Consider the following 144,179-nt stretch of genomic DNA (forward strand, 5'->3'; position numbering starts at 1 on the left):
CTGTTACGAAACCAGAGAAGAGGAGATCAGAAGAGAACTGACGCTCAACCTAGGGGATAATGTTTTTGTAAGATCCAGGAAAATATCGAAGAGAAGTCTGTATTTGAATACGAAATTTTTTACATGTTTTGGGGGCTAAGCAAGTAAAAAGAATTATTTACAATAATTTTGTAGAGTTGGAAACATGAAATGCCGTAAATCATTGGGGAATTATCACATGTCACACACTAAAATATTTAAGGCATAAAAGAACATTCATGGAGACGTGACGTAGAGTCTGTATTCTGTCATCAGAAGAAAATAATTTGTAATAACATGAAGTGATCCAAGGGACACAGATAATCGAAGTTGCGCAGGATTTACGAATTTATCAGGGGAAGTCAAGAAGATGGGAAATGAGGTACGAAGAGGAGATAAGTTGGACGATTGTTGACTGTAAGTGTACAAGTAGAAAAATACGTATTGACGATTAATTATTATGAGAAATGAGAATTTATGCGGTTTAGCAGACGCAAAGGACGAGGCCAAGTTGTGGGAAATCATGCATTGTGAGTTATGGGAAATGAGTTTTATACGAGGGTTGGAACTTAAATAGTGGCAACTATGTATTCACAACCGATGCAAAAGAGTTACATCTTTGCAACTGTTACTGTCCTTCAAAGTAGTCACCAGCGATGTTCCTAGGCGTAGTATACCGTTAGTAGAGCCTGTTCCGTTGATGGTCCGAAAGGAGCGGTCTACTGCTTGTCGAATCTCTGGAACAGTTTGAAGTGAATGCCACGAAACGAAAACTGAAGCGCCAGTCCAAAGAATGGCGTCATTATGGGTCGCCGCGAAAGTCGAAATTGCGTCAGAGCCCCAGTATGATTAACGTTATGGTGATTCTTGTGTACAAGTGTGATGGTGCTATCCTAATTCATTACGTTCGTCCATGACAGACCTTCAATGCACAGTATTACTGTTCGTTTTTGGAACTTTGCGAAAGAAGCGGCGACACTTTCTGCGCAACCCAACCATAATTTTGCACAACAATGCGCGGGCGCATACAGTGCCAGCTGTGGCTGCTCTGTTCGGTCGATGGGACTGGAAAGTACTGTACCATCCACCATACTCTCCGGACTTAAGTCCTTGTGACTTTCATTCGATTCCGAAGTTGAAGGAACTGCTTCGTGGCATTCGCTTCAGAATTGTTCCAGAGATTCAACAGGCCGTAGACCGCTTCATTCGCACAATCAACAGAACAGGGTCTGCTAACGGTATACTACGCCTTTTACATCGCTCGCAACGGGTTCTACACAACGCCGGTGGCTACATTGAAGGGCAGTAACAGGTGAAAACATTCAACTCTTTGGTATCAGTTGTGGAAAAATAGTTGCCTCTGTTTAAGTTCCAACCATCGTAGTTTTATGTCGCAATGGAGACGATGGGCTGCGAAGTAGTGAGTAACATGATTTTGTTTAGGATGAGAGGACGTTTAGGGTAATATGTCGATTGAAATGAGTATTTCATATGCTAATGCGAATAGGATGTGAGGATTTTACGTACCCTGATAAGGTGGTGTGAGCCTTCAAAGATGATAACTCAGTGATAAAATCAAAACTGAAATGAATATTGACAGAGGACGGACCTTTGATCTATCAGTACCTATGGAAACAGACAATGAATAACGATAGAATATAGTGAGAGATGAAATAATAAACATTCATTTCCGTGTCCGGTCAGCATTTCCAGAAGGTAGCAACTCCGAAAGCCTTGTTGTTTCCCTCGATCAGGTCCTTTCTTGTGCAGGGTTGTTCAAGTTGAGGACAAATTAGCAGGTGGACCGGGTCTTCTGTTGTTCCGCACTCAGACGATGTATCTCCATCAGCTGGAAGAATAATCCATTTTCGCACGTTGGTCTTGCAAAGAGGAATACCCACCCTAAGACAACTGAGCGCTCTCCCAGTAGGGCAGGTCAAGTCGTTTCCAGGAGCTAGCTCTTCCTTTACAGGGATATTGGGTGGTAGCTTCCTCTTCCTCTCGGTGATGCGGCTAGACTCTGGTGATCCCGCTAGTGGTTGAGTCCTGGTGATGAAGCTCTTTCTCGATTTCAGTCGACGGGCTACAGCCTGATGATCATGCAGTGGGTGTCGGGGATCATAAGTAAAATAAGAAACGAAAAAAAAAACTGAAAGAAAGAGTTGGAATAAAATATAGAACTTAATAGATAGTAGTACTGATTAAAATTTTTGTGTATGTGGTGAACAAGTTATATGTGTGCTTTTGTTACAGATGTGCAGTTTCTAACGTCAGAGTACCCACAATAAATCGATAAATACAGACATTGTTTGTCAGTAAATGAGTTAACGGGTGAGTACTTCAGTTTAGTAGGAGGGTAAGAATACGTAAACTTAGAATTGTAGCTGGCCACAGTAGACCAGAGGAGGCGGAATTTGCTTCTAGTGCAAGGGAACCATTTGATATTGATGGATTTCTCAGGTGTAACGTAGTGCACGACATCTAATAATCAACGCATATTCCTGTCCACACCAACTGTATCCCATACGATGTCTGGTGTGTGTATATGTATGGCTGATGTGAAAAGAGAAGCGAAGGAGACATGTGCAATTTTAAAAGTTAAATATTTAACTTCTCGCTATACTGAGAATTTTGAACCTATGGAATATATGCAGCACCGTTTTCTGAATCTAGTAGATAATCTTGAAGCAAGATGTATAGCTTTCGCTGATCAACGCTCCTAAATATAAACAGGTTCATTTTTGTATAAAGAAGTATATTTGAAGCGAGTAACTGACTAAACTTCGTAAATGTATGAAGCGTCATTTTGTTGAGGAAAGAATTTTGGGCAAGGAAGCAGAGATTTCATCGATGTAATCAATAACTGTCATAACGAATTTTAAAAAAAGAAAATGGTACACGAGATGCGTTTATGACTTACGTGTTTGAACTGAATGATAGTAATAATTGGTATGTGTTCCATGGAAATTGTGTAAGTGATTATTGTTTGTAATTTGTTTTGCGGTTGCACAAGTCACACGAGAAGTAGAAATATTAGGGCATTCGCAGAAGAGAGGGGACGCAATTTGATGGGTGGGCCTTGGACTACCTGCAAGTGAAGAGCGCACATGGCTCTAAACTGGGTCAAACTTGGTTACGTGGCGCATAGCTGCTGTCACGGGCTGCCTTTGACATCGCCGCCTGACGAAATGAAAGGGGACGTAGACTACAATGGGTAGTGACGGCCAGACCGCCAGCCGCAAGCACCACCAAAACCCCCGAACACTTGTCGACGCCGCAGGAAGCCAGAACGAGGAGCCGCAGTGAGGGCGCGTTGCTCGCAAAGATTGTTCGCTTATGTTCTGTCCGCTTTGACAAGAGACACCGCTTCTAAAACTCTATTTAGCCTGCTGACTGTTTACCAAATATGTGGGACTTCATGTCGAGTTGGGAAAACATTTCGACGGTGAAGTTAACTAGCATGAACTTATTATCAACTTACCGCTGTGTGTCATGCAGATTGTACAACCTTATTTTGCTTGAACACTGGTCACGACCAGAAAGTCATTAATGTTTCATAAGTTGAAAGACAGTCCATGACGCTATCACACCTTTGCAAAACAAAGTTTCATCCATTCAGCTGTGATCTGATTAGACACATGAATTTGCACAACACAATGAATGTCGCTTATGTTTCAAGAATTTGGTAACACCCACGAAAATAACATGGAAAGACTGTGAGTGAACAATGATCGCTGATCTCGTGAAAACTTGTCGTATTCGAACAGTGACTGTGACATCTTGTATGGTGAGGTAGCTGTGCCTCGAACCAGTGTGAATTCTTGTTTGTGTTTTATTGATAACTTTCCACGGACAGTTATAAACATCTTTATTTCAAAAGTATTAGAATGTATGCGAACAATAGTGTTATTAGTTAAAGAACAGAAAATTGTGGATGAACTGTACTGGAGTAGTAAAACTTTATATTTATAGACATGAACTTTAATCACAAACAGTGACACAAATTTTTCTCTAGAGAAGTGATTGTCACACGTAATGATATTCCATCAAGTTGCATACGCCGAACAGTTTACTGTGAAAATCTTATTTAGTCTTATGTTTAATTCCATGAGGTTGTATTTACTGAACAATGTACTGTGAAAAATTATTTCGTCGAATGATTGCTAGCTAAGACTGACGTCTAGTAATTCTGTACTTTGTATTGCTTTTCCTGTCTTGTGATAGATATACTTTTCATACGCTGTGTATCAAGTGTTGCTGATGACGTCTTGTGAGTTACGCTAACATGTTGTATTGTGTGATGGCAAATGACGATATTTGAAATTTTTTTGTATGTGATTTGTATGGCCCATGTTTCTGCTATTATTTCATCGTTAAATAATGATCACAAGTACCTCAGGTTAGGAAGGACTGAACGAGTTAATCAGAAAATTGTTTGGGGATGGATGTAGTTGACCATTGTCTTAGTGAAAGGATTGAATGCATGAATGTATGGTGCAAATCACTGGTGTGAACAAACCAGTGAAATTTCATTACAATTGTGAAGTTCTGGTATGAAATCAGATTAAATAAGATTCAGTTAAAAAGCTATTGATGAATATGAGTGAGTGTAAGCTGGAAAGTTGGTGAAATGTAAAACTTTAATTCACCAGCGACACTGATGAATGAGTGAACGACGGTTTGGAAGGTTAAAGAATCAATAAATAAACATACTACAGTGGCAACATCCAAATTCCAAACTGTGTCCCTTACGATTACGTAAACCCAGTCCCACTTGGGACTTAAATCTTCTCGATGCAGTTGCGCCATGACCAAAACCACCCCAGCATGGATTTTAAATTTTTAAGGAAGTAGTGTTGTTACAGGACAGTTTTTCAGAACTGTCATGCAACATCTGCAAATTCATGTAAACTCATAGTAGAGAGCCAGCCTCGACCTGAATAATTAGTTTTACTCAGTTTCTGGCGTAATCTAAAACATATACGCATGCTAGTTGGAAACAAAGGAATTCTGGGAAGGACATTGGGCAACACTGGAATATCCTAATGCCGGAAGAGTCAGGGACCCTACTGAGCTCATCTGAAGATGGACAGCGAGGGCAAACGTTCATAGTGGCGGCCGGGCCACGCAAGAGACTTTATGACTTCCCACGCTGCTGCTGCTGCGCAAATGGGCAACAGTAAGGACATCCTTTAGCGTTCAATTACACGTTTATTTTACAAGGCTTAGTGAGAGTAATGTTAGAGGAGTGCCTTATGGTTCGCCGAACGCAGAAAAGCCAAGGCTTTGGAACAGACGCTGGAGGTTGGTGTCCTGCAGGTGAGAAGAGATCTCCCAGCTAGTTCTTTGACAACCAGGAGATTTTGTTTGAGGATGTAAGAACAACCGAGATTGGTTCATGTTAGATTTCTTCCAGAGTGAAAGATAGCATGGCAAAGCTAGAGGGAAGGTGCCTCATTGGCTGAGGCCAAACACAGAAACAATGAGGAACGACTGCAGAGGAGTATAGCAGAAAAGGAAGCATTGTTCAATCAAGAAAAACATAGCCGAAGGAAGGGGATCTTTTCTTTTTTTTCCAGCCGCCCTGATTTTACGACCCACAACCTAACTGCTTAATTCTGATGTCTACAAAATTGCCTGCGATACTTGCTCCTCTTACTATACAGGACAAACTGGACGTGCCTTCACTACCAGATATAAAGGAAAAATGGCATTACCCTCCAAAATTTGTCTTTTGCCGACCATCTTCTAATTACAGGTCATTCACCTACAGCCATCTGCGGTAGCAACATTTTGTGCACCGAAAATATATGGCGAAGACTAGATATTCTAGAAGAATTAGAGATTTTCAAACGTCATGCTCGAAAGAATAGCCTTATCCTTAACGAACAGCCACAGCTACGTAACAAAAAGTTTTTCAACGGTATAAAGCCGTTACTCGATATCTGAATTCAGGTCTCCTTGTGCAGGATGGCGAAATGTTCTTTTTCTCCTAAGGTAGTCCTATGTTTTCTAGTTATAAAATGTTTCTTGGCTGTATTTCACGTCAATATTGCTTTCTACAAGTTGTCATTCAGTCCTATCTACATTTTCATAATGATGTTTTCATGTTTTATCTTACTGTTATAAGCTTCGATGTAGACAAAATGTTATGTTGTATGCTACTATCAAACAAACACTGTTTTCCATTATGTACCGAATACTGTTCATTTATAATCACTTCCACCTATATTTCAACGTGAAGTAGCCTAATTTTATCTACGGCTACTAGATGGCGCTCTCGTTGCATTGCCGTGTTCACCTGGCCGCATTTGTTAACTCGGGCACCTCAGTCCATTTGCAACCTGTAACCGCTTAAGTAACGGGCAGCCCTTAGTGGTTCACCATAACAATTTTTATATTAAATATCTTAGTGACTAATGCCTTTTTCGCATACTTCTTATTTTATAAATGACAAATAAGTACTGCCAATCTTTCACGATGTTTCTGTACTTATCATACGTTTTTAGTCATAATTCTGTGACCATGTTATAGACCATTCTTTGATTTGAATTCTGAGGAAGACACTCCTAGAAGTGTTGAAACCCTGTTAATTGGTTAAAAATAGTGACTGAGGGCTGTTTTTCTTTCTATTGTAACTATTCACGGCCTCTGAACGTGCAGCCATGTACAAAATTTTGAAAGACACAACTATTAGAAGAAGACTGACGTCGCTTTGATTCCGCTCTGCTGGCACTTGGATTAGGAAAGTATTCGGCCATCCAACAGTAAGCCTCAGGAGAGGTCCGCTGGCGCTGCCATTGGCTGAAGTGGCAATACTTCAGTCATCGATAGCCACACAATGGTGAGACCAAGACCCTATTGCGTTAGGTGCAGGCAGCTCCAAGTTAGTTTATGAATACACTGTGTGGTCACAAGTATCCGGACACCCCCAAAACATACGTTTTTCATATTAGGTGCATTGTGCTGCCACCTACTTTCAGGTAATCCATATCAGAGACCTCAGTAGTCATTAGACATCGCAATAGAACAGAATGGGGCGCTCCGCGGAATTCACGGACTCTGAACGTGGTCAGGTGATTGGGTGTCACTTGTGTCATACGTCTGTACGCGAGATATCCACAATCCCAAATATCCTTAGGTTCACTGTTTCCGATGTGATAGTGAAGGGACAAATACCGCACAAGACGTACAGGCCGATCTCGTCTGTTGACTGGCAGAGACCGCCGAGTGTTGAAGAGAGTCATAATGTGTAATAGGCAGACATCTATCCAGACCATCACACAGGAATTGTAAACTGCGTCAGGATCCACTGCAAGTGCTGTGACAGTTAGGCGGGAGGTGAGAAATCTTGGATTTCATGGTCGAGCGGCTGCTCATAAGCCACACATCACGCTGGTAAATGCCAAACGACGCCTCACTTGGTGTAAGGAGTGTGAACGCTGGATGATTAACAGTGGAAAAACGTTGTGTGGAGTGACGAATTACAGTACACAATGCGGCGCCCCGATGGCAGGGTGTGGGTATGGCGAACGCCAGGTGAACGTCATCTGCCAGCGTGTGTAGTGTCAATAGTGGAATTCGGAGGCGATGGTGTTATGGAGTGGTCGTGTTTTTCATGGAAGGAGCTTGCATCCCTTGTTGTTTAGCATGGCACTATCACAGACAGGCCTACATTGATGTTTTAAGGACTCTCTTGTTTCGTACTGTTTAAGAGCAATTTGGGGATGACGATTGCATCTTTCAACACAATCGAGCACCTGTTCATAAAACACGGCCTGTGGCGGAGTGGTAATACGACAGTAGCATCCGTCTAATGGAGTGGCCTGCACAGAGTCCTGACCTGAATCCCATAGAACACCTTTGGGACGTTTTGGAACGCCGACCTCGTGCCAAGCCTCACCGACCGACATCTATACCTCTCCTCATGCAGCACTCCGTGAAGAATGGGCAGCCATTCTCCAAGATACCTTCCAGCACCTGACTGAACGTAAGCCTGCGAGACTGGAAATTGTCATCAAGGCTAAGGGTGAGCCAACACCATACTGAATTCTAACATTACCGATGGAGGATGCCACGAACTTGTAGGTACTTTTCAGCCAGGTGTCCGGATACGTTTGATTACATAGTGTACATTGTCAGAGCCTCGCTCTGAAGATTTGACTTGCAAAGTTATGAACAGTTTTCTTCCGAAATTCACAACAGGTGTTACAAATCACCTTCAACAACCTGTTACCTCAGCATTTCTATCCAATGCTACCCAGTTTCAAGACAATCACTCAGTACTTCCGCTATTTAATATCAGTTGTATCCTGATCATCACGTTAGATTTATCAAATTTCCATTCACACAAGTTGCCATGATTCAGGGTCCATTGAGAGGTTGTCAGAGGTTGTTTCATTATTATGTAAGATGAATTAACTGTCTATGAGACATGAATACCATTTTGTTTGAAATGTCAATTACTAAAAAGAAACTAAAAAAACTAAACCCGCCCGAACAGGCCATGAAGGCACAACGGTACCGACCGTCCGCCGTGTCATCCTCAGCGAACAGGCGCCAGTGGATGCGGACATAGACGGCCATGTGGTCAGCACACCGCTCTCCGGCCGTATGTCAGTTTACGAGACCTATATATAAACCTAATTAATTATAATATGCGTTCCACAGAAACAGAAGTTTTCCTTTCCTTCCAAATTCACAATCAACTTAGATTGTTTCTAGGTGAAATCTATAGTTTGAAATGGACTCAGAAGGGCAAATCCAAAATTTAAAGTTTAGTTTCATCTTTGGTGTTTAAATTACCAGAAGATGATGTCCAAGGCCTACAAAACGACTTTATTAGAAACAAGTTCCATGTTGCGTTACGGGAGGGCGATGAGGCAACTAGTTAATGAAGCTCACCAGATGGTCTGCAAAACAACACCACAATTGTGGTGAAATGACTGCTGTCAACATTACGTATGCCGATTTAGCGATTCACTTTGTAAAATTTACACCGTCCCTCTGGATATCAGGTACAATACTATTACGAATGTACATTTCAAGTATGGTATCGTACATGTGAACACCACAGAATGCTGGTCGGGGAATTTGCACTATAAAGCAGCTAATGGTGTTCGTGTCACCAGAACTGACCTGAGCCTTCATATACCCTACTTTATTTCTGTGAGAAATTCTAAAGGTGTTCGTGGAGTAAAACTGCCGCATGAAGCGTGGCGTTTCAATTTATTACTCACTTATTACTAACTGTATTCGCAGCACAATTTGGAGACCATGTTCATATATACCACTGTATCTACCAACAAAATTACGTCATTTTACAAAACGCAGTTAAGGGGATATGACGTGATAAACACTGAGATCCGCGAAAAACTGCCTCATCCTGAAGTTTTAATTTATTACCCCTTTACTACTAACTCTGTTCGCAACACATTTCACTGACAGTAGTCACACATACCACTGGATGTCTCTGCAAAACTCTATCATTGTACAGCACACAGTTCAGGAAGTAGGACGTCATAAACACTGAGCTGCGTGAAAATAACACGACAGGGTGAAATTCACTACAGACACAATTGAAATATCTGTAGAAATACGTGCGAAATCTGCTACATATGTGTAAAATGTATCTGACATGTGTAAACGTGGTCCAAGCCACTGGTAAAAAGGTCATAGCTTGGTACACATGTTAGTTATGATGTGGAAAGAAATGCTGGGCGAGGAGTAGGGAGGGGGGGGGGGGGGATAGAATAACCAACCTCCTATTAGGTCGAAGGATATAGCTTGGGGAAAGATGCAGCAAGGCGGAGATGGACAGATAGATAGGGGGAAGGAACAGATCGAGATCGGGACAGATAGGGGGAGCAAGGGATGGACAGAGAGAGGGGAGAGGAGGAGATGGATGCAGTGCGGAAAGGGGAGAAGATGGACACGTGGAGGGGTAGGAGGAGATGGACGGATTCAGGAGGCTGGTGGAGATGAACAAGGAGACGGGGAGAAGGACATGGAATTAGAGTGGGGAGCAGGAGATAAACAGAATGAGAAGGAGATGATGGTCAGAGGCAGGAGGAGCAGATGGACAGATAGAGGGCAGGAGGAGGTGGACAGTAAAGGGGGGGGGGGGGGCAGGCAAGGGAGTTGGAGGAAGCTGACAGAGAACTAATAGAAAATTGGAATAAATACATACACGGGCGATGCCGTGTACTCAGCTAATCGCGTAAAAACGTATTGACCCAGCAGCCAAGACGTGCTGTTATTTTTTGCATTTGGATACCATTTCCAGTCAGGTTTCAGAATGTAATTTATCTCTCTCTACGACTTGGTGGTTTTAGTGATAGTTGCCACCTTCTTCCTTATCCGTTCCCAAGTGTCGCTCTGATCTCTGCACACAAACCTTTAATTGGAGTGCCGGCCTGTGTGGCCAAGCGGTTCTAGGCGCTTCAGTCTGGAACCGCGCGACCGATACGGTCGCAGGTTCGAATCCTGCCTCGGGCATGGATGTGTGTGATGTCCTTATGTTAGTTGCGATTAAGTAGGTCTAAGTTCTAGGGGACTGATGATCTCAGATGTTAAGTCCCATAGTGATCAGAGCCATTTTGTAAAGGGAGTGAGTAAACAAGTCAATATTGTGGACACATCGAGCTTTTCTTTTTAATTCTTTTATGTAGTTTACCCCTAGTTGGAATGGTGTCGCTAACGATTTCATAAAAAGCAGATTTCCTATGGGACTACAGGGTAAGAATTTTGATATTCTTCCATAAATTCTGACAGCTTGCGGAAGCGTATTTTTGTTCTATTGAGTTCCGTGGAAGGCGTTTCGTTAATTTAGCGTACAAGAGCTTCGTGGTAGGTCGATCTGGCACGTCCTACAAATAACTGAGTTACAAGAATTATTGTCGCACATTATCCAGTTCAGAATTTATGGATCCCACGTTGACTGAGGGTAGGCTGAATTCTGCTTCGAGCGGTAGTTGTTATGTTCTCTTAGAAATTTTAGTTCGTACTAACACGATTGACTATGGATTTTTTAACAAATAGTAGATGGTATGTGTAAAACAGCTACTGAGTAATTTATTTTCATAAAAAATAATTTATGTTAACAAAATTCACCCTTTCAAATCGTTCTTTCATTCTTGGTTGACATTCATTAACTGTCATTCGAAGTACGTTCAGCGTATGTGTATAGTTGTCGGTGCTCATGTTCTAAGGTTCGGCAGATATTTTTCAGTCCCAGTTGAGGCCTGTTTACCGTTGTAGCAAACCTGTTCTGTACGAATGTGTTACCACCTCTAGAAGGTTCCAGTAGTTGAGATTTATGAAAATAAACGTTTGACCCTGCTACGTTGTTATCGCCGTCGATAACGAATTTGGCTGTCTGTATTTCCTCGTTATCGTACACTGTGAAACTAATGTCGTCCACATATGTTTGATATACTGTCTTGGTGTAAAAAGTTGCACACCTTTTAATCTTTGGTGTAACGTCGTGAGTAGCAGTTCAAAACGTACTGTGTATATTATTGTTGATAAGGGACAGCCTTGGCGGACTGAGAGTTTGTTGGAAACTGATCCCGTAATCTATCGGGTGATATAGATTCTCGAAAGGAATTCGTTAAATTGTTTTAAATAATTTTCGTAAGTTGTTCACCAAAACCTCTCTTGAAAATACGAGTATTTAGTAACAATGAGTGATTAATACTCTCATAAGCTTTGTCAAAATTGAGGACAACGAGGGTTGATTTTGTGTGGCACTTTGACGTCAGGTGGACAATGTCTCTGTATTCCGACAGTAGGCTGGACATACACTGATCATTTGATATGAATTCAAAAGTGTAACAATTGCTGGTCTCAATCTGTTGTCGTTGATAACACACGAAAAAATTTTAAAATCGGTCATTAATCCTATACTTGTTTAGGGTCTCTCACATTGTGTACCAGGATCACAAATCCTGTAGTTAAGACCATAGGGAAGGAAACATCCTCCAGTATTTCAGTTTATATTTTTGAGATTTCATCGCCAATAACGTCTCACAGTAGAGCATAAAATATTAGGGGAAACCTCTTTATCCCTGAAGTTTTAATTTTTAGTCCCTTCGTTGATCGTTTAAAAGAATCTCCTGAGTGTTAAAACGTTATAATCGAACCTCATTGTCGGTTGGGTTACTCCACTGCTCGCCTGATCAGAGAATGTTCTCGGTGCTGCATAAAACTTAGTAAAATCAACTTGTATCTGCTGCCTTATCGTCGCCTGAGTATCATAATATATACCTTGTTCATCAATTAGACGTCGAATTAACTTCTGTTTTTCTCGTTTATCTTCTCGTCTTAGATGGAATATAGAGATGCGTTCCGGATGAACATCAGTATAGTTTTGTCCATGGATCGTCCGCCATGCAAGGACTGATTGGTTAAGCGAAGAATTTTTGCTTTAGTTTGTGTAATTTTGACAAAATTCTGTCATAAGTCATCGTAATCCGGGAATAAATCTCTGAGAAACATAAAGTAATAATCTTAAGTTGACTGAGTCCATTTGTTATTTATCTTGGCGGACTGCTTAATACTTCGGTTTATTTCTCAATTTACGTATTCCATCCACCAATATGCACGGTGATGTTGACGTGTTTGCTTGGTGAGACATTGAGTCCAAACTTTTAAAATAGACAGTTTCAGCACTGGTTCATACAAATGGGAGATGTTCAAATGCCAAGCACCACATCCTCTGAAATTTGTTTAGTGAGACAATTTAAACGAAATACTGTAAGCTCAGTAATCGGGAAAGTTACTTACAGTCGACGGCAGAGGCGTAGATCTTGACGTCGAAGTGTCTTCCAACTCTAATCCACGTGTTAAGGTCTGCAGTTTTCCACAATAAGTAAAGTTTGGGATGTGATGCCTCTGATGTAGTATATAGTTAATTATCCCGAATGAATAGCAGTGAGTGGTATGAGCCTGCTAAGAGCTTTACTATGTCGTCGGCAAAAAGATCTGGTTGCACTCGCTATGTTATTGTTCCCGATGGCGCGTAAACACTGACAACTAAAGAGACCTGCAGCTGTACTACTGCGCCCCTCCGTTGTCCAGAGCAGCCTTCTTTATGGTATACTGAATACCTTCCTTCAATAACATTGCAGTGCCGCAGGTACTGGTATAAAATTATGTATTTGGTTTGTTTTACAAGTCGTGACTTCTTGGAGTAACATAATATCGATGTCTGCAGCAAGAAGAAAATTTCACAACGCTTGAATTTTGAGCGTAGATTGGATTCTTTTTGTAACCCGCCAGGGTAGCCCACAGCGCTAAAGCACTGCTTCCTGGACTCGGGTAGGCGCGCTGGCCCCGGATCGAATCCCCCCAACGCATTAATGACGAGAGCCGGTCTGCTGGCCAACCTGGATGTACTTTTTAGGCCGTTTTCCACATCCCATTAGGTGAATACCGGGCTGGTCCCCACGTTCCGCCTCAGTTACACGACCCGCAGACATTTGAAAAACGTTCGTACTATTTCGTGGCTTAGACAAGACGCAGACAGCTGGGGTACACTACTTACGTACTGGGGAGTCCAGGGTGGCGGCAGGAAGGGTATCCGGCCACCCTCTGCAACTAACACTGCCAAATCCGTAATAAGGCGGCTGACCCCGCATTGGCGCAGGACATAGGCCCAAAGAAGGAAAGAAAGAAACTGGATGCTGTTTATATTGAGAGTCACATTTTCAAATACGTTGTGTTTTAGTAGGAGGGTAACAAATCTCGCAAAGAGCATAAAAGCAGGAAAGTACAAACTTTATTATGGTTTAAGTTGCAGTTCTTTAAGATTGCACAGTAATCATATTCAGCAATATGCAGTCACCTTCAGTGGGTGATACCTCAGGAGGTACGAGAAAACAAAAACGACCCTGGCTAAATGAATGTCCGATGCCCCTATATACAGCGATGCGTCTCCCATTACTGGTCCTGCACATTGAATTACTGGTGTATGCATTAATTCTAGCGATTCCTATCTCCTCGAGAGAACCCACCATCTGTTTATGGGGACTGAGGCTCTGTAAGTTCCGCCGTCACTGTTCAGTTGGCGGATATATTCGAGCTCTACAGCGCCACCGTTCTGTCACCAAGGCTCGTTCATTCATTACGGTTTTGGGTGAAATCCCATCCATTTACATATATTCATGATTAGGATATAACGCTGCGACTATATGCCATCAGCCTGCTTCAGGTTCTTTTTAGTCTTCTCCACTTCGAACTTCAGTGTCTCAGATCTATCGGCTGCTGCAGGATGTACAGTACGCTGATTTTCCTCTTTCGGTAACAATGGCCCTTCGTCGATACCGGATTTGCGATATGGTACTATTTTTAATTGTTCCAAGTTTTGCGTATGGTTTCCCCTGTTTCATTTTCAAATGGTTCAAATGGCTCTGAGCACTATGGGACTTAACTGCTGAGGTCATCGCTCCCCTAAAACTTAGAGCTACTTAAACCTAAGGACATCACAAACATCTATGCCCGTTTCATTTTCAGGAGAGGCATGTTGAGTTGGAAGGTCCTGTCAGTACATGGCTCATCTGAGACAGTTTACAGATTATGCGGCTGTAAAGGAGACAGTGCTGCAGTAATAGGAGCTACAGGCTCCGGAACACAATGCGCGGTGTTCTCCCTCTTGGTGGTGGAAGCTATCTTCTTGCCATCCATTTCAACGGACGTGAGTTCTGTAGATAATACAGTAGCGGTAACATTGGAGATAACAGGATGTTTGTACATAACTGAACTGGTTGTCGCAGGAGCATAGACAGTGGAAGCCATAGTGTTGACCCTGGCGTGCTAACATCAGTCGGACTTTGTACCGTGCGCCGGCGTGTACATTCTGCCTTAAGGTTATCAGGAAATTACCGACCCAACACGTTCTGTGTTGTCCTCCGTACTCCAGTAGAGGTTTAAAATGTATCACAGTAATAAATGAGGGTACGTGAGACCTTAGGTCAGTTCGAGCGACACGCATACCACTATCCACTTTATAATGTATATTCCCTACGAGCGTTCACAAGTAATCGTAAAACGATGCGATACTCGGAGGGTATATCCGTGATGTTATTGTAACTAATGTCAAAAGGCAAGCTGTAAATTTTAAGACAGCAGATTCCTAAACCGGCACTCGAAATGTTGACAATACCCATCTTACGAAATCTGTGGCGATATAACGCAAACACACTAGTAAGCGTCATTGTTCGGATGCAGTCATCATCTTTCCGCGACGTAACATGGAACGTGTTGCTAATAAAGTCGTATTGTAGACCGTGAACTTCATCTTGGCGGCTGTAGCGAACTGACGTACCAGCGCGCTCGTGCCTACTGCTGTGTTTATTTCTTGCGTCTCAGTGAAATCTGTAGTTTGAAATTGCGTCTCAAGTGCGACATTTAACAAAAAGTTTACTTGGACCTATGGTTCCAGTCGTCCTCAAATCCTCAAATTCGACATGTAATTTTCAGGTAAGTTCAAGGTACATGAACGTGATGTTCTTCATCTACAATACGACTTTATCCGAAACCCTCTCCATATTAAGTTACCGAAGGATAATGACTGCAACTAGGTAATGACGCCCACAATAATAACACCACAATTCTGGTTACGTGAGTCTTCTTAACATTACGCACGCCTGTTAAGATTCGCTGTCTTAAAATTTACAGCCTGCCATTTGAAATAAGTTACAAAAAAAAGTTCAAATGAGTGTGAAATCTTATAGGACTTACTGCTAAGGTCATCAGTCATTAAGCTTACTCACTACTTAACCTAAATTATCCTAAGGACAAACACACACACCCATGCCCGAGGGAGGGCTCGAACCTCCGCCGGGACCAGCCGCACAGTCCATGACTGCAGCCCCTAGACCGCTCGGCTAATCCCGCGCGGCAATAGGTTACAATAGTTCCACGGACATACTCTCTAAGTATGACACCATATACGTGATTACGTCAGCATGTAGGTCGGAGAACATGCATTATAAAGTGGATAATGGTGTTCGTAACGTCTGAATTGACTTGAGCTCTCATATAACCTCATTTATTAACGTGAGAGTTTTTAAAGCTCTAGTAGAGTAGGAAGGACAACCCAGAACGTGTTCTGTCTGTAGTTCCTCTGATCACGTCATGGCAGAATGTACACTCCGGCGGTCAGCCCGAGTGGCCGAGCGGTTCTAGGTGCTACAGTCTGGAACCGCGCGACCGCTACGGTCGCAGGTTCGAATCCTGCCTCGGGCATGGATGTGTGTGATGTCCTTAGGTTAGTTAAGTTTAAGTAGTTCTAAGTTCTAGGCGACTTATGACCACAGCAGTTAAGTCCCATATTGCTCAGAGCCATATGAACCATTTTTACAATCCGGCAGCAGGCGCAAATTCCGTGTGGTTTTGTCGCTACGCCAGGCGCAACACTCTCGCTTCCATTGTCCTATGTTCATGCAGCAAGCAGTTAAACTATGCTCAAAGATCATGTTATCTCCAAAGTAATCGCTAATGTGCCATCAATTAAGCCCATATCTGGTATAACGGATGGTGATAAGACTACTTCCACCGCCGAAAGTGAGAACACCGCACATTCTGCTACGTACGCTGTTGGTCCTATTAGTGCTGCAACACCGCCTTTACGGTCACAGAATTTGTACACTGTCTTAGAAGAGGAACTTACTGCAGGGACCTTCCAGCTCAACGAGCATCCTCGCAAAATGGAAGATGGGAAACCATAAGCAAAACTTCTAAAAAAGTCAAAAGAATCAACAAAGCACAAATCAGGTATCTACAAGCGGCCATTGTCGCCGGAAAAGAAAGAAAAATACCGTACTGCACATCCTGGAGCAGCCGATATAGCTCAGAAACTGGAACCCAAAGCGCAGAAGGTGAAAAGGAGGATCAATGGGGCTGATGATGTGCAATTGCAGCGTTCTATCCTAATGAAGAACTCTGAAGTGGGCGAGGATGTTGGAACCCCCCCTGCCCCGTCCACCCAACTGACGATTGCCGACAGAACTTACGGCGACTCAGTCCTCATTAACTGAGTGTGTGGTCTCTTTTGTTGGGGGACGGGGGTGAGGGGGTCACGATCTCTCTCGATTTAATAAATACACATATTAATCTAGTGCTATGGGAGACGCATAGCTGTGCATAGGGATATAAGACAGTCTTTTAGCCCGACTTGTTTTGATCCCTCATGCCTCCTGAGGTACCACCCATCGAAAATGACTACATATTGCTGGACATGATGACTTTTCAATCTATCACAATTACAAACTTAAATATAATAAGGTTTGTACTTTCATTCACTTAAGGCCTTTGCGAGACTTGTTACCCTCCTATTGAAACCTAGCCTATGCAAGGTTATGAAAATGCAACTGTCAATATAAACAGCATCCATTAGACTCTCGAAATCCAAGCATTGTAAAATTATCTTTTTGCTGCAGCCATCGATATTATTTCACTTCAAGGAGTGACGAGCAGGAAAGTATATGAAATACATCATTTTGAGGCGTATATTAACATTGACGGTTCCTGTGGTGCCGTAATTGTATTGAAGGAAGGTATATACTACACGCTAAATGCGGTTCTGGACACTGGAATGGCCGTAGCTGTCCAGCTGTAGGACACATTACTTGTCAGTCTTTACACGACATTGGGCGCAACAAACAGAGTGCGCAAAAGCCAGCTTTTTATTGTGGACATTGTAACGCTATTAGCAGGCTCATAGCACACAGTGCTACTTAGTGGGGACGTCAACTGTGCTGTGAAGCACTGCAGACTTTAACAAGTAGATTAGTGTTGGTAGACTACGACGTTGTAACCTGCACCTTTGTAGCTAACAACAGCGTGGGTACATCACACAAAATTCATGTCTCATAGCCTCTGATGCCCAAGGAAACCGGTACGTAGACGGGCAGCGTAAAGGACATGGCGCTTGGCATCTCAACGTCTCCCATCTCAATCAGCCAGCGCTGAAGCAGAAGTTTGGAATCAACGTCTCACCAAGGAAATACGTTATCGGCATCGTGCATATTGAAGGATGAAACACATTAAAACCTAAAGAAAGCGAACTGTTATGCACTACACCAACAAAAAAAGGGTTCAACCAACTATGAAATACTAGTACATGTTTCTCAGAGGATTATTCTCGCATCGCGATGACTTGGCACAACATTTTGTCAAAGTAGAATAAGTCAAAAGTCATTTCTTTAACGCCTCAATCCTTAAATGGCAAACGCATGCTAGCAAGAATCAACTGTGGTATTAATTCGGAAAGCGCCTCTATATTCCATGTACTACTAATTGCAAAAGAGCTAAACGGAAGTTAGTTAAATGTCTAGCTGATGCACAAAGTATAAACTGGTTAGCCAGAACATTATGATCACCTACCAAACAGCCTGTATATCCCCCTTTTGCATTGACAACAGCGGCAAGGCGTCGTGGCATGAAAGCAACATGGCTTTCTTCCGAGGCTGATGGAGGGAGATGACACCACATGCGAACGCACAAGTCTCCTAATTTCCCGTAAACTCCGGGGAGACGGGAGAGGGGGGTGATGAGCTCTGATGCTGCATTCAATCACATCCCAAATGTGTTCTGTCGGGTTGAGATCTGGTGAGTTTGGAGCGCAGTATATCATTTGGAACTCACCACTGTGTTCCTCGAATCACTCCGTCACACTCCTGGCCTTATGACATGGCACACTCTCTTGATGAAAAATACCACTGCCTTTGGGGATCATGATCGTCTTGAAAGGGTATAGGCGGTCTGCAACCAGTATACGGTACTCATTGGCTATCCTGTTACCTTGCACGAGCTCCACTGAACCCATGGATGCCCATGTGAATCTTACCCACAGCATAATGGAGCCGCCGCCAGGTTGTCTCTGTCCTGCAGTACAGGTGTCAAGGAGATTTTCCCCAGGAAGATGATGAAGTCTCCCCCTCCCACCAGCATAATAAAGAAGGTATCGCAATCCATCAGACCATGCAGTGCTGTGCCAATGCCCCAATGTCCAGTGCCGATGGTCACGTTCTCATTTCAGTCGTAGTTTACAATGATATGGTGCTAACATTTGAGCCATTCTCCGGCTCGCGTTGGTGCTGTTGTAGGGTTCCATCCTCTGTTGGAAGCCAGACTGTATCGTTTAGTTGACATGGTTGCTGTTGTTTGTCTTCTTCTTGTGTTGACTGGCGCCACTTGGATTCGCAGACGTTGCCTGTGTGTTTGTGGCAGCAGCGGCGTTATCGATATGTAGTAACCATGGCCCCATCTTTGGAGCGACGTCGTTGTTCTTCTGTGTCGTGTGAGTGAGCAGTTTGGTTGGGGACGTGGGAGGAGCTAGGGCCGAGCAGAGCGAGAACGCGCCGGGACCGCTGGCAGCGCGAATGGACTGCCGGGTCGAAGGGCTGTGGTCACGAGGGAGCGCGACCTCATCGAAACCAGATCCTGCAAGTTTTTAGTTGAGTGCATTCAAATTCGAATAGACAAACCTCCACCATTGTGAAATCTCGCGATTCTCCAGTGACTTGGATTCGTGTTGCTGCTCGTAGTGTCGCTGAGGCAAAGAGCAGCGAGTGGAGTGCTTGGGTAAGGCGGATCTGATTAGCTTTCCTGGACTTCTAATTATTATTTACTACCATCAGCTTGCTACAATTGTTATGTTCTACCAGCGGTATTTTCGTGCTGGTGGCCGCTAACGCACCATTTACCTGTCCTGGGGTTAGTGTATATAACGGCGGTGTACGTTTCCTCGCCTTGCAGCTATTGTCCGGTGAGGCGTGTAACTTTGACAGCTTTCTTGATTGTAGGTTGGCTGGCGATTCTTCTACCTTGGTGGTAGTGATTCCTTTCTTGTTATGGGTGCTCTAAGCACAGTATTCTGCAGGCGGAGTCCAGACTGTGGGTTCCGGTTTTGCCGTATATACTGTTAGTGGTAAAATCACAGACCTGTTCATTGAAATACGCACGGGTGTTTCCTGTCCGACAGCTATACTGCAAGACTTGTCGTCCTGATACCCATAGTGAGAGTGTCTGAACAAGTGAGGGGTAACTTTATTAAACGCCGATTTTTAAAGCTTTCTTTTCTTTTAAACAACAGATTGGAACCAACACTTACTAAGCTCTTGGGTGCATATGAAGCCAGCGTTGCAATTTTTGTCTGCATACCCAAACTACTTCCAAATGCAGAGACGTTGTTCACCTTATATCAATATACCAGACCATAACACATTCATGCAGAACAGAGTCCTCCGATCGGTCCTCACCGGTGGCGAGCCCAGTTACTGCTCGCACTGAGCTTTAACCCTCACGTGTGGGAGGTTGTTAGAGGTAAAATTCCACCCACCGCTCGTCTGGAATGACGGGGATTAAATAACAATAAAGAAAAAGAAATTAAAAGGAGACTTCCCATTGTTTCTAAGATTAGGGGCTGTTTTCCTGTTTAAAATTAAAAATCAAAGATGGACAGTCAATAAACGAAAATATATACATTTCAAAAATATATCCTCTGATAAAAACGCTGAAGTGCTGAAATTTCGCTTACAATCCGAAGGACCTGCTCTGGGTGAGAAGTACTGTCGGAAAAGAGTGTATGCTCCATAAGATTGAGGGGTGTGCGGGAAAAGATAGGGATCTCACAAGTTGTGACATAGTGGCGAATCGAACAGTGATCCAAAAAGTTCAGAATAAATTTCTTTATTTCCGTCTATGATGACAAACGTGTTAGCTCCTCAAACTACCGGTTTCGGTCTGTATTACCATTTTCAGATGTGTAGCAAAACATTGGAAGACACAAATACAACTAGTGGATTGTCTACAGCTTGGATCAATAAAAAAGCCAGAATGAAAACTGTTGCTGACTTACATGTGAAAATCATACACTTTAAAAATGATGAGGCATACCTGTTTTAAAAACATGTACTAGTATAATGAAGCTGTAGTGGCATCGTCAAAAGATAAACACAAAATCAGCTCAGCGTCGTTGCCCATAAACAGAATATGGTACATACTTGTCCTTTTGTTAACAGCGCTAGTGTTCAAAACAAACTGCCGTACAGTAGCCACAAAATGTTTGTGTCGAAAGTTCGCCAGATGCCGCACTGTAGGCGTACACATAGTCTTCAACCATATAATCGAACTATATTGAATAAAAAGAAAAACACAACCGGTACAGTCTGTAGTAGGCTTGCCAGCTGCGTAAGCCATTAGAGTAATAAAATGTAATTGTTTGAAAAGTAACTTAGATTGTTAAAAAGGAAATAGTGAAGTGACAATAATTCTGATATGCTCTTGTGGCGAATTTTAGATAAAAATATGACATACATAATAATAAGCTTATGATGTTCACAGGATAACATAAAAATTATAGAAAAAATAGGGAATAAAGCCAAATCAATGAAAAAGATTGTAGTAAGAAGTCAGCGCCCTCTGTTGGCGTGACCGCTGGGATGACGTATAGGCAAGAAGTGGTCACAGGGACTTCGTCGTCAGAGTGACGCTCGTAACGGCTTGACACGCAGAAACATTGCCAGTTTCACTAAAAGCTACGGTAGTTAAAAAGGTATGTAGAAATGTGTGCCAGAGATCTTCGTCGATTTAAGTTAACATGAGGAGTAGTATTTCCCACTTCATGTCAGCAGCTTCTAAAAGTCACTTCAGAATTGGAACATGTAGACGTCTCCAATATTTTGCCTCATCCTTCGACAGTAGCACGAAACAATGAGAGACAAGCTCTTCTACTGCTAGCTTCGTTTATCAAGACTAGGCACTGCGAAATACGGTCTTGGTGACGACTCACTTTTGTGAGAAGGAAAAACATTCTGAGGACTTGCAGCATTATGTATGCAATGCACATATTTTGGACGCAGTCCTGACACATTTTCGATGACAATTATTTAAAAAATGAGATAGCATTTGTCCATTTGAGGACTTAGGCTGCCAAACATACTATCCGTTTCATATAGAAACCTAGCAACGTGAAATCGACGCAGACAAGCTTGAAGCAGGAAACGGAAGCTAGGTGGAACAGCTTGCTTAAATGCTACACTATGTAGTTAGACAGTACGATAAAATCGAGGAAATGCTTCCGAAGACAGTCACCTCCGAAGAACCCATGGGTTACAATAAAAACACCACAAAAGATTCGTGACATTTTTTGAGCCACTGAGAGATGCAATAGAAGTGCTGGAGGGCGAGAAGTTTCCAACAATAGTTTGTTTTGTCATGTGTGCAGAAACTGAAATGTCATTGTAATATTGGGCACGTTTTAATAACTGTGTACGCAGTATTGTTGTTTAGTACACGCTGCTGCCCAGCAAATAAAAATTGCACTTAACCGCAAAACGCCAGTTTCAGGTTCAAGGGAATGCTACGAGGGCTGAAAGAGCACTGTCTACGATTCATAGAGGAGAAAGTCGAAATTCCGACGTTTCAGGGAATAGTAACATTTTCTGGTCGCTCCTACGATTATTGGAAATTGTGTCTTCTTCTAATAAAAGTGAGACGTTCAGCACTGAGCGCCAAATACGACAATGTCATGAAATATCAGTTTTTTCTACATCTACATCTACGTGGATACTCTGCAAATCACTTTTAAGTGCCTGGCAGAGAGCTCATCGAACAACCTTCACAAGTCTCTATTATTCAAATCTTGTATGGCGGCTGTAAAGAAAAAACACCTATATCTTTCAGTACGTGCTCTGATTTCACTTATTTTATTTTGGTGATCGTTTCTCCCTGTGTCGGTCGGTGTCAACAAAATATTTTTGCATTAGGAGGAGAAAGTTGGTAATGGGAATTTCGTGAGAAGATTCCGTCGCAACGAAAACCGCCTATGTTTTAATGATGTCCAGCCTAAATCCTGTGTCATTTTGGTGACACTTTCTCCTATATCTTGCGATAATACAGACCGTGCTGACCTTCTTTGAACTTTCTCGATGTACTCGGTCAATCCTATTTGTTAAGGATCCCACACCGCGCAGCAGTATTCTAAAAGAGGATGGACAAGCGTATTGTAATCAGTCTCCGTAGTAGATCTGTTACAGTTTCTAAGTGTCCTGCCAATCCTGCCAATAAAATGCAGTCTTTTGATTAGCCTTCCCCACATCATTTTCTATGTGTTCCTTCCAATTTATGTTGTTCGATATTGTAATTCCTAGGTATTTAGTTGTATTTCCGGCCTTTAGTTTCACTGATCACCGAAGTTAAGCGCTGGACTAGTACTTGGATGGGTCTGTCGAGCGCTATTGGCAAGCGGGGTGCACTCAGCCCTTGTGACGCAAACTGAGGAGCTACTTGATTGAGAAGTAGCAGCTCCGGTCTCGGAAACCGACATACGGCGGGGAGAGTGGTGTGCTGACCACATGATCCTCCATATCTGAATCCAGTGACGCCTATGGTCTGACGATGAGTCGGCGGACGGTCGGTACCGTTGGACCTTCATGGCCTGTACGGGAGGAGAAAGAAAGAAGGATTTAATTGATTTATTGTGTAACCTAATTTTAACGGATTCCTTTTAGCGCTCATGTAGATGACCTCACACTTTTCGCTATTTAGGGTCAACTGCCAATTTCGCACCATTCAGATATATTTTCTAAATCTTGTCCTATTTGTTTTGATATTCTGATGACTTCATCTATAAACAACCTCAGACGTCTGCTCAGATTGTCTCCCAAATCGTTTATATAGGTAAGGAACAGAAAAGGTCCTATAACACTACCTTGGGGACGCCAGAAATCACGTCTGTTCTACTCGATGACTTTCCGTCAGTTACTGCGAACTGTGACCTCTCTGACAGGAAATCAAAAATCTAGTCACATAACTGAGACAATCTTCCATAAGCACGAATTTCACTACAAGCCGCTTGTGTGGTACAGTGTCAAAAGCCTCCCGGATATACAGAAATACGGAATCAATCTGAGATCCCTTTCCGACAGCACTCAACGCTTCATGCGAATAAACAGCTAGTTGTGTTTGACAAAACGATGTTTTCTAAACCCATTTTGACAGTGTGTCAATAGTCCATTTCCTTCGAGATAATTCATAATGTTCGAACACAATATATGTTCCTCACTCCTGCTGCATGCCGGCGTTAATCATATGGGCCTCTAATTAAGTGGATTACTCCTACTAACATTCTTGAATATTGCTGTGACCTGTGCAACTTTCCAGTCTTTGGGTACGGATCTTTCGTCGAGCGACCAGAAGACTTGCTTTTATGAAGTGATTTAAGATGTTTCACTACTCCGAGGATATTAATTCTACGTTACTCATGTTGGCAGTTGTTCCTGATTCGAATTCTGGAATATTTAATTCGGCCTCTTTTGTGAAGGCCTTTCGGAAGGCTCTATTTTATAACTGTGCTTTGACAGCACTGTCTTCGATAGCATCTCCATTGCAATCGAGCAGTGAAGTCATTGATTGTTTCGTGCCGCTATCATACTTCACATACGATCATAATCTCTTTGGATTTTCTGCCAGGTTTCGAAACAAAGTTTCATTTTGGAAACTATTATAAACATCTCGCATTGAAGACCGCGCTAAATTTCGAGATTTTATAAAAGATCGCCAATTTGGGGGATTTGGCGTCTGTTTAAATTTGGAATGTTTGTTTCGTTGTTTCTGCAGCATTGTTCTGACCCGTTTTGTGTTCCATGGAGGATCTTCTCCATCGTTTGTTAATTTATTTGGTACAAATCTCTCAACTACTGCCGATACTGTTTCTTTGAATTCAAGTCACATCTGGTCTGCACTTATATTATTAATTTGGAAGGTGTGGAGATGGTCTTTCAGGATGGCGTTAAGTTAAATTTTATCTGCTTTTTTGAATAGGTTTATTTTTCGTTTATTTTTGGAAGATTTGGGGGTTCCAATATTCAATCTCTCTACGACAACCCTGTGTTCACTAATCCCTGCATGCGATTTGATGCTCGTGATTAACTCAGGACTATTTGTTGCTAAGAGGTCAGGTGTGGTTTCACAATCGTTTACTATTCGCATGGGCTCATGGACTAACTGCTCGAATTAATTTTCAGAGAAAGCGTTTAGCACAATTTCGAGATGTTTTATGCGTACCACCAGAATTAAACATGTGTTTCCGCCAACATATCGAGGGTAAATTAAAGTCACCACCAACTATAATCGTATGAGTCGGATACGTGTTTGAAATCAAACTCAAGTTTTCTTTGAACCTTTCAGCAACTGTATCATCTGATCAGGGAGGTCTGTAAAAGGATTCAGTTATTATTTTGACCGGTTGCCAACAATAACCTCTGCCCATACTAACTCACAGAAACTATTTACTTCAATTTCGCGGCAAGATAAACTACTTCTACAACAAAAAACATGTCACCGCCTATCCTTTTGGAACACCGTTAGTTTCTTCGCAAAATTTTCGGCTGAGCTTATCTCCGGCTTTATCCAGCTTTCAGTGACTATAAAGATATGAGCATCAGTGATGTATGCTAGCGCGTGAAGCTCTGGTACTTTCCCAACACAGCTACGACAATTTACAACTGTTATACCAATGGTTTCTCTATCTACGTTCTTCCTAAGTTCGGCCTGCTCCCTCTGTCACTGAAGTCCTTCCTTCTTGTGTTTCCCGAGACCCTCTAACCGCAGAAACAGCCCCAGTTACCCGTGTGGCCATCTCCTGCAAGTAGTGGGCACCTGACCTATTGAGCGGAACCCGAAACCCAACCACCTTCCGGTGCAAGTCGAGGAATCAGGAGCCTACACGGTCGCAGAACCGTCTGAGCCTCTGATTCAGACCCTGCATTCGGCTCTGTACCAGAGGTCCGCAATCGATCCTGTCGACTATGCTGCAAATGGTCGGCTGTGCTTTCATATTGTAAGCAAGACTGATAGCGTTTATCACTTCTGTTAGCCGCTTGAAACCAGAGAAAATCTCTTCTGATCCAATGTGACACACACCATTGGTAACAACGTTAGCCACCACCTGCAGCTGGCTCCACCCTGTGCTCTTTATGGCAGTCATTCCACGTTAGGAATGACTCCACCTGGCATGCACAAGGAGTGCCTAGTGGTTTTCTTTCCCTTCTTGGAACCCATGTTCCTAAGGGCTCCTTAACGTGTCTAACGTTGGAGCTTCCAACTATCATTAATCCCACTCTCTGTGATTGTCCAGATCTTGCTGGCTGAGAGGTTTCCTCTGAAACAGGACAGGCGATGGCATCTGGTTTGGCGACAATGTGAACCACAGACAGCACCTGGAACCTGTTTTTCGGACAAACTGGGGAGGCCTTACGTGCGGCAGCCTCGGAAATCTTTTGCCGCCTGCTACGCCCCGGGCTGATGTCCCACTCGACCATAGGTGAGGGCTCAAGCTCAGTGCGAGCGATAACTGGGCTCTTCACTGGCGAGGACCGATCAGAGGACTCCGTTCTGTACGAATATGTTAGCGCCTCGACCTAGTTCCGATAGTTGAGTTCTGAAAACTGATCTCTACTCCTGCTGCGTTACAGCTGTCATCAATAAAGCGAGTGGCTGTATTTCCTTGTTATCGTTGATTATGAAAAATATCCAGTCTTTATGATCTTAGGTTTAACGTCATAGGTGTATATATATATATATATATATATATATATATATATATATATATATATATATATATATATATATATATATATATATATATTTATTTATTTATTTAGCGGTAAAGGTATGGAGCATACTCTCTCCTCCGACAGTACTTCTCACCCAGAGCAGGTCCTTCGGATTGTAAGAGAAATTTCAGCGCTTCAGCGTTTTTATCAGAGGATGTCTTCTTGAAATGTATATTGTTTTCATGGCTGAAGAGCGGAAAATTTTACCCCTAACAACCCACCCACCGCTCGTGTGGGGTGAGGGGAATTAAATAACAATAAGGAAAAAGAATGTATATACTATTTTCATGGCTGAAGAGTGGAAAATTTTACCGCTAACAACCCACCCACCAATCGTGTGGGGTGAGGGGGATTAAATAGCAATAATGAAAAAGAAATTAAAAGGAGACTTTCCATTGCTAGATTTCATCCAGTTTAACGGTAGAGCACTTTTGTTCGTCATCCAAACATAAATGCAAAGAATGGATAATAAACCATCTGACAAACTCACTGCATGTTTAGTTAATGTCGCAGTCCACGAGAAAAATAATTCCTTTTCAAGGACAGATTAATTTTATTTCACTCATACTTGTTGGTATGTTACATCCATGTTTCTTTAACTAAAAAATAAACTAAAAATAAAGACTCTTCTGTTCCATCGCATAGAGGAAAATTATAAGGACAATGCTATAAGAAAAAGCACTTTCAAACACTATGGCATTAGAGAAATGTCGCCTTTCAGTTCCATATTAGCTCTAGGAGGGTGAATTGGTTTAAACTTAAATTTCTTTCCATTGTTGTGTTTATAGCTGAAGAATTAACACTGTTTTCCGATCTTGTAATAAAAACGACATTTCTCCCTTTCAACATGAGAAAAGCCATAGTACTATAAAGATATCAAGAGGACCTTTATAGTCACACCAGTTTTTATCTTTTCATACCTCGTCAACAACGAGCAGAAAATGGTCCTTCAGGGAATCACAGCTATGAAATTCAGAAGATAGTTTCTCTTCTGCTTAAAATTCATAAACTGGTAACTAAGAGGCTCGCCAAAGAATGCAGTCTGTAGAATGCAACGAGGGCTGTAAGGGCATGGTTGAAGATTCTAGTAATAATAATAATAGTAATAATACTACTACCAATAAAAAATAGGAAAGATTCTTAAGGGAACCGCTCGTGATAAGCAGGTAATCCTTGTTCCGAGTACTGGTCTAGCACAAAAAACTGCTCAAATGTGTGTGAATTCCTATGGGACCAAACTGCTTAGGCCAACCAATAGGTAATATTTCCCTATATAATACAGTGAATGTCAAAAGAAATCGCAACTGCGGATAAATTTTGAAATATTAACATAGCTGCAAATAATCACCAATTTACAGACATTGTAAAATAATTATTGCGAGAACTGGAGTGCCGCTGAACCGGTTATGTGAAAAATCTCAAAGCTTTTTAAATAAAACAAAGTTCACTAACATACTACATCTTTATTCTTCGTGTCTCAATATTTGCAACTCTCTGCTGATGGAAATCGTCTGCACGTGGAGTATCCAATCGCTGCGACATCTTCAAAATTCTGACACATTGGTTTCTCTGTCATAGGTCATTCTCTGTAAGTTCCAATTGGCCCATCCAATTTACATCTGTTTCAAAAACTTAAATGACATCTTCATGGACTTCACTTTGTCGGTGATGAAGCGGTGAAGGAAAAGAGAGGTTGTGGCTCCAGAAACGGGCAAAAACGACGATACTAATACTAACGCCGAACACGTTTGAACCGTTTGGCGGGAGCCTAGTAATGTTACCAGCAATAGGAGCATAGGCAATTTGGCATATGGAGGTCTGAGTGGGTCAGAGAGCGTACATCGGTAGTCCCTATGGTTAGGGTGACCGCTCGCGGTAATCGAGATGCCTAGGTTCGAGTCGTTAACCGTGATGCGCGAATCGAAGCAATGTTTCAAACAATTCGGACATAGACTGTGTGGCATATGGAGGTCCGGTTCGCTCCGGGAGACGTGTTGAACGAGTCGAGATGGTTATCGATTTTGCTCCACTGCGTATGCAGAAAATTTAATGCTCTGCTTTCGAAAGGGCCAGCGAGACCCAGGCTGCGCTTGTGTGGGTGGCGACCTACGGTGAAGCGTAGGACAGTTCCCATAATGTAAGTAAATCGCGTGCTATGTATATACGTGCAGGCCTGTCTGAGGGAAGCGTTGAAACTTTCAACGTGACCGATACCTTAAGCTGCCTTTGTATCCATTTAACAGCTGTCATGAGGCACTCTGCTGCCCTTGGATGTAGACGGCTGCGACAACGAATCAAGTTTGTACTCGTTGAACATCGCCTCTGCTACCTTGACCTTTTACAACGTAAGTTCTACGTCGACACTTACATTGTGACTCGGATCCCTCGCGTGGCGCAAACTCTTCCGGTCTCGCACACTCTGGCTCGCTGAATGTTAGCTGCAATGGGTTCCTTCGTTAGCTAGTGGATGATCTTCGAAGTCCGCCATGAATCCCACACCCTTCCCCATGTTTGAGCGAGTGTGGGTCTTTACAAAACATATTCCAAACAGAGCTCGGACCCTTTTCACCAACTCACATTCGATGACTTGGCGGGGTTGCCCGACGTAACTTACCTGCTTAGTGTTTGATGCATAAGTCTCGGCCTCTTTGACTTCTTCCGGCGATGTTGTTGGACATACCAGTGCTCTTATTGTTAAATAGGACAGTTTTTTTTCTGGGGCACACTTTCTACCTCTTTCCTGCCTGTGGTCTTGGTGTCAACGAAGGCGGTGTACACTGAGATGCGGTTGGCCAGCTCTAATCATGTTCAAACGTCCCCTTAGAAAATTTATAAATGACTGTGCTTAAACTGACACACAACATTTTTAGCGCAACGCAATCTGACTTTCAACAATCCCTACAAAAGAATGGCCCTGACTAACATTAACCTACACCTTTCACAAATCACTTACCTCACAGAAATCTTCGTTACTCGTCCTACTGCAATACAGCGGGCGCCACTACTGCCAGCTAAATAAAAGATTCAAACTACTGAAGGCACTAACTACTGATATGCAAAGTTATCAAATGAAAGATTTTGATAGAGAACAAACAATGTATTTACCTTAAAAGTGTTCAAAAGTCAGTCTATGATGTCATATATTACAAATTTACTCTTTCTGATGGACACACGTCCAGATCGTCCGCTCTCAAAATTCCGCCATCTCTCTTCCCACATCCACCACTGCTAGCGGCTCACCTCTACTGCGCAACGCTACGCGCTGTTAACAGCCAACTGCTCAACACTACAATGGCGAATTATACTCCAAAAATGCAAACCAATCACAGCCTTCACACAGTACAGTCAGTGATTTTCATATAGAGCGCTACATGGCGTTACCAACATAAAAACCTAAACTTCCTACTTACAACGTGATATAACCAGAAGTAGCCGAACCGCTGGCAGCACAATGTAATGATATTTCACCATCATCAAGAAACAACCAAATCGATCTTGTCTCCACCAAGCTCACCTCGCCGAGTCCCCACTTTGCGTCGTTTGCGGGCCGAATTCTGACTTTCGTCACACGTGCCACTTCTGGCCGAATAACAACGCACACGATATTGTTCCTGGATGACGTGTACTACCCACAGAAGAAGACACTCTGTGAACTGGTTCCGTGGCCTTGCACTTCGATACCTTTTTGTCACCGGTGAGGAGAGGATGAGTGACTGTTGTGTGAGGACGCAGGAGGAGCTGGCCACTATTCGCGAACAGCTGGACGTGCTTTTGACCGCGGTCAGCCGTCTTCAGGTTGCTGCCTCGGAGTGTTTCGGCATTGGGGAGTCTGGTGCGTCGCTTGGTACACCCCAGGTGTTTACATGCTTCACCTACGGTCCCTACTGTCGAGACATCTTCGTGGGTACAGGGCGCGGTTGGGCCACCCTCTCCCCAAGGGGAGTGGCGGGTTCAGCGGCGTTCGCGGCGCACAGGGCGGAGGGTCAATGTGGAGGCTGGCCGTATGGCGTCGCCCCCTTTGCCTGTGAGTGGACATGTGGCAGCTCCTTCTGCAAGATCCGAGCAGGCACACGAGTGGATGGGTTTATTAGTGATTGGGAGCTCCAAAGTTAGGAGGGTGATGGAGGCCTTTAGGGAAATAGCGGAAAGGTCGGGGCAGAATGTCAGTGTTCACTCTGTCTGCTTGCCAGGGAGTCTCATCAGAGATGTGGAGGAGGCCCTGTCGGCGGCGATAGACAGCACTGGGTGCATCCGACTGCAAATTGTTGCTCATGTCGCCACCAATGAGTCCTGCTGTCTGGGTTCAGAGGTCATCCTCAGTTCATACAGACGATTGGTGGAGTTGGTGAAGGCGGAAATACTCGCTTGCAGGGTGGAATCTGAGCTAACTATTTGTAGTATCGTTCCCAGAACCGATCGTGGTCCTCTGGTTTGGAACCGAAGTGCTGTTGCAGCAGCTGTCAGTGGATACTCAACGTTTCCCATCTTGTTCGTGGGTACGTTGATGCCGTGATTGGTGCTAAGTGAGAGTTTTGTTTCCGCTCGGTGGTGCGTTACCCATCCTGACTGGAATGATGGTATTAGTATGCAAAGCCGCGAATCAGAAGAACCTTGGTATGTTACTATGCAGCAAGGGCGAGAGACTTTCGGAACTGTTACGAGTTTTTGTATCCCGTTCTTTCTGAATCGTATGCACGTGCAGGAGATGCCCCTATGAGGATTGCTGACGTTCGGCGGACCAAGGCTATGTTCCTTCTCATTAAGAGGCAACAGGTGGAAGGATTGAGGTTGACGTCTAAGCCACGTTCTCTCGTCAACAAGAAGGTGACTTACTTGAATCGCATGCTTCGCCGTCATACTTGTCGTCGTCGCTCTCTTATTACCTCTGTCACGGCACGTGATGGTCGTCTGATGACTACCCACGGTGAGTTGACTCAAGACTTACATCAATACTAAACACAGCTGTATGCAGTGGATGACACCGTGAGGCTCCCTTCCGATGTAAGTTTTGCTACCCTCGATGAGATGATTATACCTGACGAAACTGTTGATTTTTTAGCAGATTTTCAGGAGGTTAAAGTGATTGATTTTATTCCCACTTCTCCCTGCCACAAATCCCTGGTCCCGACGGCCTTCCGAAACAACTTTATTTACATTTTTGGCAACTCTTGGGTTTTACTTTTACTTCAATTTTAAACGAGATTTTGTGTGGAAGAGGAGGAAGAGGAGGGGGGTAAGGGATTTTCTCTGCCTCGTGATGACTGGGTGTTGTGTGCTGTCCTTAGGTTAGTCAGGTTTAAGTCGTTCTAAGTTCTAGGGGGCCTGATGACCATAGATGTTAAGTCCCATAGTGCTCAGAGCCATTTGAATCATTTTTTGGAGGTGGAGGGGGAAGGGGTCCTCCGAGATACTAGGTGAGGAAAATTACTCTCACTCCGATGTATCATGGCTGTTATACAGCGGCTGATTTTGGTCCCCCCTAGCTACTTAATTTTAACTTCAAAATGGTTGCACGGGCTGCGAACTACAGATTGTTCTTGCTTGATCGTGTGGTTTGTAAACTTCAATGTTACGCCCTGTCCGTACAGTTTTGAGTCCGGTGGCTGAATATAGGGATTTAGTTTTCAAGGTGGCTCTTACATCTGTTCATTGTGTTTTTCCTTCTTAGGATTTTCTAATGTATTTGGTCGCATTTTTGACGCCGTCTTGATCGCATGTTGGAGATTGTTGGTTTTACAGCTCTTGTACATGTCGTTCTTTCTAACTTGTATAATGACATTGCAGCGTCAGTGGTAGTCAATCGTGGGCTGACGCCACCAATTCTTCTTTCTTGGTTGAGTGCTTCAAGGCAATCCGTTCTCCATGACTTTGTCCTGTCTCTTGAATTGTTGGCCAGCCGTTGTGGCCGAGTGGTTGTAGGCGCGACAGTCTGGAACCGAACAACCTCTACGGTCGCTGGTTCGAATCCTGCCTCGGGTATGGATGTGTGCGATGTCCTTAGGTTATTTAGGTTTAAATAGTTCTAAGTTCCAGGCGACTGAAGTCCTCAGATGTTGAGTCCCATTGTGCTCAGAACCATTTGAACTGTTGTCACAACAAGTTGCAGACCGGCTGTCAGGTTTAACACTCTAAGGATGAAATCTGACAGCTAAGGCGTATGCCGACGACGTGGTCATTCTCCTTCGCCGAAGTGAGGAAGTTCCCTTGTTAAAAGAGATAACTGGTGGTTTTTGTCGAACTTCAGGTGCGCTCTTAAATGAAGACAACCACAGATTCCTCAGCCTTTGTGGCTTCGAGGACTCTGTCCTTACCTGGGTACGATTGTGTACCGGCATTTATCTTTGCAGTTGTTGCTGATCGTTGCCTGCTGAAGATGACGGCTCTGAATTGACAGTCAGTTGCTGCTAAAATTCAGGGTGCAATACAGGAACATGAAAGACGCTCGCATACCATATTGCAGAAAGTACGGATATTGGATACCTACATTTTGTGTAATGCATCTTATATCGTGCAGATCTTTCCCGTTTCCAGAATGATAGCGAAAAACCTTGCATCTGAATGGCAGATTTATCTGGAAAGATCCTATTTTTAAACTACTTTATGAGATGTTGACAAGGCCGCGCACGAAAGGCGGCTCGCCTCTCAGATATCACACGCGAGGCGTTTACATTGTACTTCCGACACGTGATACTGATTGTTATCAGTGTACTTCGTATTATCACGTCACGACTCCTCACTCTTGTATGGCTCAGTTGACGCAAATCGCATTCATTTCAAATTGCGTCACGTTCAGTTGGTCAATTCCTGCTTGCTTGCGGAGGTGGGATAATCTGCCCTAATTCCGTTGAACTCTTATCACTGCGTGTTCGTTGGAAAGTTATGTGAACCAACATCAGTCTCCTGATTCAAAAGATGGAAGCGGCTTTCATGGCCAGGCTTCTCGATAGTTTTTCCTCTTGCAGTTACCTGGCGAAATGGCGCTGACTGCGGCAAAAGCTTGATTTCATCACCAGGATTTCTGTCAATGCTCACACCACCGTCTTTATCATGCAGCCGGTTTCCTCCTACCTTCCGAAGTCGAAGACTAGTTCTGCAATGCGGATAATTACTCTTTTTTTACGTTTTGTTGTTGCTGGTGTGAGGGGGGAGACTTTTTGTTATGTCAGAAATACACGCTTACTGCATGCTAGGCCGCCTCGCAGTATCCCCGACATAGAGAAATATTGTAATGTTAATACAGCTACAGATCGCAAACAATCTCTGTTCTGTCAGACATTCATGCGTCTCTGAAGGAACAAACAATGTGAAATAAGTAATACAGGCCTGCAGTGACATAAACGACATATTAATACTAAAGTTCAATACGTTTGCCTCTTTAACCATGCTACGGGTATCCTTGTGATGTTGCAATCAACAGGAGTGTAGACAGTGTACAATAAGGTGATTGGGATCGGTCTCCTGGAAATATCCATGCGTATTCTAGATGGTTAGGATAACCACTCGCGATGAGGGGGAAATTGCGTTCGAGTACCGGTATGGTACAAATTATCATGTATCACCAGTACGTAAAGTGAAGAAAGTCATGCGATATCTCGTAATATAGTGTCGGATTTCCTTTTTCCCGGCGCACTGAACCAACTTGACGTGGCATGGACTCAAGTCGTTGAAGTCCCCGGCAGAAATATTGAGCAATGCAGCCTCTATAGCTGTCCATAATTGCAAAAGTATTGCCAGTGCAGGATTTTGTGGACGAACTGAGCTCTCGATTATGTCCCATAAGTCTTCGATGGGATTCATGTCGTGCGATGTGGATCATCAAATCATTCGCTCGAATTGCCCAGAATTTTCTTGAGACCAAACGTGAACAATTTTGATCCGGTGACATGATGCGTTGACATCCATAAAAATTCTATCGTTCTTTGAGAACATAAAGTCAGTGAATGGCGGCAGATGGTCTCCAATTAGCCGAACATAACCATTTCAAGTCAATGATAAGTTCAGTTGGATCAGAGGACCCAGTTCATTCCACACCGTTATGGAGCCACAACAGCTCGTACAGTGCCTTGTTGACAACCTGGATCCATTGCTTTCTGGGGTCTGAGACACACTCGAATTCTACCATCAGCTCTTATCAGCTGAAATCGGCACTCATCTGACCAGGCCACGGTTCTCCAGTCGTCTAGGGTCCAACCGATTTGGTCACGAGCCCAGCGGAGGCTCTACAAGTGATGTCGTGCTGTTAATAAAGTCACTCGTGTCGCTCGTCTGCTACTATGGCCCATTAGCTCCAAATTTAGCCGCACTGCGCTAACGGAGACGCTCTTCGCACGTCCAACCTTGAATTCTGCGGTAATTTCACGCAATGTTACCTGTCTGTTAGTACTGCGAACACTACGCAAACGCTGCTGCTCTCGGTCTTTAAGTGAAGGTCGTCTGCCACTGCTTTGCCCGTGGTGAGAGGTAATGCCTCGAATTTGGCATTCTCGGCACACTGTTGACATTGAGAATTTCGGAATATTGAATTCCTTTACGACATCTGAAGTGGAATATCCCATGCATCTAGCTCCATCTATCATTCCGGGTTAAAAGTCTGTTAATTCCCGTAGTGTGGCCATAATCACGTCGGAAACCTTTTCACATGAATCATATGAGCACAAATGACAGCTCCGCCAATGTGTTGTCATTTTATACCTTGTGTACGCGATACTGAAGCCTCTGGATACGTCCTTATCGCTATCCCATGACGTGCGTCATTTCCATGTGTTTACATATCTGCTATACCTGATATCAAAAGAATCCGTAATTGCGAACGAATTTCGTAACATTAATACAGCTGCAGATCGTCATCAATGTCTGTGCCGTCAGACAAGGATGCATGTCTTGAGGGATCGACACTACATCATAATTGTTTCAACGAAATTGTTTCGCAGTTTGCGATTCTCAGTGATGTCAGCAACACATGAGAACTTCTAACAGAACTGGACAGGACACTGGATTTCCTACACATCGCGAACGGCCACCTTAACAGCTTCAGCTGTCTCAGGACATCTGCATGAACGATCCGAATATCCATACGTTAAGTAGTCCGCAACCCTTACTCTCGCACATTTCGTGATTAATGCAAGGGGAGAAACATACAACTTAGCGCCATTTTAGTCCGTTGACGCATTAATGCATTATTGGCGGTGCCTGTATCATTACAACGTTCTTCAGACACTATTCATATTATTACAGCTGTGGTAATTAATATGAAATGAATTCGTATTTGGCGAATCTGAATTGACTTCAGTTCTTTGAAGCATATCAAAATTTGTGCCGGATGGGGCTCGATCCTGGATTTCCCGCTTATCGTGATTGGTCACCTTAACGACTTCGGCTGTCAGGGACTTGAAATCGGATTTCTCGCTCTTAGCGAGCAGTCACTTATCCACTTTAGCTCTCCAAGCACGCCACAGGAGAGAACCAAACCTCTACATGCCATTGAGTCGACAACTCTTACTTTGGCACATGTAATCATTTCTACACGGGAGGTAGACAAATATTTTATCGTCATTTTAGTCCATCGAGGTAAGGATACAGTCTTCATGATTACAGTGTATGTGCTTATACAGTGTCCTTATCTTCACGTTACAATGCTCTTCAGAAATAATTCTTCGTCGTGGGTGGACTACACTTTCTGATGATTCTTTCAATTAACATCAGTTTGGCAATTTTCCTGTCTGCGATTAGTGCCATTTTGCATTGCTCCGTACGCTTCCTCTCGGTTATTTAATAGATGTTATTGCCTCCAACAAGTCTGGATTCTCTGCAGGTCCTCCTACACTTCCGTATAATTGTATAGTGTTGCGACTTTTCTGTAGAGACACCAAATATGACACTCCCCCTTGGCGAGCGTTCGAATTTAAGTTTTTTGTCTGATGACTTTTTTCTGTTGAGAATGACATGAAGTTTTCTTTTTATTACATATTTTTCAGCCCAATCACACTCCTGGTCTGATGAGCCGTATTTTGTTCATTACGTGGAGGTATGGAACTCCATCGAATGCCTTCCGATAGTCAAGCAACACGGTATGAACCTGGGCGCATATATCCACTGCCTTTTGGGTCTCGTCGACGAACAGAGAGAGCCGGGTTTCTCTCGATCGTTGTTTCTAGAATCCAAGATGATTCCCGCATAGAACATTTTCAGTCAGTAGACATGTCATAATAAACGAGTTTGAAACCTTTTCCAAAATTCTATAGCGTTATGAGATCAATGGTACAGTCCTATAGGTCGTGCGTCTTTTAGACGATGCTTTATGGAAACAGGAATGAGCTCTGCATTTTTCCAGTCACTAGGACCACTTCTCTGTCACATACGAATTGGTTTGCTTCCTATGTTCAGATTCCAGCAGATCCAGCTGAAGGAAGGTCGCTCTGCCATATTTTCTTTTTCTAGGTAGAAAGAGATCGTGATACTGGCTTTCCCTCATCATGGGTATCTTCTTACATCACGGATAGGCAAGTGTACGGAACGTTCACTTGGTTTTCCGAATTCCTATCAGAATAATTTTTTCGAAACGTAAGGAAAACTCCTGAAATACTCGGTATTTGAGTCTCTTCTGCAGTAATTTTCTGTCCATTGACAACATTAAGTTCATACGTTGTTGGAAGACATCTTTTGGAGACTGTTACTACTTTTTATAACCATAATAAATTTTTATTGCCTTCAAACATTGAACAGCAATCCATAAAACCTCCATTTCCTGACAAATATCCAGGATTCTTAGTTTCAAGATCTGGATACGGTTACATCTGGAAGCTTTTAACTTTCTCTTGTAGATTGTGCCCTATCCTTGTCATTAGTCTACTTCAAATGAGACGTGAGGTCTAATACCATTAAAAGTTACATGTCAGCGTTATTAAGTCAGAATTGGAATTTCGCTTGATTGCTCGGTGTATATCAGTAATATTCACTCAATCATCTAATTTTTTTTTCATTTAAAATGTGTTGTAATGTATCTATGATGCACAACAACTCTTTGGAAAGCGTGATATATGTGATGTTAGAGTGCTTTGCTAATGTATGCTTGTAAATTTTGTAAAGAAATATGAGAAATGTATAATTTACTAAATAATATTTGGGCATGGATGAATGAAATAAAGATATTCGTGTGCCTAATTTTATATACTAGTGTGAATTGTCATTTGTGTAAAATGGTTCACGCTTAGGGACAATGTGTAGCAGATGTGTTGTGTAAAAGATGGAATGATTTTCGACTGGAAGTTACTGTGGAAAGCGTAAAAGGTGGCTTGGGTTTTTGGAGTGCTACCTGCAGAGCGAGCGAGAACGAGAAGACACAGTCTGTAGGCAGCAGTGAAAGAGGCAACACAGGGTCGGATCAGGTGATGCCTTGCCTGGAATTTGTTGCACAGTAGTCTCAGGTAACCACTGCTGAATAATTACTCCTTTGGTACAAGTTGTTGGGCTATGTTATGGACGTTAAAAAGACGCCAAGATGAATTAATTACTCCATACTTTAAGAAACATGTACGCCGCAAACTGGGTGGTGTAGCCGCTATCACTACCCGGCACACCCAACGTCTGCAGCCAACAGGTCACGAACTGTTTAATTAGAATTGTAGAAGCGTGAACCATGAACTTTTCTAAATCATTATAGTGTTAAACATAAAATTTAGTTCAACATGTTTTTTCATTCCTAATCTTTCACCTATGTAGGGCTCTTCTCTTGTGTTCGATTATTCCTAGAAAACCTGTTATAAAAACATTTCAAGTGCTTTATTCAGTATCTTCAAGCACTAATTTTCATCTTTGAATAAATGTTTGAAAGTAATTGTTGTGAAATACCTTTTAAAGTGAATGTAAAAGTATTGTATTGTTTACGTAGTAGAAGAGCTCAAGTGAAATTTATCGATTTGAATAGTCTTACTCTCTTAGTGGCAATAAGTAAAGTGAAAGTGAGTAAATTAGATTAACTTCGAATAAAGTGAAGATAAAATTCTTTCATTTAAAAATGAAATTAAGTACTGCACTAGGACTTATGAAAAGAAAATTAGTCATGTGGTTCAGTAACACTGAATTAGGGTTGCATAAAAATCCTGAATGACAATGCAAAGTGACCTTTGCCTTTTGACATAAGATTTGTTAAGAGAAAGCTATAGGCAAAGTGTCGTAACAAATTTAAATGTGTGTATTATGCTATTAGAGTATTTAAGTATTTAATTTGTTGGTTATACAAAATGCAAACATATAAGTCCATCTTGACCAAGTTTTTGTTAGCGCATACTGATGATTAGACCTTCGTGGCCTTCTTAGATCAAAACTATATATGTATGTGGGTGTAGTAGCTAAAACATCCTTTTGTCTTTCTCGGAACGATATCATGAAAAGTTATATTCATTTGTGAAATTATGTTCGGCAACAGCAGGAATGTAGCCCTATTTTACTTCTTTTGCTTCATTTGAAACTTAACCATTTCCATGCCTAGATGGGGTGACGACTGTAAATCCATTAGACAAACCACTTGATAAACTCGGTACAGAAAGGTCATAGGATCAGTATTATGCAATTTTTACTGCGTGTCTCCCTGATAGCAAAAAAAAAAAAAAAAAAAAAAAAAAAAAAAAAAAAAAAAAAAAAAAAAAAAAAAAAAAAAAAAAAAACCTCTTAGGAAAAGAACTAATAGTCTGATTTCCATGTCCATTAGTCATACGTCACGGTGAAATCCTGTAAATGGGGTAAAATTATACAACAGGTGCACATTACATGCACGTTTCCGCGTATAATAGTGTTTTACGTGGCTTTTCCTGTAGCAGAACTACTTTTTCTGTTGGGGTATAGTGCTATAAGTGCAGTTCTTGATTTGAGCAGTTACATTTTTGTACATAATTTCGTAACTCGTAAAAACCTTTAATCTTCAGAAACACAAAGTTCTTGGATTGCATCGAACTACTAATAATCAAAAATATTTCAACTAACTGTAATACTCCTATTTATCATGGAAGTTTCCTAAAGTAAGTGCACGTTATGTAGGTAACTCCAATGAGTTAAAGATGTGCCTGAAGGTGTAATTCTTTCCTTGATCTGTTGAAATTACGGTATGGTGAAAATTATTAGAATTAAAATGCACTTATTTGCAAATACAGTAATGTTTACTGGTAGATCTTAGGGGAAAATCTGCTTAGCAACAACGTTTATAATGTGGTTATTACTAAGAATTGCAAGTACTGGATGAAGGTAGTGCATATGATGAATGTATTTCCCCAACTGAATGAACGGTCAACCACATTAAATTGCTTCTTTATGTACTTTTCACCTTTTTACAGCCTTTCCCCCGTCCAGTATTCAGTCACAAGAGGAATAACCTATTTCCGGTCGGAAACGTCGTAACCGTAAAGGCCGTCAGAGCGCTCCGTAAATCAAGTGAAATGTATGAGGTAGTGACTTCGTCTGTAGCGGCCACCTGCGGCACAAAATACGTAGTCTATTACGGTCTCCTGCTTAGTGCGAGATCTTCTTGAATACTTACAGGGTTCGTGTAATGGATGTCTTATAACAAATAATCACCTATATACTGAAAATGGGGCAAAGATAATGAAAACTTAACACAATTTACATCAAGCATCAATTAAGACATAAACGTGTGACGAGAAGTCGCTCGGTAAACAGTTTTCATTAAATATTTTGAACAATCGTTATTATTTCTATTTGCTTTTTTTTTAAATGTCCTTTTGGCAGGGACATGTGCGCCATCTCATTAGCCCCAGCTAATCTAATAAAATCACAAAATGTGAGTTAATTTGTCGAAATAGAAAAAAAAGTGTCTGTGGTATAGTGAGAGTGGCGAACACGAACAATACTGATTCTGGCCTAAACGCACATGGATGTAACGGAGAGGAAAAGTGCGAGCACTGAAACAACTGTATCGGATCGGTCCACTGATATTAGGGATTTCATATACGAAAACTACGGACTTTGCACTATTAGGGGACAAACTGCGTGGAAAAAAATTAAAACAGAAAAACCAGTCGTGACACGTATTAGAAAGCAACGAATCTATTCTGCAGGTGTCGTGGAATACGAATGCTTACCTTTTGTTATAAACTTATTGCATTTGCACTGATCTATAATTTAGAGCAGCATCACACAATGACGAGAACTCACTTCACCTTATGCGTGTTAAGAGGCTACTTACGAGTATTCCTACCGCGTGTTTATGATGAACTTCACATGTATTGTCCAACACTTTTTTTAATATGTCGCGAAGGATTCGAAATTAGGCATTATTTTCTCCTCTGTCTCCCGAATGACCTACAGGTTTCACTTCCGGCAAATATGTAAGCCACAGCGTTAAATCAACGTCTGTGTATCACTAAATCTAAGTCCCAAGACCTCGTTGTTCGGTTTTTATCTGTAAGCTTATCTCAGGACCCACTGTAAGGATGTTAATGCGGTTTTCACCAATAAATAGGTGAATTAACAAGCAAAGCTTCTGGATGTAACTTCTCACTACGTCTGACAAGTTGTCCGCCTATTGATACTAAATGCTAACTGTACAAAGACGAGGCAGATCGCTAGTTCTCACTAAAAATGCCTCAACTGTACAGCATTACTCAGAAAGATGAACATCTACGTCCACTAGAGCAGTCACCTGTTACAAAGATATGCGTATACATGCGTTGTTTAAGATATCAGCACCAACCACGACGACTCCACGTTTTCGTATTTTTTGTTGATAGTTGATAGTTGATTGTTTCTTCACTCCGCGTAACCCAGCTATTATCCAAAATCAGAAGTGGAATTTATTAGAGAATATCAGTCTGAACAACTGCCATTGACTCGGACTGCAATGTTCCGTACACCAATGGAGTCTGGCAAGGCTATGGACGAATACCACTAGAACGAATCTCCTGTACTACGGAGCATAGTGTCAAACGTTACATGTCCGTCGTGTAAGAGTTCTGGGGAATCATGGTACCTGAAATACTAGCAATGTCTGCAGTAATTGGTGCAACAGTGTTGGATCATTTACTTTTATCGTGAAAGGTCTATGCCCATATCTCTTATGCTTGTTGCATGCCTTTCACGATAAAAATACGCAACTGTTGCTTTGGTAATTATAGGCTGACTCTGTTGTAAGTGTATCCTTTTCGCCACTCCATTGTACGCACACTTATCGCTTTTATCATGACTAAATGCTCTTCAATTGTAATCATGATTTGTGTAAGGGGCACTCAAACGAAAATTAGACAGAGGGGGAAAAAGTAAATAAACCGTTTATTGTGTCACAAGTAGTCGTCGTAACTGATGATAAATTTATCCCATTATGGGACAATACGGTCAATGTCTTCATGGAAAAATATTTGCATTTGCCTACGAAATCCTGATAGTATTCAGGCTTGTATCTCTATGACCGAAGCAACTGAACGACCACAAATATCTTTCTTCAGGACACCAAAGATATGGAAATCGCCTGGGGAGATATTGGGAAAGCATGGAGGATTTATAAGGGCTTCTCAATAAAACCTTCTACAACTTAATTGGCAATATGTGGTCGGACATTATCCTGTAGCAAAGTGATGTCATCAGTCAACATATCTTGGTGTTTGGACGTGATGGCGTGCTTCAGTTTTTGCAGTGTTCACGTGCTGCAGCCGTCCACCAAGAGTATTACTCATTCTACAAAAAAGTATGGTACCGGTATCACGATTCTCCGATCGACGATCTCACTGGATCTCATCTTGCAGAGTGACTGCAGAAGATTTTCCCTGATTGATGAGCTCCAAAAGCATCGTTTTGTTTATTTCAGGGACAGGCAGCAAGTCAGTAACCCTAGCCTGTAATATCATGCAAATACACGACAAATTCATTTCCAGCTGGGAAATCTATGTTTGTAAATTTACCACTGTGTTGTACACAAAATATTGTAAACTTTAATTAATTTTCTTGCTTCTTTTGTCCATGGATATGTTTCTTCATTCCTTCTGTCAACTACTGACTGAAATGTGAATTGACTACGTACAACAGTCTTATTGTTTCTTTCCATATAATACGTCACCAAATAAATTTCTGCTGTTTATACCTCTTAAGAATAATGAGTCTCAGACTGGAGCTAAAGAAGTAGACCTTGTTCTCGTAGGATGAAATAAGCCCAGCGAGTTGCATTGAATTACACCCATAAATTTTTTAAAACAAATAACATGTATTTTCAGTGAAATATATTTTATATATTCTTCTTGCCCTGTTTTATACTTAACGACCCCGAATTTATTAAATGATGTATATGATTCCAGAGATAAATTAGTGTAAAAATATTAACTGTCTGTGAACAACGGATGAAGATAAAGTTTTGACTGTTGTAACTGAAGGAGCTGGGATACAGGAAGATGCAGTGCGGTGCCAGTCAGACAGCCAGAAGATGCCAGATTCATTTATTACGGCTCCCGCCATGGTTTAATACAGGAAGCAGTGGTGTGACGTAGGCATCCAGCGGCCTCCTGTGAACTGTAATCCAGCAATGTTGACAGAACACAGTGTTGGCTGAGCAGCAGCTCATGATGTAACCGCCTCTGTGAGTGACACTCCAGGACTAGCAGCCTCAGCTATAGTCGCTGGCACGAAAATAGGTCTTCAGGGTCATCTCCGTGTCTTGTCAGTTATTTTACACTAATAATTTCAAATGTTCGTAAAATTTAAAAAAAAGATTGGACAACTCTAATTTTTGTCTATAATATGACGGAGTACTTTCCAAAAGAAAATTCGCACTAGATGCTAGGAAAAAAAATTAAAACTAACTTCACAAGAAATTTTGGAGGAAAATAATTTTTTTCTGCAACCTGTGGTAGTAATAGAATCACTAATGTAATTGGACTGAAAAAAATATATGAACATATTCAAAGTCTACAGATGCATATGCTGCGTCTTTTATTTCGGAAACATAAAAAGTGTTCTGAGATAAAAAATAAAATATATTAAGAGGTGTGAAACTGTGACGACTGCGTAGCGAAAATTGTAGTCACCGATGAATTTTCGTTCTGTAGGACTACGAAGGAACTTACTGCGAGAAAGTTGTTAAGATACCTATAAAATTATTTTTGGTAACATTTCAGACATCATTATTGTTTCGTATCACGTACAGAGGGAAATTGCTTCCACGATACTCCGTGAGCAGCAGCGCGCGAGTCGTTGTAGGCGGTCGCCAAGAGTTTTGTTCAGACGGCTCGCTTTAATATGACCGAGAATGTTCCCTACTTACCCAAAATATTGTACTGGCAGCTAATACATATCCTTCGTCATTGTATCCATCAGTCAAAACGTCAATATACGCTACGCAAAAGTAATTGTAGTTATTTTGAAGCCAATATTTCCACTGAAGTCGAGCAAAATATTTCTTCAAAAGGTTTTGTGAAACCGAAGTTTTATCTAAATTTGCTGTAAGCCTATTATTCCCAGCACGCAATACATACTTGGTGCACAAAAACCATGCTCTTACTACTGCAATGTCTCTGCCTTTTGTCACAAATTTTGTCCATCATTATAGTTTTTGAATTAAAAACCAAGTGGGCGGAGAAGACAGCGCATTGGGGTGACTGGCGAGAATAATCAGTTTTATTACTGGCATTACCCTACATTTCTCTGGTCATCGGATAATATCCTCTGTCATACTAAAGTAATATGTCGTAGCTTTTCGTAAAAGTTATCAAATATAGATTTCTATGCTCTTCTCGAGAATCAGAATAGGTACTGAGTCAGTTCTGATGTTATTGCACTGTTTACATGTACAGTCGATACAGAAGCACCACAACGTTTTGTCATTTTGTGAACTGCATTACCATTACTACGAAACAGTCACTAAATCCTTCTATGAAAAAAGGAGTTAAATTTCGAATGTACAAGTAAACCAAATGCAGTAAGATTATATCTGAAAGTAAAGACACTCGATACTGGTTTTTAGGAAAAACTGTTGTTAATTAATGCAGAATTGACAATCTTATTTTAATTGAGAGTCAAGTAAACCAATCGCCACCACTTGTGATAAATTTATCAGGCGTCTACTGTCAGGGTAAAAAACATTGGCAGTATCTCCTCTGTAACTGAAATGAACAGACAAACATTTAAATCAAGTAAGCTTCTTAGACAGACGACACTTACCTAAACTGAAGGATCTTCTGGCTTTGTGTCTTCAGATTCACGGACGCTTGTTTCAGCCAGGTGCATCATCACAGATTCCACTATAGTGTCTCTTAAACCTTGGTTCAAGAATTCAACTTCTAGCAATGCTTCTGCGTGGTTTACGTACCTCTCCAAGTCCTGATAAGTAACATTGTCAAGAGCTTTGTGTGTTAGCTTCTCGACACCAGAAAGTTTGAAAATAGTATTTCTTTTCGCTACTTCTCGCCTTACTTGAGCCCATATCAATTCAGTAGGATTATACTGGAAGTGATACGGTGGTAGATGTACCACTTGGTGTCCCATTTCGTTTGTCAGTTGATCTAATTCGTAAGACTTTTTGGCACCTACGATTTCTTCCATTGACAGGAGTTCAGCCTTCATTTCATCGACTGAAAAGGAAACGTCCTTTCTCTTTAACCACTCTATAATCTCTGCCTGGCACCAATTTGAGTGTGGTAGCTTTTCCATGTGACTGAAGTGGTAGCTAGCGTTATCCATGACGATAATTGACCCTTCTTCCAACAGTCGAATAAATCAATTCTTAAAAACTCCTCCATTCATTTCTGAATGGTAATCAGATTAGCAAGGACTTTTCCCACCACAAAAAACAAATGTGGCCTCCGGTATGAAGCCTGTGGTTAATGAACCAGAGTGGGTAATGAATACCTCTACCTACGGCTACCTCTATCAATAGGAACTCTCAATCCGCCGTTTCCTTTGGAGTCGTGACATATACGCTTATTGGTGTGTTTCTGTATAATCCAAGGTTCATCCAAGTACACTACAGGCCTGGTGTCTTCAGGACACAAGAAGTGCATTGTACGCAAAAACTTCGCTCTTGCTGCTGCAATATCTCTGTGTTCCATTAAGAATTTCAGTGCGTCATTACAGTTCTTGAATCGGAAACCAAGGGAGTGGAGAAGACGAGGAATCTCTGAGCCGGAGTAATTCATTTTTTCACAGAGGTCACCCTGCATTTTTTTAGTCGTTGGATACTCCCCTCCGTCGTAATATCCAAGTACGCTTCTACACACGAGCTCTTTATTAAGATCGTCAAAGTCGGTTGATTTCCGTTCACGTTCTTATCCCTTTCTTGGAGAATCGAAACACTCATTCATGTCTGGAGAGTCTGCTTATGACACAGATTTGCTAATACGGCCTACAGTTGACTTGGAGACACCACAAGCTTTACCAATAAGTTCATGAATTTGCGCAAAATTTAAGTTATCCCTCACTACTTAATTGTCGGCCAGATCAGTAAAAATCTTAAGTACATTCGATACGATAATTTTGGATTGTTTACGAATGTCATTCCGCCCTTGCTCCTGCATCGTTGTTCACAAAATGGCTAGGTATTTATATGCTTTCAGACTGTGCCTCCTTGGCCTTTAATGTCCTTGCAGCACATATGCTAAACACTTGAACAGCTCCCAGTTTGGAAAGGCTTCTATCCTCTTCCCTTAGGTACTGCTGTGGCAACTGTTGCCACAGCAGGAAAGCTCACCTCGCAACCCTGTGATGCCTATGTAGTATTTTGTGAGGCTTAACACCCACACTTGCCTGTGGCTGGCGTCGTTGCAGTCTACTTCCTAATGTACGTTTTTCTGACCAAATATGTGCTACAGTGCCCTCGTCTTTAACAAGATGTCTTTAAACAGGATTATCCTATTGCAAAACCAGTGCAAAAATTCCCTTTTCATTGGCCCAGTTAGCTCTGGTTGACTTTTTACTCAAAATTACATCCATCATTACAATCCCTTACACACTACTTACCCTAAGCTCTGTTATTTCCATTTTAGCTAAACTTAACTTACAGTTATAGTTCCCTCTACTGGCTCCTAGGCTTTGGGAATCCAGCCCACCCAGATTTATATAGTGGCTGGGTTTAAACTCTGTCTTTGTTTCGCTTCTTGTACGTGTAAACAGATCACTAAAGCTAAGTAGACTAAGTGTCACTATGATTCCTGGTACAATTATGGACAATGTCGGTTGTCTCTTGTACTGTTTCTCCCTGTAAAACAGAAAAGCAAGTTCAAGTCTAGATTCCAGGACCAACGTTAATTCCGGAGTGAGCCCTTTCTGCACTTTGTGTAGTCCCTCCAGGCACTGTTACGGTGGCAACGAGTATTACACCTAGTTGTCTTCACACAGCTTGGTGCATAGTTTCCAGCAATTCCCGAACCTCTCTTCTTGCTTCCTACTTCATTACAATTACTTCCCTATGTAATGCTTGTACTTCGGCTTGTAACCTTTAAATGTTGTGGTTCACAGATTTGCCTTGCTGCCTTGTTTCCTTTTACCCACTGTTTAACTTTTTTTACTGTGCTGTTAATTCTCTTGATGTCCTCCTCAAGAGCAGTTCCAAACACAGTTTCCAGAAATCGGGTCCCGCATTGAATATCACCTGTGTCACCAAGAGGTGCCTGGTGACCACCACATCTTCTAACTTCGTGAAAAACATTCACCCTTGCTAATGAAAAACATTCACCCTTGCTGATGCCAGTTCTGCACGTTCTCTGCTAGTGGGGTACCTATTACCTTTTCCTCCCCCTAAAGTTCCCTGCTGCCTCGCAGCAGTTCATCTTGCCTACACTTTACCTTAAATTATTCTTATACCTAACAAAGACAAAACATAAATGTACTCTTATCTCCTAAGTCTTAATGAGTATGGAATTCCTCTCGCTGGTTCGTCTAAAACCTCTTGCTCGCTCCATTTCACCTTCTTTTCCACTTTTCCTTTTTGGTCTAAATCCACATTTCATGGAATAATTTTCGGGAACTATCGGAGCGATTTAGAACGTCCCACATGTACAATTGTCGCCCTCATCAGCAACTCTACCTTGATGTTCACTGACGACGTGTTTCCACAACTTAACATGGCATTTGATACTTTGCAAAAAACGTTTTCGTCTTCCCCTTTGGAGCATACAAAGTCGATAACATTGCCCATTGGCCAATCTTGTATCGTGGCATTCTTGCTGAGCGCTTCACTACTTCTTCTTGCTTTTCTAGCACCCTGGTGTTGGCCTTGCACATATATGATATTCCATATTTTCTTTAACACTCTCACAAGCCCCCTAAACCGTTTCTCCTATCTTACCCTACTTGGTTTTTCACATGTCAGACATCGATGGCATCTTACGACCTCATACCATGTAATAAGGTGAAAATCCTTTATTTGTGTGCTGCTTCGAGCTATTCGCTGAGACAACATACTGTAAAAGATATCCCAACTGGAATTGTGTGCGTTCACATAGTATTCTAGCGTCTTCCCTATAGTTCTATGTACCCTTTCCGTTCTTTGGTTAGAACCACAATTATTTTGCACACAGAGGCTTGCACAAGTCCTTGAATAATTGTTGTTGTTGTTGTTGTCTTCAGTCCTGAGACTGGTTTGGTGCAGCTCTCCATGCTACTCTATCCTGTGCAAGCTGCTTCATCTCCCAGTACCTACTGCAACCTACATCCTTCTGAATCTGCTTAGTGTATTCATCTCTTGGTCTCCCTCTACGATTTTTACCCTCCACGCTGCCCTCCAATGCTAAATTTGTGATCCCTTGATGCTTCAAAACATGTCCTACCAACCGATCCCTTCTTCTAGTCAAGTTGTGCCACAAACTTCTCTTCTCCCCAATCCTATTCAATACCTCCTCATTAGTTACGTGATCTACCCATCTAATCTTCAGCATTCTTCTGTAGCACCACATTTAGAAAGCTTCTATTCTCTTCTTGTCCAAACTAGTTATTGTCCATGTTTCACTTCCATACATGGCTACACTCCAAACAAATACTTTCATAAACGACTTCCTGATACATAAATCTATATTCGATGTTAACAAATTTCTCTTCTTCAGAAACGCTTTCCTTGCCATTGCCAGTCTACATTTTATATCCTCTCTACTTCGACCATCATCAGTTATTTTACTTCCTAAATAGCAAAACTCCTTTACTACTTTAAGTGTCTCATTTCCTAATCTAATTCCCCCAGCATCACCCGATTTAATTTGACTACATTCCATTATCATCGTTTTGCTTTTGTTGATGTTCATCTTATATCCTCTTTTCAAGACACTGTCCATTCCGTTCAACTGCTCTTCCAAGTCCTTTGCCGTCTCTGACAGAATTACAATGTCATCGGCGAACCTCAAAGTTTTTATTTCTTCTCCATGAATTTTAATACCTACTCCTAATTTTTCTTATGTTTCCTTTACTGCTTGCTCAATATACAGATTGAATAACATCGGGGAGAGGCTACAACCCTGTCTCACTCCTTTCCCAACCACTGCTTCCCTTTCATGCCCCTCGACTCTTATAACTGCCATCTGGTTTCTGTACAAATTGTAAATAGCCTTTCGCTCCCTGTATTTTACCCCTGCCACCTTCAGAATTTGAAAGACAGTATTCCAGTCAACATTGTCAAAAGCTTTCTCTAGGTCTACAAATGCTAGAAACGTAGGTTTGCCTTTTCTTAATCTCTCTTCTAAGATAAGTCGTAAGGTCAGTATTGCCTCACGTGTTCCAACATTTCGACGGAATCCAAACTGATCCTCCCCGAGGTCCGCATCTACCAGTTTTTCCATTCGTCTGTAAAGAATTCGCGTTAGTATTTTGCAGCTGTGACTTATTAAACTGATAGTTCGGTAATTTTCACATCTGTCAGCACCTGCTTTCTTTGGGATTGGAATTATTATATTCTTCTTGAAGTCTGAGGGTATTTCACCTGTCTCATACATCTTGCTCACCAGGTGGTAGAGTTTTGTCATGACTGGCTCTCCCAAGGCCGTCAGTAGTTCTAATGGAATGTTGTACTCTGGGGGCCTTGTTTCGACTCAGGTCTTTCAGTGCTCTGTCAAACTCTTCACGCACTATCTTACCTCCCATTTCATCTTCATCTACATCCTCTTCCATTTCCATAATATTGTCCTCAAGTACATCGCCCTTGTATAAACGTTCTATATACTCCTTCCACCTTTCTGCCTTCCCTTCTTTGCTTAGAACTGGATTGCCATCTGAGCTCTTGATATTCATACACGTGGTTCTCTTCTCTCCAAAGGTCTCTTTAATTTTCCTGTAGGCAGTATCTATCTTACCCCTAGTGGGATAAGCTTCTACATCCTTACATTTGTCCTCTAGCCATCCCTGCTTAGCCATTTTGCACTTACTGTCGATCTCATTTTTGAGATGTTTGTATTCCTTTTTGGCTGCTTCATTTACTGCATTTTTATATTTTCTCCTTTCATCAATTAAATTCAATATTTCTTCTGTTACCCAAGGATTTCTAGCAACCCTCGTCTTTTTACCTACTTTATCCTCTGCTGCCTTCACTACTTCATCCCTCAGAGCTACCCATTCTTCTTAAACTGTGTTTCTTTCCCCCATTGCTGCCAATTGTTCCCTTATGCTCTCCTTGAAACTCTGTACAACCTCTGGTTCTTTCAGCTTATCAAGATCCCATGTCCTTAAATTCCCACCATTTTGCAGTTTCTTCAGTTTTAACCTACAGGTCATAACCAATAGATTGTGGTCAGAGTCTACATCTGCCCCTGGAAATGTCCTACAATTTAAAACCTAGTTCCTAAATCTCTGTCTTACCATTATATAATCTATCTGATACCTTTTAGTATCTCCAGGATTCTTCCATGTATACAACCTTCTTTTATGATTCTTGAACCAAGTGTTAGCTATGATCTTGAATAATTATGACATAATATTGGTCCCCTAATACATCACTAGTGGTAAGTGATCAGGTTGCATGCACTAGGAGATAATTTATTTACCAAACCCACCCAACCACCAAACTAATATATAAAAAAAATTGAATCAATAAAAATTTATTCAGATAATGAACTCCAGATCGTGAAATTCGTTATCATTACTTTCAGTTTTCTTCATTCTTTCATATCTTAGCTTAATATTAGCATCTTCAAAAAACTGAAGGCCCACTTAGTTATTATTTTACTAAGCCTGTCAGGCAAAATAATTTTAAATTTGTCGTCAAGCTCAATACAAATTTTCTCTCCATATCTAGTTTTTTAATATTCACAGCCCATAATTTAACAAGATTCATTTACTTCTGTCTGACTGATCTTTTTAAACAAATTAGAATTGCTCACATTATTAAACTTCTTCTGTTGAGTATCCATTTATACAGAATAAAATTTAAAAACATTATAAATTTTAAATGTTATAAATATGACTAACATGTGGGATAAATCTAAATTTTATATTTTTGTTGACTGAAATAATAAATGAAGAGAGAACCAAGTTCAATATACTGTTTGTAAAGAACCTTTGACACTGTCTTTAGTTATAGAACATATGAGAAGTAAGGACCATACTGAAAGTATTAAAATATTAAAGCAAATTTATGAAGAAGATTCTCTCTTTTTCATGACTAAAAAAGCAGCGAATTACAAGTTACCGATACATAATGTACCAAAATTATATAAAAATATATTAAATCCTATTCATTATGTTTTTAGAATAATAACTTCGTCTATATATTTTTCTCAGATTTTTTCAGGATAAAGGTCATAAAACTGCACAGTAGGATAAAGGCTACACATGCGAATATACTTTATTTTTGTGCTAACACCGTCTGCTTTAGCTCCTAATTTTATTGAATTTCTTCAATCACCATAAAAAGCACCTCCTTGATTCAATTTTAGGTAACTGTACTAATTTATTAAGCTTCTTATACTCTGTGGAGTTAAGCCAATCACATTCCCTTATCTCCATTAAATTATATCCAGCATTTCGTATTTCAGCAATTCTTCTTAAAGTCTTTTGATAAAGGGCATTATTTGTTTCTTTATTTTTATTGTTAATCGTTTCACTTTTAAAACATTTCTTACAACCATGACAGAAGCAACAATGGTAGTGGTAAACAATATTAGTTTCTTTATCGGATCCATCTACTTTTGCTCCAGCTGTTCTTATTTCTTCACCATTAACAACATGTTGAATGTCGTTATTGTTTGGCTCTGAGCACTATGGGACTTAACATCTGAGGTCATCAGTCTCCTAGAACTTAGGACTTCTTAAACCTAACTAACCTAAGGACATCATACACATCAATGCCCGAGGTAGGATTCGAACCTGTGACTGTAGTGGTCACCCGGTTCCAGACTGAAGCGCCTAGAACCACTTGGCCACAATGGCGGTGTTATTGTTTAACCTGTTTAATGAAGATATGGATTCTGTTCTGTAATTCTCTTTTGTTCTTTATTGAATACAGAAATTGAAAATTCAGGTTGAGATTTAGATCTATATGCAGCCGTACAAACCCACAGTGATTGTCAAATAACAGAACAGTTCAATATTAGCTATTAGCATTGGTAAACATAAAAACTTTGAATTCTTCATTAATATAACAACCATCTTTATTACAATTTGGGCAGCCTCGGACTTATAAAATCCACACCCCATTTTCTTTCACAAATACCTCCTTGGTGTAGTTTGTATTGCATGTAACATCTATTAGTTCCAATTTTCACTACTTGATTACAGTTTCTGCAAAATTCAAAGCCGCATTTATGTTATTCAGATCTGAGACAAATCTTTTTACATCCATTACTTTTATAAACTGTATTACAAACTTGTTGGTGATATTTTAAGCAATTTTCATTATAGCAGTATCTAGTATAGTTTAACAGTGTATCTTGTTTTCCCAAGTTCCATGTTCTTGACATTTGCATAGTATATAGATTTTCATTTCTATTATGCAATTATGCTTATACATGTTGTTATATGGTATATTACAGTTATCAGAGAAACATGATGATCCTAAAGAAGCTGTCATAGTGTCATTTCATTTTCATGGCCAATATAGGTAACTGAATTGAAATTCTCAGCACATACAACATTTATTTGAATTTCCAACAATTCTTCAACATTTTTAATATTGCTAAAGTAAACCGTTTTTCATTGTATTCACCGAAGTGGTTACATAATATGTCAATTAAAACTTTTTGTAATTCGTATTTATCTCTTTCTCTACTTTTCTTAACTTCACCAGTAGTTAGATCTCTGCCCATTATTTGTATGGTATGTTAATGTCACAATTACTGCTTTAGTATAACACAGATTATCATAATTTTTAATTCTTCTGATACCTCTTTTAGTCTTTTTGTCTTCAGCTTAGTTTTTCACTTTTTTACATTGACCACCTTCGCCTCTAGGAATTGGCATCATCTGAATATTAAATGAGGTATCTGCTATATCAATAGTCTCATCAGGTGTTAATATATCTGAGATTTAATTGCAAATCTTAAACAGATTCCAGGGTATTATCTAATGCTTTATATCCTTTAGAAATTGGGTAAGACATTTTTGGATGTTATATTCAACAAATCTCCTTTTCTAAAATTTGTTCTCCTTTTGCTATTGCAACCATAGAATTGAGTGCTTTTGTTGTATAATCTGTTTTATCCCTAACAGTATCGAGTTTACCAATGTTAGCATCTTTAAAGTCAATTTTATAGTCAACAGAGAAAGCTTGAAATTTTTTATATCGATATTAGCACAATGCTGACATAAGGAATCCAACCCCAGAATCACAATCTCTACACATTGTCTGAACTGAACTACACTGAGCCAAAAATCTGTCTGTCGATCCCAATGATATGACATTTCTATCCCCCACTTCATTCAATCTATCCTTTGGTGTGTTCCATTGCTTACATTCCACCACATCTCCACTGGCAAATAAAACATGTACCCTGTGTCCAACAATATTCTGTGACTCTCCTTCCACACTATTCCCCTGACTGCACAATCAACTTCCATATACGATTTCATATCATCTAAGTTTACTACGAATGCCTTTTTGGTTGACCTCGGGTTCCTTTTGGCATTTAACGTCTCATTCTATCCTGGTCCCCTACCTCCAAGGCTACCATTACCATTATGCTGCTCTCTACCCCTACATCCACTGTCCTATGGCTGGTGACATTCCTTCCACAATGCCCTGTCTATCTACATTTATGACACCTTATATTGTTCAAATCCACTGACCCATGGCTGAGGGCATTCATTCCGCACATGCCCTTTCTATCCACATCTACAACACCTTATATTGTTCAAAAACAATGTCCGTCAGGCTTGCAACCCATCTGACATGTCAGTTTCCTCCCATTCTACTGCCAGTCTGACAGCTGCATACAAATCAACTGGAGCACCTGTCTGTACTCTCCTTGACTTTTCTGAAGACAGGCCTCTCAAAAGTGCATCTAGCACCACCAGCTGAGCCTCTCACGAAACTTCTTCATTTACTATAGAATTCTGCCCCAATAATATGACTGTAGAGCCATTGCTCTTCCTATTTTATACCTAAATTATTTGATTATGCCTCTTTGTTACTATGCTACTGAATGATCTTACAAGCTGAATTCCATACATTTTACAGGTTAATAAAGACTTCTGACCCCCCATTACCTGTAAAGTGTGATAAACCCACCTCCTTATTTTTAACAAAATTCACCTTATAAGGAACACAGCAGTCAAGTATTTTTCCAATGACAATGACACTATGACAAAAACAATTAAATCTCTTGACTCACATTAGGCCATAGGTTGCACCAAAGAGGCATCGTCAGTACTTTGATGCTATTGGAGGTGCCAAGTGGATTTTCGGTGCAGGTGGCTCCTATTTGGCGAAAGTATAGCAGGCAGAGTCTCCCAAATTGCTTTATTATGACTCCCCACCACGGTTTAATAAAGGAAGCATCCAGCGGCTTTCTGTATGTTGTCGTCCAGTAATGCTGACAGAGCACAGAGTCAGCTGATCAAGAGCTTGTGATTCAGTTGTCTCTGTGAGCTATGGCACTGGTCCTAGTGGCCTCAGCTAACTATGGCCATGAGTGCAGTGGTGCGACATGCGCCCCAATTGCCATCCAGCATGTGGCAGGAAGGTGACGAAACGGCAGTCACTCATCACCTCACATTTATGCTCAGCACACTACTTGCCAAGACCGGTGCTGACTACATGTAGCAGCAGCTCCAACTCCTATGGTTTGAGGGCAGCCTGCCCTGTCGCAGAGGTGTACTGCGGTCAACAAACGGTTCTCCAAATGGAGACCCAACGTCACAGTCCAGTGGTAGTAAAGCCACGGCACTAATACCAGTGACTTAAGTATAAAATAGTTGGTTATTTACAAAGTAGCGCCAAACAGTTTAGAAAGTTTTTGTCTACTAAGATGTACTAAGGGGTGATATATTCTTCTTGTCATAATTATGCTGTAGCAGTCAACCCGAAATTTTACAGGTGGTTTCTAAAGGGGTTTCCTTTAACAGCAATGATTGTGTAGGGCGCTGAGTAGGGTAGCTCAGTGGTCAGCACACTGGACTCGCATTTGGGAAGTCAACAGGTCAAACCCATGTCTGGCCATCCTGGTTTAGGTTTTCGCTGATTTTCCTAAATCACTTAAGACAAATGCAGGGATAGTTCCTTTGAAAATTCACAGCTGCTTTCTTTCTCCATCCTTCCCTAACTGGAGCTTGTGCTCCGTCCTTCATGGCATCATTGTCGACAAGAGGTTAAACACTAATCTCCTCCTCTCCTCAGTGTGTAGGACCATGAACTGAATACTATGATGAATTTCTGAAGAGCATAATTTTCGGCTGTTCGAATCTCTCCGAAAAATGCAATGCAAAGATCTTGGAGTGCTGCAGGGACATCTATTAAGACTGTGTCCATTAATTAGGTGACCCCATAAGAAATAATCTCATAGACTGATATCGTGACTACAAGGGCACCATTCCACATCAGGTAAAGTGAGCGCTAAGGTGTCCAGGGTGGCCATCAATTGTCTGAATGTCGCCTGAAGAAAATGAAAGATGCTTGCAGTATTGCATCGGTGTGTTCCATACTGCATGAACCAGTAGTTTCAGAGCATTCGGCAGCGGTGTGCAGCTGGTAAAAATCAGTTTCCCAAGACTCGTATGTATTTGTCTTCTGTGACAGGTTCCTCATTACAAATGGGCCCAATAAAGCAATGTGCACAGATTGTGCAACAATAAGTGTCTTTTTTGGATGAAGTGGAGCAGCAGCTTGAACGTGTGGGTTCACAGTAAAGCTGTTCCAGTGTTAGGGTTTCCATTCTGAAATGTGAATAGAGGTATCAATGGATAAGCTATAGAACTTTCAAAACTAGAATACAAGAATATCAGAGGAGAATCATTTATGGCATACGATTAAGCCATGGTAGACAAACAAAATCTAACACCTGTTTTGGGCTACCCAATATATGCTTTCTGGCTGAGTCTGTTATGTTAATGCTTCAGCAGCTCCCAGAATGGGAACGCTTTTGCCTTCTTATACTTGGGTACTTCCGTGTCAAGTGTTTCTGCACTTCGCCAGGCCAGTTCCTCTCCTCCTCACCCTCCCCCCCCCCCCCCAACGTTGCTATGGCTGTGTTATATTTTGCAGGGTATAACAACTACAGTCAGTGCGCTATGTAGCCATCTCTAGAAGAAGCATCTCTTTAGCGACTTTTGTGTACTTTGAGCTTAAATTACTTTGAGATCTGCAAGTGTGCGAGAAACAGCAATATTCTACTAAGCACTATGTCACAATCGAAGATGGCGGCAGCCACGATCCTCTTTACCTATCACAGGACAAGACGACCCTCCTCATCTACCCCATGACGTTACACACAGATCCCAACCCTCCCCCATTCCCCTCCCCACACCTCCCCCTACCCATCTGCTCCAATCACATCCCAGTACTTTACAGGTTATAAAAATGAATCAGACAATCACAATATAATCACAGAGCTGCTATCTTTGCTGTGCTGAAATGTGGTCAATGATCTGAATATTTTGGCACATGTTCAAGAATAATTACCCAGAAAATTACATAATCGATGTATCTTGTAGTATTTGCACATATAAAATGTGTCAGCAACACAAACACACACACACACACACACACACACAGACACACACACATACGCAAAAAAATACGCTGAAACAGATGTTTAAAGCATGATTTTGCACTGTTAAATTAAGAACTGCATTGTTATTTTAATGCCTAAATACACATGATTATATATTAAATGTCAATCAAATAACTGACATTTCAACTTAGATATAATAAGTCCGAAACTGTAGAAACAAATTTTGTTTGAAATGCAGTGCTAAGTAGGAAGCACACAAACGAAATACTGCCAGCAAGTGGAAGGAAGTAGCTCATTCTGTTTCTCAGGCCTACACCCTATATAAGACACAATGAAATCTCAAATTAAATATCTGCACATCTAAGATTTTACAAGATGCCTGTCAAGTGTTACTTCCTCCAAATCTAAAATACATAAAGGGCGTTCGTATTTCAATCTGAACCAATGTTAATATTGTTTCATAGAGTGAATTGTAATCATCTGTCCTTTTCACAAGTTTCTTAGTAACTCTCCACTGTAGCAAGCACTGTCATAGTGGCGACAAAGATTATGCATCATGTTCTACATCAATAAATATAATATTGTTGACAGATTCTTATTTGCATTTGAACTAGGCCCACTGAATGTTGCATAAAAAATGAAGTTACGATGAAGCATCCAATATTTACTAGCCACAAGAATGATTCCATAGCTCTCTAAAACAGTAACTTACAGGCAGATTAAAACTGTGTATCATGTTGAGATTCGAAGTCTGAACCTTTGCCGTTCGCTAGGCATGTGCTCTACTAACTTTGCTTTTTTATATTTTTATTTAGAGTCAGTCAGTTACACGCAGCCATGGTGGGTAGAGGTCGAGTCCCGAGGCCTGGCCACGATCCCCCTCCATCGAATCCAGAGCCAGCTGAGCTACCCAGGCATCACGTACGATCCGTCCTCACAGTTTTACATCAGTCAGCACTTAGTCTCCTCGTTTCTAGTCACTCCGCTGCATAGTGACAACCGTATTCTAGGAGCATCCCCCTGGCTGTGTCTAAGCCATGTCTCTCCAATATTCTTTCTTCGATGAATATTGGTCCAGGAAGTTTCGTAGGAGACCTTCTGTGAAGCTGGGGAAAGTAGGAGACGAGGTACTTGCGGAAGTAAAGTTGTGGGAGCAAATCGTGAATTCTGCTTGGATAGCTCAGTTGGTACAGTACTTGCTGCGAAAGGCAGAGATGTCGATCTCGAGTTTCGATCGAACACACAGTTTTAATCTTCCAGGCAGTTTCATATTAGCGCGTACCCTGCTGCACAATAAAAATCTCATTCCGGAAACATCCCCCAGGCTATGGATAAACCATATGTCTCCAATATCCCTTCTTCCAAGAGTGTATTGGAAAGTGGAAGACGATTTACAGGCGGAAGTAGAACTGTGACGACGGGTTGTGAATCGAGCTTGAGTAATTCAGTTGGTACAACACTTGCCTGTGGAAGGCAGAGGTCCCAAGCTGAAATATCAGTCAAGTAAACTATTTTAATATTCCAGGAAGTTTCATATAAGTGTATCCACTGCTCAGATTAAAAAGCGATTTCTCTGTAAAACTGTATTTCAAATAATGAGGTACTAAATAACACTAACAATTTAGACACAAGACCCCATTTAAAATTGCACATGCACATACAACGTTGATTAAATACAAAGAAACTGACTACGCACCATTCCAGGAAGGAGAGAAGAAGGTGTTAGGATGATTCGTTTATTTTATTGTCTTAGTCTTAAAATACATGTTTTCATAATACATAAATATAACTTCCTGTTCAAATATGAGATGTAAACATACAACATGAGCAAAGATGGTACCAGTGAAACACGACAGTGATGAAACATGGTAACACATAATGGAGGAATAAGACAAGATGTAAATTACACACCTCAAGAATACAATTTTTACCACCAAAATAAATTTATTTACAATAATAAGTAACGATTTTGAGAAACTCTCTCTCTCTCTCTCTCTCTCTCTCTCTCTCTCTCTCTCTCTCTCACACACACACACACACACACACACACACACACAAACACACAGGCTGTTTAATTTAACGCATACATCTAATTACAATAATTCAAACTTTACACCAAAATAAAATTGAATCATTTCCCAAATATACAAGCTTTTATTAACAAATCACACAAGGTGTGCTTGTTGGAAATTAATTGTGCTGTAATACCGAAACTAATACACATTGGTGTCATACTGACACTTCCCAACGAAATTCGTAGGTTAAGCATCACATGTAAACCACTGAACTGTGATTGTTGCACCACGCTTTACAATTACAATGCTCCTTCAAATTAAATAATTTCACATGTAGATTGTGTATATAAGTTATTAAAATAAACGGTGCTTGATTGTAGGAATTACTCAAATGATTATAGGTTACAAGACAAGCAAGTATGATATACATACCACACACAAATACAGTGCATTTAGTGTAACAAACTATATATAAACTTATTTTATGACAATGCAAAACACACAAGAGCTTTACTGATGATCTAACTTACAGCCTACAATTTACTTGCAATGATAATAATCGGATCACACAATTTTCTGGCCATGTCTGAATTAAACTAATACTTGTCTATAAAGCCGATACCCCCAGCAGTACATTATAGTGACCCATGTTAAGGTAATAACTTCATCATGCAGTTCAAAATTTTGTCATTTTCTGCTGTTACACAATTTAAACTATGTGACACTTTGGTGAAAGTCCATCCTGAAAAGTAGTAAGACAGTTAGTTATATGGATACGAAATGCAGGTTCTTAAACTCTCAAAGTCATCCCAACTTTATAGCAACACCACACTGCATTATTAACTTTATCTTGCAGAACAAAAAGTTGGATATTTTCTGCTGATAATGCCATGTACTGCAGCACCCATGATCCTAGGGTACTAACTTTACCTTACAGTACAAAAAGTTTCTCAGCTTCTGCTAGTAAGGCTAACCGGTGCTGTTTGCACCACACGTTAATATCACACGTTAAATTCGTCAAATTACTCGAGAATTAGTTCTCTAACTTGGCAAAACGATGTGGGCAGTAGCTTAAACTGCACTTGTCAGTGAGAAAATCCTAATGAACTACTTTATTTTTACGACGTTTGTAAAGGCAACATATTGTGCAAAAGTAGTCTCAGATATTCACCTTTCTCCATACATATTCCAATGCCTGTAATGCATTCATCATAGCAGTATGCTTGGAAAACGCATTTTGTTAGTATGTCAAATGGCGATTGCCTCTACCAGTAACAAAAACCTTTGGTAAGTTGGAGCTGTTGTAACATTTATCCCCAGTAGCATCATGTTTATCAACATTGATTTATCGACTACTTAGCAAGGATCCTGCTTGGTGACGTAAGTTCATCATTTATCCAACCACTTCATTTCTATAAGTAAGAACTCAGTAGAACGGCATACCCATTTGTAAAGGTAAGAAATGATGGTCGATACTATTTAACTCATACTTAAATGATGATATTCACTGGAAACATGTTGTAACTGTTCTATCTTTGCACAGATTTTTGTTACTGACGTTGATAATCGCCATTGGACCTATCAACTGAAACTATTTTCTGGTGGTAGTCATTCTGATCATGTTACTGCAATAATGTACTGGAAGCATGTAAAGATGTTTGGAAAAATAGTGACCCAGTTGAAACAGCATTTATGAGTGCATGGAGCTGTTAGTGCCAACTTCATGTGAATAATAAAGCTTATTTTTAAAAGTTAACAAGTGTAATTTAAGCTATAAGCTAGACCAGTAGCAGTGCCATGCGTGTTTTACATTACTTGTATTTTTTTATGAATTTAATGTGTCATATTAGTGTGTGGTACCAACAGTATTTGTTAGCATTATCAGCACAAGATGTGAAAGCTTTTATACTACAAGATAAATTTAATGCCCTAGCACGAACATTACTGTAATATTTGGCACTATCAGCAGAAATTCAAATGTTTTGTATTGAAAGGTAAAGTTAATACCCTAACATCATGTTTCTATCATGTTTATGGGACATTACAAGCACCACAACCCTTATGGCTAGCCTATATGAATATGTATTAAGTAGTTTAGTATGCTATTTCATCAAACTATCATGTATTTTCGACTGCCTAATAGCAAAATATAACAAGATTTCAAAATGGTTCAAATGGCTCTGAGCAATATGGGACTTAAAACCTGCCATTATCAGTCACCTAGAACTTAGAACTACTTAAACCTAACTAACCTAAGGACATCACACACATCTATACCAAGGCAGGATTCAAACCTGCAACCATAGCTGTTGTGCAGTTCCAGACTGAAGCACCTAGAACCGCTTGGCCACACCGGCTGGCAACAAGATTTCAACTACATTATGAAATTAATACTCTAGCATGGGATTAATATAATGTATTACTATGTATGGCATCAGGTTTAGAGAGGTGACTTTTTTATAATTTAAACATGAGAATAACACTGTTGACTTTGAAAATTCTCACTGACAAGTACACTTTAAACTGATATTGACAAGTACACTTTAAACTGTAAGTTAAATCAGCAGTAGTGCTCATGCGTGTTTGACAATGTTAAGGAGCCAACTTATATCGAATTTACACATGGTAAAAATATCTAACAATGTTCGTCTCCTAATTTATAATTTATTTCAGTAGTACCAGTCAGCAGCCTTAGGTATTTGTTGAAGTTGTACAGGCACTTCAGATGAGCAAGTACTTCGTTTGAAGGCCCACTGTGGAGAGAGTGGTACTATATTCAAATGTGAGCAGTCAACACGTAGTATAAGTTTTATCAGTGCACCCAGTGTGAAAGCCTACAGAACAATTAATTTCCAAGAGCAGTGCCACAAGTCATTTGTGCTCAAAATCTTACTTATTCTGAGAAGTAATACCATTTTAGTTTGGTGTAAATTTTGAGTATTCATTCCCAGTTTGATGTTTGTAATTATACTTGCAAAATATGATAAGCAACTTGTGAGTGTGTGTTTGTTTTTGTATTGTAAATCGTTACTTATTATGGTAAATGATTTTATTTTGGTTGTAAAAATTGTATTTTTGAGATGTACACCTTTCATTTCTGTTTTCTTCCATCATTACCTATGACCAAAATTCAACTCTGTCTTGTTCCACCAACACCTCCTTTGGTCATATTGTGTCTTTAAATCTCACATTCCGAGCATTACAGAGTTACATTTGAGTATTACGAAAATATGCAGTTTAAGACTAAAGTGCAGTAAAGGAATGTTAGAAACATCTCCTTTCTTCCTCCCTAAATTGTCGTTTGGATAGTTTGTTGATCTTTAATCTATGTTGTGTGTAAGTATGTATGTTTAAATACCATATTTTGTTTAGATTTTCGGCTGATAAATGTTTTGACATTCCTTGAAAATTCATTCTGAACATAATGTCTAGTATGCCAAGTCCAAATGCAAAGAAACCAATAACAAGCTGTTAACAACATTCAATATATTTTCTAATGTTTAGTACGATGTGTTATTTTTGTCCTCACTATCATAGCAGCTGAAAAACTTGTGAGAAGGACAGGTGATGACAATTTGGTCTATGAAATGCAACTAACTTAGCTTCAGATTCCCATTACGTATTTTAAATTTCTAGATATGGCTATGAAACTTTACAAGCGCCATAGAACAATTTACATGTCCGAATATTTACTTTGGGATTTCATTGTGCCTTATACTAAGTGCAGGACTAAAAACTAGATTCAGTTACAATTGAAATGTCCCCTTAGAAAAATTAGTGAATTACTGTGATGGTAAACCCCCTTATATTATTCGATTTTCAAACAGCTGTGCAAAACTGAACGTACTCAAACATTTCTCTCTTTGCTTATTCTGATCATCACTAAACTGATACGCAATATTTTTAGCGCAACGAAATCTGACTTTTAATAATCCCTACAGAAGAACGGCCCTGACTAACAATAACCTATACCTTTCATGAATCACTTACCTCACAAAAATCTTCATTACTCGAACTACTGCAATACAGCGAGGGCCAATACTGACAGCTAAATAAAAGATTCTAACTGCTGAAGTCACTCACTACTGATAGGCATAATTAGCAAATGAGAGATTTTGATAAAGAACAAAGAATGTATTTATCTTAATAGTGTTACTTAAAATCGAATCGAAATGTCAAAAAGTCTGTAATGACGTAAAAACACAAATTTGTGAGCATTTCCAACCTATTTTCTTCGCGTCATGAAAATGTATTACAGAATCACGAAGCAGCCATAAAGGAACTGGCAACTATTGTTCACGAAAATCACGACACCTTGCAAGCTACCGATTCGGTTACGCAACTTGCAAAAACTCAGGAAAACTTAACGGACACAGTAGATACGATTTCAACACAAATGAACACTCTGAAACTTGGCGCATAAAAGCACACTGAGGAAGTTCACTATCGGAGAAAGTAGCCGAACTTTCGGAGTAGTTCACTAACTTATCTACAAAAGGTGGATGATGATCTCAATGACACGAGACCTGTAGCCTTCACTGACACAGAAGAGTATGAACAAATTAAGAAATTCAAACAAAATCAGAATCAAATTAATACGCAACACAAAAGAGAAATCCGGGAAGTACAAGATCAGTTGGCACAAGTAATACAAGAATTACATATTTCAGAGGACACCCGCGCTCCAACACGGGAAGAGGGACTTAGAAATACGGAAAAGCCACAAAATAATAACATAGTGCATTTCGGAAATTATGAAAGAAATTGGCAAGGTGCACCGAATTTTGAGATGGAAGCGCCGACACGACGTAACAGTGACCGGTATGCGATCCGCTGACACGAAGATTTTGATTATAAGCTGTTCATTACTACACGTAAATTCAAAACATTTAAGAATTCTGGCAACGACATTCATCCACAAGCGTGGCTTCATCAATTCTCTAATTGTTTTCCTCCCAACTGGTCATTAGAGCACTGGTTAGAATTTTTGTGTGGCTATTTAGAGAATGAACCAGCTCTAAGAATGCGATCGATCATTCACGATTGTCACAGTGAAGGCGAATTTTATCATGCCTTCCTCGCAGCATATTGGTCTCAAGCTATACAAGACCGAGTAAAACATAGCATCATAATGGTGAAACATTTCGAACAATCTGAATTTTCCAGTCTTGTGAAATATTTTGAAGACATGTTGCACAAGAATTAGTACCTGTCAAACCCATACAGCCCCTCAGAACTCATCCGCATTTGCTTGATCAAATTGCCTGAACAATTACGGCACATTATTTTGGCAGAACGTTGCAAAGACGACATTGAAGCTTTTCAGGGACTCTTACAAGAATTGGAAATTGACATTGACAATCGCGGGACCCGAAAATAGGAACACAACAGTTACGGGTCAAATCCGTCACAATTCCGCGATGACAGAAGTAATAAATGGACACGACAAGGCTATTCTTACAACGTAAATCGTGACCAAAACAGACACCACCCATATGACAACCGTTGGCAGAGTAGTAATAATTACAGGGAAAGATCACCTCTCCGCAGTAATGACTATCACAGGTACAATCAGAGAAACAGACAATATGGGAACCAAAATAATTGTTATCAAGGGAGACAGAATAACTTCAGACGCAACGGTCCACCGTGCAGTTACGATTCCGGGAGAAATTCTCCACCACATGACCCACAAAAAAGAAACAATTTAAACTACCGACAAAACGACAGACCTGAATTTCATCAGAACTGGCGGGATTCTAACAGGGCAGGGCCCTCTCGACAAGGTGAATTTGTAGAAGTTAGATCTCCCAATCCCAATAACGATGCGCGCCAATAAAGAGACAGTAGGCAACGACTCACACCACGGGCAGCCACAATACGTACTTATGAAACTGACGACGCAGCTGCCGTGGCTTGTAATTACGTGAAAATGGAAGACATTAGGGACATCTTACTCCAGGAACACGACGTAAAACATAACAACATTGCATATCCTGTAATTCACATTACAGTAAATGACGTGAAATTTATGGCAGTACTTGACTCAGGCAGTCCCATTTCAGTAATTAATGAAATAGCTTTTAGGAAATGCAACAAATCGAACGATTGCCCCACACTTCCTTTACGTAAGATTAAATTACAAGGTGCAATTTTTGGAAAAAGTGTAGATGTACGCGAACAAACCAAAATTAGAATTCCTTTATCAAAGCCACAGTTCTCTATGAACTTCCTTATTGTTCCGTTACTGTCGACGGAAATTACATCGGGAGTAGACTTGTTGAATGAATACAAAGCAATCTTACACTTTCACGATGCTGAAATAAGTTTAGTGAAAGAAGGTAAGTCAATAGCTTTGAAATTTGAGCCGACCGAGGTGGCCGAGTGGTTCTAGGCGCTACAGTCTGGAACCGCGCGACCGCTACGGTCGCAGGTTCGAATCCTGCCTCTGGCATGGATGTGTGTGATGTCCTTAGGTTAGTTAGGTTTAACTAGTTGTAAGTTCTAGGGGACTCATGACCTCAGAAGTTAAGTCCCATAGTGGTCAGAGCAATTTGAACCATTTGAAATTTGAAGATTGGCTCTCAAACTATGACGAGGAAATTAATCGGCTTTACCTTCTGTTAGACAACAGTTCGGAATTTTCGACGGAACTAGACACTAACAATCACTCTGCAAGTACTGACAGGGATGATATCGACGGCGTATTTGATACTAATGAGTTAATTCAGAATAAAATTCAAACAATTGAGGATAGTAATGACACTGATAGGCAGAACCTTTTTGAGAATTTACAAGTACATTCCACAGTTTTCACTCACGAAACAGGAACAATCAAGGGATTTCATTACCAATTTCGTGTTCGTGAGCATACAAAATTTTGTGTTAGACCATACGTAATTCCGGCACATTATGGGGACCGTGTTAGAACAGAAATACAATCTATGCTTGACGAGGGCATTATTGAGCCTGCAGTAAGCTCATACAACAATCCATTATATGTTGTTGAGAAGAAAAATGGATCGATCAGGCTTGTCTTAGATTCGAGAGAAAACAATACTACCATCATTCGTGAAGCAGACAGGTGCAAACGATGGAAGAACTTCTTCAAAATTTTAATGGTGTAAAAGTGTTGTCTTCTATTGATCTCAGATTCAGCTTTCATCAGATCGAACTTCATCCAGAATGTAGAAATTACACAGCTTTCCTTTGTTTCGGCGTTTGTTATCAATTTCAGAAACTTCCTTTTGGTTTGAATATTCTTCGGCAGCATTCATTCGTTACCTAAATTCCATATTACCTGAGTTCTTAAAACGTCACATCACCTTATATGTGAACGATATTCTGATATCAGAAGCCTAATGGGAACAACATAGTCGCATTCTCGATTTCTGAATATGCAAATTCTAATTCCACAAAAACTTTGTTCTCTCACGGAAAAAAATACTATTTGGAACTGGGACGAACAGTCACAGTTGGAATTCAATCCTTTGAAAGAATCACTACTTAACACGTCAATATTAGCTCATCCAGATCTGTCCCAAGATTTCTGCCTTAGCACGGATTCTTCTAAAGTCGGTCTTGGTGCCCATTTATTTCAAGAAGCCATAGAAAATGACGCTACTGTTCAGAAAACCATTGCTTTTGCTAGCCGTGTGCTAACAAAATCTGAAGAAAATTATTTCGTTACTGAATTAGAAGCTTTAGCAATCGTTTGCGCATTTAACAAATTCCGTTTCTTTCTTTCTGGTAAGCACGCAAAAGCATACAGAGACATCGTGCATTACAATTTCTTATTTCTTCAAAATTAAACGTTGGGCATTGTTTCTGCAAGAATTCCACTTCATAATGGTCTATATTCCCGGCAAGCAGAACATTGTCGCGGACGCACTGTCACGCGCACCGGCTGGGCTTGAGAAAAGTAACACAGAAGGCAACCTCGAGGAAAATTTCAGTATTCTTTACATTCAGAAAGTCGCCTTTGAAAACTTCATCACCACATCTTTAAAGGACATTGCTCATGAACAAGATACAGATCTGATTTGGAAAGACATCAAAAGGAAATGGCATGAAAAGACACACACACAGATTCGGTATTATTATCTGGTTGGAAACAACATAATATTCAAACGCTGCACTGTTGATGACAAGCTGTGGGTACTTTTCATTCCTGACGATTTTGTTAATAATCTCACTTAGCGCAGAATTTTATCCAGCATTTGGTTTCCGCTGTTATGAAATTGATCTGGCCTTAACTTATTTAAATGTAACTGCATTCACCATGACCATGTACTCTCATATTAAGAGCTACATGCTATTGTCATCTTTAACACATGTAGTTAAAACAGATGTTAAACAGGCAATCAAGATTTCAGTTACTCAGTTCTTAAATCCATTAACACAAAATAAACACAATTGGTCAAGGCGAGAACCTCAATAAATGCTACTTTACGTACTCTTATTACATCTCCCTCACCATCAGGAAATGTGTAACACATAGTTACGTTTTTCATCTGGGGTATTGCCAGTAGACAGCTGAGTAGTTGCGTTACTATCACCATATACTTTTGAACTTCGCTTCTTCATTTTGCAAACCTGTATGTGAGACATTGCACAGTTATTTTGCTTCACTGTATCGTTCAGTGAGTAGAATTCATTAAACAACTTAAGTTTCTGGTCATAGGGAAGGTGCCTGCACTTAAACTGACATTTACAGGAGACCTGAAAGAGTGAAGTAGTATATATAACATATTTAAATCAACATGTCTAGGTATTTGCAGGTAAGTAGACGATTTAATTCAACTACTTAACTACATCCTCATAATCAGAACGATGATTTTTGTCCATACGAAATTCGTTTCAACAACAAATTAAACGCCTTTAAATACTAGATCATAGCATATGAAGATTCCAACCCTTGTAATAAAAATGAAAACGGCAATCAAGGCCTACCTGACGCTTAAGAGCCTCTTCAGCTAGCATCACAGTGCTGTCTTTTCAAGAATATTCCATTCGTTCGCTGCGTAATTTCTTCCTTTTAATTCGAGCAACACCTTCACCCACTTCCTCCGTTTTGGTGTAGTTTTCCTTTCCATTTTTCAATAATGTGTATTATGTATCTGTAATAATTGCTTCAGCAGTGTTCTATTGTTCCAAACAAACGACAGAGCTATTTAAATTGCCAACAGTTCACACAAGTACGTTTCAAGACAATAACAGAGAACAGAGGGCCCATACTGGTTTATTTGAACAACGATGTTGGTGTTAGACGCGACTGCCATCTTGTGACAGTTGTAAATACTGTTTCGCACTGTTCTGGCGCTTGTATCAGAATATATGTTATTGGCGTTGGCGGTTACAGCGTAATTTCACCTATAACACAAATTTCCATTTTTTGGCACTTGGCTCTTTATTTACATGCATACCACAATTGTGCAGATAAATGTTTTGTTTTTCACGGATGGTTATGGGAAGGTAAAGTAACGCGAGGAACACCGAAAATGAAACACATTAACACGATGCTGTTCTGTTGTAGAGGAGCGTTTTACATTATTTGATCAAAACTATGGGGACTCCGTTATGGCATGTGAAATTGATGAAAAGATTTCACGAGAGGTGGAAGCGGCACTAGAAAAGTATGCAGGGAGTCAACAGAGAAGCAGTAGACCTAACAACAAAATGGGTCCATCAGGAGAGCGCAATGACTTCGAACGTGGTCTAGGCATGAGATGTCACCTGAACAACAAATCCATCGGTGACGTTTAAACACTGCTCAATTTGTCCAAGTAGATTTTTAGTGAGGTGATTGTGAAGTGGAGAAGCGAAGGAACAACCACAACTAAACCAAGTCCCAGAAAACTTCATGCACTGACAGAGTGGGGACGCCGAGCATTGCGGAAAGTGACTGCAAAAATCGTATGAATCAACAAAGGAGTCGTTCGTGAATTTCTGAGTGCTTCCAGCAGTTCAGATACCATAATGGCCGTGTGTAAGGAGGTAAAAGGAACAGTGTACGATAGTTGAGCAGCTGCTCATCAGCCACACATCTCTCTTCTCAGTGCTGAGTGACTTTCGATGTGGAGTAAAGAGCGATGCCATTGGACAGTGAATGACAGAAAACGAGTAATCTGGAGTGGTGAATGATGCTGTACCCTGTGGTAATCCGATGGAAGTATCTGGATGTAGCGAAAGAAAAGAGAACGATACCTTCCATGACGTGCAGTCCCAACAGTGAAGTAAGGAGGATGTGGTGGTACGGCATCGCGTGTTTATGTAGTTATGGTGTGGTTCCCTTATTGTGTTCAAGAAATTTCTAAATCCGAAAGTATATGAACACATTTTACAGGATTATGTAGTGTGTACGGTACAGTATTGCTTCCTCTGATTGTATCAGCATGACAGTGCACTTCGTCATGAGATAGCATCTGCGAGGCAGTGATATTCGTGAAATAGACTGGACTGCCCAGAGCCACGATCTGAATCTGCTGGGAAACTCTTGGGATGCGTTCGAACGTCGACGGCGCTCCAGACCCCAGCTCCCATCATCACTGCCTACTCTGACTTCGGCTCTTGAAGAAGAATGACTGTCATTCCTCCACACTCATTCCGATATAGTGTTCAAGCCGGAATAAAAGCAAATGGTAGAAACATATCATACTAATGCCCACTAATAGCTGTTCGGATACTTTTGATCAGATTACGTATTTTGTCCCCCTCGTAATTCCTAGCTTTCATACTGAAGAATTGTTTCCCGCAACAGGGTTTAGAGAGAATTTTGCTTCCTGCAGACGAACTAAATTAAAGCTCCCCAATAACTATATTACCGCATCAATAAGGTCATGTTATTCACCAAGCAGAGAGTTTACAAATACTTTATTTGTGCTCGAACAGTCCACGGGTGTACTGCCGGTCCATAGTGCCCGTTGGACACTATGGACCTGCAGTAGAGCCGTGGACTGTTCGAGCAAGAAATACGACGGGAGAACTTGAAGAATCACACTTCATTTGTGGTCTAGGACGGGGCACAGTAAAATCATGCAGGCCGTTCCCATAACAGATAAACTGCGCTTTCTCAGAAATTCGCAGTAAGATCCGTCACCTAGTTTTACGTGTTCGCTCCATTTCACTTAGCTTCGTTGATTGTGATTAATACGTTTGAACTCTGTGAGATGCTGCATGCATTTTCCAACAATGCTGAAATTCGATAGTGGCTCCTGTTAGTAACTGGAAAAACCTTCAACCCACCAACATTTGATCGGACGTATCATACAGTGCAGTAACTGAGAAGAGAGGCTGAATTATTCTGTATTTCTTTACAATCCTCCACGAACAATACTTTACTGTAGAGAACAATAATGACAGTCATCATTTGCAGATTGTTGTTGACCATAAGTGCCTACTTTAAGGACAGCGTTTACGAAATAGGATTAAAATTACGATAAAAATATACACATTTACGGGCTAACCACGGGGGTAGATTAAAGTATCCAGTCACTTTCCCGTAACTTCTCTAATTTACACTTTGTAGAAATGAAGTTGGTCGCCGGGCCAGCTTCACGTAGGCTTGCAGATATACGAAGATATTGCAGAAAATTAGTGTAGCTTGCGTGACGCACTATTTGTAGTGCTGTTGTGGGGATCCTTTGAGGCAGGGCGGCTGTAACTGGTGCGGTGAGGCGCGCGTCGCGTGCGAGGAACAGCTGCCACCCACGCGCGGCTTTTGTGGGTCGCGCTGCGCTGCGCCACGCCGCTGACGCAACCACCGTGTAGCAGCTGCCTCGCTCACTGGATCCACACTCCGCGTATTCGCTCTGAGTCCTATATTTGCACGCCACTGCTGGAAATTTAGGAGGGCTCCAAGTGCTTTCGATACAGCAGCAGACTGAGAGCAAATCCGAGATGCCCAAACATGGATTAAACGCTCACCTTCCGCTCACCCTTCAGCTTTTATCACTTGAGTCTACATCTGATTTGCCACACTGGATGAAAATTGAATTATGAATTCGTGACCTATGAATCTTTTATTCGTTAATCCTTAATATATAGCTAAAATCGAAGTTCGCCTTCGAGTAATCTTCTAGACGAATACATTTTTGCGTTTTCCTATCCAGAGCTTCAATAGTAAAATTAATCAGCGGCATATTTTTGTGGCCTACTTTATTTATTTTGTCTAATCTACCAGAACGAAAAAAGATCAGACGTATTACGATCTGTGGACCTTTCAGCTCCTGAATGATCTTCTACGTCCTTCTTAAACAGAGGTAAAATCTGGCGTTCCCCCAGGAAGTGTTACAGGCCCTCTGCTCCTCGTGATCTACATAAATGATTTTGGAGACAATGTTAGCAACCCCCTAAGATTATTGGCAGATGATGCTGTCATTTAGCGTTGTGAAAAGTCATCATTTAATCAAAGCCAACAGCATAATGATCTAGATAAGACATGTGCATTGGTGCCAGAAGTGGCAAATGATTCTAAATAATGAAAAGTGTAAAGTCATCCACATGATTATTAAAAAAAATTGCTAAATTTCGGTTACACTATAAATCACACGCATGTAAAAGCTTTAAACTGAACTAAATACGTAGGGGCTACAGTTGCGAATGATTTAAAGTGGCACGTTATCATATATAATGTTGTGCTTAAAGCAAACCAAAGATTGTGATTTATTGGGATACCACTTAGAAAGTACAAAAGGGCTACTAAAAAGAGAGAGACTGCCTACACGACGCTTGTCCGCCTTCTCCTGAAGCATTGCTTTGCAGTGTGGGATCCGCGTCAGATAAGACTAACGGAGGACATCGAAAAAGTTCAATGAATTGCGGTTTAATTTATGCTAACGCGAAACAGGAAAGAGAGTGCCACGGATATGATACGCGAACGGAGATGGAATAATTAAAACAAAGACATTCTTCGCTGTTGCAGAATCTTATCGTGAAATTTCAAACACCAACTTTCTCCTCAGTATGCTAAAATATTTTGTTGATGCTCACCTACATAGGGAGAAATGATCATAATATTAAAACAAGAGAAATCAGATGCTGCACGGACGATTGAAGTGTTCGTCTTTCCCGCGCTATTCGAGAGTAGAATGGTAGAGAAATAGCTTCAAGGTGGTTCGATGAACCTTCTGCTGGGAATTTAAGTGTCAATTGTGGAGTAATCATGTAGATGTAGGTGTACATGAAGGTAAGACCACAAGGTGGTGAAAGTCTTGCTGGTAAAAAAAAAATAAAAAAAATAATTATTCGAGATGTTTTTTAATGACCTGACGAATAGACTTGGTCTTCGCGATGTGAAAGCAATATTATCGTTGCTAAATATCAATTCAATTCAATTCACGCGATCAGGCCCAGAGGACCGCGCGCCACCACAGTTAGAGCTCTCCATCCGTCTCTGTCTTCTGCTATCTGTCTCCAGTTTTCAGTGACTCCCAGCTGCAACAGGTCTTCTCTCACTCCATCGATCCACCTCTTTCTAGGTTTTCCCACTGATCTGCTGCCTGACGGGATCCAGTCCATTGTGATTTTGGGCCATCTTGTTGCCTCCATTCTAACACGTCCAGCCCATTGCAGTCTTTTGCTTCTCATCACTCCCAAGATGTTAGGCTTCTTGTAAAGCTCTTCTAATTCAGTGTTATGGCGTCTTCTCCATTCTCCAGTAGTCTGATCTCTGACTGGTCCAAATATTTTCCTGAGGACTTTCAAATGTTAGCAGTCGCTTAAGGTCTTGTTTTCGAGTGCTCCAGGTTTGAGAGCCATAAAGTACTACTGGCATTATTAATGTCTTATACAACAGTAGCTTTAGTTGTTGAGAGACACTTCTACATTTTAATATAGGGTCTAGAGAGTGATAGTATCTGTTTCCCGCCTGCAGTCGTGCCTTTATCTCTGCTTCAGTTGATGTTACTTCTGTAAAAAATGATCCAAGGTATTTGAACTCTTTCACGTGTTTATACCTGGTGTTGTTCACAATTAAATCTTGAGAGTTCTGGATCTTTCTTCCTATGGTCATATACTCTGTCTTTTCAGAGCTAATTTGTAGACCAATCCTAGCTGCCAATAACTCCAAGGTCTGGATACCTCTCTCTTCAGATCTTCTTGTGTGCATGCTAACAGTGCAATGTCGTCCGCATTGGCCAGATATGTAATGTGTTCATTACAAATTTGAATGCCCTTGGTGTTTTCTTTGTTGAAATCCCCTATTACCTTCTCAAGTGGCAGGTTGAAGAGGACAGGTGATAGCCCATCTCCTTGGCGTAATCCTGTTACAACTTGGAAGCTTTCTGTCATTTGATTGCCTACCTTAACCTTCAGTTTTGTGTCATTTAGGCATACCTCTACCAGATTGACCAACTTCTTTGGTATACCAAACTCTGTCATAGTTCTAATCAGGCTAGGTCTATGTATACTGTCGTAAGCCTTCTTGAAGTCTACAAACAGGAGATGTATCTCTCTTCCGTATTCGTACATTTTTTCACAGACCTGTTTTAGGACAAAAACCTGGTCCGTGGTTGATCGCCCTGCCTGTAAACCTCCTTGGTATTCTCCAATTATGTCTGTTGCTATAGGTTTTATTCGTTCTAATAGGCAGTTGGAGAAGATCTTATAACAGGTGTTGAGTAGCGCTATGCCCCTGTAGTTGTCACATACGGATTTGTCTTTCTTTTTATATATGGGGCATATCACAGCTACCTTTCATTCCTCTGGTATTTCATGTTTTATCCAAATTTGCTCGATTAGCTTGTGGATTTTGAAACAGAGGATTTCGTCTCCAGCCTTGAGAAGTTCAGCAGGAATACCGTCCTCACCTGGACTTTTACCATTCTTAAGGTTTTTAATCTGGTTCCTTATCTCTTCAATGGTGGGTGGAGGATATTCTGGGTCTACTGTTACTGGTTCATCAAACTCAAGTAGTTCGGTTGCTTAGTAATTCTGTGAAGTATTCCATCCACCTTCTTCCAATTTTTTGATCTTCTGTTAACATTCTTCCATTGGCATCTTTTATGAATCTGTGTTGATGGTATGTCACTCCTTTAAAACTTTTCACTTTTCTATAAAGTTCTTTATACCTATTTCCATGAAAGTCTTGTTCAGCTTCCTCCATGATACTTTTTACATATTTTCTCTTTGCTCTCCTCAATGTGGCTTGGGCCGTCGTGTTTCTTCAAACTTCGATGTTTCTTCTTCTTGCATATTGCTTTGTATCCACAGTAGTTTGGCCCGCTGTCTCTCCCTGATAGCTCCCTCACACTCCTCATTGAACCACACTCTTTTTCCCCTAGTTCGCTTTGGGATTACTTCTTGGGCTGTTTCTTTAATGGTCTCAGCAATCGCCTTCCAGTTCTGATCTACCACAGTATCTCCTTCCTCTTCATTCAAAGCCTCAAAACGGTTTGTTAGTGCTATCTTGAAAGTTCTTCTTATATTATCTTCAGTCAGACTCTCATGGTCATATCGAGTGACTCTTTGCATTCTTTTGTGCTTCCTGGCTCTCCATATTGTTTTCATCCTTCCTCTGACAAGGAAGTGGTCTGATCCACATTCCGCACCTCTTGCCGTTCTAACATTTTGTATCCACTTCTTTATTCTCTTCTCTACAATTAGGTGGTCAATTTGGTTCACTGTTTTCCCATCTGGAGACACCCAGGTTCCTTTATATATTCTCTTCCTGTCGAAATCAGTACTACTTATAAACAAGCCTTTTGCAGTCACAAAGCTAACCAGCCTAGTGCCGTTATCACTGCTCACATCATGTAAACTGTGCTTTCCGATGGTCCCTATGAAGGCTGCTTCTTTCCCTATTTTCGCATTAAAATCTCCAAGGATAATTTTGTAATGTTCACTTGGTACATTGTCTAAAACCGTTTCTAATTCCTCGTAGAACATATCTTTTTTGATGTCATCGCTTTCTTCGGTTGGGGCATGACAATTTATATATGTGAGTTTGTGTTTTCCCGTGTCTATGGTTAGGAGTGAGATTCTGGGGTTGATTGATTTAAAATCTATGAGTGTGGTACAGAGTGATTTCTTCACTGCAAAACCAGTTCCTAGGGAGTGGTTTGTTTCTGAGGCTCCATGGAATATGACATAGTTTTCCATTTCTGTAGCTCCGGTTTCTGTTCACCTTGTTTCTTGCAGGGCCAATAGATCAATTTGATACTTATCTGCCTCCCTTACTACACATTTTGGTGCCCCAGGTTGGTATAGGCTTCTGACATTCCAGGTCCCTAGTTGTATTTCCTTCCGTAGTCCTTGTTCTTGCTTAGGTCGTTTTACAGAGATCAGTCCCATCCGAGGCTCTTCTGTGATGCTAGTACCGGTGATTATTTTTTCCAGGACGGATTGGTAGCCCTTCGCCAACCCCCAACCTGGAGGACCAGGATTTTTCATTCGGGGTTTTCTCCCGTAGAAAGATTGGCTCCTCCAAGCCTGTAGAGGTCTTTCTGCCCTTTTGTACATATACCAGGGAATGACAGGAAAAGGAAATGGTGAGGACAGGTTTGGGATAGGAAAGGGGAGCTAAATGTACTATATACTATACTATATACTATAAATATTTAGTCATGTTGAGACTGAGATTATTAGTTACTACAAAAGTACCAAAATCATTCCATCAGTGACAGTGCCTTATGAGGTACTCCGTTATGCGCATGTATAATTTTTGCTTAATATTAGACATCGAAGGAATAGAAAAATCACCATGACAGCTCTCCCCTGTGATCCTGCGATAGAGTGACAAGATGTACTAACCTTTTTAACAAAGGCTGTTTAACACTACCGCGCCCCTTCCACCAGAATTTATTTAATGTACTAAAAAGACTTCTAGTGATTATTAAACAGGTGTTACTTAAATTAAGGAACTTCTGTTGGTGATTCGCATGATTTACCAGCATACAACACATATTTTAAAAACATTACGCATCAGGAATTATAATTTCATACACAAATACACAACACGAGGAGATGGCCTAGTATTTATCTGCGTGAGCTATACTTCATGTCAAGTATTTCGGCATGTGAAGCACCTTATACGTTTTGCGATGAGCGCTGAAGATGCTGTGAGTAAATACTGATGCACTGTTAAATCTCCAACGGGTATGGCAATGGAATATTGCCAGTTATTTGGGCCAATGTTTTCATCATTCGACTTTCTGTAAAGCGTAAAGAATATGAGATGGACATAGATGGTTTCGTGCTATTGGTTTCCACTACAGTTCTATCCCACTTTCTCTTACAAAACATATAACACGGACAACATGTGATGTTCGATTCTTTCATCATATTTCACCATCATACGCACAGCTAGCCTGGCTACCTGCAGACAACGTACACTGTCCTCCGTATCTCTCGTCAACCTTAACGCTCTTGTCTGAACAGCACGGCAGAAACACCTGCTCCCAACAGAGCAAAATCCTATCTGTCCCACTCCAGCGTAATCACTTTCTCGAAGACATTTTCAGTAGCTGAAATCCAGCTCTGGGATGACCTCCCACAGTACATTAGAGGACTGAAAAACATCTCCAGCTTCAAAAGACAGTTAATGACATATCTACTAATCCAACAATTATGATTACTCTTGTTCTTGTAGGAACTCGTTACCCTTGTAAATCCTTCTTTCCGATCAGATCTTCCTCATTTCCCAATAACCTTAGCTGGTGCAGTCTCCTTATATTTCCTTTCCCCACAACTCATTATATTAAAAATATCTATTTTGTACACCTACGTATTTATTATTTCTGCCACTATCATTATTGTTATTATTGTCATTATTATTATTATTATTATTATTATTATTATTATTATTATTATTTCTATTATCACTACTAGTGGCAGCAGCAGTAAAATTAGTACAAGTACTACCAGTATTAACTTTATTAGTTTATAGTCAGTACTACTTAGTCGATTGTCACTACACACACTCAAATCATTTTAATACCATTTGTCATATTAAAAATGGTTATTTCTTAGGTAACTATGATGTTAGAAAGGAACCGTTTGTGTGAAACCCTGGTCCGTTGTAAGAGGTGACCTGATGGCCCTATCCGACCAGGTTAAATAAATAATAAATGATTGGCGGTGGTGAAAATACCATCGCGATTGGTGGTACATGTAGTACCTGATTACATGAGTACGCTAGGATATTGCTACCAGCGATACTCTTACTGTGACTGAGCATGCTGTATCTATGTTCTAGGTGGTTGCTGGAAAGTTCCGTGTAGTTTCGTAAAAATACCAGCCTGCTGTAGTAATAAATAGGTTCTCCTCAAAGACCACGTGTAGGGACACCTTAAGACCTGTGTAGGAAGATACTACGCTAGTACTAAAGTTGTTCAAGCTAAGTGTTTCTTGACAAATAATCACTTGACAGATAATATTAGTTGTAAAATCATGCATTTCATGTGATACTGAGCGATGGAAGCACCGTTAATATACACCGACGGACAAAACTATTATGACCACACCACAGAGAGACTGAGTGTCACCTGTTGGCGTTGCAGTCAAAGTGACATGGAAAAAAATATAATCGGAGCACAGACCAAGGAGAAACTGTTCTATTGACTATGGTGAGCGATAATGGGGAAACCGCAGTCATAAGAGGCTTTTACAATGGGGAGAATGTTAAGGTATGGCACCTAGGAAATGGTGAAGTTGGTCGGGTGTTCGTATGCTACAGCCCTCAAAATCTATGGAAAGTGGTTGAAGGACAGCGAAACCACGAGTAGGCGAAAACGTGTAAGAATTTCACTCCTTAGAGCTGAATGTGAGGATCGCATATGCGTCCGTCCTTGGTGATCTGTAGCAGATCCGACGACAGAGTACAATGCCGATTCAGCCGCAAGTGTTTCGGAGTACACGGTCTAGCGCACATTGTTGAACATGAGACTCTGCTGTTGGTGACCCCTATGTATTCCCTTGTTAACCCAGTGACATCGTGAGTTCCGATTCCAAAGACTATGGGATAATCGAAACTTGATCAACTCAATTGTGTCGTCTAGTCTGGTGATCACGTTTCTTTTCACACCAGGTCGATAGTCGTGTCCCGATATGCTGTCATCCAGGTTAATGATTGAAACATGCACTGCACCAAGTGATGAATAAGCCACCTGATACTACACTCAGTGAAACGCCTCCAGCTATACATGTATCTTTCACCTCTGTCACCTGCTAAAATAGTTCTATGCACTTCAAAAACGGCTCCTACTCGTGAGCATAATATTTATAGCAGATCCGCTAAAAAGTCTTATCAGTGCTTGAAAACAATTGGCTTTATGATAAAACAGGAGCTAATAAGATTAGTAGTAAAGGTAGAAAAAAGAGATACTGATAATCTTAGAGATTCACCTGTGAGAAATGCTTTGAAAGTGGAATAGGATAAGTGAAACATTCGATCCAACCACTCACGAAAAAACAGAAAGGAAAGACACTGATAAACCCACCAGAGCTTCATCCGAAATGGTAAAAAACTAACAGGAACAGAAAAAGTAGAACATGACTATAATAGTGCCTTCAATACGCTGCTAGCGATTAAAACTGCAACACCATCAAGGGTAGAGAACAGTGCAATTCGACATATTGTATGTGTAAAATATAGTTCGAAGAATGCATAATTACATCGGAAGATGGAGCTATACAATGGGTGAAATTTAGTACACAGAGTTGCCATTTCTGGCAGCAACGACGACTCCTACACGGCTTAGAATCTGGGGGAGCGAAAATTGGTTGACAGATACGAGTACGTCATTTAATGATGCCTCTGCTCTTGGTTAGAGCTCGTCAGTCGTAGTAGCTGGTGACTGGTCGCGTGCTAGTCTCTCGGCAACCCACGAACAAATGTTTCTACAGGGTGAGACATTTGGAAACGCACTGACCAGGGAAAAGTCTGAGGACCTTCCAGGATCGAAGTACGTCAGAACATCAATGACAGTCTAATGTCTTGTGTTATCTTGTTGAAATACAGCGTCATGGAGACCTCAAATACATGCCAAAGCTATTAGCGTTATCACGTGAGAAATGTAGCTGCCGCTGTCGAAATTACCGGCAAGGCGTACTAGAGGTGATCGTGCTGTGTACTCTATGACACCCCAAACTTTCATACTAGGTTCTGGGCTTCTATGACGATGACGAATGCAACGTTCTCGTCGTAGTCTCCGCCCGCTGATGTGTCCATCGTTATGCTGTAAGCAGGACCGACAGGTGCTACAAAGACGATTACCATCTCCACATATCTAACGCACTTAGGTGACAGTATCTCCTGATATTTGAACATCTAAATATTATTTTCCATTGAAGCTTAATCTGCTAGTCTCTAACTAGCCATGAAAATTATCGAAATATCTAATTATATTCACAGATTTAAAAGATTTCTTCTTATTCTGTCCACATCAAGACTCCTCTCGTCCCCCTTCCCCTTTTCCCACCCCACAATCTTTGTTCATGATTCTTTTGTAAACTACTGCTTCATCCATCCCCTGCTAAAATAATCTCCCACAGAACATTCATCGTACCTTCCCTGATCCACTGAGCCCACATCTACTCAGGGCCGTTCTTTCTTCATTTACAGAATCCCACTCGCTTTTCCATTCTTACTCTCATAGCTATGGCATTAATTCGTATTACTGAAGCCAGAAATTATCGTCTTCTACACAGCACGGAATGTGTGCAAATTAGGAATTGTCATTTTATGTCAAACACTAAAACAGCTCCTTTGTTCAAAATTTATAGTAAATTGAAAATTATTTGTTTTATTTTGTTACTTGATTTCAAAGTAATTGCTCCGGCTTTTTCATTTCATTTTAATTGGTAAACTACTTTGGTATGGAGGATCTCTTAATGAAATTGATGGCAGCTCACATTTCGCCTGGGTACATGAGGTAACTGAATTAACAACAAAGACATTAAAAGTCTCAGACAGCATACGAACTCTCATATTAATCCTACGTACCAAAATAAAACGTCGTTAAATAGCTTAACAGAGCACAAGAGAAGCGTGAGCGAACTCGCAGAAACAAAGTTAACTACCCACACATTTTCACTGAGGCTTTCTTTTGCACATTATCATGCTGGCGTTATAAATTCTTTACTCTCTCTACGAATTTTAATTACCGTCACCTTTTATAGAGAGCGGCTTTGGAGGTGGAGCAGAAAGAGAATAGAGCTGTAGATACTTTTCAGGTGCTTAGAACCGTCGGACCTGATTTCGCGCGGAAATAATTTCCTTTTAACCGGTGCAGATCAAAGCTAGGGTATTTAAAATTGAGAAGCTCCAGAAAAATAAAAATGTTTTCTATGACTGTCTGAAGAAAATAAGAAAAGACTAATTAAAGGTGTGAAAGAGCCACAACAAGTTCCACCACCTCCAACTCGGCTTCGCCGCACTAGGCAAAAGAACAGTTTCAGTTCTAAGACAATAAGGCGCTGCTAGTTCGTTGTCGACTGAAGTTCGCTACAGAAAAATATTTCATCGCTATTGCTACCACTCGTATTGTAAAGGATACTAACTGAGAGCGTCAGCTGCAAACGATTCCAGTTTTACTGGACGCGCGAATAACGCGTATGAAAGAAATTGTAAAACGTCCTGAAACTTTTATAGTGGGAAAGCTGGCTCAGTGGTTAGCACCCTGGACTCGCATTCGGTTCAAATCCCTGTCCGACCTTTCCGATTTAGTTTTCTCGTGATTTCCCTAAACTCCAGCAAGCAAATACTGTGATGATTTCTTAGAAAATGCACGACCGATTTCGTTCCCCATCTTTGTAACAGACCAAATTTGTGATCAGTCCGTAATGAACTTGATGACTACAATACGTTAAACCCTGTCCTTCCTTACTTTCTTTGAAACATTTACGTTCGTTAAAATTTAAACATATTGTTTAAATTACTCTGTTTATAGTCTTAAAGTGCCTAAAGGTAAGTGGCATAGTGAGAGAGTGTGAGAGAAAGAAAAAGGGTAATCCAGTAGGTGCAAAGAAAACTCATAATGTGCGTCCCAGCGTTTCGATCGTGCTGTATTATGCTCTTTTATTAGTATTTAATCACTTAGACAGACAGAAGCATTCGAAAGTAGTGATTAATTGTGTTGTATGTATTGTGTGTTAACCCCGGGGGCCTAGAAACGACGGAGAGGCTCCGTCCCCGCCACAGCCGCAGTGGTCCATAACTCAACGACGACTACCACAGTCCACACTTCACCCCTCCGCCACCCCACACCTAACCACTTTTCCAGGGTTATTGTGCGGTTGGGCCCCAGGTGGACTCCCCCCCCCCCCCCCCCCACACCAGACAAGTGTCACCCCTATGTTTGCGTGGTAGAGTAATGGTGGTGTACACGTACGTGGAGAACTTGTTTGCGCAGCAATAGCCGACATAATGTAGCTAAGGGGAACTAGCCCACATTTGCCGAGGCCGTTGGAAAACCGCCTAAAAACCATCCACAGACTGACCGGCTCACCGGACCTCGACACAAGTCCACCGGGGACCAGGCGCTCCTTCTCAATCCGGAAAGCGTTAGACCTCACGGATAACTGGGCGGGCTAGTGATTCATATTGAGATTTTTTTACTGATGTACTTGTACTGCTGATGTACTTTACTGCTGTACTTCCGAATTCACTTGTTTTGGTCTTCTGTCAGGATACATACGGAAGGCAGCTGTAGCCGGCCGAGACACAAGCAGTAACAGGGAAGTAACCGATTTTGTGGATTTTACGAGTTCCTAAACAAGAGCGGATTTTATAATATATTCTGTGTGCCTTAATAGTTTAGTTTCTTGAATTTCTGCGTGTTTATTTCATATCTAATAGCGACAGTTCTTATGTTTTCGTTTGCGTCGGAAAGTAAACCGATTTTGTGACATGTTGCAAGTTCCTAATCAAGGGCGAATTATTTAGTTTCATCTGAGTGCTTCGGTAGCTATGTTTTTGAATCTCTGCGTCGTAATCTAAGTTATTGTACACAGTTCCTGCGTTTTCGTCAGTGTCTACAGTAGAGTTAGACAATAAGTGACGTTAGTCCATTTGTCTGCATAGTTTCGTTTTCCACAGTCTTTACTTTGCACAGGGACTGCGATTGTTGTGTGCAAATGCGACCCGAATTGGTGAAACCTCGCTCTCAGCTTCAGGCTTTGATGCCTTAGATTACACAGCTTGAGGCTGCAGTGGATGGCACCACTGTTGAGGGCCGGCCGTACGATCCAACGGACGTCCGTCACCTCCATGTCCTCCGATCGATCCACACCGGTGGCCAGCCCAGTTACTGCTTGCACTGAGGTTGACCCCTCACCTGTTTTCGAGTGGCAAGTCGCTCCGGGGCGTATGAGGTGGCGAAAGTCTTCACAGGTGGCCGCGCGTAAGGCCTTCTCAGTCTCTCTGACAAACAAGTTCCAGGTGCTGTCTGTGGCTGACAATATCGCTGAGCCAGATGTAGTCTTCTGTCTTGTTTCAGAGAAGATCTCTCAGCCTGCAAGATCTGGAGAATCACAGAGGGTTGGATTATTGATAGTTGGGAGCTCCAACGCTTGGCGTATTATAGGGCTCCTTAGGGTCTTGGCTGCTAAGAAGGGAAAGAAAACCAATGTGGACTCCGTGTGCATACTGGGTGGAGTTATTCCAGAGGTGGAATGGGTCGTCCCAGATACCATGAAGAGCAGAGGGTGCAGCCAGCTGCAGGTGGTTGCTCACGTCGGTACCAATGATGTGTGTCACTTTGGATCTGAAGAAATTGTCTCTGGTTTTGAGGAGCTAACAGAAGTGGTAAAGGCTGCCAGTCTTGCTTGCAAGATGAAAGCAGAGCCGACCATTTGCAGCATAGTCGACAGGACCGATTGCGAAACGCCGGTTCAGAGCTGAGTGGCGGGTCTAAATCACAGGCTCAGAGGTTTTGCGACCGTGTAGGCTGCAGATTCCTCGACTTGCACCAGAGAGTGGTTGGGTTTTGGGTTCTGCTGAATAGGTCAGGTGTCCACTATATGCAGGAGGCGGATACATGTTTAGCAGGGGCTGTGTGGCGTGGACTGGGCGGTTTCTTAGCTTAGAGGGTCTCGGGAAAACACAAGAAGGTCTTCGTTCAGAAATAGTGCATGCCGAACACAGCAAGAACGTAGATACAGGTACCATCAGTATAACAGCTGTAAATTGTCGTAACTGTGTTGGGAAAGTACCAGAGCTCCAAGCGCTAATAGAAAGAAATAATGATCAAATCGTTATAGGCACTGAAAGCTGGCTAAGGCCAGAGATAACCTCAGCCAAAATTTTTACGAAGAACCTAACGGTGTTCTGAAAGGATAGTCTAAACACGTTTGGCAGTGGCGTGCTTGTTGCAAATAGAAGTAATTTATCTTGTCACGAAATTGAAGTAAATAGTTCATGTGTGTTAGTATGGGCAGAGGTCATTGTTGGAAAATGGAATAAAGTAATAATTGAATCCTTTTACTGACTTCCAAATTCAGATGATTCAGTTGCTGAAAGGTCCAGAGAAAATTTGAGTTTGATTTCAAACAGGTGCCCGACTTATACGATTATAGTCGGTGGTGACTTTGATTTATCCTCGATATGTTGGTGAAAATACAAGTTAATTTCAGGTGGTATGCATAAAACATCATCCGTAATTGTGCTAAACGTATTCTCTGAAAATTATGTCAAGCAATTAGTTCATGAACCGATGCTAATAGTAAACGGTTGTGAAAAGCACTTGATCTCTTGTAAGGCGTCCGGATTATACGGACCTTATAAGAGCTTGATCTATAACGACAGTACAGTACAGTATAAGATCCTCAGAAAATAATAATTATGTTATATCAACAAAAGACAATTGCAATAATCTCATGTACTGAAAACTAACAAAACAATATCTACCAATATGGACAGGGGCATGAATAAACAAGCTAGAGTGAAACACATTTTGGAGACGAACCGAGCAGGTGGTTAATGACATCAGAAAACCCCACTTAACAAGAGAATGGCAAGCTTCAGCGCATAAAGGGATAAGGCCAGAACAATACATTATTCCTTTTAACGTAAATATGGCTGGGACTGAGGGTAAGTGGCTGGACGGCTTTAACAGGGCTAGGCTCCGACCTGGCAAGAAAAATAAAATTCATCTCTAACAAGATGGCGATTGGCTGAAGCCATACTAGGCAACGCAGACGCGACACGGTGGGGAGATCCCCATTATACACTCCTGGAAATTGAAATAAGAACACCGTGAATTCATTGTCCCAGGAAGGGGAAACTTTATTGACACATTCCTGGGGTCAGATACATCACATGATCACACTGACAGAACCACAGGCACATAGACACAGGCAACAGAGCATGCACAATGTCGGCACTAGTACAGTGTATATCCACCTTTCGCAGCAATGCAGGCTGCTATTCTCCCATGGAGACGATCGTAGAGATGCTGGATGTAGTCCTGTGGAACGGCTTGCCATGCCATTTCCACCTGGCGCCTCAGTTGGACCAGCGTTCGTGCTGGACGTGCAGACCGCGTGACACGACGCTTCATCCAGTCCCAAACATGCTCCTGTTAGAACAGCAAGTTCCGTTGCCGGTCTAGGAATGGTAGAACGATGGGTTCGATGACGGTTTGGATGTACCGTGCACTATTCAGTGTCCCCTCGACGATCACCAGAGGTGTACGCCCAGTGTAGGAGATCGCTCCCCACACCATGATGCCGGGTGTTGGCCCTGTGTGCCTCGGTCGTATGCAGTCTTGATTGTGGCGCTCACTTGCACGGCGCCAAACACGCATACGACCATCATTGGCACCAAGGCAGAAGCGACTCTCATCGCTGAAGACGACACGTCTCCATTCGTCCCTCCATTCACGCCTGTCGCGACACCACTGGAGGCGGGCTGCACGATGTTGGGGCGTGAGCGGAAGACGGCCTAACGGTGTGTGGGACCGTAGCCCAGCTTCATGGAGACAGTTGCGAATGGTCCTCGCCGATACCCCAGGAGCAACAGTGTCCATAATTTCCTGGGAAGTGGCGGTGCGGTCCCCTACGGCACTGCGTAGGATCCTACGGTCTTGGCGTGCATCCGTGCGTCGCTGCGGTCCGGTCCCAGGTCGACGGGCACGTGCACCTTCCGCCGACCACTGGTGACAACATCGATGTACTGTGGAGACCTCACGCCCCACGTGTTGAGCAATTCGGCAGTACGTCCACCCGGCCTCCCGCATGCCCACTATACGCCCTCGCTCAAAGTCCGTCAACTGCACATACGGTTCATGTCCACGCTGTCGTGACATGCTACCAGTGTTAAAGACTGCGATGGAGCTACGTATACCACGGCAAACTGGCTGACACTGACGGCGGCGGTGCACAAATGCTGCGCAGCTAGCGCCATTCGACAGCCAACACCGCGGTTCCTGGTGTGTCCGCTGTGCCGTGCGTGTGATCATTGCTTGTACAGCCCTCTCGCAGTGTCAGGAGCAGGTATTGTGGGTCTGACACACCGGTGTCAATGTGTTCTTTTTTCCTTTTCCAGGAGTGTAAAAGCAGTTTGAGAACTAAAATTTTTAGATATCTCTCTCGTCTCGCGGCAGACCGCACAAGTGTGTGGAAAATAGCGAGGGCGACGAGAGCTTTGCTTTCTGTGAAGTGTGGACGATACGCTTCATGCATCAAGGCGACAGACAGCAAACAGGTAGTTAATTATTCCTGCGGGAATTTTTGCGGGCAAAGAAATTGTCGATGTCGCTCAACGCTTAGTGAGTGTGCTGTAGCCATTATTTCGACTAGGGAAAAATTAACGTTCTACGGAACGCAGGAAAGTTGAGACTGAGTGAATTCAGTCAAGACCAGAGTAGAGAATTAGCATTTCAGATCCAGCACCGAGACGACGCCATTACAGATGCCACTTGGGAAAGTACAATCGCGCATTATGCCCCAGTAAATGTTGAGTCGAGATTTTACTCACTCCAACTTGCGTTCGCTTCGACCATTGAATATCATAAGCTAGGATACTAACCTGCCCTCATATTTTCATTGGTTCAAAAAGTAAATTTATTCACTATCAACTCAGTACATTGACCAGCTACGACATCGTAGATGGAAATGAGCTAATGAAGATTTTAATCATTTTTCCTGTGATAAAATTTTTTTCCTATGTAGAGATAACTATTTTAATAATCATCAGTCCAATATGTCCAAGAGTTAAATATTATGTTATTGAGTGTCAAAAGTAACTGAACATGATTGTTGTGTATCATTTGACCCTTGAAAACACAGTTGATAAATTATATGTAGAAAGAAAAAGGAATAGCTGTTTTGTATTTCTAAAATGGATCCGAAACATTCAATTTTATTAATTCATGCATTCTAGTTACGTGACAGCAGCATTGCTAATGAATTTTATTACGATCTGTACCTGATATTAGTTGCCTTACAAGGCCATATTTAACATTCTGGGCTTGAGAAGAGAGTTCAGATGTTTTGTCCATTTGTACACTAAGTGGTAAGCTACGTTTGCACACATTAGTCCACTCATGGTGCAGATAGAAAGTGCAGAATATCTCACACTCTTAGCAACAAATAATTCTGAGTTGATAACGAGCATCAAAACGGACACTGACACAGGGATTAGTGAACACAGGGTTGTCGTAGTGAGATTGAATATTGTAATCCCCAAATCTTCCTAAAATAATCGAAAAATGAACCTATTCAAAAAAGCAGATAAGAATTAACTTGACGTCTTTCTGAGAGACAATATTCACTCCATCCAAATTAATAGTGTAAGTGTAGACCAGATGTGGCTGGAATTCAAAGAAATAGTATCGGCAGCAATTGAAAGATTTACACCAAATAAATTAGCAAACGACGGAGCTGATCCTCCCTGGTACACAAAACTGGACAGAACGCTGTTGCAGAAACAACGAAACAAACATGCGAAATTTAAACAAACGCAAAATCCCTAGGGTTGGCGGTCTTCTACAGAAGCTAGAAATGTAGCGCGGACTTCAATGCTAGAAGTTTGTAACAGTTTTCACAACGTTCTGGTCGCATGTGAAGTATGTTAGCGGATAGAAACAATCAGTGTCGCCCCCCCGTCCCACCCCCCGCCCCCCCACACCCGTCGGAGGTTCAAGCCTTCCCTCGGGCATGAGTGTGCGTATTGTCCTTAGCGTAAGTTAGTTTAAGCTAGATTAAGTAGTGCGTAAGCAGTTTGGTCCCGTAAGACCTTACCACAAATTAAAAAAAAAATGCTCTCTCTGCACGATAACAATGGAGATAATATCGAAAACAGTGCTGCCAAAGCAGAGTTATTAAACAGAGCCTTCCGCAATGCCTTCACAAAAGAAGATGAAGTACATTATCCAGAATTCGAAACAAGAACAGCTGTCAACATGAGTAACGTTGAGGTTAATATTCCAAAAGTAGTGAAGCAACTTAAATCACTTATTAAAAGCAAGTCTTCTGGTCCAGACTGTATAACAATGAAGTACCTTTTAGAGTATGCTGATGCATTAGCTCCATACTTAACAATCTTATACAACCATTCGCTTGACGAAAGATCCGTACCCAAAGACTGGAAAGTTGCACACGTCACACCAATATTCAAAATAGGTAGTATGAGTAATCCATTTAATTACAGGCCCATATCATTAATATCGATATGCAGCAGGATTTTGGAACATATATTGTGTTCGAACATCATGAATTACCTCGAAGAAAGCGGTCCATTGACACACAGTCAATACGGGTTTAGAAAACATCGCTCTTGTGAAACACAACTAGCTCTTTATCCGCATGAATTGTTAAGTGCTATTGACAAGGGATTTCAGATCGATTCCGTATTTCTGGATTTCCGGAAGTGACACTGTACCACACAAGGGGCTTGTAGTGAAATTGCGTGCTTATGGAATATCGTCTCAATTATGTGACTGGATTTAAGACTTCCTGTCAGAGAGGTCACAGTTCGTAGTAATTGAGGGAAAGTCATCGAGTAAAACAGAAGTTATTTCTGGCGTTCCCCAATGTAGTGTTATAGGCCCTTTGCTGTTCCTTAACTATATAAACGATTTGGGTGGCAATCTGAGCTGCCGCCTTAAGTTGTTTGCAGACGCCACTGTCGTTTGTCGACTAATAAAGTCATCGGAAGTTCAAAACAAATTGAAAACAACTTACAAAAGATATCTGAATGGTACGAAAAGTGACAGTTGACCCTAAAGAACGAAAAGTGTGAGGTCATCCTCATGAGTGATAAAAGGAATTCGTTAAACTTCGGTTACACGATAAATCATTAAAATCTAAAGGCAGTAAATTCAACTAAATACCTAGGGATTTTGTGAACAACATATATGGGAAGAAACACATAGAAAATGTTGTCGGGAAGAGTAACAAAAAACTGCATTTTCTTTTCAGGACACTTAGAAAATGTAACAGATCTGCTAAGGAGACTGACTACATTACGTTTGTCTGTCCTCTTTTAAAATACTGATGCACAGCGTGGGATCCTTACCAGATGGAACTGACAAAGTACATACAAAAATTCAAAGAAGGCCAGATTTTTTGTATTATCGCGAAATATGGGAGAGAGTGTCACTGAAATGATACAGCATTTGGGCTGCACATCATTAAAACAAAGGCGTTTCTTGTTGAGACGGAATTTTCTCTCGAAATTCCAATCAGCAACTTTCTCCTCCGAATGTGAAAATATTTTGTTGACTCCGACCTACATAGAGAGAAACGATCTCCACTATAAAATAAGGAAAGTCAGAGCTGGTACGGAAAGATATAGGTGTTCGTTCTTTCCGCGCGCTATACGAGATTGGAATAATAGAAAATTCTGAAGCTGGTTTGATGAACCCATTGCCAGGCACTTAAATGTGATTTGCAGAGTATGCATTTAGATGTAGATGTAGAAGGAGCATCACATAAACAGTAGAATATATACTTGTAAATTATGTAATCCCTATTATCATAGACAGAAACATGACTGTTTCTATACAGATTAAAGCCATGTCCAGATAAATGATCATGGGTCAGTTACTCTGATAAAGGCTGCCTGCAATAGCAGCCACAACATCTATCTCTGTACAGGAAATATTCTTCTTTACTGGGATGCTTGTGTACCAACCTATTCTGCCGTTGAACGAATGAGACACTTTTGGACTGTGACTAGTTTTCCCTGTTAAAGCATCAAAAATCGTAGCTGCCCCATGGAATTTGATGAAATCATCTGAAAGCAACCTTATAAAAAATAATTCCTAACCGCAGAACGTTTGTTTATCTGATCAAGATCTGAATTTTAAATTATGACACATCTTTTGAGCTGGCGATTACTATCTGTAGATGGTCACGCAACTCTGATTTGTTGACCAGTTGCTACAATGACAGGAAGAAATCGCAATAACAAGAAGTTGTACGACATAAACGAAATTGGTAGGCGTGTTTCTACATCTCAAAGCTATTCAGATTTCGTGTCAATCGCATAACATTGACGCTAATACCGCCACTATGAGAACACAAATCAGGTTTCCTCTAAGTACGCCCCGGAACGGTCGTGAGCGATAGTTACCTTCTAGGCACGCCTCTGGTTGGTAGTAAGTGAAGGCTATGTTTGCACTATACGCACAAATCCACTTATGGCCGAGTGCACCAATCTCGATTAACAGTTAACCGCGGTTAGGTCGATATATAATCCTGGTCAGCGCAGTATTCTGGTGCACCAACATCGATCTAAGTTAAACGAGGGAATCGACCGCGGTTATATTTAACCGAGGCTCTTTCCCGGTTTACTCGACATAACCACGGTTTTAGAAGCATACGCTATTAAGATGGCGGCGCGTTTTGATGTTATGGATGGCACTGAGGAAGATTTGTTATACCTTGACCATTTAAATCGTGACCGAAATCGTGTTGGAGTGATTGTGGAAAGGGAAAACCCTTTTGAAGATTATGGTGACAAGAAGTTTGAAGAGAGATTTCGTCTGTCAAAAGAAACAGTGTGGTGGTTATTAAATCAAATTAATGATAGGTTAGAATTTCCTACTGATCGGAATAACCCTATTTCTCCGATAAACAGACTTTTGATTACTTTAAGGGCATATGCAACAGGTGCATTCAATATTATTATTGGGGACAACAGTAATATACATCGTACAACAGCACAACGAATCATCAGTGATGTATCAGATATCATATCATCACTGTCTCCTCGCTTTATAAAATTTCCTACAAGAGAAGAAGTGCGCTCTATGATGTATGGTTTTAGTCGATTGGACCGATTTCCTGGCGTTCTTGGTACCTTGGATTGTACCCATATAAGAATTCAGTCTCCTGGAGGACATAATGCTGAACTTTTCCGCAATAGGAAATCATATTTTTCCTTTAACTGTCAAACCATTAGTGATCACAATTTGTTAATAAGAGATATTGTCGCTCGATGGCAGGGCTCTGTGCACGACAGTACCATATTTCTCAACTGCGCTCGCAGAGCTCAATTTGAAAACGGAGAAATACCACAAGGTCACTTATTGGGAGATAGTGGTTATGCATGTAAATCCTACTTGTTAACTCCACTATAAAATCCGCAAAATGAAGCAGAGCATCGATATAACAGGTCTCATATTAAGACTAGAAACACTGTTGAGAGAAAATACGATATGTGGAAGAGAAGATTTCCCATATTATCTGTAGGAATAAGATGTAATCCACAGCAAGCAATGTCAATCATTGTGGGTACGGCTGTCTTGCATAATATTGCGAGGAGTACAAGCAGTCAAGAACCACCAGAAGACCCTGAAATTTCTCGACATTTAAATCAGTTACGTGATGAGAGAGGCCCCAACATTGAAGACAACGAACCAGTGCTACCTGGACAGCAGATGTATCGAGATGATACATTACCTGGAAGAGCAGTTCGATGTGCTGTAATTAATGAACATTTCCGATAATCTAACATAAATTCAGACATTGTTCGTAATGAAAAATTATGATTATAGTTATGGGATTTCGCCGTATTTTCAATTTTTTAGATTATTTCAGCATGTAATCTATTTTGTTTCTGCTGTCTAGCGAACATAAAAGTACTCACTGAACTGGGTGTGTGATGCGAAATTTGAGGTTTTGTTGTGCCAGTGACAAGATGTGCTGCCTACAGACAATTACCCAACTGCTGCTTTTCTGAGATATTTCTTTTAGTGTGGAACTGTTGCTAATTCATTATTAAAGATATATTTCTTGCATCACATTGGTTGTGAAAGCAATGCAGTACTCTGTTATTTATGTACATGTTCAGTTTCTGGGTATGTACTTAAATTTGAGAACAAATGACTCCATTACATTTAGAGAGTAAAACCGAATGAAATAAAATATAATGGATATTTCTGTATTATGTTCACTATAGATCCTAAACATCTCTTAAATTTTCTACTGTTACAACAAATATGTGAATGTCAAACAGTTTTGCAATATTAAAAGAACACATTCTTCATTATTAGAACTTTTCAGTTTAGAGATTATTTTATTGCACTTCTCCTCAGTATTAATGCAGTCTTATCACCTAGATTAGCTTAAAATTGTGAATATGCAGTACACACGTGGGCACAAAATAAATAATCATTTGTGTAATAACATAAAATGTCAGATTGGGATTGTTTATTTGTTAAATTTTTTCCATATTAATCACTATTCTTTATTTACAATATGATTTTCTTAAACATATGTGTGTGTGGCCATAAGGTATGTACAACTGTATGGCATTAAAAAAATACATGAAATTGAAGACAAATTTGTGTTTAGAAATTGCCACCAAAACCAAGTTCTCATTGCTACAAAAGGCAACGGAATTTTGTCAGCAATGTCTAATAATTTGGGGATCAGTGCAAGAGCAATAATTAGTTAAGGAGTGTGCTACTTCGGAAGATATGAAAGCAGAACTGTAATGCTGTGGGTTGACGGTACGAAGTGTCATACTTTAAGTTATTACTGAGGGAAACTCCCTCCCTCACTCTGTCACTGATACTGATGCAGTTTTTTCACATATTTAATGCTCACCTGTAGAGAAGGGAATTCCTTGTCATTGCATAGTGCCACTGAAAAATGCCTCACTACAAATACAGTTGTGTCAGAAGTTATGGGTTGCAATCAGAAACATTAGCAGGTGCATAGTATTGCTAAGAAAGCCACACATGCTATGAATACTATACCAGAAAACAGTAACCCATCATAGGAATGCATTTCTGAAAATATCTTGCTACAAATTTTGCTGTGATAAAAGTTATGGGCTGACATTGTAAACATTAACAGGTGCAGAGTATTGCTAGAGAAGCCACACAATGCTAATCTCACTACTGACCATATTAGCAATGTATTATTCAATAATGCCTCTCTACAAATACTGTTGTGATAAATGTTACAGGTTTCCACCACACACATTACCAAGTGGTGTGGCTAGGAAAGCCACATATGCTATGCTTACTTTTGCAGAAAAGAGAACCCACCACAGCAATTTATTTCTCAACATACCTCACTTCAAATTGTATTGTCATAAAAGGTACAGTTTCCCATTATAAACATAACCTGGTGCAGAGTATTGCACGGAAAATGGCACACACAAAATTATGATTTGGAGCACTTTCCCTCATAATTTAATATGTTAGGATATTCTGGTACAAACAATGCAAAACATGATAACATTGGGCCTCATGTACATAACTGTTACAGAACATATGTTCATTCCAAAGTTAGAGTAACAAGGATGATTTATTACTATTATTTTGTTTCATTAACAGTCTACCCCATTGTTAAGTCATTTAAGTAGAAATTGGCACGTGATGTTATGGCTGCAGGCCTGCAACTGACATGTAGCTTGTGTAAACTGCAGTGTTGCTAATCTGTTTTATATATGAAGTAATTCTAATTTTAAGTGATTGGATGAAACTTAGTCCAGACCAAATAAGCTGTAAGCAGATATTAGTCACCAACTAGGATAGAAGCAGAATCACTAACAGGACAAACACAAAGAAACAATTTGAACTGTGAGGCAACTTTAATACATTGGACAAAATACAACACAGCACAAAAAATTTAAAAAATTCACTGTCACAGGAAAAAAAGTCACATGTCACTGGCATTTTTCTTCTTCCAGTACTTTAGTTTTTCTTTCAGGGCCAGAATCTTTAAACTTTTTATCCTCAGCTCCTTTTCGTGCTCTGCCTTCATCATGAGTAGTTGGGCTTCCAGTAGCTCCACTCTCTTCTTGCACACATTGTCAATCACTGTTCCCGAACCCGATGGCCTTGGTTTTGCAGGCATCCTGCGACGATGCCATGTATTTTTAGGCGTGCAAATGTTTTCGTTGGGTTGATCAGGAGACTGTGAAACAGATTGCAGCTGGGTGACATCCACCAGAATATTATTTGGTGTCTCTTTACTTAGTATTACGACAGGTGTGTGGGAAGTGCTAGGTTGTGTGCACTCTGCCAACTCGACAACTGAAACAGGTGGCGTATTCTCACTGCACTGCACTGCACTGCTCTCCATGTTGACAACATCCACAATCATGCTAAACTGTGCATAGGAAGCATATGCATTTGTTAACGGTTTCATTGAGGAACCAACAATTTCTAATAGTTTAGCCCGATCATGGATCGTGGTTTTTTTGGGCAGGCTTCCCCCCACCTGTTTTATACACTTCCTCCTTTTCTTCTGCAAGGTCTTTTAGAAGTCTTCTTTTCATATTTTCATAACAGGTTTTCAGCCTGTCACAGGATCTTTTTGTCACACCTGAAATTAAATAAATGTAGTTTGTAGTACCATAAATTAATTCTTATATTATTTAATTCATAAGTCCATTTTGCATTCTGAGGCTGTTAACTTACAAGTGCAATAAAAATCTAAGATCTGTATATGGCTTTTGTTTACATATCAGTTCATTAAAAAGAAAGTGGTATAGGCATATACACTCCTGGAAATGGAAAAAAGAACACATTGACACCGGTGTGTCAGACCCACCATACTTGCTCCGGACACTGCGAGAGGGCTGTACAAGCAATGATCACACGCACAGCACAGCGGACACACCAGGAACCGCGGTGTTGGCCGTCGAATGGCGCTAGCTGCGCAGCATTTGTGCACCGCCGCCGTCAGTGTCAGCCAGTTTGCCGTGGCATACGGAGCCCCATCGCAGTCTTTAACACTGGTAGCATGCCGCGACAGCGTCGACGTGAACCGTATGTGCAGTTGACGAACTTTGAGCGAGGGCGTATAGTGGGCATGCGGGAGGCCAGGTGGACGTACCGCCGAATTGCTCAACACGTGGGGCGTGAGGTCTCCACAGTACATCGATGTTGTCGCCAGTGGTCAGCGGAAGGTGCACGTGCCCGTCGACCTGGGACCGGACCGCAGCGACGCACGGATGCACGCCAAGATGGTTCAAATGGCTCTGAGCACTATGGGACTCAACTGCTGTGGTTATCAGTCCCCTAGAACTTAGAACTACTTAAACCTAACTAACCTAAGGACATCACACACACCCATGCCCGAGGCAGGATTCGAACCTGCGACCGTAGCAGCCGCACGGTTCCGGACTGCGCGCCTAGAACCGCGAGACCACCGCGGCCTGCACGCCAAGACCGTAGGATCCTATGCAGTGCCGTAGGGGACCGCACCGCCACTTCCCAGCAATTTAGGGACACTGTTGCTCCTGGGGTATCGGCGAGGACCATTCGCAACCGTCTCCATGAAGCTGCGATACGGTCCCGCACACCATTAGGCCGTCTTCCGCTCACGCCCCAACATCGTGCAGCCCGCCTCCAGTGGTGTCGCGACAGGCGTGAATGGAGGGACAAATGGAGACGTATCGTCTTCAGCGATGAGAGTCGCTTCTGCCTTGGTGCCAATGATGGTCGTATGCGTGTTTGGCGCCGTGCAGGTGAGCGCCACAATCAGGACTGCATACGACCAAGGCACACAGGGCCAACACCCGGCATCATGGTGTGGGGAGCGATCTCCTACACTGGCCATACACCTCTGGTGATCGTCGAGGGAACACTGAATAGTGCACGGTACGTCCAAACCGTCATCGAACCCATCGTTCTACCATTCCTAGACCGGCAAGGGAACTTGCTGTTCCAACAGGACAATGCACGTCCGCATGTACCCCGTGTCACCCACCGTGCTCTAGAAGATGTAAGTCAACTACCCTGGTGAGCAAGATCTCCGGATGAGTCCCCCATTGAGCATGTTTGGGACTGGATGAAGCGTCGTGTCACGCGGTCTGCACGTCCAGCACGAACGCTGGTCCAACTGAGGCGCCAGGTGGAAATGGCATGGCAAGCCGTTCCACAGGACTACATCCAGCATCTCTACGATCGTCTCCATGGGAGAATAGCAGCCTGCATTGCTGCGAAAGGTGGATATACACTGTACTAGTGCCGACATTGTGCATGCTCTGTTGCCTGTGTCTATGTGCCTGTGGTTCTGTCAGTGTGATCATGTGATGTATCTGACCCCAGGAATGTGTCAATAAAGTTTCCCCTTCCTGGCACAGGGCTAAGTGAGAAACGTATGTTCACAATTTTCAACATAAAAGCTTCCGTTAATCACATAATATTTAGTTAACAGTAGCACAGCATTGGATTTTAAATTTAAAACTAACAAAACAATTCCAACCTTAAATGTACATAGTCCTATCACGTATTTCAGTGGTACGCCAGTAGCAGTTTCAAATTTCAAACCAAAAGCCTGTGTTGCCATATCCTACGCTTACGATGAACATAGAAAAGTTATTCATTTATGAGTAAACTTACCAGGAGTAGAATTAAATTGCGCCTCCACATGGGACCACATTGCCCGTTTGTCTTTTAAGCTGCAGCCGTCGGTTTTCTTATTTTCAAGAACGGATGCAATTGCACCCACCAGTTCAAGAAGTACATCTATCTCGTACTTCGAGAAATTCGGTGTTCTTCTTTTATTCTCCATTATTCTCCAAAAAAGAAACTAACAGATCAGAAATAGGTACCGAGGTACGTACACACACTTCTGCTTGTCGACGGAAAAAACAGCAAAGACAGAACGTGGCACCAGCGATTATCTGTGCAATTTCATGTTTACTAACATCTTTGCGTTGCTAGGGCACGTTCCATTGTAATGTAGAGAGTTTACCGCGGCCAAATGCACAGTTGGCTGACGACGGTTTGCTGACCAGCGATTAACGTTGGTGCACTGCAGAAACATTTTAAACGTTATTTATTTTTAGCCATGATCGCGGGACATTGGTTATCATGCTTTTTGACCGGGGTTGGTGCACTCGGCCATTAGTGCGCATAACGCAGTTTGAACCCGACCTGTAAGTGAACGTGCTTTACTCACTAATGGTTTAGACTTTAGAAGAATAGCTGACATCAGTGTTCCTAAAATAGTTCAAAGAGGTAGGAAGGGGACCTCTGTCTTAGAAAAGACTACAACTATTTCCTGTAATTTTATTTATTGGAATTACTTTTGCACATGTTGGGTCATTACACTGCACAAAAGCAATCTCAGGTATTGCCTGTTCAGACAAAGGGGGCCTGCTATTAAATTTCTCAAATAACATAAAATATAAAAGATCAATAATATCACAAAATTCAAGATGGTTAATTGTTTTAACTGAGAGAAAGACTCTCTGGTGGGAGACTATCTCTTGTCGAGCTGAACAATGTTACCGGCTCTAATAAATTTTATTCTTTCCCCGAAAATGATAACCAAACGTGGCCATCAAGTGCAAGAAGGGGATTTCGGGAAATACTACAAGGAGAACAGGTCTTCCTACTTCGAGCTTCGTATCACTGGAGTAAAAACTGGCTTGTGACTCGAGATTTACATTTAAAGACGTGCTGTGTTCTTTACCTTGTGTTGAACAGCGTCGTCGGCTTGGCTGCTGCTGTGTGTCGTCGGATCTGTATATCTATCTTATACTGAGCCTGGCTGATTCTGCATCAGTAAACATGCCCTACGTTTTCGTGAAGCGAAAAGCCTTTACTTCACCCTAGTCTGCTTTTAATGGCTAAGCACACGCGCAAGGCTGGCGCGCCGTGTGTTACTCTTCCCTCGCTGTTACCACAAGAATTTAACTATATTGGTTATCTTCGTTCTCCGTTCAAGAGATTTACGAAAAGAATTCAACAAGTTCTTGACTGAATTTTGGAGTCGGGTGAACAAAGTGTTCACACCAATATATCTCCTTTCCCTGTCGTCATGTCAGAGAAGGATGCCCTCGAACCACATTCGACGACGTCTTAAGAGAAAGTGCCTGTCGCGCTCGGCAGTCACCCGTCTTCTCAGCCTAGCTTCCCTTCCTTTTACAGTAGTGTTGAACACTGGATGGAACAGCCAATGGCAGTCGCTCTTTCATTTCTAATTGTCAAGGCTGCTCAGTCAACAAATGGATTGATAAGTACAGTGTCGTATAATTGGTTGGCTTTCAAGTGAACAGCCAGGTCTGATACCCCCGTTGTTAACACTCCATCATCCACAAGAGTGGTAAGCTACGTCCTCACGCGTCGCTCACGTGATATACAGTTCTTCCCCCCCTCCCCCCCCCCCCCCAGTTCTCTACCGCCGCCGTCACCTGCGCTTGACCTTAACTAGGCTGCGGCTCTGCTGGCCATTGTGTCACAGTGTGCCGAACTGAAACTACCTTCCCCTCCAGTGATGTTTCCACCCTGTTCCTACATAACTTAAACACGGAAATTTATGTAAGGGAGTTATTCTCGGCACTCTCGATGCCACGTGCATTCAGTCTCAAAAAAGTGAAATATACACACAAAAACCTGTACCATGTTGCAAAACCAGTGTCTTGCAACACTATAAACGACACGTAAAACTGAGGCACCCGACATGTAAGGTGTTGGAAAACCCGACGCCTAACAACCTTTGAGATGGGACGTGGTGAGTTGATGTCAGCTAAGAATACCTTTAAGGTGAGAAAGATTCCGTTATCAACAGCTCACTTAGTTTGAACGAGGTCGTCTAATAGGGCTACGAGAAGGTGGATGTTCCTTCTGCGATAGTGTAGGAAGACTTGGCAGGAATGTAGCCACTGTACATGATTGCTGGCAGCGGTGGTGACGACAACGTACGGTCGCTAGAAGACCGGGCTCCTGACGACCACGTGGCGCTACCGGGAGGGAGAACCATTGTGTTCAGCGTATGGCTCTGGCGCTTCCTACTGCATCTCCGGCAGCAGTCTGACAAGGGAACCTCCCCATCGCACCCCCCTCAGATTTACTTATAAGTTGGCACAGTGGATAGACCTTGAAAAACTGAACACACATCAATCGAGTAAACAGGAAGAAGTTGTGTGGATCTAAGAAAAAATAAGCAAACTATATAAACTGAGTAGTCCATGCGGAAGATAGGCAACATCAAGGATAATAGAATCACCGGAGCGTTGTGGTCCTGCAGTTAGTGTGAGCAGCTGCGGAACGAGAGGTCCTTGGTTCAAGTCTTCCCTCGAGTGAAAAGTTCAGTTTTTTATTTTCAGTTTATGTGACAAACTATTATGTTTTTATCAGTTTTTTGGGAGTGATTATCACATCCACAAGAGAACCTAAATCGGACAAGGTAGAAGAATCTTTTTACCCATTCGCCAAGTGTACAAGTTAGGTGGGTCGACAACAAATTCCTGTCATGTGACGCACACGCCGTCACCAGTGTCGTATAGAATATATCAGACGCGTTTTCCTGTGGAGGAATCGGTTGACCTATGACTGTGCGATCAAATGTTTTCGGTTCCCATTGGAGAGGCACGTCCTTTCGTCTACTAATCGCACGGTTTTGCGGTGCGGTCGCAAAACACAGACACTAAACTTATTACAGTGAACAGCGACGTCAATGAACGAACGGACAGATCATAACTTTGCGAAAATAAAGAAAGTAAACTTTTCACTCGCGGGAAGAATTGAACCAAGAATCTCTCGCTCCGTAGATGCTCACGCTAACCACGGCAGCACTGCGATACTCCTCTAACGCTGTCCTTGATGTTACATATGTTGCACATGGACTACTCAGTTTGTATATTTTGCTTATTTTTTTCATAGTTCCACACAACTTCTTCCTGTTTTCTCGATTGATCTATGTTCAGTTTTTCAAGGCATATCCACTGTGCCAACTTATAACTAAATCTGAGGGGGGTGCGATGGGGAGGTTCCTTTGTGAGTAGCAGTTGGCAACACAGTGATACAATGAACTGTTGCAAATCGGTTGCTTCATGGACAGCTCCGAGAGAGACGCCCTGTAGTGCACATCCCGCTGACCCCGTACCAACGCGAGTTTTTACTTAAGTGGTGTCAAGCTAAAGCTCATTTGAGAGTAGTGTGGAGGTCTGTTGTGTTTTCTGATGAAAGCTGGTTCTGTCTTGGTGCCAGTGATGGCCGTTTGTTGGTTGGAAAGACGCTAGTTAAGGGACCACCTGGAGTTATGGTCTGGGGTGCGACTTTATGACAGCAAAGGGCACTCTCGTGGTTATCCCACGCACCCGGACTGCAAATCTGTACGTCAGTCTGGTGATTCGTCCTGTTGTGCCGCCACTTATAAACAGAATTCCAGGAGGTGTTTTTTTTAACAGGATACCGCTTGCCCACACACCGATGTGTAACTGAACATGCTGTACAGAGTATCGACACGTTGCTTTAGACTGTTCGATCACCTGTCTATTTCGGATCGAGCACATATGGGACATCATCGGATGACAACTCCAGCGTAAACCATAAACAGCCGTCCCTGTGCTGACCGACCCAGTGCAACAGGCATCGAACTCCATCCCATAAACTTGTACAACACAACCTATACACATTTGCATGCTTTCATTCAGTATTGTGGCGTTTATACCGGTTGTTAATGTACCAGCATTTTACATTTGTAACGGCTTATCTTGCGCTTACTTTAACGTACGGTCTTGCAATGTTAATCACCTGAATATGGTGCCTAGACGAATATATTCCCGAAACTTCATTATGATACATTAAAAATTTTTTAGTGCTGCGATTTTTTCCATCAATGTATTTCTTCAAACGTAGGGCGTGATATAACCGTATTGCCACGAGCGCAATAAGCTGAGAAGTAAATACTCGTCCTGAAAGGATATTAACTCGTTGTACATGGATGAGGGGTTAAAAATTTCCTTTATTGAGAGCGGCAAGTGATGAGAATTCATCTGTTTTATTTGAGTTTTAGCCCACGTATTGTGTGGTAGATCTATGTCTCATCGCATGTAGCTCTTTTTTCGAACAACTGTTCAGTTCATTTTGGTAACTGGCCCAAGCAGAGGAACATTTAAATCTCTCCGCTTATCTGAAAGGATTAGCGACTTCAAAGTTGTAGAGACAAGACTGTCAAGTCAAAACGGTTGTGACTGACTTTCTTAGTTGGTATCACACCGAATTTGTCGTCTAGACAGTACTTACGCACCGATCATACAAATTGCTAGCCTGGACTTGATCGAATGGTTCTTCATTGGTGGTACGCACCTCATCTTGGAAAGATAACTGTCTCCACCGAACAAATCGCGACCGAAACACTTTATTAATGGGGTCACATGTAGTGTAATGTACCTTTTCTTGGCAACAAAACGCGGCATTACGTCATGTGCAAGAGAGAGCTAACAAAGACACAGCTTTTTACATGCACAAATAACAAAAGAAAATTATTGAGATCAGGAGGAATGATATTATAATTAGCTTCACGACAGAGGCTAAGACACATAGGACATTTAACTTGAGGAGACAGACACATTCGGTATACAAGACACTGTATAGAACGATGCAAATGTGGATAAAAGCAGATAACCATCCTACTTGATTTCCATTACTAGTAAATCGAATGTGAACATTGTTATATCAAATATGTGACTCAAAATTAACTTATACAACATGAGTCGTTCAAAGTCAGATGAATCGAATAAGCACATAAACTTTCTGTTCTCGTCTCCGTTGCTCAGAACACGAAAATCACAATTGAAGTAATGATTGTTTGGAGGTACACCTTCAGGGACGGTACAAAGTCAGCTGAAGGTTCACAAATTCCCGGGAGCAGCACACCTCCTAATAACTATTAGCTTCTGCTCTCGTGCCTCCGCCGACAATCGATTATCGATTGGCCCTACAGGTGACGCAGTTATCGCGGCGCAACGGAGAGGCTATCCATAGCTGTACTTCACGGCTTCCACCCACAGGACGGCTGTCAGAAGTGCCATTAACTGTGATCTGTACCAACTGAAAACTGATACAGCGAGCCCGTGACATATTGTCTGTGAGACTATTTAGCTAATCTGAAGAGTTTTATTATAACACACATGTTGGCTATCTGCTTGACAGGCGTTGATATTGTGTAATAATCCTAGTAACACCAACGCATTTTTCATAACACGCATTACTTTATTATCACCCTAAAACAATTAAAAAGTAAACAAAATTAGTTAGCTGTTGTTGATTCATGTTAACAAGATGCCTTTTAAACAGGTGCTGATATATAAATATGACGCAGAACGTGAAAATATCTATTAGCAAATTAACGCCCTATCTACCGGGAGGGAGGGGGGGGGGGTGCAATATACGACCATCACAAAAAACTTTAAGGAATTCAAATTCCGTTCAGTATTGTTGACTTTTACTCTCAACATATTTTTTAAGGAGGTATTCCTGCCTAAGTAAGTCCTTGAGTCTGGAAATATTAAATGTGACATTCACTGGCTAAAGTGACAGCTACTGTTCGGATTTAAATTTCTGGGTAAAATTTAACTGAAAAATGTAAAACATATGTGGAGACAATAAATATTATATAAGAAATTTTATGTGCAAATTAACACTCTAGATGACAATATTTTCAGAAGTTGTGCGAGAATCAAGTGCAACAGTTCAGTGTATGTAATTATGATGACTGTTTAAACTAGAAGAGCCGGCCGGGGTGGCCGAGCGGTTCTAGGAGCTGCAGTCTAGAACCACGCGACCGCCACGGTCGCAGGTTCGAACCCTGCCTCGGGCATGGATGTGTGTGATGTCCTTAGATTAGTTAGATTTAAGTCGTTCTAAGTTCTAGGAGACTGATGGCCTTAGAAGTTAAGTCCCATAGTGCTCAGAGCCATTTGAACCATTTTAAAAGGGAATGGATCCTTGTTCATATTTTCGGTAATCGCGATGGAAGAGAGAAAGAGAGAGGGAGAGATACAGACAGACAGACAGGGCGGGGGGAGGGGGGGGGGGAGGTGGAAGGTAATGGGGGAGTGAAACCTGGCGATGACTCAAACAAATAGCCTGCTTATCCATCAGTCACACACTCTCGCTACATGCAAAACTAAGAAAAGATTTAGATTTTAAGCCAGAAATTTGGAACACAGTTTAGTCAACAACAATTATGCGCATCTACTCCTCCTCCCCACGCCCTAACAAATAAAGATGTTGAAAATTTATTCCATCACCAGAATTGTAAACGGCAACATAGAGATATGATGCCACAGTATTAAAATGAGTTCGTGAACTTAGCTACGAAGACATGCGAGTGTTAAAAGTAGGATAAGAAAAGTGTGACGCACTCTCGGTAATAGTTGTTTATACTCTACTAGGATTAAAATATTGGTTTAGTTGCATTAGGTAGAAGACAGACTACACATTTATCCTACCCTTCCGTTGTGTTTACGAGAAAATATGTCTTCTGCATGGGTTTTCCACAAAATTCAAATGTGTCGGCTTGTATCCTGTTGTACAAACTTTATTTTAGCACTATTTTGTCTGTTATTGTAAGGAGGATAGCGCAAGCGAAATGCAGCATTGTTACACTATAGAAAATTGAAGTGTGTATCGTAACGGTGTGGGCACAACTCGCTCTTCATACCGCTTTTCACTCATCAGGGATAAATACTTCGGTAGGGTGAATCCATGAATATGTCCAAGACGAAATCGCAATGATCCGTAACTGACTAGAAGTAATAAGTATGGAAAATAGGACCACTGAGGCGATGTGGTGATTATTTACTTGGCCGAATGACCAATAGCACGGTCCAGACGAGCTGAAGGTGGTAAAACTGCGGAAGGGTGAGGGAACTAACCAGCAGTGGTGTGACTTGGACACTGTCCACAGAATCCTCCCTGACGACATCTACGCGAGGCAGAAGATCAACTGCAGGGCGAGCGAATGCGACCAACGTATCAGACTGGACCAAGTTAAATCAGTTGGACAAGTGATATCATGCGATCAGCTATCGCAGGGCAATCTCGTGTTTTTATGATGTGATAGGAAAGAAAATAACATTCGGAATACTAGTCTCAATGACGTCGAAGTCAATGGAGCTGGATCAAATGCTCAAGTTGGACAAGAATAGCAAAAAGTATCGAACGTGTCCCTATTAAGGAATCATTCCTGGATCCTCCTTAAATGATTTAGGGAAACCAGTGAATATTTAAATTTGGCTGTTTAACGGTTATTTATATCCAACTCGTCCCGAATGCGAATCAACAACATTAACGTCTGCTTCACCTCACTCAGTTTATACGACTGGAATATAACAACAACTCCGAACTATTGCAAACGGACTGGTCGTCATATCCTAATACACTAAATAGTGACTGCCTTAAAAATATTTATTAGTAAATTATATCACAGACCTCTTGAATTTGCGAATATTCGTACATAAAACTATCTACAACAGGTTACAATACTTGCCGCCTTTGGGAGCAAACCCCGAATTGCAGTGGACTCTTATGTTTATACTTCCACTCGGGAGGTATGCAACGAATTTAAAATTGTGTTACAGTGCAGGTATTGTAAGGTGGTGAACAAAATTAACCCTAACTTTAAGTGAAAAACGAGAACTTAGTAGGGAATTTACACTAATTTTCAAAACCTTTAGCAGCATGTGGTGAGAACGCCAGCAGAGTAACATACTGACCTACAACCAAGGCAACTGAAGTAACATGAAGTTCTCAGCAATTACAAGAACCAATTTTGTGAATATTGAGTTCAAGCTGACTATCATAGATTGTCAAAAGGAGAAGCTAATAAACACAAATATGTTAATGGAATTTAGGGCTAAACCAATTTCAATTTCCCACTGCCGTCTCGAACAAATGAAAAAAGGAAATGAGTTTAGAGCTTAACGTTCTTTTGACAGCTTGGTCATTCGAGATGGACCACAAGCTCATCTTATAAAAAGACAGGTCAGGAAATGTACAGTACTTCTTTCAAAGGAGCCACCCCAGCAGTTTCCTAGGGCGATTTAGAGGAATTAGGGGAAACTTATACCTGGATGGCCGGATGGAGATTTGAACCGCCGTATTCCCAAAGGCGAGCCCTGTGTGCTAAACACGGGGCCATATGGCAAGGTAAAAACGCAAAGGGTGAATACAGTTGTTTCAGGGAAAAGGAAAGAAAGAAGATTAGCATTGAATGTCCATTAGACATCGAAGTCAATGGAGAAAAAGCGCTTGGCACGAATGGATAAGGGTGAGAAAGGAAATTGGCCGTTGTTATACTGAGTAAGAAATTATGACATTCTACAGACACAATTTACGAAAACTAAGAAAACATAAATTGGGTTTACCTGACAAGGTTTTTATACTATACTCATCTCAGATTCAAATGTAGTATTCTGCGCACTCCTCCAACTCAAAACAGTAATAAAATTTCTGTCGAAGAATGTTTTCATCGAACAGAGAGTCAAGTTGTATTGGGCAACAGCAGTAAAACCAAGAACTGTGCATGCGCAGTTTGCAGATTCTATCCTCCTAGAAGGGTCTCGTCTTATTTGCTCTTGCTATCTGGTCATCTCTTACTAATGAGAGTAACCAGCAATTTCTAGAGGCCAATTAGGCTAATGGACGACCCTTGGTTGCAATAGCTCGTGTCCTTCGTTGTAAGGGGGGATTGCACGGACTTACATATTTACTTGCAGTTGGTCAAACGTTTGAGCGGAGCGAGAGCAAGATCCTCATTAATTACCCAGTGACTTATTGCGGAATTTTCAAAGCCAAATGAAGACCGATACTGAACAAACGGATTATCAAACTGATCAGCGTGAAGTCTAGTTTTGCAAAAAGGATTTATTTGCTTGAATGTAATCTGCGTAATTAAAAAAGTTAATTAGTTAAGTGAGGAACAGTTTTTGTCCAAACTTTCAGAGCCAAACAAAAAGTCTTAAATGAACAAGGGGGAAAAAAGTTTTGCAAAAAAACATTATTTGCTTTAAAGTAATCATGGAAATCATGAAAAACGTAACATAGATTTGAGAGGAAAATTGAAAAATTCACGAATAACAGCCAGATACACTACCGACTATCATAATTGCTACACCACAAAGATAACGTGCTACAGACGCGAAATTTAACCGACAGGAAGAAGATGATGTGATTTGTAAATGACTAGCTTTTCAGAGCATTCACAGAAGGTTGGCGCCGGTGGCGACACCTACAACGTGCTGACATATCGATCCCCGAGTCAACAGATTGGGACGTTTGCAAGTCAACAACCTTCTGTACGAACAGTTCGGCGACGTTTGCAGCAGCATGGACTATCAGCTCGGAGACCATGGCTGCGGTTACCCCTGACGCTGCATCACAGACAGGAGCACCTGCGATGGTGTACTCAACGACGAACCTGGTTGCACGACTGGCAAAACTTCATTTTTTCCGATAAATCCAGGTTCTGTTTACAACATCATGATGGTCGCATCCGTGTTTGGCGACATTGCGGTGAACGCAAATTGGAAGCGTGTATTCGTCATCGCCATACTGGCGTATCACCCGGCGTGATGGTATGGGGTGCCATTGGTTAAACGTCTCGGTCACCTCTTGCTCGCATTGACGGCACTTTGAACAGTGGACGTTACATTTCAGATATGTTACGACCCGTGGCTTTACCCTTCATTCGATCCCTGCGAAACCCTACATTTCAGCATGATAATACACGACCGCATGTTGCAGGTCCTGTACGGGCCTTTCTGGATACAGAAAATGTTCGACTGCTGCCCTGGCCACCACATTCTCCAGATCTCTCACCAATTGAAAGCGTGTGGTCAATGGTGGCCGAGGAACTGGCTCGTCACAATACGCCAGTCTCTACTCTTGATGAACTGTGGTATCGTGTTGAAGCTGCATTGCCAGCTGTACCTGTACACGCCATCCAAGCTCTGTTCGACGCAATGCTCAGGCGTATCAAGGGCGTTATCACGGCCAGAGGTGGTTGTTCTGGGTACTGAATTCTCAGGATCTATGCACCCAAATTGCGTGAAAATGTAATCACATGTCAGTTTTAGTATAATATATTTGTCCAATGTATACCCGTTTATCATCTGCATTTCTTCTTTGTGTAGCAATTTTAATGGCCAGTAGTGTAGCTATGTAAAGTGTGTGAAGTGTAAAAAAGTACATTTCTTCAAGACCTAGCTATACGGCGCATACTAAGCTACGATGAAGTAGTATTCAGCTGTCAAAAAATCTTCCTTCGAATGAAGTACTAAATTTAGGACATTTCGAGAACAGAAGACACTATAAAGGCAAACGAGTTGCCAAAAGTTCATATCTTCAAGGTGTAGGTATTTTGCAGATAAAATGTTGTACTGGTGTGACATTTTAGTTTTCAAATAACTTCCTCCAATACAAATTCTTAATTTAGGACTTTTGGAGAACAACAAACACTAGCTTTTGAAAAATACGAATCTCTTCACATCGAAGGAGGTATAATTAATAATTTGTCGACTAGTGCAAACCAGAGCTCTCTATGACAATTATTTTTTCCGGATATGCCCGTTTAAATACTTTGCGATTCTCGCCAAGCTGCCAAGTGTGTATGGCCGCTTCGAGCCCTCGTATTTTCATTAGTGTAGGCTGTAGAGAGCTGTAACCGCCTCAAATCGACAGATAGGGCATTCCTCGCTTATGTCGGGTACAATATCTTCGATTTAAGCCGATTCTTGATTTCAAACTCAACGAAACCTGCCCGTTTCGCTAGATGAATTTCTCGTAGGAGTATTTAACTGTCCCCATTTACAATACTGAACATTTACACTTTTTTGTGTAATCTCGAACGATGCGGCAGACCTTCCTCTACACGACATTTCACACAACAGTTCTCTAACCCATGTACTTCTCTAGCAATGCCTGTCTGAAGTTTCTTCGACACACGCGTAGGGGAGCCATGTAGACGCCAGTTCTGCCATTGCTCCTATTTCTGTTATTGTATCATGTGTGGTACATCGAAAGAAGCATAGTTTCCAGCTCTGTTGATTGGTACAAATAAGAGCTTAGTAAGGGTACTATTTCTTTGGCTAAACACGTTTGAAAAAGATTATACACATTGCACGGAGGGCCGAGTATTCAAAATTAGAATAAATATACTTGCAGTTTTGTAATCGATCCTATAGTACTCTATTTGAAGCCGAATGAGTCAAGGTATGGTTTGCAATAGAAAAATTCCAACTTCAAAACTTTCGAAAAAAGACGAAAAATGTTTTACAGGACGGAATATGCACCATTATATTCCATTTTTGGGGCCAAATAATTTTGTTTGTTGAAAACCATGACTTCACCAACATCAAAATGAACTGTAAAAAACTTTATCCTTTCAAGGCCTTGATATTTTACTCATAAAAAGTTACTTTCGTGTGATATTTAAGTATCCAAATGATTTCCTTCGAATCAGTACTAAACTAAAAACATTTTGAGAAAAGAAGACAGTAATAAACCTAATTAGGTGTCAGTAAGACCACACATTTTGAATAAAACTTGAAAATAAAAACATGAAAGGAAACATGTGTCAACTGTTTTGTAAAATGTATGTCTAAAAGTAAGAAACAGAGCAAAGAAACAACTGACATGCCTTTGAAAGAAGCTCAAAATCAAGTATAGCTAATGAGATGCATAAAATGTTTCTCTAATCTGTTTTATTTATTACTTTTAGACAAATCATTTCACAAAATGTTTAAACGACTTCCTTAGATTTTTTATTTTGACTAAAATTGGAACGAATTCCACAAGTGACCGTGCCCTCGAAACAAGTCTACGTCAGGCAAGTTTGCAAATATAAATAATAACGGAATTACTGCTTTCCAGAAGGATCACTGATAGTAGCCAGCATACAAAATGTGTGGATAAATTAATTCAAATATTTATTCGCCGTTCATAACATTCAGATTGGTGTATTGTGGGCTTATAGTGAAATAAATATCGTATATGAAGCGAGTTGGTTATGTCCGATTCAGTTAAAGTTTTGTTTACGTAAATATGTGCTATTAGATTCCCTCAGGCAACTGGCGGATAAATGCAAATTTCGGTTGTGCCTTGCAATATTTCTTTCTTTACAGCCATCATATTCAGCAACAACAAGCTCTCCTTAGAGCAGCTGAGAAGGCAGCTGTGGAAAGATGACGTAATGTGGTGTTCGGTACGGGTATCGTGAGTGACACCGCCTAAATTGTGGTCCTTCTCCGCGATTGGCTGCTGTGTTCGGAAGTTGCGCGCCAAAATGATTATCTTCTGTTATTAATATTAGAAAAACTAAACAACATATTTACTTGCATTTCATATTCACGCAGCACTCAATACTTTGTTATCATTGCACTATTCCACAAGTATTAATAAATTTATTGAGATCACTTACCAAATTGGTAGCTATATCATTTACAGCAAACAACCTCAGGTCTTACATAAAAGTGTCAAGTGGTTTTTGGTTCTATGTAACTACCATTTGAGATACAACGAATATCCTACCGGTAATAAATTTCTTCTCACGGTCACTGCAGCAAATCGGGGGTAACTAGTGCAATGGCCGCATTGATTCTAATTTTCTGGCCAGCTGGACTGTTTAGTAACATACACATGGTCTTTAATGAAAAATCAGAGAAAGAGAACCAGTGTGGGGAGCGAGGTGGCCATGGGCTCGGCCCTTCACGGTCAATCTACCGACCTGGGATGCGATTGTCGAGGAAATAGTAAACCTCGAACTTCCGTGAGGAAGTGAGGTGATGCACCGTCTTTCTGGTTGTAAGCCATTCACCTCTGTCGTCTTCATCGATCTGTCGGATTAAAACGTTTTCAAGCATATCCAGATACACTATACCAGTGACAGTTTTATCATTAACATGTGAGCGACTTGAAGATTTGTCATGTCACAGTGAACAACCCATCTCTACGAAGCTATTGTGCTAAGAGTAAATTGTAGGCCTGCTTGGGGGTTCTTTAGCGTTTTCTATGTGAAATTTTCATCGAACAGTTGTTGCAGAGTTCGTTTCATGGAAACAAAACACACAGCGAGGACGCTCCACTCCAGTGAAAGTAGCCATTTCAACTGTGCACTACACTGGCGCCCCTGGTGACGGAATGGGCACTGATGCACTAACGAATCAATCTTTAGGTTGTTTGTTACAAAAATGACAAATCAAATGATTCTGTAAGTTATCTCAATAAATTTCTGCATCATGCCAAATGTGTAAAGTCCTTTGTATTTCTCTAGCCGGCCGTTGTGGCCGAGAGGTTCTAGGCGCTTCAGTCCGGAATCGCGCTGCTGCTACGGTCTCAGATTTGAATCCTGCCTCAGCCATGGATGTGTGTGATCTCCTTAGGTTAGTTAGGTTTAAGTATTTCTAAGTTCTAGGCGACTGATGACCTCAGATGTTAAGTCCCATAGTGCTCAGACCCATTTGAACCATTATTCCAACTTGTGTATCTGAGTTTGTTATGTCAGCATCATACAGGTATTTTCTGACTTCGATCACCCACTTAATGTTCTTAATAATTTATGTGTACTTCAAGATATGTATAGTTTGTTGGGCACCTGGCATTCTCATGATATGTCAGTCGAGGTTTCTTGACGACTGTGTTAGGTATCTGTTCGGTATCTTGACTACTTTGCAATCTGTAGAGTTCTTCTATGTTACTGAGCTCTAGAATTTTCCTGATGTTTATCCTCTCCAGCTTCTTAACATTTTCTAGATGACGTTTCCGACCCATGACCGACGTTTCTGATCTGTATAAGGTTTATGGTATGATGAAAGTGTTGTATCGTCTTACATTTACGTTAGGTGGTTGTGGGCATGGTCTATTGTAGACGTTTCCAGTCTTCGGCAACGCTCTTGTCTCCTTTTGATGTCTGTGTTCTTAAACTTCTTTCTCTATCCCATTTGCATGTATTATCTCCCGAAGATACATGAATTTCTGAACGCTCATGAAGTCACCACATTTGTCATAATATTCTTTGGTGTATCTTTTTGGTTTGAAATGTATTCTGTTTTCTCTAAGGATATCTGGAGCTGAAACTTTTCAGTCCTCTCTTTCAGGACCTCAATTTGCTTTACTGCAGTCTCTATGTTATCTGTGAATATTGTGAGTTCATCAGTTAATGCCAGACAACCATAATCTAGTACTATATGTGGCTGTAGGCTTTCCTGGCGTATACTGTTGAAGAAGGTTGCTCGGGTCTCCAACCGGGTGGTAGCGTTGACATAGACGTTTCGGGAAGTGTCATATTACCCATCTTCTGACTTCGCCAGAAGATGGATAGTATGAAACTTCCCGAAACGTCTATATCAACGCTACCACCCTGGTGGAGACCCGAGAAACCTTCATTTTCTAGTACTCTGGTTCTCTTTCCTAGCCTGATAATTTTATAAAGTACCTGTATGATCAAGTCTTCTTCCCATTTCCACACTGTTTTGTCAAATATTATGTTCAACAATAGTGGTGAAATACCATCGCCCTCTCTCACTCCTGTTCTAATCTCACAGGACTCTGGTAACTTTCCTATGGATTTAATTTTTGGTTTAGTATTTGTTAACGTTTGCTAACGTTCACTGTTTTATCGTCGAAACTCCTCTCTCCCAGTTCAGGGATCAGTCATAGTCTGCTTATAGAGTTTTATGCCTTCTTAAGATTTCCAAAGCTGCGTAAGGTCTTTCTGTTTCTCGTCCCATGGTATCTCAGGACTGCCTTTAAACTAAGTATCAGTTCAGCACAATATCATCCTGCTTTTTATTCTTCTGCCTCGTTTTCCAGTTCGAACTATGTCCCATATAGCAAGCAATCTGATAGAATTTTGTTGTGTGTTTGGGCAGTAAAGCAACCCCTCTAAAACTGTTAAAAATAAGTCCTATACCATTTCTCGTGTACAGTTTGTATAACTGCACACGTCCAGTCTTCAAATTAATTCGGTCTGCCATGTGTCTTGTGTGATATTTGTTATTCCTCTGATGGTGTTCGGACCAGCTTACTATAGGGATTCAGCGATGATGACACCTTCATCTACTTTTCCAACGTTTATATGTGCTGATGATTTCTTTACTGATTTCTAATTCGACTGGTACTTTCTATTATCATTTCCATTGATCTCTTGGCTTCTTGGGGATCATTCTGACTATTCAGGACCATTTAATATTTCAGTGAAGTTCTTCGCCAGTCTCACAGTTCTCTTTGTTGTTCACTGCAATTTCTCCATTCTTTCTTCTGAAACACACGTTTTGTGGTTCGTATCCTATGATTCTGGATTTAAATGTCTAGTAGAAGTCTGCTGAGTTATATTTGAAGAAACTGTCTCCTATTCTATTAAACTAATCCTTTTGATATTCTCATTAGATTCTCCTAATGTCCCTTGTCGTCTTTTCTCGCCTACACGTGCGTTGCTAGTTTAACTTCTGCTTCGCCACTGTTCCATTTTTATGCTATTTTCCGGTTCTCATTTGAGAACATTACAGCCTTTATGATTATCGTTTCAAAATTATTGGTATGCTTCCTCATCATATTCTTAAAAGTGTTAAGAGGAAAGACATCATTTGCTTTATGTACAGAGTTGCTCTCGTTATTAAAAGCAACTGTAGAGACCTTCATCGCTTTCAGGGCTGTATCATTATTTCATACTAAGTAATTCTTAATTTGCTAAACGAAAAGATTTTCCTGGAAAAGTTCTTCACGTTTGTTGTTTTCTGAGACACCATTACTTTGATCCGGTCTTACCTGTAAGATATGTAGTGAGTAACATCTGATTACCTTGTAATCGAAAGATGTGACTCTAGACGTCAGATTCATCATTCGTAAAATTGTACATTCAAATTAAGTCTCAGATCACTATGAAAATATATAAGAGAACAGTACAGTACTTATGATTACGGCTTTAAACTTATTCATAAGGTTCCTAGTCACATTCTTAAAGGTGTTAACAGCAAAGACATCATTTACTTTATTTACATAGTTGTTCTCATTTGTAAAAGCAATTTAAAGCCCTTCATCGCTTTCAGAGCATTATTTCATACTAAGTACTTGTTAATTTCCTATACGGCAGGATTTTCTTGGAAAAGGTCTTCACGTTTTGTCTCTTCTGCGGAGCCATTACTTGGACCCTCTCTTATCTGTAAGATATGTAATGAATGATATCTGGTTATCTTGTAATCGAAAGACATAACTGTCACGTGAGATTCATCATTCGTAAAACTGTACGTCGTCTCAAGTCACGGTGAAACTACAATACATTATTTCCACTTCACGTCGAAGGTAGACTGCTGCCTGGTGAAGTTGTGGGCACTTGACGCCATAAGAAAACTGTGGAAGGGCGGTAGAGACGAATGACAATACTCCTGACGATCAGTGGGGAAATTCACTAACATAAGCAACTTTGACAAAGGGCACCTGGTTCTGGCCTGGCGCCATGGAACAAGTGTCTCGGAAATGGCGAAGTTGGTCAACTGTTCACATGCTACTGTCGTGAGCCTTTATTGAGAGTGATTGAGTAACAACCTGTTGAATTTCCACGTCTCATCATAGAATATGGGCTTCAGAGATTTGGCCACTCAGTAATATAGGGTAGGTTGTGATCTGTGGCAGATATGACGACGCAGTAGAGTGCTAATGGAGTACCTTGTTGAACAAGGGACTTCGTAGCAGACCGACTCATACGTGTTCCATTGTTCATCCAACAACGAAGCCAAATTAGGTTTATGGGCATGGGATAATTAAGATATGACCGCGAACCAATGTAAACGTATCGACTGGTCGTATTAATCACATTTCTTATTCCCCAAAATACACTCCTGGAAACTGAAATAAGAACACCGTGAATTCATTGTCCCAGGAAGGGGAAACTTTATTGACACATTCCTGGGGTCAGATACATCACATGATCACACTGACAGAACCACAGGCACATAGACACAGGCAAAAGAGCATGCACAATGTCGGCACTAGTACAGTGTATATCAACCTTTCGCAGCAATGCAGGCTGCTATTCTCCCATGGAGACGATCGTAGAGATGCTGGATGTAGTCCTGTGGAACGGCTTGCCATGCCATTTCCACCTGGCGCCTCAGTTGGACCAGCGTTCGTGCTGGACGTGCAGACCGCGTGAGACGACGCTTCATCCAGTCCCAAACATGCTCAATGGGGGACTCATCCGGAGATCTTGCTCACCAGGGTAGTTGACTTACATCTTCTAGAGCACGGTGGGTGACACGGGGTACATGCGGACGTGCATTGTCCTGTTGGAACAGCAAGTTCCCTTGCCGGTCTAGGAATGGTAGAACGATGGGTTCGATGACGGTTTGGACGTACCGTGCACTATTCAGTGTTCCCTCGACGATCACCAGAGGTGTATGGCCAGTGTAGGAGATCGCTCCCCACACCATGATGCCGGGTGTTGGCCCTGTGTGCCTCGGTCGTATGCAGTCCTGATTGTGGCGCTCACCTGCACGGCGCCAAACACGCTTACGACCATCATTGGCACCAAGGCAGAAGTGACTCTCATCGCTGAAGACGACACGTCTCAATTCGTCCCTCCATTCACGCCTGTCGCGACACCACTGGAGGCGGGCTGCACGATGTTGGGGCGTGAGCGGAAGACGGCCTAACGGTGTGCGGGACTGTAGCCCAGCTTCATGGAGACGGTTGCGAATGGTCCTCGCCGATACCCCAGGAGCAACAGTGTCCCTAATTTGCTGGGAAGTGGCGGTGCGGTCCCCTACGGCACTGCGTAGGATCCTACGGTCTTGGCGTGCATCCGTGCGTCGCTGCGGTCCGGTCCCAGGTCGACGGGCACGTGCACCTTCCGCCGACCACTGGCGACAACATCGATGTACTGTGGAGACCTCACGCCCCACGTGTTGAGCAATTCGGCGGTACGTCCACCCGGCCTACCGCATGCCCACTATACGCCCTCGCTCAAAGTCCGTCAGCTGCACATACGGTTCACGTCCACGCTGTCGCGGCATGCTACCAGTGTTAAAGACTGCGATGGAGCTCCGTATGCCACGGCAAACTGGCTGACACTGACGGCGGCGGTGCACAAATGCTGCGCAGCTAGCGCCATTCGACGGCCAACACCGCGGTTCCTGGTGTGTCCGCTGTGCCGTGCGTGTGATCATTGCTTGTACAGCCCTCTCGCAGTGTCCGGAGCAAGTATGGTGGGTCTGACACACCGGTGTCAATGTGTTTTTTTTTCCATTTCCAGGAGTGTAGATGGTCTTCAACAGATATGGCGTCATCTCAGAGAATGAGGATTCGAAACATGCACCACTCCGCGAATGCTGGCTAGCAATTGAGCTTCCACGGAATCTGTGATAATAGCCAGAGGCATGATGACAGCTGCCAACAGCGTGGCAAATTTGCGGACAACCTGCAAACTTTCATTCCAGATGCTTTTCTCAACGACGATGACGTCTTCTAGCGTGATAACAGTCCCTCTCATATGGCCAGACTCGTGCTACAGAGGTCTGAGGTGCATGATAGTGCACTCATATTGAAATTTTGGTCTGATCTAAACCACAATAAATACATTCATGGAAGCTTTCGGTTGTATCTTAACACCTACACGCCACCGGACAACAGGAACCGTGTGAGCTCTTTGTAGGCACCAGGTCCCACATCAAACTACAAACATTCCAAGGACTTGTTGAATCCACGCCCTGTAGAATCGCAGCTGTATTGCGCTCTGAAGATGGACTAACACACTATTAAACAGGTGAGCAGAAGATTTCGGCTCATCAGTGTATTCTAGTAAATCCTTAAAAAACTCTGTGATGTGATTAGAATGTAAGTTACCAATGAGATAGCCCCGCTCTGAGAGCCAACCATTAAGTGACATTAATAATTTAACAAACTCAAACAGTAAAAGGTCATGAGATAAGGGGTTGATGTATGAATGGAACACATTGATTAGATGATTAAAACATGAAATAAATGCATTTACTTCACTACTCTATACACAAAACTAAACAAAAATTAAAAATCCTGAGGACAGATTTGACTAGGGTTGGGCGTTACTCGGTTATTGAGGCAAAGGAGGAGGAAGAAGTATTACCTCAACATTCTTCGTCGTTATTTGTCATTTGGCGATGTCGGCAGCAGGTGCTGGGTCGGTACGCACTTCACCTCGGAGCTGTGCGGCATGAGTCGGTTGCTCTCCCCGGTGCCCGGTGGCTGTACAGCGAGGGCACGGACCGGTGTTGACAGTTTGACGTGGTTTTTGTGGTTGTAGAAGCATTATTGTTGTGTCGTATGGTGAGTGTTAGGCAACGAAATTTATGCTAAGTCAAGTGCTTCATTCCCAAGCACTGTATCGTAAGGATTCGTCCATTTAACACGGAACAAGAACAGAATAAGTCACACAGCGACGACGAATATTAGGATGGGAGTTAGGATCAGATTCAAAGTTAGCAGACTAAGTAGGCTATGAATGGAATAGCCACAAGTCCTCCTGCTACCACGCTGTCTCATCGACTGGCATTTCACTTGTCATCACTCAGTTCACCGAGTCCTCGAATTTTTGTTCCTCTCGGTGTTGTCGTTGGCAGACTAAATTTGCAACGTCACGCCTCCCAGTGCAGCATTCAACGTTCTTATCTTTTGTGGGCTGATGTATGACTCAAGAATTAGCTTCTTTCTAACGTCATCAGTGTCAAGGATGTTCCCAGCGACGGTCGCACATTGTTCTGATGTTTTCCTGCACTCCTTATTTACTGTGAAAGCAGCCAAACTACACTCTTTTGTAGCAGTTATTTCAGACTGAGACCTGGACAGTTTCATGTTAAGGCTTTGTGTAAGAATCTGCTAGTGGTCGAGTGGTCCTGATTTATAGTCAACCTCCTTCCTGTCCCGAAAATATTTTTTAATTAGTATGATTCTTCCATAGTTTTTTTAGTTTTAAATGCCGCCCTGTGCGAATTCTTGAGATTTTGGGCTGTGCGAATTCTTGGCACTTGGTGCGTATGCTCTGTCCCAGTGCCTGCAGAGATCTCTCAGTCATTGGCACATGTCTGGCTTTTCTTTCGTCATGGGCCGATGGCACTGTGAAATTGCGAAAGTGGGCACTGGCAGAGGTACCACACAGATCCTTGTCATGACTTTTCAGCTGTTGATACGACAGATTGAGAGTCATGGCAGAGTGGTCCAACTATGTTCACCTGGCCTGTCGCATGAACATAGCAAAAAGAAAAGCAGCATCAACAGGGAAGTAACCGATTATGTCAAATTTTATGAGTTCCTAAACAGGAGCGGGTTATATATTTTCATGAGTGTGCCTTGGTAGTTTATTTTTTGAATCTCTACGTGTTAATCTAATTTACTAAACATAGTTTGTACTTTTCCGTTTGTGTCTGCAGTAGAGTTCCGCTGCGCGTGTCGATAGTCGTTAGTCTGTGTAATGTAGTTTTCCACTGCCCTCAGTGTAAATAGGAACGGATGCGAGCTGAGTTCTTGACACTTCATCTGAGCTCCAGGCCGTGTTGGCTTCGGTTACACAGCTTGAGGCTGCAGTAGATGGACATCACTGTCGCGGACCGGCTGTGGCGATCCAGCGCACGTCCATCACGACCCACGAGTCCACTGATCAATCCGCACTGGTGATCAGCCCATTTACTGCTCGCATGGAGAGTGAACGTTCACCTGTGGTCGAGTTGGAGGTGCCTCAAGCCTTTACCTGTGGTGGAAAGGTTGTCAGTCGTCCTTGAGAGATGAAAGCAGAGCTCACCATTTGCAGCATAATCGACAGGACCTATTGCGGTCTTCGGACCTCAGTTAAAGACACGAGTGGAGAGTCCGAGTCAGAGGATCAGACAATTCTGCGACTCTGCAGCCTGCAGAGTCCTCGACTTGTGCCATAGAGTGGTGGGGGTTTCGGGTTCCGCTAAACTTGTCCGGAGTCCATTACATGCAAGAGGCGGCTACAAGGGTAGCGTGGGTTGTGTGACGTGGACTGGGCTTTTTCTGTCAGCGAGTCTCGGGGAAACACAGAAAGGGCTTTAGCCTCAAAGGGTGCAGTCTGCACACAGGAAGAACTTAGAGCTAGGAACCATCAGTATAATAGTTGTAAATTGTCTGTTGTGGGGGAAAGTGCCAGAGCTCCAAGCGTTAATAGCGAGTACTGATGCTCAACTCTTTATAGGCACTGAGAGCTGGCTAAAGCCGGAAATAATCTCAGCCGAAATTTTTGCGAAGAGCCTAACGGTGTTCAGAAAGGATAGGCCAAATACAACTGGTGGTAAAGTGTTTGTTCCTGTTAGAAAATTTTTATCTCCAAGCGATATTGAAGTAGACAATTCCTGTAAGTTACTATGATTAGAGGTCTTTCTAGACAGCTGTCACAAAATAACAACTGAATCATTTTATCGACGCCCCAACTGAGATGATTCAATTGCTAAAAGGTTCAAAGTAAACCTGAGTCTAATTACAAACATGTACCTGAGCCATAAAGCTATACTTGATGGTGACTTCCATTTATCCTCGCTACGATGGCGAGAATAGATGTATAAATCCAGAGGTACGTAGAAAACATGACCCAAAATTGTGCTAAACGCATTCTGGAAAATTATTCCGAGCAATTAGTAAACGGCTGTGAAAAGTCACTTGACCTCATAGCAACCAATAATCCTGGGCTGATAACAAGGAACTGAATCTCTTGGAAACAAAAATCTCGAACCCGAGATGTACCACAATGTTAGCGCACAGGTTTGCTTTATCAGACCAGAGAGTCACGCCGGATCTCTGGAGTACCGCCAACTGTTGATTTATGTCGCACATGTGTTTTTCATATGTTTCAGGCGCGGCAGTTCTGTAGGCGACATAAAATACTCCCACATCTTGTGTAATTACCCGATTCTGTGCCCTCACAAATGCCGAACTCAAATGGTTGAAATGGCTCTGATCACTACTGGACATAACATCTGAGGTCATCTGTCCCCTAGAACTTAGAACTACTTAAACCCGAGGCTGGATTCGAACCTGCGACCGGAGCAGTCTCGCGGTTCCTGACTGAAGCACCTAGAACGACCGGCAAATGCCAAACTCCATTCTTTAAGTCCGAATGGTACTCTGTATACACACTGTTCCCCCTCGAAAAGGCAGGCAGTGTACTTTGGCAAGCCGTCGCTTGCTTTAAACATAATACACTCCTGGAAATGGAAAAAAGAACACATTGACACCGGTGTGTCAGACCCACCATACTTGCTCCGGACACTGAGAGAGGGCTGTACAAGCAATGATCACACGCACGGCACAGCGGACACATCAGGAACCGCGGTGTTGGCCGTCGAATGGCGCTAGCTGCGCAGCATTTGTGCACCGCCGCCGTCAGTGTCAGCCAGTTTACCGGGGCATACGGAGCTCCATCGCAGTCTTTAACGCTGGTAGCATGCCGCGACAGCGTGGACGTGAACCGTATGTGCAGTTGACGGACTTTGAGCGAGGGCGTATAGTGGGCATGCGGTAGGCCGGGTGGACGTACCGCCGAATTGCTCAACACGTGGGGCGTGAGGTCTCCACAGTACATCGATGTTGTCGCCAGTGGTCGGCGGAAGGTGCACGTGCCCGTCGACCTGGGACCGGACCGCAGCGACGCACAGATGCACGCCAAGACCGTAGGATCCTACGCAGTGCCGTAGGGGACCGCACCGCAACTTCCCAGCAAATTAGGGACGCTGTTGCTCCTGGGGTATCGGCGAGGACCATTCGCAACCGTCTCCATGAAGCTGGGCTACGGCCCCGCACACCGTTAGGCCGTCTTCCGCTCACGCCCCAACATCGTGCAGCCCGCCTCCAGTGGTGTCGCGACAGGCGTGAATGGAGGGACGAATTGAGATGTGTCGTCTTCAGCGATGAGAGTCGCTTCTGCCTTGGTGCCAATGATGGTCGTAAGCGTGTTTGGCGCCGAGCAGGTGAGCGCCACAATCAGGACTGCATACGACCGAGGCACACAGGGCCAACACCCGGCATCATGGTGTGGGGAGCGATCTCCTACACTGGCCATACACCTCTGGTGATCGTCGAGGGGACACTGAATAGTGCACGGTACGTCCAAACCGTCATCGAACCCATCGTTCTACCATTCCTAGACCGGCAAGGGAACTTGCTGTTCCAACAGGACAATGCACGTCCGCATGTATCCCGTGTCACCCACCGTGCTCTAGAAGATGTAAGTCAACTACCCTGGCCAGCAAGATCTCCGGATGTGTCCCCCATTGAGCATGTTTGGGACTGGATGAAGCGTCGTCTCACGCGGTCTGCACGTCCAGCACGAACGCTGGTCCAACTGAGGCGCCAGGTGGAAATGGCATGGCAAGCCGTTCCACAGGACTACATCCAGCATCTCTACGATCGTCTCCATGGGAGAATAGCAGCCTGCATTACTGCGAAAGGTGGATATACACTGTACTAGTGCCGACATTGTGCATGCTCTGTTGCCTGTGTCTATGTGCCTGTGGTTCTGTCAGTGTGATCATGTGATGTATCTGACCCCAGGAATGTACCAATAAAGTTTCCCCTTCCTAGGACAATGAATTCACGGTGTTCTTATTTCAATTTCCAGGAGTTTATATCTCTGAGTGAGGCTAAATGCTATTATCTTTACGTAAAGAAAAATATTATCATGGCAATAACCTTCGAATCGTGTGCTACGCTGTTAGTTTTTTTAATGTGAATTAGTGAATTTACTTATGGCACTTCTGTTGCCCTATTCCCTTATTCACTTTCAGAACTCAAATTAGTAATCAAATTAACTAATTTAATAATATTGAACCTTAAATTGCTGATGTACACATGTAACACAACACTACAATAAAAAGGGTGAGCAGTAAAGGGAGTGTGAATGAGAACTGTGGTGCATTTAAGTTTACAAAATTATGACAAGTTGTATTAATCCTTTAGTAACTAAAACTCTATGGAGAACGAGCTGATAAATCATACACAAAAATGACATACACAAATCAGTTAAGGAACGGTGTTTGACAGGCAAAACATACATTAGGGTGAAGCTATACTAATTCTCCACTATATTAATCCCTTTTACAACGTAATCTGACTTTGTTTACATGAATCCACAGCAAGAGCCAACAGTATTTAAAATGAAACAGCTACGATCAAGTATGCCACAAACTATGGTTCGTCTGAGAACCGAGCACTGTGAGTATCATTTAACAACACCACGTCGATGCAACAATATTTCGTCGTTTCACCGTCATTCAGGTGGCAGTAGAAAATGTAGCGCTGGAGCGCTGCGACAGTTGTAATATTCCGACCCGTCCATGAAAATATGCTAACTACGCAGCCTGACATTCTGATTATCCCTGTCAGATCCCTGAAATCCTGGCAGATGTCAGTGTGAGGTGCATCCGTTCGCTGGTCTGGCCAAATCAGTTTGACTCACAGGCACGAAAGTGCATGCTGGAATTGTCAAAGTGAGACGGCCGACTCAGGACGAATAAGTTCATTCTCGTGAGATACAATATGTCCCAGATGACATGCAGTTCCACTGTCGGTACAGCTGGGAACTGTCACTGGGTCTTAGTCCACCCTAAGTTACAGAGAAGAAGTTTCACGCACTAGGGAAGACCTGAAGTTCTCCACTGGGGGAGGACCAGAATAGTCTGCAGCTCGTGGTCGTGCGGTAGCGTTCTCGTTTCCTACGCCCGGGTTCCCGGGTTCGATTCCCGGCGGGCTCAGGGATTTTCTCTGCCTCGTGATGACTGGATGTTGTATGCTGTCCTTAGATTAGTTAGGTTTAAGTAGTTCTAAGTTCTAGGGGACTGATGACCATAGATGTTAAGACCCATAGTGCTCAGAGCCATTTGAACCATTTTTGAAGGACCAGAAGACGCAGAAGCCCAGGAATCACACTTTCCACCAAGCCTTGGTATGGGAGTCGCATTACCAAAAACGAGACCCGCCCCCCAAATTGCACTAACCAATCGATCTATCGTCTACTCATTGAGTCTCCCCTCTTGAATGTTCTGCTGGCTTGGTAGCCAATCCATACACAGCACTGGGCTTCCCACTCTGGGGGAGCATGCCACTACTTTGCATCTATTGAGAGGAACCAATCAGCATCTCCAAATCTCCTCATTTGAAAAAGGAAGATTTTAGACTATGGATGCGTCGTTCCCACGGTAAGAATGACCATGTTTTGGCAAAAAACATCAACCTGGACGCGACCACAGTCCGTGATTTACAGAGTGATCTAATCTTTCCAGGCCGACCATTTGCAGTTTCTGAAAGAAGGCTGTTAAGCTTCCTAGACGATCGTACCAGTGAATTATATGCTTTTTCCGCTCGCTAAAAGAATCTGGTGACTTCCTGGAGGCATGAAGGGGTTACAGTTCTGCCTCCACTAAACATGTACACCAGCCACTCTGTCTGTATAATCCCAGGTTCTGATATGAGAATGCTCAGAGTTTTATGGCCTTCCCACAGTTTGCACAAAAATCTCAGTTTAAAGCAGTCTTCCTTAAATGGCTATCTCCATCCATTTTCAGCCATCCGGCTGCCTTTGCGACGGACTGCTGCCTGGCCCAGGAACAATATTTTGTGGAGGAGGAGAGAATTTCGGCAAGAAGTCGCTGTGCAGGTAAGATCCACTGAGTGCTGCCTCCCACAATCACTCACATGGGCAGGTCGCTGCACTCAGCATTTATGGCCCTCAATGCATCTCTCTCCCTGTTCTCTATCGTCCCAATTGTGACCTTTTGGGTACAAGTTCTCTACAGGTTACACATGTAGTTATAAAAACATTTTGCTCACAATTTTGCCACGTAAAAAACTCGTAAACCACATATAGCAAATGCAGTACTTGGGAACACAGAGATAATGACCTAAAATATGAATGTCAGTCTGACTGACAACGTTTTTGAAGTCACAGAATGGTGTGGAACCACTCACTTTCGCCACGATGGATCGAGCTCGACTGAATCCGGTTGTAATGTCAAAGGTCGACAGCCAAATTTTCGCCGAGGTCTGGCGTCTTATGTTCTGATTCGGTGCTGGCCTTATTCCGTTTGACTGAATATGACAGAAACGGACAGGTCCGTCTTTTTTAGGCACTATGGCGAGCGGATACACATATTCCGACGCGGTCCACGATTTTACTCCAGCTGCCTCCATCGGCTGCATCGCTTCCAAGGTAGCTTTTCGGTGCTTCCAAATCACTGAGTATGCTTTCACTGTCAGTGGGGAAGTCTTGCCGGTGGGAACGAAAAGATATCCGTGAATTCCATGATTATTATCTAACGTCCCTGGTCCATTCTCAGCCATTCTCTTTCTAAATATTCCTATCGGATCAGCCTCTACGTTCTCCACATCAACTCCTGGCTGATCGTCTGTGCACTGGTCGTTATCTACCGAGTCTCTTGTTTCTGAATGAGAAATTATCACTTTGTCTCACCACTTCGACGCATGGAAACACCTGTGGTCCTCCGAAACACGTCTGATTTTTGCAAATTTTTCGACCATGGATAGAACAACGTGGCCTTCTACTGCTGGTGACTGAGTATACCCTATCCTTTCGTGGCGCACGTCACACTGCTTCCCGGCCACTCTCCAGTCTCCTTCACATCCTCCGTTGCACACAAGCTGTGGGGGCTTCAGATTTAGCTTTTGTCTTTGTCCTGGCGCCCTTGTTGCGACGGCCTTTGATTCTGGTCGCTGTATGGATATTATTAAGTTACTTGTGCAGCCTGTCTTCCGTAGTCGGATGAGCAGCATCGTTTGTCACATCATATTCGTCAGATTCTCTTTGGTCGACTGTGTGTGTAAGAAATTATCTTCACGACCTGAGGACTACAAACTGACTTCATCTTGAACACATGTTCCCTCTAATAAATCACCTTTTAACTCCCGTAGCCCGTCTACGGAAATTTCATTGTCCTCCTTACATGTTACTCAATTAATATTGCCGTTAGTGCTGTCTGCCCTCCATGGGACCGTATCTTTCAATAAACTGACCACGATTTTAATGGCCCTGTCCATTGTCATTGCTCTACTCGAGAGTGTGTCATTAACAATTATAAAATTCGCCTGGAAGTCACTTCTTCCGTTACTTAGAGACACCAAGACCTCCTATTCTAGCCGGCCGCGGTGGTCTCGCGGTTCTAGAGGCGCAGTCCGGAACCGTGCGACTGCTACGGTCGCAGGTCCGAATCCTGCCTCGGGCATGGATGTGTGTGTTGTCCTTAGGTTAGTTAGGTTTAAGTAGTTCTAAGTTCTAGGGGACTAATGACCACAGCAGTTGAGTCCCATAGTGCTCAGAGCCATTTTTGAACCTCCTTTTCTACATTCTTCCGCTTCGCTCCAAAAAGAGGAGATAGTGAAAAGGCATCTCATCTGATTTACTACCACTTTCCATTTTTGCGTAGAGGGACACGGAAACTGCTGTCACTTCCGATCCAGAATCTGTAAATGCCCTGGTCTTAATTCCTTGCACGTTTATCTCAGTGAGGGGACACATACTGTCCGCCTTTTCAGACAACTCTTGGTCATCACAGTACTGGTTAATGTCGTCTTCCTCTTGCGATTGTCGCTATCGCACAGTGTGTGTGTGATGTTTCCTCCTCTACTGAGGCATCCCTGTAATATGTCATTGAGCCGCGCCGAGTGGCCGCGGAATTAGACGCGCCGTGTCACTGACTGCGAGGCCCCTCTCGTCGGAGGTTCGAGTCCTCCCTCGGGCATGGGTGTGTGTCTTGTCCTTAGAATAAGTTAGTTTGAGTAGTGTGTAAGTCTAGGGGCCGATGACCTCTGCAGTTTGGTCTCTTAGAAATACACACACATTTGAACACACAATATCTCACTGAAACGTCACCTTAGAAAAATTAATGAATTACTGTGCTCATAAATCCCATACGTTATTTGATTTTCAAACAGCTGAGAAGAACTGAACGTACTCAAACATTTCTCTCTTTACTTATTCTGATGATCACTAAACTGACACACAATATTTTTGGCGCAACGCAGTACGACTTTCAGTAATCTCTACAAAAGAATGGCTCTGACGAACAATAACCTATACCTTTCATGAATCACTTACCTCACAAAAATCTTCATTACTCGAACTACTGCAATACAGCGAGCGCCAATGCTGCAAGCTAAATGAAAGATTCTAACTACTGAAGTCACTAACTACTGATAGGCATAGTTAGCAAATAAAAGATTTCGATAAAGAATAAACAATGTATTTACCTTAATATTGTTCAAAAGTCATTATATATATATATATATATATATATATATATATATATATATATATATATATATATCAGTTAATGGCATCCAGTCTTACAAATTTACTCTCTCTGATGAAGACATGTCCAGATCATCCGCTCTCAAAACTCCGCCATCTCATTCCCCACATCCACTACTGCTGGCGGCTACGCGTTGTTCACATCCAACTGCGCAACACTGGAATATTCCAACAATGCCACCCAGCCACAGACTGCACACAGCACAGCCAGTCATTTTCATACAGGGCGTTACCAATATGAAAACCTAAACAGCCTACTTACATAATTGTCTTCCGTCATTCACTGGTGCGATCTCACATACCTCTGCCTGGGGTGCAGCCAGTGCTGGTGAACATCCATTATTCTCATGTAATCTCTCATTATGCGACGCTTGCACGCAATTCACTCTGAGTCCGAGGTCCGGAGCATCGATCCTGCATTGCTCTCCCTGGTGTGAACCATAGCGCGTACCCTGCTCCCGTATTTTCCCTTTTTCTCTCCTTCATCCGTTTTTGCACCAGTTATGCTTGTTATGGTGCTGAACAAACACGTCTGACGCCCTATTCTGTGTCCTCTTTGTGGTAGCGTGTCCTTTGCTTCTCCTGCTCTTCGATGTCGTTCAAGGACTTAAAAATATCGAGGGACTGTACTCTAGAGAGCGCACTTTGTACATGAGCAGGAAAATGTAATCGTATAGCTCTACACCATCCCACATTTGTCATTCTGTCGTGGAAGTATCTCGCCAGGACGACAAAGTGAGCCATGTATTGGCGCGATTGTGGTGCATACTATCCCCGACATATGATTATCTTCGCACTTGCATGTGCGGCCAAGTTTCTGTACGTTGCAGCTAGAAACTTGGTGCAGAAATCCTTGTAACTACTGTTCTCATAAATTTCTATGTCGAATCAGGCACCCTCCTCCTGGTCTAGAGTCCTCCGTGCAACAAGTAAAGGGTTGCATTCCGCCAATCCTTTCGCATGCAGACACATATCTAAATTCTTTAGGTCGTTTTCCCGCGTTTCTAGGCTGCCAACGTTCGCATAACACGATTATCTCACCTCATAGTAAAGGGTTGCATTCCGCCAATCCTTTCGCATGCAGATACATATCTAAATTCTTTAGGTCGTTTTCCCGCGTTTCTAGGCTGCCAACGTTCGCATAACACGATTATCTCACCTCATCCGGGCTGTTGGTGTCCTCCATTCGCTTGGGTCTTCAATTCGCGTCTAACTTCAGCGATCTGCCCCTCAGTCTTCTGACTGCAAAGTTTTACCTCAGCTTACAGTCTTTCAAACTGTGTTTTATTTTCCTCTTTGACAGTGGTGAACAGACATGCTTGCATCTCTAATATCGCAAGAAATCGATCCACTAGACTCTGACTTTACGTATCCTCTATAGAAGGGCCTTGTGTTGTCTCGCACCCCCCCCCCCCCCTCTTTCCACCACCCACTGAATTTCCCTCAATTAACATGTCGGTTTCTTGGAAATTTTTAATTTGTATACTTCCCACAGATTTGACAGGTCATCCGTTACTCTCCTGTAAATTCTCCTCAATTCTCCTTTTTGTTTTCATATTCATCAGTCTAGAAAGCCTCAGTTGTATACAAAAACAAGACCGGAAACCAAAAGAACTCAACAGAACGAACTGACACAAACAAAGCGACGCTGATGGCAACGCTGGCGTCGGAAAACAGACCAATGAAAAAGAGGGACAGAATATTCACAAAAACAAGCTACACACTCTAAAAATACGTATAAATTCGGAGAAGGTGGTGTGACACGAAACTAAATACACTGCTTCATACTATTCATTTGCAACACACTGAGAACACACAAACACGTCATCTGTGGACCTGACACGCCACACAGAACTGAAACTATATACACTACTACTTCATACCGTACATTTGCAATACATTCAGCACAAAAAACATACCATTCGTAGGCCCGATATCACACACAAATAGGTTAGCACATTCTAATAAAGTCACGGGACGTTAAATTGAAAGGGTCCTGTAGCCACCTTTCATTAGTCCGGTAGCCCATTTTCACTAGCATTTCTCTTTCTTTTCCTTGTTTCTCTTTTCTCATAATTCTCATTGTGGTGTGATTGAATGAATGTGGTTGTGTGTCACGTTACTAGACGGTGGCGTAGTCTGCTGCAGAAAGTCTGCGATAGTCGTACAGCTTCAGCAGCAATTGTACAGAAGAGCCAACTCTCGTAGTGGTCAAGTAGGCAAAGAGGTTTGCGCTACTTGTGAGAAATCCACCTGCGTTAGGTTAGTGACGGAAATGGCATCCATGAGTTTTCCGGTCCACGCGGAGCGTGGAGGAGGCTAGAGAAGAAAAAGGGAGGCATGCTGCCGCCGGTACGGGAAGCATCCACAGCTGTGCTCCAGTCGAGGAAGGGTGAGAGACTGGCCGCGTGGCGCGTTGTTACTTGGCGAGAGGAGAGCTGTTAGCTTTTGGTCTCGCTTTTCAACTCTGAAAGATTACTTTGCCTTGTTGCAGCAAGGAATGCAAAACTTTGGGACATTTTTTTTAGTAAATTTCTATAGCAGATTTGGATCCGCCGGAAGAGCGCCACACAAAGGTGTCGATAAGAAACGATCACTCACTTCTGTATGAATGTCTGTTTGCTTTCATTTTTCTAAATATTAATAGCTTTGCCTTCTCGTAAACTTTCCTTGCTTTATGTATCTTTCGTCCTTGGGGAACCAACCACGAGGTTGAACATCACTAACTGTCCGATCTCATGTTTGTTTTAAAGAATGTTAACTGTTCATGATTGTGTGATGTGGTATTGTTGCAACTAGGCCACGATACCTAGAAACTGCGTGTCCACAAACCACGTGGGCACGCGGGTGTACTGAAGTTATTGCGACCAGTTATTAGGCAACAGCAGTAGTATGATTGATTCATACCAATGATTTTAGATGTAGATTATAACGGTGAATGTATTGATGCTTTTCTTTAATGTCTTAGGAATTAATGTTATCAGGAATTGAGTACATGCCTCACATCCATACCTTAGGAATAAATGATTTTATCGACAATTCTCTATTGTACTCCGAGGTTACTTTTTGCACCTAAGCCAGTCACCTAGTAGCATTCCCGTTAGCACATCCAACACGTTTCCTTACGCACAGGTCCAGGGATTAGTTTCCCCTTTTATTTTAAAACAAATGCTTTAGATTAAGTCTTATTTTCAGGTGTGTTGCTGGAAGCTGATCTTATGCACAGTGTTGATGCATTTCCTATTTTATATTAAATGTTTGTTTCTCGTGAACAGTGCACGGGAAATACTAATAATTACATCGCATCCCTCATGAGTGATATCACAACGTGCCCATTTTTATGAGTTTTTGGTCTGTGATCAAATTAATTTATTTTCCGACTCGGCTAAACCTTTAATTAGTTGTATGGTTAGAGTCGGTGGCTACCCTAATCTTCTCACGTTAATTTCACACGCAATAAGTATTTCCATTCCCAATAATCTTAACGTAATAACCCGTAGAAACAGGTTAGTTAGAAAATCTTCCTATGTCGTATCCAAAAATTTAGAAATTCCCACACGAACAAAAATTACAAAAATTGGAGACTGCAGCCAAATCGTGGTCCCATGTTGGGAGCCAAAAATTTAGTTTATTCTTCAAAATTCTTTGCGTTTTAACATCGCATGCAAATTACCAATGAGATTGCCACCCCGCGGGAACCAATAATTAAGTGCATTAATAATTTAATGAATTCAAACATCAAAAGGTTATGAAATTAAGGGACTGATGCATGAATGGAGCAGACATGAAATAAATGCACTGATTTCAATACCATTTACACAATTTAAAACAAAAATCTCAGGGCCGACTTGACGGAGCGTCGATACGATTCGGTCATTAAGGGGAAGGGGAGATAAATAGATCATCTCACCATTCTTCGTCGTTATTTGTCGGGTGGCGATGTCGGCGGCAAGCGCCGGGTCGGTACGGCGCGCGCCTCGGAGCTGTGTGGCGCGAGTCGGCTGCCTTACCCGTTGACCCGCGGCTGTGCAGCGAGCGCCCGGACTGGTTTCCACGTTGGCAAGTTGCAGCGGGGTTTCGTGGCCGAAGTAGCATTACCGCTGAGCCTGAAGCCCGATATTACGCTAGAAAATTCTATGGTCACATGAGTGCTTCTTTCTCAACCACTGATCTGTAAGTATCTGTCCATTTAACATAGAACAGGAAAAGCATAAATCGCAAATTCACGGTGAAAATTAGGATGCGAGTCAGAATCAAATTCAAAATCAGCAGACTAAGTAGACGATGGGCGGAAGATCGCTTATGTCGTCTCACCGACAATCATTTCACCCCTCATCACTCTGCGCAGCTCACCGACTCGAATTTTTCCTTCTCTCGGTGGTGTCATTGGCAGTACAAATTTGCAATGCTTCCCAGTGACTGACCGTCGTTTCGTGACCACGCCTCCCAGTACAGGGTGGAACTTTTCTGTGTTACGTGGGCTGGTGTGTGACTCAGGAGTTGGTGTCTTTCTCACGTCTTCACTGTCGATCCTGCGCCCCAACTTTGGTCGCACATTGTTTCAAAGTTTTTCTGCATTTCTTAGTTACTGTGAAAGCAGCCACACAACACTGTCAGTCTCAAGCTGGTGCTTCGTCTAAGATACTACTTGCAATCGTGATTTACAAACAACATCGTTACTTCCCAGTAAGCATTTTTAAGCAGGCAGACCTCTTCCGTAGTTCTTTAGTTTTATCCGCCTCCCTTTGCGTATTCTTGTTGCTTTGTGTCTATGCTCCCTCCTAATGGTTCAAATGGCTCCGAACACTATGGAACTTAATATCCGAGGCAATCAGTCCCCTAGACTTAGAACTACTTAAATCTAACTAACCTAAGGACATCACACACACCCATGCCCGAGGCAGGATTCGAACCTTCGACCGTAGCAGCAGCGTGGTTTCGGACTGAAGCGCCTAGAACCGCTCGGCCACAACGGCCGGCAATGCTCCCCCCCCCCCCCCCCCCCCCCCAGTGCCTGCAGGAGTCCATCAGTTAACGACACGTATCTCGCTTTGTAAAGCAGGCAAAAACTGCTGTTGCCAGCCAGAAGCTTCACAGGCCTCCAGGTGTGCATTTCTGTCGCTTTTCTATGTGCACTCTATCTCTGTGCCTGCATGGGTTTGCATCGTCCGCTAGGCTCATCACAAGGCGTCTTTTCTTTCTTTTTTTTGTTTATTTATTGTTCCGTGGGACCACATTAAGGAGAAGTCTCCGTGGTCATGGAACGAGTCAATACATGAATTTATAACACGATTGTAGAAAAAAATAAAATGAAATATAAGAAACATATTCAGTTGTAGATTGTAGTAATAGACAAAATGATATATAAGAAACATATTCAGGCGACAAGTCGTTATTTTAAATAAAGAAAACCAAGAATGTAACACTGGAATTTGATTAAGATTAGGTGATTTTCTTAAGCGATGTGAGGGCATCCTGCAGCGTACCACTTGTGTGGTTGTAGAATACCTCCAGTATCCACGTCTCATTCGCTTGCGGTGTGGTTTCCGACTTACCCTTTGTCCTTGGCCGCTGGCGCTGTGAATATGTGTATGTGGCCACTCGAGGAGGTATCACAGTATGTAGTGACGCAGTTTTTTTCAGCTGACTGATAACAGCTTTACAGAATAAAGCCCCATGAGAAAAGAAGGATGATTGGCGTTTAACATTCTGTCGAAAAGTGGGTAATTAGCGAACACAAGCTCCGACTGGGGAAATTTGGGAAGGAAATAAGCTTTTATCGTCATCCAAGGAACTATCCTGGCTTTTGCCGTAAGTGAGTTAGAAAAATGACAACCCCGGTGAGAATCCAGTATCCTACCACTGTGCCACCTGAATTGGTAAAAACAACTCGGAAAAAAATTACCTTAGGAAACATATATATATATATATATATATATATATATATATATATATATATATATATATATAAGCAGTGCTGGAATATTTATAATAGATGAAAAGTACCAGTTTGCTTTTGTTATACAATAAGTGTAATACTGTAGAACCAAAGCAAACTTGTGATTTTCATTTATTATAATGCTGTTCTACCAAGAAACGACGAAAGATTGAGTTAGCTGGAAATTTTCTTTTCCTTGAAAAATTGTTTCAGTAGTGACACGTAGGATTTAGATGTGTAGCTTACATGAGCTGTGGATGTTACAGATACCAATGCATAGGAAGGTAGATTAATTAGTAACCATTGTTATTACAGTTACGATTAACTCTCGCTCGTATTGACATCGTCTAGGTACGTGTTCTGTAGCTGAAGATTTTACATGTAGTCCTTCCCAGAATTACCAATACTGACGTAAATTATGAAGGAATTATTATCTAAAAACAATAAAACGTCATGAAAACAAAAAAAACTAGATTTTACCACCTATGACGTTATAAGTGTTCGGCTACAAATGACAGATGAATCGCATTGCGATGAGTTCTTCATTAGCCCAACCATACTTTGCGATGTGCACGACGCCACAAGTTTGGCATTCAACTGCTGTAGCACTGTTAGTTAGGAAAGCCCATACACCACGCTAAGTTAATTTTCATTCGAAGCGAAAATCGGTTTTTATCATCCTGCAGCCAAAAACCTCATAGAAAGCAGCAATGAAATCGGTTTTTAGATGTCTAGAGATCAAAAGCCACATGAAAAGCAACATTGAAGACATATTTAACTGTCATGAGACTGGCGCAAGAAATGGTCAGTATGCTTTCCACTTATTTTTCCCACAAATTGAAATAGAGGAAAAGCATATTCCACAACAGATCAGAGGGGCCAGCTTCAGAATATTTTCCACAGTGCATACCTTCAATTTAGCTACGTTTGTAGTTGTAGCACTGGACACAACATCTTTCAGACAATTTCATAGCCAGAAGACACACGGATTAAGATCAGGTGATCTGGACAGCCAGGCTGTAAACAAATGACAACCGATAATTCTAATATTTCGTAAATGCCTATGCAGCAGCTATTTCACTGGCTCTGCAAAATGGAAAGGAGCTCCAGGTTCCATAAAAATAGTTCTACCCAGACATCCATGATGCTGAAGGGTTGGCACGACGTTCGTGCAAAAGACTCACATAGAGTTTACCAGGATCTGCAGAACCTATCTTCTGGAAAGAATACGCTCCTACAATAAACGATGCCGTGAGCCCGCACCATAAAGTTGCCTTCGCTGAATCAAGCAGCACCGGTTGGCGTGAGAGCGGATCTTCCGTTGCCCATATTCTACAATTCTGTGTACTGACATGCCCTTGAAGATGTTCCATAGCCATTCATTGTACATTTCCATGTGGGCAAGAAATTCTAGAGCAGACGTTTGTCTTAGTGGGAGGTCAGTCGCTGAACAGGTGTAATTTTATATAGACTTCAATGCAGGACGTTTTGTAGACTTTTCTGCACTGTGCCCACTGGCACGTCCAAAGTTGGGGCGATTTCACGTGCACTGTACCTTTGTACACCACTGCTCGAGCCCTCCTGGAATCCTATGGCCACATCTTCCACTGTCACCAGATAAATTGTTTCCCTCACTACATTGCACATAAAATAAACCTGTCTTTCCTAACCTCGTAACCATTTTTACAGACTCTTGACAAACATAAGGTTAGTGCGCTTTTTCATACCTTTGTGTGTTAGGAACTTCTGCAGAGCTCCTGGGACACACTCACTGTTCCTATGAAAGAGCTTCACCAGCAGCGATCAATGTTGCATTGAGACAGTCATGGCGAGTCTGTCAGACGCAAGCTCGGTAACCGCCATGTACCAGTTTCTTTCAGTTTTGCGTAATCTGCCGCCGACAGCGCCATCTAGTTGTAAAATTTCGTTATCTCTTTTTTTTCTTTTATTTCCGTACCATTTCTCCCTTCTTTGATAGTCTGTTGAAATTAGACGTCATTGTGAGCGCTGTTTATCTTTTTATAGCATTTTGAAACTGGAACTTTAATTACAGTCACGCTTTATACCTTGTTAAGAGAGTCTGTGGTTTTTGTGGCTGTATGTAATTTCCGCTGTAACTATTTCTCTTTCGTAATTTGTCATCTGCAGCCAGACAAGCTTAATGGACAGAAGTTATTTGCAGGTCACTCTTTACTATCTGTACATATATTATCTCAGTTTTAAGAAGAGTAATTACAAATTTAAAACAAATAGTTTTGTTTATTTAAACCTTGTTAACAGACTCTATGACTTTTGTCGCCCTCTGTATTATCCGTTGTAGCTGTTTTTCTTTCACAGTTTATCATTCGCAACCACAAAGAGCTATCGAAAATTTAGGGCTGGATATGTTGGGCTGTTGTTAACATTATTTTGTCTTCTGTGAAAGATTGTGAGCGTGCCCTCGTTCGCCTGCGCTTAGCCCGCTTGTGTGTGTGTGTGTGTGTGTGTGTGTGTGTGTGTGTGTGTGTATTAGTGTCTGCGTATGCAACATGTGTGTACTAACTTCTTTAGGTTTTACCATTATCTTCACTGTTGAACTGCTCGTTTGAAATAGCACAGTGTTAATGTTTACCGGCTACGAAAACAAAACGGCGAACAGCTGAATGTGTTTTAGAGAGGAGTTTTGAATCTTGTTTAGGTCTAAGGCTCTATCTTCATTCTCTGTATACTGAGATATTAGCTACAGTTTGTATGTGGGTTTTGCAACATTATTTGGTGACAGTTTTTCATGTACGTGTGTGGTTTGATGTTCAGAATTCTCAATGTCACCAACCCTCCTCCTCCTGCAGGAAGTAGATGAAGATAAGATTAGAGAAGTCATACTGCCTGAAGAAAGACCTCAAACGAAACAAAGGCGACATGGACAAAATTCCTTTACAATTACTGTGGTGCTTGGGATTGCATATTACAACAGAACAATTTCTCCTGATTAGCAAGATACATCAGGCAGTCGAAATACTCTCAGACTTCAACGCGGATGTCATCAGTCAAATTTCAAACGAGGCAGGTGCTGTGAAGTGTAATCATCCGTTTAAAATCCCATGCCTGTGAAATTCTCAGACGAATTATTTACGGAGAAATGGAAAGACTTGGAGAAGCCAACATCTGGGAAGATCAGTTCAGGTTCCGAAGAAATGTTGGAAAGCTTGGGGCTCTTTAGGCTGTGCTTACTCTACAGCTAACTTTAGATGATTCTTTGAGAAAAGAGAAACGCGTATTTATAGCGTATGTAGATTTAGAGAAAGCTTTTAACAATGTCGGCTATAATACAATCTTTGAAATTCAGAAGGTAGAAAGGCCGAAGTTACGGAAGTGAAATGTTTTCTACAACTTGTACAGAAGCCAGACTGTCGTTGTGGGTCGAAGGACGTGAAAGGGAAGCAGTAGTTGAAATAAAAGTGAGACAGGGTTGCCGCTTATCCCCAATGTTTTTCACTCTGTATAGCGTGCAAGCAGTAAGAGAAACAAGAGGGAAATATAAGAGAAATATGGAGAGTGAATTCAGGTTTGTAGCTGACATTGCAGTTTTTTCAGAGACGGCTATGGACCTAGAAAATCAGTTGAACCGAACGGATAGTGTCTACAAAAAGACACTATCTAAATGCCAACAAAATTAAAGCAACGGTAACGGAATGTTGTCAAACTAGATCACACAGTACTAAAGAAATTAGGGAATGAGACACTAAAAGTAGAAGGTGGCTTCTGTTACTTACGCAGAAGTATAAATGACGATGGCACAGAATAGAGGAAACAATTTGCAGACTGCAAATATCAAGAAAAGCGTTTCTGAGGAAAAGGAATTTATTAATATACAATGTAAATTTAAGTAATAGGAAGTCTTTCTTAAAAGTATTTGTCTGAAGCGTACCGTTGTACGGTAGCGAAACGTGGAGAACAATCATTTCAGGTGTGAAGAAAGAAGAAGCTCTCGATGCGTGGTGCTACAGAAACATACTGAAGTTTAGACAGGTAGATCAGAAGTGTTATATCAAATTGGGTAGAATCGAAATTTATGGCACGGCTTAACTCAGCTTTACTAAATGTAGGGATAGGTTTATAGGACAACCCGGAGGCATCAAGGAATAATTCTTTTTTTGAGGGTAATGAGTGACGGGGAAACATTGTAGTGAGAAGGTAATACTTTACTACATGAAACTGATTCTAGTGAGCGTTGCTGCACTAGTTCTGCAGAGATGAAGAGATATGTAGAGCATAAACTAGAGTGGAGAACAGCATCAAAACATACTTCGGACTGCAGTCCACAACAGCAATAACAACAACAAAAATACAGTGGACTGCTCTCTAGGAATAGAATAAACACTTAGTATTTTAGTGGGGTTGTGTTTAACGCATCTACAAATTATGAGAGAGGCTCTTCTGTTTCTTCCAAACATTTCATTTACACTATCCCATAAAAGTATTCGGGTTTCGATGTTTAATGCAGATTTGAGCAAAAAATGTCACAACAGGCGAACCCGCAAGTTTAAAAGGAGGCGGCGGGTGTTGTGGTGTTAGTAGGCAAGCAGTAACAGCAAAATGGCTCGGTCAGGAGAGTTCAGTGACTCCGAACGCAAACTAGTCACTGGACGTTACCTGACTGACCAATCCCTCATGGGCTTTTCAACCCTTCTAAAGCTTCCAAATGTCGACTGCTGTTGATGAGACTGCGAAATGGGAAAGCGAACAACAATCATAGAATAATCAAGACAAGGCAGGCCTCATGTACTGATAGATGGGAATCGTAGAGAACTGCGGACGATATTTCTAACAAATCACATAAAATCAACACAAGAAATCACTCGTGAGTTCCAAAGTGCTCCCAGCAGTCCAGCTAGCACAATGACCGTGCTTATGGCGATAAAGGAACTGGGATATAACGGTGGATCTGCTCCTCGGAAGCTACACGTTGCTGCATTCAATGCTAAGCGACACTTTGAGGTGCTGTATAGAGTGACACCACTGGCATTTAAGGATTGGATACGGAATAATTTGGAACTATGACTCAGGCCATATCATATGGCACACCGATGAAATAATTCGGGTTTGGCGAATACCTGCGGAACGTTATCTGATGTCGTGTGTAGTACCAACAGTGAAGTACGGCGTAAGTCCTGTTACGGCATGAAGACTTGTTTTTTGCAGTTGCCTTGTGGTTCCCTTAAATGGGCTAAATGGGGAAGTATGTGAAAACATTTTACAGCACTGTATGCTGCGTAGAGTAGAAGATTGTTTAGTTGTCCACAATTTTTCGTATCAATATGACAATGCACCGTGTCATAAAGGAGTATCTGTCAGGCAATGGACTAGTCTGCCCAGCGTCCCGACACGAAACCAATAAAACCACTTTGTGTGTATTAGATTATCGGTTTCATTCCAAACCCAAGCGTTCATCATCACTATCTTCTCTGGTTTCGGCTATTGAAGAAAAAAGGACTGCTATGCCTCCACATACATCCAGCTACCTCACCGAAAGTGTCTTCAGCATAGCTCAAGACGCCTTAAAAACAAAGGGTAGACAAATGCCGTATTAATGTCCACTAATACGTGTCCTGGTATTTCTGATCAGGGAGTGTATGTTGCTAGAGTATATCGCTTGTTTGTAAGTTAAGCGAAACGGAAGCCAAAACTAACCCTTTGGGCAGTCCATTTTCAATCAAATACGATTTACTTGAACATCTTCCCATAGTGACTCTGGACGACATAACTTTAAGCATAATCTCCACTAGTTTGGCTTAGCACAGTCTACTGTTCGATTGTATTGGAGCGGTATCCAATTAAGTTATACAGTATCACTAACTGCTGTTAAATAAACGGCGTATTAGAAATTTTCTGGCCTGTGTAGAAGACCGATTCAGTAAATGAAGTTAGTACTTATACCTGCTTACAAGAACTTTGGTTTAGTCTGAATCCAGCCTACTCTTGGGTATTGTTCAGTCGATATATTCCGAACAATGCGATGGAACTATAACTAGCTGGCTCTTTGTGAGGTATTCCTGCCTTTCAGACAGTACACATGAAAAAATATTAATCTGTAGTGGAATTATTCCAGCACTGTCTATGGGAGTAGAACTGTGTTAGCCATTTCCTAGCTTGTGGGCCCAGACTTTTAATAAATTGAGAGTAAATTCCAACGTAACCTGCTGTCTTGCTCAATTTCAGCTATATTATTACGGTATCAGTACATCTGTAACACTTGAAGCAGTGTTTAAATTGTTCCGTGAAATGCAAGAATAGGGCTGAACGACGTGCACAGAGTGACTAAGTCACCTTCTACGTCTTCATCTCTTCGTATACTCCACAATAGTACCGTCTGTACCACTGCCGCTTCCCGTTTTACTGACCTATTCGAGAAAGGTTTGTGGGAAGAACGATAGCTGGAAGGCCTCCGTGTGAGCTCGAATCTCTCTAATTTTACTTTCGTCTCTTCGCGAGATATACGTAGGAGGGAGCAATATATTGGTTGACTTCTAGGGAGGTACTCTATCGAAACGTTAACAACAGACCATACTGTGACGCAAAACACATTTCTTTCAACCCCTGCCAATGGATTTGACTGAGCATCTCCACGATTCTTGCGGGCTTAATTAACGAATCTACAACGAAACGCACTGATCTTCCTTGGACCTCCTCTACTTTCTCTATCAATCCTACCTGGTATGAATTGCAATCTGAAGAGCAGATTTAATTATTGGTTAAACGAGGCTTTTGTACGCTACCGCCTTAGTGGGTGGGCTGCAATCTTTGAGAATCCTTTAATAAATCTCAGTCTGGCATCAATCTTAGCTAAGATAAGTTTTATGTGGTCGTTCCACTTTCAGTAACTCCGTACGAATAACCCTACTCCTAGATAATTAATGGATGTACAAACATCAAAAAAAGTTTTCTATCACCTCGGTGCCGAGAGTTCCTGAACCAGTACAGAAAATTAGAATAGAGATCAACATAAACATCATTCCCGCCCTTTTTATTGCTCATGAAAACCACACATTGAATATTGTACCAACATACAGTGAGACCTTCATAGGTTGTAAGGTTGTGGGGAAGATACCTGTACACACCGGTACCTCTAATACCCAGTAGCACATTATCTTGCAATGATGCACGCCTGTATTCGTCGTGGCATACTATCTACAGGTTCATCAAGGCACTGATGGTCCAGATTGTCTCACTCCTCAACGGCGATTCGGAGCACATCTCTCAGAGTGGTTGGTGGGTCACGTCTTCCATAAAGAGCCCTTTTTAATCCTGAAGGAAGTCATGTGCACGATGGGGATTGGGGATGGCGGGTGGGGGCGGAGGGGGGGGGGGGGAGGGCGGCGGGGAGCCAATTGTCTTATATGAAGACGAATGCCTCGCCAGTTTGCTGCCGATATGGTTGCACTATCGGTCGGAGGATGGCATTCACGTATCGTACAGCCGTTACGGCGCCTTCCATGACCACCAATGGCGTACGTCGGCCCCATATAATGCCACCCTAAAACAGCAGGCAACCATCACCTTGCTGCACTCGATGGACGGTGTGTCTAAGGCGTTCAGCCTGACCGTGTTACCTTCACACACGTCACCGACAATTGTTCGGGTGAAGGCATATGCGACTCTCAACGGTGAAGAGAGCGTGATGAAGATCCTGAGCGGTTCATTCGGCATGTTTTTGGGCCCATCTGTACCACGCTGCATGGTGTCCTGGTTGCAAAGATGGACCTCGCCATGGACGTCGGGAGTGAAGTTGTGCATCATGCAGCCTATTGCACACAGTTTGAGTTTTAACACTACGTCGTGTGGCTGCACAAAAAACATTATTCAACATCGTGGCGTGCCGTCAGGGTTCATTCGAGCCATAATCCGTAGGTAATCGGTGATCCACTGCAGTAGTAGCCCTTGGGCGGCCTCTGAGCGACGCACGTCATCGACAGTCCCTGTCTCTCTGTATCTCCTCCATGTCCGAACAACATTGCTTTGGTTCACTCCCAGACGCCTGGCCACTTCCCTTGTTGAGAGCCCTTCCTGGCACAAAGTAACAAGGCGGACCCGATCGAACCGCGGTATTGACCGACTAGGCATGGTTGTACTAAAGACAACACGAGCTGTGTACCTCCTTCCTCGTGGAATAACAGGAACTGATCGGCTGTCGGACCTTCTCCATCTAATAGGCGCTGCTCATGCATGGTTGTTTACATCTGTGTGAATGCTTAGTGACATCTCTGAACAGTCAAAGGGACTGTGTCTGTGATGGTTCAGATGGCTCTAAGCACTATGGGACTTAACATCTTAGGTCATCAGTCCCCTAGACTTAGTACTACTTAAATGTAACTAACCTAAGGACATCACACACATCCATTCCCGACACAGGATTCGAACCTGCGAACGTAGCAGCTGGGCAGTTCCGGACTGAAGCGCCTAGAACCGCTCGGCCACAGCGACCGGCTGTGTCTGTGATACAATATCCACAGTCTACGTCTATCTTCAGGAGTTCTGGGAACTGTCGTGATGCAAAACTGTTTTTGATGTGTGTATGAGGGACTTTCCGAAAATAAGTTTTGCAATTCTTTTTCACATGAAAACTTTATTACCAAATACAAATCACCATGGCACCATGTACTAAAAACCTTGTTCTGTTTTTCGAGACAGTCGTCACCTACATTGAGACATCTGTCATCGCCTGCCATCAGATTGAAGAAACCACATTGGTTAAATTCGGTGCCTTGTAACGCAAGTAACTGTCGCACAGCCTTCTCCATCTCAGAATTGGTTTGGAAGCAGCCTTGGGATGTGGGGTAAAGTGGTTTACCCATATTTCATGGGCTGTGATCATTCTGAGCAGAAACTCATTCCCCTCTTGAATGTATCGCATCAAGTATGCGAAGCTGATTGTTATTCTTGCACTCATGTGATCCGAAGTCAGATTTCTCCGTATCCATCTTACAGACACATAACGGAGCATGTGATGGGTCCGAGCGTGGCCAGTACGCGGTGTGGACGCCACGTCTGACATCGTTATGCACCCGTCTGCCAACACCTCGTCCTGTAGTCTAGCAATGTTGTTTTCATTCGTGGATGTGGAGGGACAGCCACTTCGATCTTCATCTACATCTACATCATACTCCGCAAGCCACTTAACGCTGTATGGCAGAAGGGAGGGTACTTCTTGATAATTTCGCGAGATGTATATGGCACGAAGCACTATGTAGTTCGACTCTTTCCGGAAAGTATCCTTTCAAAATTTCAATTGGAAACGTCTTTGTGACACACAACGCCTCTCTTGTGACGTCTACCACTAGAGTTTGTTGAGCATCTCTGTAACGCTCTCGCGCCGACTCGACGGTTCCGTTACGAAACTCTCCGCTCTTCTTTGGATCTTCTCTATTTCTTCTATCAGTCTTAACAAGTAAGGATCCCATATTGATAGACGGTACTCAAGAATCGGTCGAACAAGCTCCTTATAAAAGCAACTTCCTTCGTGGATGACTTACTTTCCTTAAGGTTCTTCCTATGTCTCACACTCTGGTATTGCTTTGCGTGCAATGTGTTTTATGTTGTCATTCCACTTAAGGTTGGTTACACTTAGACATTTAACGGTAGATACTGTTTCCAGCAGTTTCTCGCCAATAAAGTGGTAGTACTGTAATGGATTTCTTTTCCTTTTAACGCGCACTCTGTTACGTTTACTCACCTTCAGGCTCAAGTGCCAGAACCTGCACCATTGGCTTGGTTCAAATGGTTCTGAGCACTATGGGACTTAACTTCTAAGGTCATCAGTCCCCTTGAATTTAGAACTACTTAAACCTAACTAAGCTAAGGACATCAGACACATCCATGCTCGAGGCAGGATTCGAACCTGCGACCGTAGCGGTCGCGCGGTTCCAGACTGTAGCGCCTAGAACCGCTCGGCCACCCCGGCCGGCCCTGCACCATTCATCAGTCCTCTGCTGGTCATTAAATATTTATTGTCCTCTGCCTTGCTACTTTTATATGCCACCCGCGTCAGCTACGAACAATCTTAAAGAGCTCTCGACGCTTTCTACTAGATAATTTATATACATGGTAAACAGTAACGGTCCTATCACACTTCCTTTAGGTACTCCGGAAATTACTTTTACACCCGTCGATTTTGTTTAGATAAGAACGAAGTGCTTAACCTATCCACAAGGTAATCTTGAATTCAGTCGCAAATCTGTCCCGATGCACTCAATAATCTAGCATTGATTTCACTGACCTTTGTCAAGTCAAGGAACACGGCATCAACGTGGGTGCCGTTATCTACAGCGCTGTGGATCTCATGGAGGAACAGAACGAGCAGAGTTTCGAAAGATCTCTGTTTGCAGAGAAGATTTTCGTTCTCCAAGAGATTACAAAAGATTATAATTTTAGCATAAAACATGTTCCTTCACACTCCATCTTCCTACTCTGAACAAGCAACACCAGCGACCAACCATTTGACGAGACATGACTACTTCACCAGACATGGTCTGTAGGTCCTCATTCATGACGGATGCACCAGTCGCACGTGCCCAATCATACCGGATAACAGCGCATGTTGTCAGCTAACATGCGCCAGCTATCGTGATGTGTACTTTAATAACCTTCGGCATGCCAGTCTGTTTCTTCTTTCTCTTCTTCGGCGCTCTGCGCATGCTTCTTTCCTCCTCCGCTGACACCTCCGTTGAACCAGTCACCAGGTGTACCATCTTCTCTTTCAAAAACAATGATAAAATTTACTGTCGGAACGTCTATCGTAACTCCTTCCAGTGACAATTCTTCGGCTGTGTAATCATAGAGAACAGAGGCTTTCTGTCCATTTATGTGCAATAATTTTACATTTGCTTATGTTGAGGTTGAACAGCAGCACCCTGCACCAATCGTCGACTTTCTTTAAATATACCCGAAGTTACATTTTTGTCCTCAGGTTTCTCTCCTATGCGAATGCCATGCTATAGTTTATTTGATAGAAACTTTTCTATCCGGTCACACAGCTGGTCTTATATTCCGTACGACCACATTAGGTTCGTTAGGTCATAGTGCCGAACTGTATAGAAACTCTTCCAGATTTAAACAAACGGGTATATACTGACTGCTGAGCCCCGTGGGTGAACGTAGCGAGTGGTGTTTCGCATGATCCTTGTTTTCAGAACCCATATAGATTCCTAGAGAGGAAATTGCCGGTCTCCAGAAATGTCATAATACGCGAGCATAAAACATGCTTCAAAAATCTACAACAGACAGATGTCACAGGCATGTGCGTGTAGTTTTGTTCGTCTGTTCGATGACTCTTCTAGGAAACAGGAATGACCTGTACCTTTTTTCAATCATTTGTAACGCTTTACACCTCGAGCTACATTAGCTGTACTGCAGCTATAAGAGAAGCAAGTTCTTTTGCATACTGTATGTAGACTCGTATTTTATCCCGTCAGGTCCTGTGAACTTTCGTACGTTGCGTGATTTCAGTTGTTTTATATACCATGTAAATTATTCCGATACCTGTTATTTGATGACTGTGCGATTGTTTACATGAGAAAATACAGTGCGAATAACCTTAGTAATATAGTTTCGGAAAAAGACGTTTTGTATTGCGGCCTTCTCTTTGTCATCCTTCATTTCGCTGCAAATGTGGTCACAGAGTGTCTGTAATGGGGGATTTGTTCCATTACAGTTTTATTGTTGGTGTATTATTATTATTATTATTATTATTATTATTATTATTACCATTATAGCCGGCCGTGGTGGCTGAGCGGTTCTAGGCGATACAGTTTGGAGCCGCGCGACCGCTACGGTCGCAGGTTCGAATCCTGCCTCGGGCATAGATGTATGCGATGTCCTTAGGTTAGTTAGGTTTAAGTAGTTTTAAGTTGTAGGGGACTGATGACCTCAAACGTTAAGTCCCATAGAGCTCAGAGCCATTTGAACTATTTTAGAATATAATGGTATTCTGTTAAGTTGTGAGTCCATTGTGTCGGAGGTGAGTAACGTGGACAAATAGGTGGTGCTCGTATGATTGGTGCTGCCGTAACTATGGTAGCCGAAGTGTATATACTGCATACAAGGAAAGCGATCATCCGCTAAGTCACAGCACGGCTGAAAGTGTGTGGTGAGTGATAGTTGCAAATGGTCATTGTAGAGGGCTGCGACGAAAAATATGAGGACGACAGCAGCAAAAGTCTCTTAAATACTGAATATCGCACTCGCTAACCCTATTGACACAAAACAACACGAAGGGAGCTGCACAAGACAGGAATCAAAGGGCGAGCTGGGATTCAAACTCACCATTGATGAACTGTTTCCAACATTCGTCAAGTATCTACATCTACATTTATACTCCGCAAGCCACCCAACGGTGTGTGTCGGAGGGCACTTTACGTGCCACTGTCATTACCTCCCTTTCCTGTTCCAGTCGCGTATGGTTAGCGGGAAGAACGACTGTCTAAAAGCCTCCGTGCGCGCTCTAATCTGTCTAATTTTTCATTCGTGATCTCCTCGGGAGGAATAAGTAGGGGGAAGCAATATATTATTCGACACCTCATCCAGAAACGCACCCTCTCGAAAACTGGACAGCAAGCTACACCGTGATGCAGAGCGCCTGTCTTGCAGGGTCTGCCACTTGAGTTTGCTAAACATCTCCGTAACGCTATCACGCTTACCAAATAACCCTGTGACTAAACGCGCCGCTCTTCTTTGGATCTTCTCTATCTCCTCCGTCAACCCGATCTGGTACGGATCCCACACTGATGAGCAATACTCAAGTATAGGTAGAACGAGTGTTTTGTAAGCCACCTCCTTTGTTGATGGACTACATTTTCTAAGGACTCTCTCAATGAATCTCAACCTGGTACCTGCCTTACAAACAATTGATTTTATATGATCATTCCACTTCAAATCGTACCGCACGCATACTCCCAGATATTTTACAGAAGTAACTGTTACCAGTGTTTGTTCCGCTATCATATAATCATACAATAAAGGATCCTTCTTTCTATGTATTCGCAATACATTACATTTGTCTATGTTAAGGGTCAGTTGCCACTCCCTACACCAAGTGCCTATCCGCTGCAGATCATCCTGCATTTCGCTACAATTGTCTAATGCTGCAACTTCTCTGTATACTACAGCATCATCCGCGAAAAGCCGCATGGAACTTCCGACACTATCTACTAGGTCATTTATACATATTGTGAAAAGCAATGGTTCCATAACACTCCCCTGTGGCACGCCAGAGGTTACTTTAACGTCTGTAGACGTCTCTCCATTGATAACAGCATGATGTGTTATGTTTGCTAAAAACTCTTCAATCCAGCCACACAGCTGGTCTGATATTCCGTAGGGTCTTACTTTGTTTATCAGCCGACAGTTGCGGAACTATATCGAACGCCTTCCGGAAGTAAAAAAAATAGCATCTACCTGGGAGCCTGTATCTAATATTTTCTGGGTCTCATGAACAAATAAAGCGAGTTGGGTCTCACACGATCGCTGTTTCCGGAATCAATGTTGATTCCTACAGAGTAGATTCTGCGTTTCCAAAAACGACATGATACTCGAGCAAAAAACATGTTCTAAAATTCTACAACAGATCGACGTCAGAGATATAGGTCTATAGTTTTGCGCATCTGCTCGACGACCCTTCTTGAAGACTGGGACAACCTGTGCTCTTTACCAATCATTTGGAACCTTCCGTTCCTCTAGAGACTTGCGGTACACGGCTGTTAGAAGGGGGGCAAGTTCTTTCGCGTACTCTGTGTAGAATCGAATTGGTATCCCGTCAGGTCCAATGGACTTTCCTCTGTTGAGAGATTCCAGTTGCTTTTCTATTCCTTGGACACTTATTTCGATGTCAGCCATTTTTTCGATTGTGCGAGGATTTAGAGAAGGAACTGCATTGCGGTCTTCCTCTGTGAAACAGCTTTGGAAAAAGGTGTTTAGTATTTCAGCTTTACGCATGTCATCCTCTGTTTGAATGCCACTATCATCCCGGAGTGTCTGGATATGCCAATTACTGATTTAACGTAAGACCAGAACTTCCTAGGATTTTCTGTCAAGTCGGTACATAGAATTT

The sequence above is a fragment of the Schistocerca gregaria genome, chromosome X (genome assembly GCF_023897955.1).
Source record: "Schistocerca gregaria isolate iqSchGreg1 chromosome X, iqSchGreg1.2, whole genome shotgun sequence".
Taxonomy (NCBI): Eukaryota; Metazoa; Arthropoda; class Insecta; order Orthoptera; family Acrididae; genus Schistocerca; species Schistocerca gregaria.